Source organism: Macaca mulatta, chromosome 12 (genome assembly GCF_049350105.2).
Source record: "Macaca mulatta isolate MMU2019108-1 chromosome 12, T2T-MMU8v2.0, whole genome shotgun sequence".
NCBI lineage: Eukaryota > Metazoa > Chordata > Mammalia > Primates > Cercopithecidae > Macaca > Macaca mulatta.
In genome coordinates this window covers 87,849,279-87,993,457 of record NC_133417.1, presented here as the reverse complement: position 1 = coordinate 87,993,457, position 144,179 = coordinate 87,849,279, and the positions used below count along the sequence as shown (strand labels likewise).

General features: G+C 36.5%; 1 protein-coding gene, 1 non-coding gene and 1 pseudogene across 3 annotated transcripts; all 3 read left to right on the top strand.

Annotated features, from left to right (window-relative positions):
* LOC711208 (keratin, type II cytoskeletal 8 pseudogene) overlaps positions 1-1,126 on the top strand; it is a 1,447-nt pseudogene extending 321 nt beyond the window's left edge.
* Positions 1,127-7,837: 6,711 nt separating this feature from the next.
* Positions 7,838-7,949, top strand: LOC114671624 (small nucleolar RNA SNORA77). Its single transcript, XR_003721659.1, has one exon. It is a non-coding gene; the product is annotated as a small nucleolar RNA SNORA77 (small nucleolar RNA).
* A 20,774-nt stretch (positions 7,950-28,723) lies between these two features.
* On the top strand, positions 28,724-139,677 carry NCKAP1 (NCK associated protein 1). 2 transcript variants are annotated; one of them, XM_015110506.3, is made up of 31 exons: positions 28,724-29,224; positions 43,305-43,415; positions 64,066-64,152; positions 64,354-64,410; positions 65,119-65,261; positions 65,345-65,435; positions 71,988-72,125; positions 72,939-72,987; positions 78,971-79,127; positions 81,923-81,979; positions 84,725-84,821; positions 85,180-85,286; positions 86,738-86,870; positions 89,208-89,289; positions 91,183-91,241; positions 100,384-100,529; positions 102,955-103,087; positions 105,484-105,603; positions 108,035-108,174; positions 109,044-109,175; positions 111,388-111,606; positions 111,795-111,925; positions 112,207-112,304; positions 122,392-122,485; positions 129,314-129,396; positions 129,832-129,912; positions 133,851-133,944; positions 135,703-135,819; positions 136,376-136,485; positions 137,700-137,789; positions 138,747-139,677. In XM_015110506.3, exons 1-31 carry the CDS (start codon positions 29,117-29,119, stop codon positions 138,861-138,863), a joined length of 3,381 nt encoding a protein of 1,126 aa, XP_014965992.1. In that variant the 5' UTR covers positions 28,724-29,116; the 3' UTR covers positions 138,864-139,677.
* The last annotated feature ends 4,502 nt before the right edge of the window (positions 139,678-144,179 follow it).

Below are 144,179 nucleotides of genomic sequence, written 5' to 3'. Positions count from 1 at the left end.
CCTCAACAACAAGTTTGCCTCCTTCATAGATAAGATGTGGTTCCTGGAGTAGCAGAACAAGATGCTGGAGACCAAGTGGAGCCTCCTGCAGCAGCAGAAGACAGCTCAGAGCAACATGGACAACATGTTCCAGAGCTACATCAACAACTTTAGGCAGCAGCTGGAGACTGTGGACCAGGAGAAGCTGAAGCTGGAGGCGGAACTTGGCAACATTCAGGGGCTGGCGGAGGACTTCAAGAACAAGTATGAGGATGAGACCAATAAGTGTAGAGAGATGGAGAATGAATTTGTCCTCATCAAGAAGGATGTGGATGAAGCTTACATGAACAAGGTAGAGCTGGAGTCTCGCCTGGAAGGGCTGACTGACGAAATCAACTTCCTCAGGCAGCTGTATGAAGAGGATATCCCAGAGCTGCAGTCCCAGATCTCAGACACGTCTGTGGTGCTGTCCATGGACAACAGCAGCTCCCTGGACATGGACAGCATCATCGCTGAGGTCAAGACGCAGTACGAGATTACCAACCGCAGCCGGTACCAGATCGAGTATGAGGAGCTGCAGACACTGAATGACCTGAGGCATACAAAGGCTGAGATCTCCGAGATGAACCGGAACATCAGCCAGCTCCAGGCTGAGATTGAGAGTCTCAAAGGCCAGAGGGCTTCCCTGGAGGCCGCCATTGCAGATGCCGAGCAGCGCGGGGAGTTGGCCATTAAGGATGCCAACCCCAAGCTGTCCCAGCTGTAGGCCGCACTGCAGCGGGCCAAGCAGGACATGGTGCGGCAGCTGCGTGAGTACCAGGAGCTGATGAATGCCAAGCTGGCCCTGGACATCGAGATCGCCACCTACAGGAAGCTGCTGGAGGGCGAGGAGAGCCGGCTGGAGTCTGGGATACGGAACATGAGCATCCATACAAAGACCACCAGCAGCTATGCAGGTGGTCTGAGCTCGGCCTATGGGGGTCTAACAAGTCCCAGCCTTAGCTATGACCTGGGCTCCAGCTTTGGCTCTGGCACAGGCTCCAGCTCCTTCAGCTGCACCAGCTACACTAGGGCCGTGGTTGTGAAGAAGATCGAGACCTGTGATGGGAAGCTGGTGTCCAAGTCCTCTGAGGTCCTATCCAAGTGAATAGCCACGGCAGCCCCTCCCAGCCTGCCCCTCCTGTGGCTGCACCAGAGCCCGTGAGGGAGCCTGCTGTGAAGGGCAGCACAGGGAATGGGAGACCCACCTGAGCCTCAGTCTTAGCCCTCAGCCCATCCGCCGAGGGGGGAGTTTACTACCTGAGGACTCCCCTAGCCCGTGCCTCCAGCTACAATTCAATAGCTTTTTTTTTTTTCCAAAATAAAACCTCAGCTAGCTCTGCGAAATATATATAGTAATACAAACAGAGCTATAAAAACTTACTTTTTTTTTTTTTTTGAGATGGAGTCTTGCTCTGTTGCTCAGGCTGGAGTGCAATGGTGTGATCTCGGCTCACTGCAGCCTCTGCCTCCTGGGTTCAAGCGATTCTCCTGCCTCAGCCTCCTGAGTAGCTGGGACTACAGGCACGCACCACCACGCCTGGCTAATTTTTTGTAGTTTTAGTAGAGACGGGGTTTCACCATGCTGACCAGGCTGGTCTTGAACTCCTGACCTTGTGATCCACCTGCCTCAGCCTCCCAAAGTGCTGGGATTACAGGCATGAGCCACCATGTCCAGTTGAGATATAGAGACTTTCTGCATTTCCTTTCAAATATCAATTCCTTGTATGTTTGTGCTAATGTTTAAGAATCTCACATTTCCCAAAACCAGTGAGATATTTTTCAAGCTCAGTGAAATAGAGCATGGGATGCTCTCTATTTCTACTTTTTAAAAATTCCATATATCACAATGAATAGAATTCTAAATTTCCAGAAATTTAGAATTCTATTCATTGTGATATATGGTATGTTTAAAAAGCAGTCTCCACATACTGTCACAGGATCCTTAGGGTGTCGCTCTTCCAGCTGTAAACCTCTGTGGCTGGTGATGCCTTTGCCCAAGTTTTTCTCTGGCCTGCTGGACTCATTCTGCCCACTTGACCTGGCAGACTGCGCTCAGCTTGCACTACCAGACTGGATCCCATGCCTCGGAAGAGACTGGAGCCAGGCACACAGCAGTGAGGCATGCGTCCATGAGCAACCAGGGAGTCGGGCCACTGTGCACAGTTAGGCACATCGGTTGCTGCAGCAGGGTAGTCAGCTCCAGATGCCAGCACAGATTCTGGCTTCATGCAAGCCTGCAGCTGGATCAGATGCATCGCAAGCAGTTCCCACTGTGGGCACCTGAGTATGAAGGGAATGCGGTGGTGCCCAGAAGCTTGAAGATGCCAAAAACTGCAGAGCCCCAAAGAGGGTGTCACAGCCCTGGTTTGGGGAGCCCCTAGGTCTGAACACCCCAAAGGGTGGCAAATCTTCTCGCCTTCTTGTCACCCACAACTTGGTGAGCAGGCAGTGGCAGGGGCGTGTAGTGTTTCTTCCCTGTTTGTGTTACAGCTCTTTCAGTCCCACCATTTGGTAGGTCCTGAGTTCTTGTCCTGCGTCCAGGAAGAATGAGGTACATGGACAATTGAAAGGTGAGCAAGGCGAAGAGGTGCTTTATTGAGCAACATTAAGCTCTCAGGACACCTGAAGTGGGTAACTCCTTTCTGCAGCCTGGTTGTCCCATTGAATCTGCAGCCCTCTGCAGAGATGAGACCCAGAGTGGGTAGCTCCTTTGTGCAGACAGGTCATCCTGTCTCTGAGAGCCTGTCTCTGAGTCCTGGGGTTTTTATGAACTTCAGAAGGGAGGAAGTGCATCCTGATTGGTCCATGGGCAGCCATGGGTGGGACCAGAAACGGCATCATAAGTTGTCACTCCAGGGTGCAGACTCTACCTGAAACTGACAGCCCAGCCCTCATGCTTCAAGGGATCCCTGGCTTGAAGGTGGAGTTTCACCAGGGACCTGCCCTTTTCCACACAGGAACCTGTCTGTCTCCCGCCATCAACATGCTATCCACAGTGTACAGGCTGTTATTGCCCAATGGTGCCTGCAGGCCCACGCCAAGCTTCCCTCAGCACCCCCGACCGCCCTCCCATTATTGTCTGTGCCCAAAGTCCCAAGAGAGCTGAGGTGGTAGGGGGCCGGCATGTCAGCACTGACCTGAACACATGCACACCTGGCTGGGTTGTGACAGCACCCAGGCTTGCACTAGAGTGGGCACCAGGAGCAGGCAGAGGCCAGACAGTGGGAGGCCAGACAGCAGGCACTTCTGAGGTTGTAAGAACCCTTTCTGGGTTCAGAGCCACAGCTGTGCAGCTGCAACTGTGCCTGGGAGTGCAGGGCTCCTGCCCTGCCAACTCAATAGAGGGCAGGTCTCATACCTGTTCCTGGCTTATGCTGCTCCGCAGAACACACAACACCAGCCACCACCCCCTATCCCTCCTGCAGCCAGCATCTTCACAGCTGTTGCTCCAGATGGGCCACTGCTGCCATCAATAATTATCTAATTATTTTTCTACTTCACTTCAGAAAACAAACCATTTTAAAATTTAATTTTGAAATTAGGTATATGCTAGACATGCAGGTTATCTTTATGGCAGCCACTTATGCTTCAAAACCATACAATCAACCAACAAACTTTTTTGGAGTGTCTGCAAAGAGCTAAATACTCCATTAAAGACTATCAAGGTGCAAAAAAAAAAAAAAAGGCATTTCATTGAATTTAAAATGCCATTGATTATGGACACTATTATTTTATGTACCACGAAAAACATAAATAAATAAATATTACCAATTGAACTGTATTAAAATGTTTAAGACATTATTGATTAAAAGATACACCCTCATTTTCAGGAAGTTAATAATGCAAGAAATGTGCATTTTAGAATTGATACAATTCAACAATTAAAACTAGATTTTGGCATTCAGATGTTTACAATTCCATTTGGAAGAGGAAAAAAATCAACCCAGAAAAAAAGAGTCACAGGTATTAGCAAATAATAGAAGTTAAAAGTAATACGTGTTTGTGGGGAAACATCTGAGCTTTAAGAAGGGTGTATGTTGGGAATAAAATTTACACAGCATGGTGGATCTAGATTATGTAAGCTTCAAAAACCAGGTGGAGATTTTTGGGCTTATAGTGTTTTATAAACATTAAGAATAACATGATAAAAAACATTATACAAGCTGAAGAAAATAAGTCAGAGGACCAATCAGGAAACTAAGATAGTAATGAAGGTACAAGGGATTTGACAACTTGAATCATGTTGAAGCCCATAAGAATGATGACCTATAAAGTACTTTTAAATAATACAATTTTTAAAATTTTTTCACAAAGTCTCACAGTGTTTCCCCTTGCTAATCTCTAACTCCTAGCCTCAAGTGATCCTCCTGCCTCAGGCTTCCAAAATGCTGGGATTACAGGCATGAGTCACCATGTCCAACCAAAAGCCAATTTTTAATAAAAATAAATGAAAACTTATTTTTAAAAATTTATTTAGGGATTAAAGAAAGAGGGTCATCAAAAATGACTTGACAATTTCTAGCTAGGGAAATTTGGACACTAGTGTTAAAAGGACTATGAGCTGTGTTTTTCCAGGGTGCTGAGTAGCCCAACTTATCTATTTAGTGCTTGCCACATTGTAAGCATTCAATAAATATTTCATGGATGGATGAATGAGTGATGAAGCCAGGATATCTGAGTTGAGTTGAGGTCATTCACATAAAGGTGATGGCTGAATGAGAAGATATGAACTTCTCAAAGGAGCCAGTTTACAGAAAGCCCAGGAAGGGACGATGGTTTAGGGAACAAAATTTGGAGTTTTGAAAAGAAATGAAACATGAAAAAAATAAATAAATAAAGAGAAGTTATAGAAACCAGTGAAAGCCTAAACCATGTATTCAAAAGTAAATAGAATTTCAAAAAAAAAAAAAAAAAAGAAAGAAAGAAAAAGAAAAGTTGTTCAGTGGTGTAAAAAGTTACAGAGAAGTCAGAATACAGAGAATGAAGACAAGTTAAATTGACATGATACAATGAGATCAGCTGATGATTTTTCATAGAACGACTTAAATAGGGTGGTAGAAGAGCTGCCAAATTAAAGAGCTTGAAAAGATATGATGGCGTATAACTAGAGGCAGCTGGAGGTTGTGTCCGGAAAGTACTAGACTGTCCATGACGGAAAATTCACTTCCAGAGTGTCATTTTCAGATAATGTTGACCTCCCTACCTTCTTCTAGGAATCTATCCTCCTCCTTTAAAATGCTATTAATTATTAATAATACTTATTAATATAAAACATATGACTTAATTTAAAATAATAAAAAGCTGGGAAGAAATATGATCAAATTGTTTTAAAGAATCAGGAATAATATGGATAACGTGAACTAAATTAATAAAATCCTAGGATATTCAAAATAATAGGGAATGTATCTTGAAGTTTAAAAGAAGTACTTTTATGTCGACTAAAAGGATATGGTGTGTAATAAAGTTATTGAATGCACTGTCTTATGTACTGGTAGAGACAACAACAGAATAATATCCAAGAAGCTGAGAAAATGTTTGGATTAAACATCAACTGATCCAGTTGAGTAAGGAAAGCATCCCTATTTCTGGATTTTTAATTGATGAATTAGAAAGCTATAGCACTTACCCTCAAAATTTATTGTGGTGTCAGTATTCTTTAGGATAATCAACTGGTCCAATGCAATATGACATGTCTCTATTTTAATCTTCAATCCTTTCTTTTTCAATTGAGTCAGGAGTCCCCTGTAACTTTTTTACTGGAAATATTCCTAAAAAACTGTATATTTTCCTGAAAGTATTTATGTAGATATTTCATAATGATGAATAGTTAAATGCTAGAAGCACTAGAGCTATACATAAAGATGAAACGCCAGCTCTTTTCAAACAATGGTTATTTAAAGACATATTAATTAATCTAGATGAGGCTACGTAGAGTGAAAAGATATTTTTTCTGATTTCTGAGGGGTCTCTCATTCTACATTAAAAATCTTTTTTTTTTTTCTTTTTGAGACAGAGTCTTGCTCTGTCGCCCGGGCTGGAGTGCAGTGGCCGGATCTCAGCTCACTGCAAGCTCCGCCTCCCGGGTTCACGCCATTCTCCTGCCTCAGCCTCCCAAGTAGCTGGGACTACAGGCGCCGCCACCACGCCCGGCTAGTTTTTGGTATTTTTTTTTAGTAGAGATGGGGTTTCATCGTGTTTGCCAGGATGGTCTCGATCTCCTGACTTCGTGATCCGCCCGTCTCGGCCTCCCAAAGTGCTGGGATTACAGGCTTGAGCCACCACGCCCGGCCCATTAAAAATCTTTTACTTCCCAAGACAGATTTAAAAGATTAAGATTTTAAAACTTTATATTTATTTTTAAAGGCTTGGATCTACTTATTAATACATTGATAAATAATATTTCATTTGAAAATAAGCCATATTAGATGGACAAATTTAGGGGAAAAATTTCACAAGTTATTCAGTACTGAAATTCTAGAAGGCAGTGTGATAAGAGTACTAAAATGAAAACAAATAAAGGTTATATAATCAGCTTTTTTGCTGACCTAGGTTTTGTATTTTGTGATTTTCTCTCTAAAACTAATGATGCTTAAGTTTGAAAATGGCAGCATATGAGAAATCATACATGACTTTTTTTTTTTTTTTTTTTTGAGGCAGAGTCTCACTCTGTCACCCAGGCTGGAGGGCAGAGGTGCAGTCTTGGCTCACTGAAACTTCTACCTCCCAGGTTCAAGCGATTCTCCCGTCTCAGCTTCCTGAGCTCCTGAGTAGCTGGGATTACAGGCGTGTGCCACCACACGTGGCTAATTTTTGTATTTTTATTACTGACAGGGCAGGGTTTCATCATGTTGGCCAGGATGGTCTCGAACTCCTGGCCTCAAGTGATCTGCCCACCTCAGCCTCCCAAAGCTCTGGGATTACAGGTGTGAGCCAACACACGCAGCCCATACATGGCTATTTTTAATGAAAAGATGGTAAAAAATGACTAGTTGTTTTATAGTTGTACTTTTTGTGTACTCTTTAGCTATTATAAGGTGTTTGTTTACTAATCAGATGTATTAAAATCGCTGTCTTAAAAAAAGCAGAAAACATTTATTTTGTTTTCTTTATTTATTTTGTTTATTCTTGTGATTCTATAAAACAAGTCAAAGTACATGGCTTACTTTAAAGATATGCTTAAATACATTTGCAGTAATTAGTCTTGAAAAAATTAACTCTGGTGCATGAGAAAAGATTGCTTTTCACACAAGAAATAGATGAATGACGGCATGTAGCTTCAAAGCTAAATGTGGCTAAATCATTGGTGTATTTAATCACTTGCATGATGGAGAAAGCATTATTATTATTATTATTCTAGTTATTATTACTTACACTACTGAATTTAGTGCACCCGCATTGCACCCTATACACAATGAAGCCTTTGAAGTTTCCAGGGAAAATAGAAAAAAACTCCAAATTGTGGAGGAAAAAAGGTTTCTTATTGACGAGTTCAGTTATTCAAAAGAGTTGTTATTACAATGTTTTGCATTTGATTTAAAACGATGGGGGAAGGAGGGTTGTAAACCAAACAGAATTAGCCATATGTTGGTAAGTATTGAAGCTGGGTGATGGGTACATGGGAAGGGGCTTAATTTTACTATCCTTTCATTTTTCGTTTGAAAATTTGAAAACATCCATTATAAAATGTAAAGAAAAAGGTAAAAATATTAAAGCAAATTAACTTTATCAGAATATATGCCTTTGTGATCTCTGCAAGTTATCACTGAAAGTAGCTAGTCTCTTGGGAATTTACACATGTGAAAACATTTATTTTTTTGCAGACTCACTCAGCATCCAGCGGGTGCTTTTTCTGTCTGCCAGTGAGCATTCCAGGGTGCTGTGACCATTTTGGCCTCTCTAGGGTGATGTAGCTGCCTGGGGACACAGAGGGGCAAACATTCCTGAAGAAAAAGAAAAATCCAAGCAAAAAAGGGAAACAAGGCCAGGCGCGGTGTCTCACGCCTGTAATCCCAGCGCTTTGGGAGGCCAAGGTGGGTGGATCACGAGGTCAGGAGATCGAGACTATCCTGGCTAACACAGTGAAACCCTGTCTCTACTAAAAATACAAAAACAATCGGGCGTGGTGGCGGGCGCCTATAGTCCCAGCTACTTGGGAGGCTGAGGCAGAAGAATTGCTTGAACCCGGGAGGCAGAGGTTGCAGTGAGCGGAGATCGCACCACTGCACTCCAGCCTGGGTGACAGAGTGAGACCCCGTTTCAATAAAAAAACAAAAAAGGGGAACGAATGAACGAATGAAAGAGAAGGAAAAAGGAAAGAAGAAAGAAAAAGAAAGAAAGAAGGAAGGAAGAAAGAGAAAGAAAGAAAGAAAGAAAGAAAGAAAGAAAGAAAGAAAGAAAGAAAGAAAGAAAGAAAGAGAAAGTACCTAACTAGCTAGAGAGGGAGAGAGAAATTAGGTAAATACCTATGCCCAATATTGAGTGCTTTGGGAAAAATAACTCAAGAACTTCTTGTAATATATTCTGAGTTTGTTTTTTACCTTTTGATTTTTATATTTCTACTTTAAGAAGCAGTGATGTCTAAGAAACATGTTCTCATTATTTATTTTACTTGTTAAGTATGTTGTTACTCTTTAAACTTGATTCAGACTACTTTATGATGTTTTTAAAAAGTGGTTTTTATATCATCATACAATATTACATTTTAAAATGTCTACAATTTGCAGACCCTTCCACCACCAAAGGTCAGCACTACATGGAATTTTATTATTATTTTACAAAAAGAGGAACAACATAACTTTATTGTGCATGTGTGCATGAGCTCTTGTGCATCTGTGTGTGTATATAGCTATTTATGTCTTAGTAGCATAGATGACTCTAACTTGCAAGCTGTAGAGTCATACAACGTGTGCTCATCTCCATGGTAACCATTTCTAAGATAAATGCACTTCTGAACAATGGTCCCAAAATAGCCTATTACCCATTTTTGTAGATTTCCACTGTGGCAACAAAAAACAATTTTGGAAAACCTTGATCCATTCTTTAACCAACAAAAATAGAGACAACAAACACATATTCAGATCTGCAGAGAAAATACGGTTAAGTGTAATGACATTTTCTACAACAAACTCAGGATTTCATGGATCTGATTTTTATTTTATGAATTATCTATACTTAATGTTTCTCCTGCAACTTTTTGACTTCCTACATGTAGCTATTTATCCTTTCTGAGATTTCTTTTTTTTTTTCTGAGACAGGGTCTCACTGTCACCTAGGCTGCAGTGCAGTGGCAAGATCATAGGTTATTGCAACCTTGAACTCCCAGGCTCAAGGGATTCTCCTGACTCAGCCTCCTAAGTTAACTGGGACTATAGGTGCACATGACTGTGCCTGGCAAATTTCTTTCTTTTTTTTTTTTTTTTTTTAATTTTTAGAGATGGGGCATCTTACTGTGTTGCCCAGTCTGGTCTCCAACTCCTGGGCTTAAATGATTCTTTTATCTTGGCCTCCCAAAGCATTGAGATTATAGGTGTGAGCTACCATGTCAGGTCTGAGATTTCTTATCTATAAAATGAAGGGGAAGAAATTATCTCTGAGGCCTTTTTTAGGTCTAAACTTATGATTTTATGATTTCTCCACTCGAACTATTATGAGAAGGTAAGCAGGGGAAATAAAAACAACTGAAACTTAAGTTAGGCAATCTTAGCCCCTTGTTAGGTTAAATAAAAGAGACTTTTAAAACTATTTACTGGGCCGGGTAAATAGTAATCCCAGCACTTTGAGAGGCCGAGGTGGATGGATCGCCTGAGGCCAGGAGTTTGAGACCAGCCTGGCCAACATGGTGAAACCCCTCCCCCACGTCTCTACTAAAAATACAAAATTAGCTGGGCATGGTGGCACATGCCTGTAATCCCAGCTACTCAGGAGGCTGAGGCAGTGGAATCGCCTGAACCCGGGAGGTGGATGTTGCAGTGAGCCAATAGCGCTCCATTGCACTCCAGCCTGGGCGAAAAGAGTGGGACTTCATCTCAAAAAAAAAAAAAAAAAAAAAAAAGCTATTTACCATCATAACTGGATTGCATTCCCATAAATTCCAAATAATTTAGTCTTTTTTTCCTATTAAAGTTGGCAGCATTTTCTTAAAGTTTAGAATATCTTAATTTTCCCAAAGGAGGATAGATTGAAAAGTGTTCTCAAGATGGGGGAACCCCTTTCTGTAATTTTAAAGATGCTCATCCATCACATACCCCTCCACATTGCCTCTGCTGGGGTTTCGATGTCAGACTCTAAGAGAGCAGGAAAGCCTTTGTGATCCTGAAGTGAACAGGGGCAGAATAGATGTCAATGAAGAGAATGGTAAAAAGCAGGGCTGATTCTACCCAGCCCTCTTCAGCTCCTGGGAAATGGAAAGCTAACTCCTTGGGTTTGATAGCTCTACCACTCCCCCTAACACTGCAACTCCCAGTGCCATTAAATTATCTATGTTCCAAGATTTAGAGGGATAGGGAGAACATAAGCCATTATTATTATTATTATTGTTATTATTATTATTATTTTGAGACAGAGTCCTGCTCTGTCTCCAGGCTGGAGTGCAGTGGTGCAATCTCGGCTCACTGCAATCTCCGCCTCCTGGATTCAAGCAATTCCCCTGCCTCAGCTTCCTGAGTAGCTGGGACTACAGGCGTGCACCACCACACCCAGCTAATTTCTTGTATTTTTAGTAAAGACAGGGTTTCACCATGTTGGCCAGGATGGTCTTGATCTCCTAACCTCGTGATCCGCCCACCAAAGTGCTGCGATTACACGCGTGAGCCACCACACCTGGCCGCTTTATTTTTATAAGGGTAAACGATTTTTTCGGAGCAGCCTTTGGCAGAATTGTGACACCATCTTTTTCCTTTGAGAGCAATCCTTATTGACTGCCCAACTCTGAGTACATTTCTTTGAAATGGTTTCCTGCCTTTGGAGTGCCACATCTTCTCTCATAGCATTCCTGAATGCTGATAAGTTCTTTCCTTCTGCTCTTCTTCAGGGAAGGAGAATGTTACTAGCGTCCGTATAAGAGACCACCTGAGCAGGCTTAGTGTGAGCAACAGGGCTGTTTATTAACTTGGGTGCCGGGGGGCTGAGTCTGAGAAAGGAGTCAGCGAAGGGTGGTGGGATTATCACTGGTTCTTATAGGTTTGGGATAGGCGGTGGAGTCAGGAGCAATTATTTGAGGGCAGGGGATGGATGTTACAAAGTACATTCTCAAGGGCAGGGAGGGTGTATTGTCACAAGGGCGGGGAGGAATGTTACAAAGTACATTCACAAGGATGGGGAATATCACAAAGTACATTATCACAAGGCCAGGGGAATGTCACGATGGCTTGGCCATGGTGTGGCCAGCTCAGAGGACCTTACAGAGAACTTCCTCCTTCTCTTATCAGGGCATAGAGAACTTTTTACAGCACATTCTGGCCAGACCAAGACTACCACTGTTATTCTTTTCCCAACTCCAGACCCACCAGACCCACCCGCAAACAGACTAACTCCTCTTATACCTTCCTCCTCAATACAAGGCTGCCTACTGACCTAATCCATGATAACAAAGGGAAAGGGGGGTTTGGAGCATTTGCATCTACCTTTTGGACATAAGTACATTTAAACTGCCGCCCTCTGCAGTCAGTGCCACTACATTTTTTGGCTGAAGCAAAGAATGTTGGGGATTTCAAAGGAGTAGAGCAGCACCATAGAATGCCTGTGAATGGGATGGTTTAGGCAATGGGCTCTTCAGTGCATGGTTTTCATTAAAGTGCCACAGAAGATATAAAACAGTTCAAGTGCAACTTCATTTTGGTTCCCATAAATTAGTCTGGATTTTGTACCTCAAAAGTCCAACTCAATCAGTCATTGTCCACAGGCCAAGTGGAACTTGAGATCACTATGCCTGTCTTGTCCTGATCCCTTGTCAGATCAAAAATGGATATACCTCTCCGAAGGCCCATTTGTCTGAATAACATAATCTTTTTGGTTATGACCCTAGAACACTTTAAAGAGGTAGGTATACATTACTTTTACTAAGACCTGCCTATCTACATTTTCTTTCATGGGCATACAATTATTTTGAAATTTCTTGGTGTAGATGTACTGTAACTCCTGTAACTCTTTCCTACTATGAGAATTTAGATTGTGTCTAATCTATGTTATTATTCAGAGCATTTCTGTAATCCCTGGGTGAATATTATTGTTGACAAGACAGACAGCACAAGTCCTGGTAGCTTCATGCCTGCCAGTTCTTAAAGAAGAGTGAATTACTTGGAAGAAAAATAAAAGTGATTCATTCAGTAAGTGGTTGATGGTTCTCTCTTTCAACATGGTGACTCAGCAAAATGAAAGCACTGGGTACGTTCTTCACTTACTTCTCTGAGAAACCAGGATTTAGGAAGCACTCCTCATATAATTATGATATCACATGCTGTTAGCTTAGGTTCAGTTTGATAGACATGTTTTACTCCTTGGTTTGGCTATTGCCAAGAGTGTCACTTTGATATTTATTCTTACCATCTCCTCTTTTTAAAATGTTGATTAAAATTACCATTAAGAAATGTGAAAATGTCTAGCTTGCCACATCTGTAGTCCTAACTATTTGGGAGGCTGAGGAGGGAGGACTGCTTGTGGCTAGGAATTTGAGGCTGCAGTGAGCCTGTGAATAGCCAGTGTATTCCAGAGTGGGAAACATAGCAAGGCCTTGTCCTAAAAAAAAAAAAAAAAAAAAAAAAAAAAAAAAAAAAAAAGGCTGGGCACGGTGGCTCACACCTGTAATCCCAGCACTTTGGGAGACCGAGGTGGGCAGATCACAAGGTCAGGAGTTCGAGACCAGCATGACCAACATGGTGAAACCCCGTCTCTACTAAAAATACAAAAATTAGCTGGGCATGGTGGTGTGCACCTGTAATCCAGCTGCTCAGGAGGCTGAGGCAGGGGAATCACCGGGAGGCAGAGGCTGCAGTGAGCCAAGATCACACCACTGCACTCCAGCCACTGCACCCCAGCCAGGGCGACAGAGCAAGACTTCGTCTCAAAAACAAACAAGCAAGCAAGCAAGCAAACAAACAAACAAAAACTATTGCGCCAGGAGTGGTGGTGTGCGTTTGTAGTCCCAGCTACTCGGGAAGCGGAGGCACCAGAATCTCTTGAACCTGGCGGGTGGAGGTTGCAGTGAGCTGAGATCACACCACTGCACTCCAATTTGGGGGACAGAGCGAGATTCTGTCTCAAAAAAAAAAAGAAAGAAAAACGAAAACAAAAAGTTTCTAACTATTACTTATATTAGTTTTTATTCTAATGTATTATTTTAGCATAAATAAGAGTTCCGGTTTAGATTGTGGACAAACCTTTCACATTCCGATTTGGAAAAATGTCATTAAGTGTCAAAGCTGGGTGATCATTACATGGGAAGTTAATATACTCTTCTATTTACTCTTTTCGTGTTTGAAATTCTCAGTAATAAACAGTTTTTTTGTTTTGTTTTGTTTTGTTTTGTTTTTTGAGATGGAGTCTCGCTCTGTCTCCCAGGCTGGAGTGCTGTGGCACGATCTCAGCTCACTGCAAGCTCCGCCTCTCGGGTTCACGCCATTCTCCTGCCTAAGCCTCCCGATAGCTGGGACTACAGGCGCCAGCCACCACGCCCGGCTAATTTTTTGTATTTTTAGTAGAGACGGGGTTTCACATAAAAAGTTTTTAAAAAGTTTTTAAAAGGCAGTGGCTCATGTCTGTAATCCCAGCACTTTGGGAGGCCAAGGCGGGCGGATCATCTGAGGTCGGGAGTTTGAGACTAGCTTCCGCGTCTCAAACCCGCCCCTACTAAAAATACAAAAATTAGCCAGACGGGGTGGTGCAGGTGCCTGTAGTCCCAGCTACCTGGGAAGCTGTGCCAGGAGAATTGTTTGAACCCAGGAGGTGGAGGTTGCAGTGAGCGGAGATTGCGCCACTGCGCACTCCAGCCCGGGAGACAGAGGGAGACTCCGTCTCAAAACAAAACAAAACAAGGCCGGCGCGGTGGCTCACGCCTGTAATCCCAGCACTTTGGGAGGCCGAGGTGGGTGGATCACGATGTCAGGAGATCGAGACCATCCTGGCTAACACGGTGAAACCCCGTCTCTACTAAAAAAAAAAAAAAAAAAAAAAAAAAAAAAAAAAAAAGCCTGGCGAGGTGGCGGGCGCCGGTAGTCCCAGCTACTCGGGAGGCTGAGGCAGCAGAATGACGTGAACCCAAGAGGCGGAGCTTGCAGTGAGCCAAAATCGCGCCACTGCACTCCAGCCTGGGCGACAGAGCGAGACTCAGTCTCCAAAAAAGAAAAAATAATAAAAATAAATAAATAAATAAATAAACCCTTCACACTAAAGGTAGGAATACTTCTTGATGAAAAGGACATAAGAGAAAAAGAAACAATTTCACATGAATTAAGCTAATCTGTCTCCCAGGGAGAGAAGGAAAAAAAATTCCTTATTTCTAGTACAGTGTTTGATTATATTTTCACATGACCTCATTCCACAAAAAATCTGAGGCAGCTTGACTAACTCTGATAATTGTAGTCAAGTCCATTGCTTTGTGTCAAACTGATATTTAACATTAAATAATGACGGTGGTGGTGGTGGTGGTGATATTTACCTTACATTAACTTTTTCCTCACAAAAACAAAAGCAGGATGAAATAGACGCCAGTTGTACATCTGTGGAATGGGAGTTTGCCAGCTAGCACTGAAATCAAGAGAAGAGGTATTATGCTAACGAGAGAATATTGTCAACACTCAAAGACATGAATGCCTAGGTATTTGAACGCTGAACCAATACCAAATATTTTTAGAACCTGTTGCTGCTTCTTCCGTTTTTGTGACCCTTTCACATATCTTATGCTTCTTCTTCATGTTAAGTTTTACTTCTTAGGAACAGGGTATGGTATGAAAAGGGTGTACCAGCAACAGATTTCCAAATGTGCTATTTTACACAGAGCAGTGTTGAAAGCTGAAAAGCTGGCTGGGCCTACATTAGCAGCCAGTTTCTGAGACTAAATTTACAATATTTCTGCAATCATTCTGAGGCAGACTAACTATGGCTTATGTAATGTGCAGAAGCCACAGGATTTCTTTAAAACACTGTACATTTCATTAAGAAACATCCAACCCTTTATTACTTACAACAATAAGAAAAAGGGACACGTAGACAAATGATAACTTGCAGACCATTAAAAGACTTTTTCTAATCAGCAGTTTCCATATCTTCTTTTACATGAAACTGTTTAGTCAAGATGTTCAAATGAAAGCAAAACAAAACAATTTGAGCCTCATGTTTTCAGTTCTCCTTCCCACTTTCTGTTGGAGGTGCCAAAGGGCTTGGCAGCCAGAGGGAGGCAGATAAAGAGAGAACTTGAGTAATTGATCTACAGTGGGATATTTAGTTCTGATAAAATGTTGATAACGGAGGCTACCTTATTACTGTCAGGGAAGGATTGCCATAGGGTAATGCATTGAACTCATCAGGAAAGAGGCCCTTTTACAGATCCAGATGACATTCTAAGAAGCTTTTTGCCTTTAAAAATTTTTTTTTATTTTTATTTTTAGTAAAGACAGGGTTTCACCATGTTGGCCAGGCTGGTCTCAAAATCCTGACCTCAGGTGATCCACCCGCCTCAGCGTCCCAAAGTGCTGGGATTACAGGCATGAGCCACCACCTCCAGTATAAAAAGTTTTCTTTTTAACATTTATGTCAGGTTAAACCTGGATGCTTAGCACATGATTACCAGGGTATACAATTGCTCCTATTATGCCATTTTTGGTAGACCCATTACAATGCAGAATGTTTTCAAATCTAGGGTCTCTGGAGCTTTATATAGTCTTAATTAAACTATCAACTATTTAAAATTGTACTAAAATATTTGTATATATTTCATGGATACGATGCACAGCTTCAGTGGATTTATATAGGGCGATCCATTACTCAAAGCTAATTAGAGGCCGGGCGCAGTGGCTCACGCCTGTGATCCCGGCCCTTTGGGAGGCCGAGGCAGGTGGATCACGAGGTCAAGAGATTGAGACCATCCTGGCCAACATGGTGAAACGCTGTCTCTACTAAAAATACAAAAAATTAGCTGGGCGTGGTGGCACATGCCTATAGTCCCAGCTACTTGGGAGGCTGAGGCAGGCGAATCACTTGAATTCGGGAGGTGGAGATTGCAGTGAGCCGAGATAGCACCACTGCACTCCAGCCTGGTGACAGAGCAAGACTCTGTCAAAAAAAAAAAAAAAAAAGCTAATTAGAAAACTTGTAACCAAAAATTAAATGGCCAATACTAGCATAAAGAAAAAATGATTTCAGCTTTGTTTTTATTTCTGCTTTGACTTCATGGGGAAAATGAATAAAGATGTGTGGCTCACTTCATTCCTTTCTTCCGACTCAATTCACGGGCTTTAAGTCTTTCACTGTCTTTTAAAACAGGAGGGTGCGCTAAGCTAATTCTGTTATTTCCAGAATTGCACAGCCAAAGTTCTCTTCTGATGTTTGGTAGTCCCATAGTCTGTAATGTAGTAGCAGGTGCATTTTTAGCTAATATAGTTTATAACAGAACTACTAGCACTTTTGGCTAATATATTAGGTAACATATTTTTATTTAAATCAACTTACAAATGTTTACTACTTAAGTAATATAATTATATAATTAAAATGTGACATAAGAAAGTATTTATAGATACATATTTAATGCTAAACTTTGCTTTAATGTGTTCCTAATATTTTACATGTAGAATCAACTATATAAATAAATAAATTGGACACTAGTTAGGAAATGTGGGTTTCCTCTCTTCACAAACTAAAAGTAAATTGTTCATCCTTTCATTTCAAATATAGCACAAATGAAGACCATTGGGAAATAAGAAATGTAAAAAGTAGTTGTAGAAAATGTGAATAAATTCTGATTCTAAAGGTTTGTGCAAAGAGTAATGAGTTGAAGCAATTAAAAATAATCTATGAAATGGTAAAACTTTAATATGCAAACAGTCTAGGTGGGGCAGTGTATGTTCATAGTTTCAAAGCAGAAAAACATGATTTTATAGTAGCAGCTTAGTTTGTATGACTGTAGTTAAGCAACACTGGCTTTTTTTTTTTTTTTTTTTTGAGACAGGGTCTCACTTTGTCACCTAGGGTGAAGTGCAGTGGTGCGATTCAGCTCACTGCAGTCTCTACCTCCTGGGATCAAGCTACTTCCCCACCTCAGCCTCCCAGGTAGCTGGGACCACGGGCACGTGCCACCATACCCAGCTAATTTTTTCTTTTGTATTTATTATAGAGACAAGGTTTCTCCATGTTGCCCAGGATGGTCTCAAACTTCTGAGCTCAGGCAATCTGCCCAATTCGACCTCCCGAAGTGCTGGCATTACAGGTGTGAGCCACTGTACCTGGCCTGAATTTTAATGTTTACAATTATTATTATTATTCTTTTTTAGAGAGGGAATCTTGTTATGTTGCCCAAGCTGGTCTCGAACCCCTGACCTCATGTGATCCTTCTGCCTCTGCCTCACAAAGAGTTGGGATTGCAGGTGTGAGCCACTGCACTTGGCCTGGATTTTAATTTAAGTGGGACTGCAAAGTTCAATTGACACATCAGTGAACAACTGACTTATTGTAAACATTTAGATTTCAGCAGTGTCTTACTGGGGAAAATAATCTTACAATGAGTTTATAATACTTTAACATAATATATATTTTTATAATAAGAAAAAAATTAATGTCCTTAACATTTGCACACAATCAAGGCTTAGAAGTATAATGATTATGGTGTGTACTTAGTGTGAAAGTGAAAATGTCATTTCTGGAAGTTATTACGTTGAAATAGGAGTTTATCAAGCACAGCAATTTAATACATTTAGGTAGATTTTTAATTCTCTTTTTGTTGAATGCTAAAACACAATGTGTTGGCTATTTAAAGTAGGCTATTATTCTCTAGTCACTACTCTTATTTCTTTGTCACTCTCTCCCTCCATTACACTCATCTAAAAAAAGAAAAATCCATAACTTTCTATCTTCTTTGGGCCTGAAGCCATGTACCAACATAGAAAATCACAAAACTGGGCAGAATGGAGTGACAATAATAATAACAATAACTTTAAGAGTAGTAATAAAAAGCAACATTTATAGCTAGTATAACTGCACAAAAGAAAATGCTAAAAATGATCTCATATATTCCTCATGACAATCTAGTGAGGTAGGTACAATTATCCCCATTCATGATGAAAATCTGAGGATTAGAGAGCTTTATTCGTGTGTCCAAGGTCACACTACTGTAAGTAGCAAAGCCAGGTTTTCAACTCTGTTAATCTGACCCCAGACTCTAGGCTTTTTTCTGCTGACCACTTAAGTACATGACACCATGCACAAATGAACATTTAACATTTTCTGATGTATGACCTCCCTCTTAGGATTATGAAATATTTCTATTTCATTGGAGAAATAGAAGATATGAAAAATGGGAAATTCTCATCTTCTCAAAACCAGTTCTACCGACCTACATCAGTATACTCCAGTGGTTAAGAGTGTGAGCTCTTCCCCTTACCAGCTGTGACCTTAGACACTCATCTGTTTGACAGGAATGATTATGGGTACCTACTTTGTTGGGAACAGCTCTCTCAAAATCTAGCCATAAACTGGCCCCAAAACTGGCCATAAACAAAATCTCTGCAGCACTATGATATGTATATGATGGCCATGACGCCCACACTGCAAGGTTGTGGGTTTACCAGAATGAGAGCAAGGAACACCTGGCCCACCTAGGGTGGAAAACTGCTTAAAGGCGTTCTTTTTTTGTTTTTTTCTTTTTCCTTTTTGAGTCAGAGTCTTGCCCTGTCGCCCAGGCTGGAGTGCAGTGGTGCGATCTCGGCTCACTGCAAGCTCTGCCTTCTGTGTTCAAGCCATTCTCCTGCCTCAACCTCCTGAGTAGCTGGGACTACAGGCACCCGCCATCACACCCGGCTAATTTTTTTTTAAATGTATTTTTAGTAGAGACGTGGTTTCACTGTGTTAGCCAGGATGGTCTTGAACTCCTGACCTCGTAATCCACCTGCCTCGGCCTCCCAAAGTGCTGGGGTTACAGGTGTAAGCCACAGCGCCTGGCCTAAAGGTGTTCTTAAACCACAAACAATAGCATGAGCCATCTGTGCCTTAAGGACATGCTCTCGATGCAGATAACTAGCCAAATCCATTCTTTTATTTTGACCCATCCCTTTGTTTCCCATAAGGAATACTTTTAGTTAATCTGTAATCTATAAAAACAATGCTTATCACTGACTTGCTGTCAATAAATACGTGGGTAAATCTCTGTTCAAAGCTCTCAGCTCTGAAGGCTGTGAGACCCCTGATTTCCCACTCCACACCTCTGTATTTCTGTGTGTGTGTCTTTAATTCCTCTAGCACCACTGCATTAGGGTCTCCCTGACCGAGCTGGTCTCGGCAAGTGGCGCCCATACATGAGGGCTCGAATCCAGGTCGAAGGGTTGCCGGAGCGACAGTTGGAGAAAGTGGAACTAGCTGGAGGACACCCGAGTACCCTTAAAGCAATCCCCATGGTGAGTAAGAAGGGGAGCTCAGAAGCATCAGGGTAACAATGGGATAAGTGTGGACTCTGGTTCATTCCACCTTGGAACCTTTTCACATTGATGATGAGGAGGAAGAGTATAATGAAGTAACAGAAGAAGTTACAGAGCAGGTTCGTTTGCCAGCTAAAGCTAAAGTGGCAATGGAGGGAGAGGTTCATCCCTACCCTTCTGCACCCCATCCTTATTTTGAAGAAAAAGAGTGGCCTGACCCTCCAGATCTTTCTTTTCTGGAGGACACTGGGTGAAAAGTAGTTGCCGCAGCGACTGTTTGAGCAGCGCCTCCAGCGACCACTCTCAGTTCTATTCAGGCAGGAATTCAGCAAGCTAGACAAGAGGGTGATTTAGAGGCTTGGCAGTTCCCCTGTTAGAATACACTCCCAAGATCACCAGGGAAATATTAGAGATACATTTGAGCCTTTTCCTTTTAAATTCAGGAAACGCCGTGAGGGGCCCATCCTGGGCCCCATTCCAAACCAGGGCATTTCCAGCTCAGGCCATTCCCTCACCCCTGTACAATGTCTGTCCCCCACCACAGCTGGTAGTGCCACAGTAGATTTATGCTGCACAAAAGCTTGAGCCTTGGGCCTGGGGAACCCTTGCAAAAGGTCCCAACAGGAGTCTGTGGACCCTTGCCCGCGGGGACCATAAGATTACTTCTAGGAAGGTCTAGTTTAAATTTAAAAGGGGTACAAATACAAACAGGAGTCATTAATTCAGATTACAATGGGGAAATTTAAATTGTTATATCTACTTCTGTTCCCTGGAAAGCAGAGCCAGGAGAGCATATAGCACAGCTCCTGATTGTGCCCTATGTGGAAATGGGGAAAAGTGAAATTAAACGAACAGGAGTATTTGGAAGCACAAATAAACAATTAAGGCAAAGCAAGCAAATAAGGCAAAGCAGCTTATTGGGTAAATCAAATTACTGATAAACATTGTACCTGTGAAATAACTATTCAGGGAAAGAAATTCAAGGGTTTGGTAGATACAGGAGCAGACATTTCAATCGTTTCTCTACAGCACTGGTCGTCCACGTGGCCCATTCAACTTGCTCAATTTAACATAGTTGGAGTTGGCAAAGCCCCTGAAGTATATCAAAGTAGTTATATTTTGCAATGTGAAGGGCCCGATGGACAACCTGGGACTATTCAACCAATTATAACTTCTGTACCCATAAATTTATGGGGAAGAGATTTATTACAACAAGTTGGAGTTGGTAAAGCCCCTGAAGTATATCAAAGTAGTTATATTTTGCAATGTGAAGGGCCCGATGGACAACCTGGGACTATTCAACCAATTATAAATTCTGTACCCATAAATTTATGGGGAAGAGATTTATTACAACAATTGGGAGCACAAGTTCTAATTCCAGAGCAATTATCCCAGGAAGAGATTCCGGGAGAAATCCGAGGACCCCCCGGTTGCAGCCATGTCAAGGTTGACACTGAGGAGGACCCAACTGTCACGAGCAACACCCGTCAATCACAGCTACCTACCTGGGGAGAGATCAAGAAGCTGTCACAGAAGGCGGAAGAAAACCTGAGGAAAGCAAGACAACCAGTCACAATGACTAATTGAATGGTAGCTATGATAGCAGTGATCACCATTGCCGTGAGCATTCCTTCAACAAGGGCTGACACAGAGAACAATTATACTTATTGGGCATATTTATCAATCTTGGCTGGTAATAATGCCTGGATGTAATCACTCTATGATGCAGTTACACATGCTTTCTGATCTCAGTATTTACCATAATAAATCTGCTCCTATAATTGAGACATACTGCCCTCAAAAACCTATTTGTAAACTAGTCAGAAGAAATGAATGTACTTGTTTAGGAACATTGCATTGCAGAACAGGCAGAGGTGCCGCACAATGATTCTTACGGAATCATTATTGACTGGTCCCCTAAGGGGATGTTTAGCTTGAATTGCACCTCTCAGTCTGCGTGCCACGGTGACACCATGTTCAGCTGGTCTGAACAAAATGGTCAGATTGTAGAAATGATAAGAAGGATGGCAAGAGTTTGTATTATCTGAAATCATGGCGGTATAGTGGCATCTCAACCTCAAATGATATGGCCCGTTGTAGGAGCTAAACATAAAGATTTGTGGAAACTGTTAATAACTCTTAATAAGATCAAAAATTTGGGAAAGAACAAAAAGGGATCTAGAAGGACACTCTACAAACTTGTCTTTGCATATTGCAAAATTAAAAGAACAAATATTTAAAGCATCCCAGGCACACCTGGGATGCCAGGAACTGGAGTGCTTGAAGGAGCTGCAGACAGATTAGCAGCTAGTAATCCATTAACATGGATAAAAACTCTTAGAAGCTCTGTGATTTCAATGAATATTGTGCTTTTAATCTGTGTCATTTGTCTTTGTATAGTCTGCAGATGCAGATCCTGACTCCTGCAAGAAGTAGCTCACCGACAAAGCTGCCTTTGCTTTTATCACTTTGCAAATCAAAGAAGGGGAACAGGTTGGGAATAGGCCCCCCCAAAATCTGGTCATAAACTGGCCCCAAAACTGGCCGTAAACAAAATCTCTGCAGCACTGTGACATGTTCATGATGGCCATAACACCCATGCTGGAAGGTTGTGGGTTTACCCGAATGAGGGCAAGGAACACCTGGCCCACCCAGGGCAGAAAAACTACTTAAAGGCATTCTTAAAACACAAACAATAGCATGAGGGATCTGTGCCTTAAGGACATGCTCCTGCTGCAGATAACTAGCCAAACCTATTCTTTATTTTGGCCCATCCCTTTGTTTCCCATAAGAAATACTTTTAGTTAATCTACAATCTATAAAAACAATGCTTATCACTGACTTGCTGTCAATAAATGCGTGGGTAAATCTCTGTTCGAAGCTCTCAGCTCTGAAGGCTATGAGACCTCTGATTTCCCACTCCACACCTCTGTATTTCTGTGTGTGTGTCTTTAATTCCTCTAGCGCCGCTGGGTTAGGGTCGTCCCGACCAAGCTGGTCTCAGCACTACTTTAAGACTTTGATATGAAGATGAAACATATTAATACATGTAAGACACTTGGACAGGACATGACACATTGAAAGTGATCAATAAATGTTAGGTAATATCAAATCTTGTCTCCTCCCTGCACTTCTCCCTGCAACCAATCAAAAATCAGTCTAGACATATATTAGACATATATCATGTGCTTCCTATCCATCTCTCTTCTTTGTTCTGTCAAGGCCTCGGCTCCTTTGCTTATTCCTTCTTTTTCTATTGAAACATAAACCTCTCCCTCTCTACTGGATAATCTGGCAACTTTCATTGAAAATAAAAACCTTCCCTTAACCCTCTAGTTACTGCCCATTCTCTTGTTCCCTTCACAATCAAAAGTCTCAAAAAGTTTATCTACATATGCTATTTTCACATCCCTTTCTCCCATCCTATACTTAATTAACCTCTACCATTCTGCTGAAATTGTTCTTCTCAAAGTACCAAAAACTTACAGGTTGCCAAATTCAGTGAGTACTTTTCTGTTTAGTTTACTTCTTATTCCATTTCTCAGCACTAGTCAACTTGGTTGACCACATCATCTTGAAATACTTTCTTCCCCTGGCTCCTGACCTCCTGAGATGCCATTTGCTTATGATTTGCTTCTACCTCATGGGTTTCTTTCTTTTCTTTTCTTTCTTTCTTTCTTTCTTTCTTTCTTTCTTTCTTTCTTTCTTTCTTTCTTTCTTTCTTTCTTTCTCTTTCTTTCTTTCTTTTTCTTTCTTTCTTTCTTTTTCTTTCTCTCTTTCTTTTCTTTTTCTTTCTTTCTTTCTTTCTTTTTCTTTCTTTCTTTCTTTCTTCCTTCCTTCCTTCCTTCCTTTCTTCCTTTCTATTACACACTATTTTCCTTTTTAAACAAATACTCTCCAAAAAGTATCTCAATTTATTCCCATGGCTACAAATAATATCCAAATTCTGATAACTTCAAATTTGTATGCCAGGCCTCTCCTTGGAGGTCCAGTTCAATAGATTCAATATCTTTTCAAATTTTTGAAAGAATATTCAAAAGTTTGATCTGGAGTAGATCAAATGTAAAAATGTAAATAGATTATTTTTGTTTGGTTGAAAGTTGGTATCATCAAAATGCTTACCCTCTATTCCAACTGGTTTTGTTCTACCATTGATATTGCCTATTTTCCATGTAGCATTTTAATGTTAAAAAATTATAAACCTAAAATGATCAACCAATATTTGTATTCACTGATACATATTCCATCATATACTATTAATGCATAAGTCTAGCCAAATAACATTTCTAAAACAAAAAGAAAAGCAAAAACAACAAAAAAGGAAAGCTAAATCTATAATTTTGTAGAGCAGGTGCAAATAAACATGTGTGAGTTATATTACCAAAGATTAGGCAGACTATAAGATGAATCTAATTGGATGTGAGTGGTCAAGATCAAGGCTGTAATTAATTCTTTATTTTATTTTATTTTTTTAACTTTTCAGATCAGCTGTATTTCTGGCATCTCTTCTACTGACTACTGGAGATATCTCATGTTTCCTTAGGCTGGTCTCAGTTACCCTTCTGCTCTACTGAGTTGCAATCTCTGGCTAAGTCTTAACTCCTTCCTTCATTTACCACAGATACTGGCATACTGTTGCTCGTCTTTTCCTCATTCTCTTTCTTAATATTTTTTTGGGGAATAAATGTCATACCTTGTGGTCTTTGCCAGGCAGAAGAACAGGACTTGAATTACTGTTAAACTACAGGGAAATATATTGTCCTTTTCCACTGTTGTTCAACCAGAGTTGGTTCCTCTGTTTGCATTATGGTCTCACCAAATGCAAGTTTTTAGAATGGCAATTCCTTGAAAAGCTCTATTAATTTGTTATTCATTTATGTCTGACTCTTTCCATAGCTTGAGCCCTTTTTCTTTCTGCATTCAATTTTGTCAGAAGGTAGCGGCTTCCCAAAGGAAGGGTTGAAGGACAGACAAAATTACTATGTCTACTTTTCAATTCCCAGGCTGTTTCAAAGAGAAATTTGTTCAGACATTTCTAGTCATACTTAGGTAGTAATACCTGGTTAGAAGTTCAATGGGAGGAAAAACATTATATTTGTCTTTAAGATCAAGTGGAACACTACCTTTGACGGCAGACCTCCTAATCGAAGGGCTTTATCCTAAGAATCCATAGAGATGTCCTTAATCAGTTTTTCTCACTTCTTGCCTTATATAGAGAAGCAACAGTGGGTTGGGTAAACTAAGTGATTTTAAAAAAAGAATCCATAAACATTCTTTATGATTAGCAAAAGGCATTATAGAAATAATTCTCATGCTAGTTTCTGGAGAAAGCACAGCTAAAGAAAGCCACTTAAAGGAGCTGGTGTATTGGTCAGGAAAATATATGGCAGCCTCTTAACTGTGAATTGAAGAAAGTTAAGTGAAGGAACTGTTTATAGAGGTTTAATCAGGGTTATAGGACTCTAGAGAAAACTACAGAATCAAGTTCACTGGATGCATGAAAAATGGAGTGCCATCCAACTGTCCTGTCACAGTAGTTACGAGCATGCATGAACTCTGGAGTCAGACTGATAAGGGATTCAATACCAGCTTTACCAGTTTCTATGGGCGTGATCTTTGGCAATTAAAAAAAAAGATCTGCATTTCAGTTTTTTTCATCTGTAAAATTAAAGATGATAATATCTCTGAAGGTTTTTGAGAGAAGTAAATGAGAAAATGTAGCTCAAATGGTAACAACATCTGACACAGTGCAAAAACTGTAACTATTAAATCTAGTTATTATCCCCTATTTTATTCCTAGTAGAGATATTATAATGTTGGCCACAGAAACTTTTTATTGAGGATCACACTTGGCTGTAAGTAAAAAAAAAAAAAAAACAAATAAAAAAGCTAAAAGTTTATTTCTCTTTCATACAAAACCAGGTATAGACAGGCCGAGTTTGATATGGCTGTTGTGTTCTAAGAAGTCCACATACACCTTCCATTTTTATGTTTTGTCACCCTTACTGAGTGGCTGTTGTCTTCCTGGTCCAAGATAGTGGTCATTGCATCCTTGTTAGGTGTGGCAGAATGAAGGAAGTGAGGAAGAACTGGCAAATGGAGAGCAGCAACAGTCTCTTCAGGAAGGTTCTTGACAGCTTATCTCTTACTGGCCAGAACATAAGCTGCAAGGGAGGCTGGATGATGGATGATGTAGTCTTTATTCTATTTCTTTTTTCTTTATTCTATTTCTTTTTTCTTTTCTTTTCTTTTCTTTTTTTTTTTTTTTTTTTTTGAGACAGAGTCTCACTCTGTCACCCAGGCTGGAGTGCAGTGGTGCAATCACAGCTCACTGCAACCCCCTCCTCCCGGGTTCAAGTGATTCTCCTGCTTCAGCCTCCCAAGTAGCTGGGATTACAGGCATGCACCACCATGTCCGACTAATTTCTGTATTTTCAGTAGAGACGGGTTTCACCATGTTGGTCAGGCTGGTCTCAAACTCTTGACCTCACGTGATCCACCCGCCTTGGCTTCCCAAAGTGTTGGGATTACAGGCATGAGCCACCGCGCCTGGCCCCAATTCTTTTTTCTCTTCTCTTCTCTTCTTTCTCTTCTCTTCTCTTCTTTCTTTCTCTTTTTCTTTCTTTGTCTCATCGGTCTTTCTTTCCTTCCTTCCTTCCTCCCTCCCTCCCTTCCTTCTTTCTTTCCCTCCCTCCCTGTCTCTCTTCTTTCTTTCTTTCTTTCTTTCTTTCTTTCTTTCTTTCTTTCTTTCTTTCTTTCTTTCTTTCTTTCTTTCTCTCTCTCTTTTTCTTTCTCTCTCTCTTTCTTTCTTTCTTTCTTTCTTTCTTTCTTTCTTTCTTTCTTTCTTTCTTTCTTTCTTTCTTTCTTTCTTTCTTTCTTTTTGAGACAGGCTCTTGCTCTGTCACTCTGGAGTACAGAGGTGTGATCACAGCTCACTGCAGCCTCTACCTTCTGGGCTCAAGTGATCATCCCACCTCAGCCTCCAGAGTAGTTGGGACCACAGGCACACCACCATCCCTGGCTAATTTTTAAAGTGTTGTAGATATGAGGGTCTCCTTATGTTGCCAAGTCTTGTCTTGAACTTTGGGCTTCAAACAATCCTCTTGCCTTGGCCTCCCAAAGTGTGAGGGGTTACACGTGTGATGGAGTTTGAGCCTAGGAGTTGAAGACCAGCCTGGACAACATAGGGAGACCCTGTCTCCACAAAAAAGTTAAAAAGTTAAAAAAAAAAAATACACATACACTTACTATCTTAATAACAAAATTCTTTTTAATGCAAAATATAGAGAAAGACAAAAATTGTAATTAATCTACATCTAATCTCTTTTACTCAAATAGATATGTTTCATTACAGTCTAGGGCCAGTATGTCTGTAAATTAGTGACAATAAATATTGAATAATGAGACTGCTATCTACAGCGTTCTCCTATTGGGTACTCTCTGAGTTACAAGCAGCTACTAGTATTCAAGTTCATATGGCAACATGATAGTTTTTCTTGGGGAGTAAGAGTTGTGTTCAAATTTATAATACAGTGTCATTTTCTTGTTCTCCCTACACAGCAGTTTTTAAAAACTAGAAAATGAGACAATCTTTTATTGGTCGCACTCTGTAATTCTGTGTCTAGAATTAGCTATTTGTAGTCTCCCTAAAAGAGGGCATATTTCCCCCAATGTTCAGCATCTTTAAATTTTCTTATCTGGCTACCCCAAACCCCTCCTTGAAGCCTCCCCTTCTCAGGTCTGCCCTTACTATTCCAGGCCCCGCAACCTTGCCTCCTCTAAATTAAAACGTTAACTATCAGGCTGAGAAGTAACCAGATAAATTAAATTCCCTGATCAGTTAATGACTAGTAATAGCTTGACAGATGATATCTATAAATTGTTTGTATTTTTAAGACTCTTTAGGTACAAAGCATCCATTCAAGGTACTGCAGCTTTGTATATAGAATTTCAGGCACACTGGCAGGTATGATTATGACTTTTTTTGGTGGGAACAGGACTCTTTTAAATGCTCCTTAGATTAAATCCATTCAGTCCACTCCCTCTTTCTTGTTGGAATATTAAAATGAAGACTTCTTACGAATAGTAAATAGTAAATATTTTTTAAAGCTATTCATTACAATTTCCTTTTCAGAAAGTGTTTTGATCAATCCAATGATGGCTTATTACTCTTAGAATGTCTTATTGAATGTGGCCGGACATTTTGTCACTCACTTAAAATTAATGAATATAATATAAAAGATTAACATATCGAGAGAAGGCAAAGCCAAAAATATCAGAGGCCTGAGTCCTCTTGGCTGAAGTTTCTCACCCCAATTACGTAAGTCCTCAATTAGTTCACTTTTGGAATCACGTCTAATACATTTGACAAGGGAGTAGCCTTGGAGTGCAGCTAAGAAGAAATCGATGAGAAAAAAAAAATGAGATGGCAAAGAAGAGTGTTTCCAAGAAGTGGGGTTTAGGGTGGAGGCTGGAAAAAAATGGGAGCGATTCCTTTATGCATTACACAAACATTTATTTTTTGCCTTCCACATGCCAGGACCTATTGCCTCTCCTCCGGATGGGTGCTCCTCGCCGACAAAGTCTAGATTGTGGTTATCTCAAGAACTTGAGTTACGCTCACTTCCGACCTCCTCTCTCACAAACTGGCTCCAGGCGAGGAGACTGAGGATGGGCTGGGGAGGCTGGCAGAGGCGATCCCCGCCTCGCGGAGCACATCTGCTGTGTTCTGCGGGGAGCGCCTGTCAAGCAGTGGGAGGAAAAAGCGCTTGGAGCCACCGGCCCACTCTTAAGCGTAACTCGCCTGGAAAACACCCCACCTCCCAGCAGAGTTTCTGCTGGTTTCTTTAGGAGGGTGGTGCGGAAAAGCAACTTTTGGGAACTTGAAGGAGAGGGGTGTGGGGCGAAGTGAAAAGAGCGCAGAACGCGACCCCACTCCGTCCCCGCTTGGGACTCCCATTCCGGCATCAGGCGTAGTGGGCGGGGTCCGGGCCAGGGCCAGGGCCAGAGCGGCGGCGGCGAGGCCAGGCCGAGGGCCCGCAGGCCGCTGTTCCCCGTCCGGCCTCGCGGGGGCGCCGGCGCTGCCGATCAGGTGACCGAGCGCCCGTCCGGGGCTGCGGGAAGCGGCCTCGTTCTCAGCCGCCGGAGACGCCGCCGCCGCCGCCGCCGCCACACCTAGTGGAGGAGCCGGGCAAGGCGGCTCGTTGGGGGCTGGGGCGGAGAGCGCCGGGGGTGGGGGCGGAAGGGCGGCGGGCGGAAGGGAGAAGGCTGCCGGGGCGCGGGCTGCTGCGGGAGAAGCGGCTCCGAGGCGTCCGCCGCGGCTCTCTCTGGTGCCGGCGCGGTATTGGGGCGCGAGGGCCATGGGCGCGCTCTCCTAAGGCGGAGGTCGCGGGCGGGAGGGGAGGAGGCCCGAGGGAGGCTGCTGCGGAGGCCGCGGGCCAGTGACTGGGCGCGAGGCGGCCGGCGGCGGCGGCGGCACCACCATGTCGCGCTCAGTGCTGCAGCCCAGTCAGCAGAAGCTGGCGGAGAAGCTCACCATCCTCAACGACCGGGGCGTCGGCATGCTCACCCGCCTCTACAACATCAAGAAGGTGCGCACGGGCCGGGGAGGCCGCGGCGGGGGCGGGCGGGCCCGGGAGGGATGAAGGGCACGGGAGGCCATGGGGTGGGGGCGGGGGGCGGCGGGCGGCTCCGGGTGCAGAAATCTCGGCCTCGCCGCCCCAGGCCCGGCCCGGGGTCGCCTGGATGCGCCGCGGCCTAATGCGGAGTCCCGGGCGCCTCTCCCGGTGGTTTGCCGGCCGGCCGAAGGCAGAGAAGCCATTTCCCGGCTCCCAGCGGCGGGATCCGGCGCTGGGCCCGGCATGGGGTGGGAGAGCCGCTGGGAGCCGGGAACTGTCCCCTCCTCGGCACCCCCGCCCCCAGGACGGGGCCCATAGGAAAGGGAGGATGGTGGGTGGGCGAAATTGTAGGTGGATAGGAAAACTTGAGCGTTCCATATTCTGGCGGAGATGGCAGCAGTGAACAGGCATTACTCCCGACATCCCCATTTTTTGGTGTGGGAATGTGGGTAGGGAAGGGCTGATTGGATGAATCCGGTATCCCCTCCACTTTGCCACTTTATTTCAGATTGCTAAATAAAAAGCCATTGAGAGTGTGTTGACGATTTGGTATTATTTCATTTTGAAGGTGGAGAGGAGGGGGAAGTGAGGGTGGAACCAGTTTTCTGAAATGCTTCTAGGCTGTGAGTCACTAGAACTGGAATAACAACCTTCTACTCTTTCCCCTGTACTCCTCCTCATGTTAGATTTTCCAATACAATTTCTTAAAGTTCGGTGTCTGTACAAAATAAAAACCGTAGAAATGTTGCAATTACTGCTGGTTTATAGCATAGTCTGATAATTTGAGCAACTATAGCTAATAAGCCCATGTAAAGGCTTTTACATGTCCTCAGTACAGTAAGGAGTGGAAGACCACTGGAAGTTTAGAAAAGTCCATGTAAGGATAGAACAGATGTTACATTCATTATCCTGGGACAAAACAACAAAATCTCTTTCCTCTTAAAGCAAGGTTGGTAAGTTTTAAACAATTTGATAAAGAGAAAAAGAGATATTTGGAAAGTTTAGATCCATTGAGTTTCCAATGTGTCTTTGATGTCATATCTTCATAACTATATTTGTTGGCTTTTTAATATGTCGTGAATGTTACCTTTTAATCATAGCCATAGATTGTAGGTTGAGAGGGCTTCTGGAGAAAGGTTTTTTTTTTTTTTTTGGAAATTCATATCCAAGGATTTGAGTGTGAAATTGATTTATTTTTACAATTTGATGTAGACACTAATTCTAAAGAGTGTCCTGGTTTAATGATGATAAATTTTGGGTAAGGACAAAATCTGGTTGCTCACCTGATTGCAAGGATTGATTACTCTAAACCCAGTGCTATCTGGAGAGTAACTGCAACATGCTTATTCAGTTTGTTACTTTTTATGTGGCAGGAGCTCAGTGTCATGACAAAGAAGCCCCTCTGCATTTACAAAGGAGCCTAGGTTATACATTTATATAGGTTAGGAATAATTCAGTTTTAAATAGTATTACTTAGAGGTTGCATTGACCTGAACTGTTTGGGGAGATTATGCTGCTTAGAAAACTTGGAAATTGATTTCTATATGAATTTTGTCGAAAAAACGAGCAAGTCAAACATTATGAAAGTTACTAGACCTGTGGTATTGTGGTTTAGAGGAAATGGTTATGATGGTTTCTAAAAGAGGAAGTGAGAGTAACATCAAAAGTGATTTGGGTATTTGAGCAAAATACCTTTTCTAAGCATTCATTAAACATTTTTATAGGATAAATGCAATCAAGCTTTAATATCCCACCTTCATAAATAAGATTAAATGAAATTCTAGGCATTTGAACTCTTGTAATTCCAGTTCATTGCCTTTTCTCAAAAGCACTGTTTTTTCACTTCCTGTTTTGAGAAGCTTCAGGCTCTTGTATTATTGAACTTGTGAAAGTTAAAATGAGTTGAATGTGATCATTATTATATCCATGTCAAATATTTTGATTTATTGAAACGTTATATTTTAGCACTTACCTTATATTTTTGGTTTCTTAAGAAATACATTGCCTACCTTGCTTGAGAATTTTCTCTGGGCAGGGACAGCGTAATTTTTGAAATACTAGAGTATTTAGGGCCTTATCTGATACTGGAGGCCTTCAGTTAGGCCAGGTTGAAATGAATGAATTATTTCCCTCCTCTCTCTCGAAACCTGTGTGCTCTAGTTTTAATAATAATAGCTTTGGGTTTGCTCCCTTTGTGTAATTTTGCATGTAAATGAATCAGATAAGATTTTGGATCTTTCAGCCTATAGAATTGTCTGTGAGTCTGGCATATCTTCCCAGCTGGCTAGGGATTGAAACATTTGTTCAAATATCTTGCCAAAGAAGTGAGTAAGATCTGTTCACCATGTGTTTATTAGGTTCATGCTGTCTACATTCTTACTGCATTATAAACCACATAATCTTTTCACTCTCAACCTCCTTTAGTCCTAAAAAAAAAAAAAAAAAAAAAAACTTCCACCTCATAATACATGTTTGCCAATCAATTATCACATTTTCGTTAATGCATGTGATTGTCTACCAGATCTTTTTACTCTATTTCAATTGGAAGTATACCGTGGAAATGTTTTAATGAACGTATACAGTGAAAAAGAGTTAAGTAAAATAACTTACTATTTTCAATAATATGCTTTGATGCTTACTAGGGGAGTTGGAGCTTGATTACTGAAGAATGGTTTTTTAAAATTTCATCAGTCAAAAATTTTGAGAGCTTAATATTTACAATTTATGGGAATTTTAGGGAACTTGTAGTTTGATGGAGGATGTAAGAACACATAAAAGCGAATTTTAGGGAAAAGTCTTGAAGGTGATTGGTAGCTTTACATTTAAATTAACTTGTTGCTTAATTCCTTTTTTTTTTTTTTTTTTTAAATATATGGCTTCCCTTTTTCAGACCTAATAATGTCCCTCACTTATGTAGAGACTTGTAACATTTTTAAAGGTTCTAGCATGGCAGGTTGTGTAGTGGTGGGATTAAGAGCACTGGGCCAGAAGATGAGAGACTTGCATTCCAATCTTCTTTCTGTCACTGACAGTTCTCTAACTTTGGTTAGTAATTTGACTTTCTTGAGCTTCACTTTTCCTCATCTGTAACATGGGGAAAATTAATTGTAAAAGGAACACTAAAGTCTATTCCAGCTCTGTCTTTATGAGTTTATGGTGAAGTAGTAGAGTAGAAATTATGGTTCATTTTAAACAGTAACTGAACTCAGTTTAGTTTTCTGTAATATAGGGAGCATAATGTCTGCCCTACCTACTTCACAGAATTGCTTCTGAAGATAGAGGATGATAATATGTGAAAATGGTATTTAGGAATCTGAGCATCTTTTTTGGGCAACATTTGTTTTTCCGAAATTATATAGCTGTTTAACAAAACTGCCAAATACCAAATACCCAAAGAAAACATTTTGCTCGGTTAAATTTTTGTGTGTGTGGTTTACTCATTCTTTTTTTCCTTTTCCTTTCTTTTCCTCCACCATTACCAACATGAGATTGATCTCTGTATTAAGAACATCTCAGTTAATAACTTGTGTCTTTTCCTTCTGTTAAATTATTGCCTGGACTGTAAAGGACAGAAAAGGAGGAAGAAAAAAAAAAAAAAACATACAACTCTTACAAACTTTTTAAAATGGAATATTGTGGTGGTTTAAATGCAGTTTTACTTCTTTAAAAACATTGGAGGAATATTTTTCTTTTTTTCCCCTATCCTTTTCTGATTTTGGATAAATTTATTTTCTAAGGAAAAATTTAACAGGAGTGGCATTGTAAAATTGAAGGTCTTTAGCTGGTATCTGCTTATTTAGTGGGGGAAGAAAAAATGTGAAGGGAGCAGTGCAGGGTAAAGGGAGGGGAACTGGTTTTAGTCTTACCTTTCAGCATTGTATTTGTTTCCACTTATGGCATTATTTTCTCTTTTAGTCAATCAGATGCAGAAGCATGTTCCAAAGATGCTTAGGAAAAATAACTGTTTTTAATTTTTAAGTAGCAGTGATAAATAATCCATCTTTTGTTTCCTTTATGGAATTGTTAAGTAGCTTTAAAATTCTTTAATGATTACCAGAGGCATATATGTTTATTGTCAAAAACTCAAACATAACATAAATGAGTGACTTCAAAAATTCACTGTCTGCCCATCTTTATGACTTTATAAGCTATTGAATTGTTAGTTTGTAAGTAGGGTTGTATATATGCCGGTTTCAAATGATTCTCCTATTTTAAGTAGAAGAACCTATACTGGAAAATACTTCGTTGTTGCATAGTTGATTATTTTAGGTAGTAATAAAATTGCATCTGTAAAACTGTTTTGTAAGCCATCATATGAGCTATTCTTTCAGTTACTCTCAAATATTGAGGTTTTCCCTTTTATGAGGTTTTCCCTTTTATTTATTCATTTACACTTCATTTATTGAATGTGTTCCCTGGCATGGGGGAAATAGAGGTAAATTAAGATGAAGTCTCTACTGCCAAGAAATTAGTATCTTAGTGGGGAGAGAGATGTATAGATATTTAACTAAAATGCAGTGGGTAAGTAGGATTGTGGGAGTGTTGAGAAGGGAGTTAAAGATTACAATCTGAGAGAGATGGTAAAGAGGAGAGTGACATTTGTACTTGGTTTTGAAGTATGACTAGAAACTTCAGGCAGGCATTGACAGAGACTAACTAGTTACTATTTCCGATTGCAGAGTTTTTATTCAGTAGAATATACAGAGGGTCCCCAACTTGTGATGGTTTGACTTAACGATTTGTTGACTTCTTGTTGGCACAAAAGCTATGGCATGCAGTAGGAAGTGGTATGATACTTTCTTGTGATCTGATACTCTGCAGTGTACTGTATTACCAGATGATTTACTCAACTGTAGTCTAATGTAAGTGTTTAAAGTAGGCTAGGCTAAACTATGAGTAGGTAGGTTAGGTGTGTTAAATGCATTTTCTTCTCTTTTTTTGGAGACAAGGTCTAGTTCTGTCATACAAGCTGGAGTACAGTGGCAGGATCTCAGCTCACTGCAGCCTCTGCCTCCTGGATCAGGCAATCCTCCCACGTCAGCCTTCCAAATAGCTGGGACTATAGGCACATGCCACCATGCCTGGCTAATTTTTGTATTTTTTTTGGTAGAGTTGGGGTTTCACCGTGTTGCCGAGGCTAGTCTCTATCTCCTGGGGTCAAGTGATCCACTCGCTTCAGCCTCCCAAAGTACTCTTTGGGAGTACTTTCCTGGCTGATTTATGATATTTTCAATTAAAGATAGGTTTATTGGAATGTAACCCTATTGTTAAGTTGAGGAGCATCTGTGTAAAGATAACAAAATACAGTCATACTGCATAATGATATTTCACATAACACCTAAATGGTGGACTGCATATACACAGTAGTCCCATAATACTGTGTTCTTACTGTATTTTTCCTATGTTTAGATACATTTAGATACAGAAATACATACATTATGTTACAATTGCCTACAGTATTCTCATTGTACAGGTTTGTAGCATGAAAACAGTAGGCTATATCCCATGTACCCTGGGTGTATAGTAGGCTATATACCATCTAGGTTTATGTAAGTACACTCTGATGACAGAATCTTCTGATGACATTAAGCAATGCATGACTGTGTAAGAGTATAAAATAGTAATGCTCTTCTTGCCAGCATATAACCTCTAAACTTCACTTATTTTCTAAACATTTTCCTTACTTGCAGAATATTCTGTGAGTTGAGAGAGCTAGATTCTAGATAATGCTCTGATACTTTTTTTTAGTTTGAACAAATTATTTAACCTTTCTGGGCTGTAGTTTACTTACAGAGTGAGGAGATCAGTGGTTCTTAGCCAGGGATACATAATAGAATCATCTTGGAAGGTTTTTACAAATTCCATACATCTAGATCCTGACCCAGACTTACTTGAACAGAAAAAAATCCCGGAAATAGTTCCGGTGTTAACTACTGAAATAAGTGAAATGTAAGTTTTTAAATACCTGTAATTTCTTTTCCTGCTAATTATTAACTGTAGTGATTTAATTTAGTTGTCTGAGTTATAACTAAATTTCTGGAAGGCTGCACATTGGCTCTCTACTAGCAAAACCAGCTCCATGGTACTTATTTGCTCTCAGCTTCTGTTATGCTTCAAGCTGTATTTTTTGGCTTTCTAAGCCATGCTCGTCTTACTGATTCTAATTCTTGTAATCTTAAATAGCTGTTCCAGTTATCTGATGTTTTTGGAATGCACTTTTATTAACCTCATAGGTTAAGAGGAGAATGAAATGAGTTGATCCATAGGAAGTATTAGTACAGTGCCTTGTAACAAGGGTAAGAGCTCAATAAATGGTGGCTGTTGTTACTAGTTCTATTTCTGGGGCTTAGAACATAGTGTACACTTAATAAATGTTCATTCCCCCCCACCCCCAGATTGAATTAAGCTCAACACTACCTTTTAGGAAACATTCCTAACTATTCTATTTTACTGCCTGATATAGTTTGATCTCTACTTACTGCTAAGACAAAATAACTATTTGTATTTCAGAAGTATGTGTTCCACAGCAGTCCTTTAAATAACAATTTCTTTTTAACAGCAAAGGTGTGACAATATATATACTTTAAAAAACTGCAGAAATACCTTTGCTTCATAAACTGAGATGATCCTGTATATTGGAAGCTAAAAACTGTTTAAAGGCAACAGTGACATATATATCTTCTTGTAAATGGAATGGTAATTAATAACTCATTTGAATCACTAAATTTTTTTCTTTTTTTTGAGTCACTAAAATTTTTAAAAAAGAATTTTGAAGTGTATACTGGGTTGAAGTTTTCAAGTTCATGACTTTCTCAGAACTTGTGTCTAAAGGACAGTAACTGTGATTTCTGTATTTTTAGATCTTTATTATTGACTCCAATTAGGAGATAGTTATTGATAAATTACATTAATTTGAAAGCATTTCCAATAATTTCAGTATACTTTGTTATCAAGCCTCTTAATCCAAGTTATTAGCAGTAGATTGCTCTCTTTTCTTTTGACCTAGCTAAGATAGAGGGAAAGTGCTAACTTAAAGCAGATCGGTTGGCCAAAATATACATCATAACACAGGAGGAAAAAAATAATCAGAAAACTAACTACTGATGAATTTGAGTCTTATTTTGCTCTTGATAGGTTTTCCAGTACTTATGTACAATTTTCATACTGTAATATTTTCCTTATTAAAAAATTGGAACATAAAATAATGATAGGTATATATTACTTTTACATTCTGTAATTTCAGGTAATGTCTACTCTTCCTCTAGGTATTTTAATTTCAATTTGTTGAAAACTCAGGGAAGAATCTTTGTCCCTTTATTCCTTCAATTTTGCAAAATATGTGGTGTTTCTTAGTTATTAAGTCAAAGTTAAATTCCTCTTTCTAGTATAAATTGGCCACATTTTGTGTTTTCCTCATCATCCTTGACATTATTCAGATGGAGCTGGCTTCTGTGCCCTCACAAATAGCATTCTCACTCTGACCCCTGAGATATTGTTCATATTTTTTCAGTTAATTTGTTGTACTAGAAAATCATTTTTTTCTTCCATATTTTGGCATTTTTTCCAGAATTTTACTAGAAAATAATTGTTCTTCCATATTTTGGCAAAGAAATGTGTTTTATTCCTGAGTTAGAATAGGAATTAAAAAATAAAACTGAAGCTAGGCACAGTAATAGTGCATGCTTGTAATCCCAGGTACTTAGGAGGCTGAGGCAGAAGGATCTCTTGAGACCATGAGTTCAAGTCCAGCCTGGGCAATATAGCAAGATGCTGTCTCGGAAAAGTAAAACGGATTGAACTGATCAGATTTTTACTGTGATAGCAACTGCTTCCTGAGGTTAGCAGCTGAAGTTTTGAATAAGTGGAGCATGTTTTTAAACATTATTTTTGGGAGGGGACATATATTTTTAGATAAGCTTTTCTAGTGTTTTGGAATCAGGTACGAATTTCTCTGTAGGTCCTGTCAGTAGTTGTGAAATCTTGATCAAGTTACTTAATTTTTCAGAAGCTCCTTTCCTTTCTGTTGAGTAATAGTTTAGATAATTTCTAAAGTACAAGTGTTTTGCACAGTAAATGTTCTTTTTACTTCCAACACCTTTATCTTGATTATTTTGTTGTTGTTTTTCCTTCTCTTTCTCTCTCTCTCTCTCTCTCTCTCTTTTTTTTTTTTTCCTCGAGTCAGGGTCTCACTCTTGCCCAGGCTGGAGTTTGCAGTGGTTGTGAAGAGGGCTCACTATAGACTCAACCTCCCTGGCTCAAGCAGTCCTTCCATCTTAGTCTCCCCAGTCATTGGAACCACAGACATTTACCACCACGTTTGGCTAATTTTTAAATATTTTGTAGAGACAGGGTCTCAAACTTGTGGGCTCCAGCAATTCTCCCACCTTGGCCTCCCCAAGTGCTGGGATTGCAGGTGTGAGCTACTGAGCAGTCTGTTTTTTTGTGTCTTGATTGTTGCTTAATCTCTTATGAATAGATAGAGGAATTTTAAAAATCTCTCTCAATATTTTTTTGTCATCATGGTAAGTTCTTGGAAAAACAGTAACATTAACCACGTAAAGTTAAGCTGTGGTATGTAATCTTATGCTGTAACAGCTTGAGGAAAGGCCTCAGTACGGGGGTTTGTGGTAGAGTGGCAGAAAGATTTGTTTTAAAGTCATATTTTAAAATGGCATAGAGTCTAGGCTTGATGTTTCTAATCAAAGATGTTTGTTTTGTGGCCCAGATAATATATTGTATAGTTTTCTGAAACATCCTTGTCCTTTATTTTTACTAATAACATCAGATTTATGTTTTAAAAGGAACTTAGAGATACTGAATTGACTACTGACCTATAATTTTTTTTTTGTTTTTGAGATACAGTTTCACTCTTGTTGCCCAGGCTGGAGTGCAGTGGCGCGATCTTGGCTCACTGAAACCTCCGCCTTCTGGGTTCAAGCGATTCTGCCCTCAGCCTCCCGAGTAGCTGGGATTGCAGGTGCCAGACCATGCCTGGCTTTTTTTTTTTTTTGTATTTTTAATAGACGGGGTTTCACCATGTTGGCTAGGCTGGTCTCGAACTCCTGACCTCGTGATCTGCCCGCCTTGGCCTCCCAAAGTGCTGGGATTACAGGCATGAGCCACTGAGCCCAGCCTAGAGTTGTTTTTATGGAAAATCTTGTTTCCGTAATTGAGAACTCACTATGTATATACATGTATATAAAGAAGTTTTATTTAAAAAATTATTTAGAACTTATTTATTAACTACATGTGTGCCAGGTACCAAAATAAACAGTTTATGTGTATCTTATCTTTTAAATATCTTAACAGTGTACCTATGCAGTAGGTAGTAATAATATCCTCAATTTATAGGTTAGTTAACTGAGGCTGAGAGGTTAGGCAACTTGCCTAAGGTCATATAGGCTATTATTCACTGGACCCAAGAGACAAGACTTTTAATTATTATGTTTAAGTGTATCCTTTAACATTACTATAATTTTATCTGCCACATTAAATAGTCCTAACTTTTAAAAGATTATAATTAGAATATTCATGGAGAATAAAGTTCCAATTCTGAGAACTGGAAATTTAACTATATAAATACTTACATTTATTTTAGATCTTCTGAAATTTGAAATTATAGTATTTTATGTTTTATGAAAATATGCTGACTCAAGATAAAGTAAAACAGGGTACTTGGGGAAGTTTTCATTTTTCAATTCTGTACTTTATACATAGTTTTCTTTCTGTGTAGTGAAATACCTCTTTTAATCAATTCTCTGAAAAAGTTTTTTATGGTAGGGCTATAAAATTCAGGGATTCAGACATCATTTTACATTGTATTCACCTTTCCTTTTTTTCTATTTTTGGGAGTATGGGGGAATAGAAATGCTCAGATGTTTAATTGAATTGGTAATATGTTAAATCTTTTGATTAAGTCTTTGTGGTAAGCCTTTCTGAAATATATTAGTCTAAAATGTTTTGATAACTAAATATAATAGCGTATTTAGTTTTTAAAAATTTGGTAGTTCAAAAGGCGATGACTTTGAGTTAAGGATTAATTTTGTGTAATGTTGTAGATGTAATAGGAAGATACATGGTTTCAAGTATACCAATAGCAGGCTGTTTTCTGAAACTGCAAGTTGTGATTTTTTTGTCCTCAAAATGAAAGTTTTTTGAGTTTGGGTGGGGAATAAGATGAATTTTTATAAACTATAACTTCTGGTTAGTTGGAATTTTGCTATACTGTTTTAGTATAGTAGGAAACCTTAAAATTTTTTTAAAATATTTTTTTGTAGAGATAGGATCTTGCTGTGTTGCCCAGGCTTGTCTCTAGTTTCTGTCCTCAAGTGATCCTCCCACCTGAGCCTCCCAAAGTGCCAGGATTACAGTTGTGGGCCACCATGCCCAATCAGCCTTCTTACCTGAATTATTTGTTATGGTTCTTTGCCAGGATATATTTCTTCTAGCTGATAACTTTTAGTCATGTCAGTTTATTTTTTTCATATACTTCTTTTTTTGCCTAAGTATTCCCCATACAAGTGTCTCTCTTGTTATTAAGCAAATACATCAAGTAAGTGGATTTTAGAAAAAGATAAGATGGGGCCCAGTACTTCTGTATCTATTAACCTCTTATTTTTTATTGGCATATTTTGGGTGCTCTTGGTATGCCAAATACTCTTATAAAGTCTGCAGATACACTTTCATGTGAACATAAAAACTTCTTAGCATAGGTTGTAATTATTATGCGTTTAACAGATGAAGAAACTGAGGCACAGATAGGGAGTATCACTTGCTCATGGGTACAGAGCTGTTAAGTGATGGAGCCAAGATTTTGAACATGGACAGCCTGTCTTGAAACTCAGGTTCTTAACAATTAGGTTAAACTCTGTACAGTTACAACAAATGTAGACTTTAGACTGTGTTTAGGCTATATTTAGATGTTTAGGCTTGAATTGAATAAAGGAAATATTTGATTGAGAGAGAGAATTGTGTTTAATAGTTGCATGAGAAAGTTAACACTAACTTGCTAGTTCTATATATATTATGATATAAAAACTGTTACTACTATGATTACTATTCATATTAGACTTGGATAATTATTATCATCATTATAGCTATTATTAAAAAGCAGCTAGCATTTTTAGAGCACTTATGTGCTTATCATTTTGCTAAATGCTTTACATGGATTCTTTATCTCCTAGTCCTTGTAATAACCCTGTGAGGTAAGTACTAATTTCCCCATTTTACAGGCGAAGAAACATAGATTAGGAGATATTTTGTAATATATTCTAGGTCCCATGGCTAGTAAGCCATGAAAATTGAAACTCAGCCAGTTTTATTCCAGAATATTTGTTTTTAACCTTTGAGGCATACTGCCTCCCAATTAAGTATGTTAGATAATGTCTACTGAGCAGTGTGGAAAAGGTAAAAGGTAAATCAATTCCAGGGAAAGCAGATTATATGGTCCTTTATTTATTTATTTTTTATTATTTTTTTAGTTTTAAGAGACAGAGCTTCACTCTGTGGCCCAGGCTGCGGTACAGTGGTGTGATTATAGCTCTGTAGCCTTGAACTCCTGAGCTCAAGTGATCTTCCTCCCTCAGCTTCCCAAGTAGCTAGGAGTATAGTTGTGCACCACCATGCCCTTATAATTTTTTTTTTTCTCTTAAAGCCCTGAGCTTACTTCTCTACAACCTCATTTAAAACATTTTTTTTGTAGAGACAGGGTCATGCTATGTTGCCCAGACTAGTCTCCAACTTCTGGCTTAAGCCCCTTAGCCCCTAGTGCTGTAATTATAGGTGTGAGCCACTGGACTCGGACAAAATAAAATTCTGTTCTTTTTGTTTTCAGTGTAAGAAGGAAGAGCTGCTCATTTATATATGTATATGTGTGTATACACACACACGCACACACACGCTTGTTTGGTTATCAACCAAAGAAGTTGTTTATATGTTTACATTCTTAAACAGTAAAATTTGTGATTGTGGGAAATGGATATGGTGATCTGTCATTTTCATTGTATGTGGTAGTCCCTAATAGAGGAATGGATAGCTAAATTTTTCCATAGTTAGAATATGAAAGATAATACTTATGAAAAAACTGTACATAATTTGGAATCACTTTAGGATTTTGCACTACCTCAAGCATGTTTATGATACTTGATTTTTATTATGCGATTGATGTAAGGCAATGCTAATCTATAGCTATTTGTGTTTGGGCAAACTTTTAGTTATATGGTTATTATTCTTAGCTATTATATAATATTTGGGGGGAAGAATATAAATTGGAAGATTTTAAGAATATTTTAAAGAAATGATAGTCTACTCAGGGAAAGTTGGATATATTTTAATATTTATGATGTTGAAATGGAATATACATAGTAGTAATGTCAATCTGGTTAAAGATTATGAAGTTTACATTTCTTAAGATTTTGTTTTATTTCATTATATTTGAGAATTAAGAGCTTTCTTACTGCATTCCTATTTCCATTTGGAAAATGTAGGAATGTTCACATTGATTTTTATACTTTGGCGTGGTAGGAAGTTAGGTGATGTTTGAAAAATAGTTTCAATTTGAGCTGAAATACAAAAGTCATCCAATAACGATTTATTTTTATTCTTGGCTACCGTTTCTTTTTAAGGTATGTAAAATTTCACTGATGGTTTTGCTCCTGTTTTTATAGCTGCATGTAGTCTTTATTTTCCTTCTTTCTAGTATTATTTTAAGTTGGTTTAGAAAGAGCACCAAGAAACTGACCTGATTGTACACGTACACAGTAGTATTTATATGAATAGTATAAACTCTATAAATTTATTTTATACTAAAACTCGCTACTTAGAATACCTTTAAAATTGTAGCACCATATAATTCTAATCTTGTTCTGTTTTTCATAGTCTGCAGTGCATAAGTTTTCTTCTGAAACGTGTATCATAGTTTGACAATCATTGTTTACACGTAATTTTCTCTCTTTTTATTACAATGCTTCCCCAGCAAGGACAAGTTTGGAAGGTTTGCAAAGCTTTTCACCTTCCCTCTGCCCGCTTGCCCGCTTTCAGATCAGTTTCATGTTTCATAACTTCTCTTTCTGCAATCCACAACATAGCCATAGTAAACAATGGAAAAATATAAAATTGCAGTAGTATATTTCCTCACACATAGCAGACAGATACAACTTTTCAAAGGACACATCCTTTTTAAAATGCAATAAAAAGAAGTTAAATAGAAATGTTATAATTTTAGTAATTCCCTAAGGAATAACATCTCACTAGGAAGCAGTTAATTAAATGTCACCTAATGAAACAAGAACAGTATTCAAGATTATATTCTGTATTGTAGTAGTTCAGGTAGAAAGTTCTTTCTAATAATAATACCTTACATTTGTATAGTGCCTTACGGTTTACTGCAGAGAATGCTGTACTGCTGATATGGTCAAAATGTAAACATATCCATTTGTTCTGTGCTTATGATATATAGAACAGATGTAGATTCATTGTTTGAAGTGCTCCTGGTATGATGGAAAACAATGTTGTAACTCAGATACTCAGAGGATCAGGCAACACACCTTAGCACTATAAAGACAATTTTAGCAGCTTCCAGTTCTTTTGAACTAGGGCTCTTGTATTAAAATGTTTCAAGTGAATGAGGAAAACATTTTGGAAAAGACATTTAAACATAAGCTTTTATTTTATAACACTTAGAAAGAAACATGTCTAGTACTCTACTGAATATTTAATTTTGTAATATTTTATTAGCTTCAGATGAATACAATCCTACCTCAAACCAAGAATTTTTTTTTCTTTTTCTTTTTTTTAGGTTTGAGCTTTTTCCTTCACTGCTGTTCTGCGCTAACTGCTTTGAAACTTTCCATGCATTTTTTTTCAGTAGAAGAACATCTCTGTACTGTCTCCCATTGCATATTTCAGCTGTGACAATCCCTGCACTTTGCCTATTCATTTTATCACCTGCTCACCAAAAACAATAAATATCTCTTTAATTTCTAATTGCAGATTTGCTATTTTTGATTTTAGAAGAAGGGTGCATTTCACTTTTTTTATTACTGTTGTTTTATAGGCATGTGGGGACCCCAAGGCAAAACCATCCTACCTTATTGACAAAAACCTGGAATCTGCTGTGAAATTCATAGTCAGAAAATTCCCTGCTGTAGAAACCCGCAACAACAATGTAAGTTATCTAAATTTTTCTATTACTTGATTTTAACCATCTTTTAGATAAACAGTGGTCAACACAGTGCTTATAGCAGCTCTTCTTTACCTAATTGTTAACATTTTGATATACAGATTATATACCTTAAGAGTTTTTTTTGAGACAATATTCTTGTGTCTGAGACCAGAAAAAATAACTCTTATCGACATTGCCACTTTATTACAGAAAAGATAAGATCTTAGATTCCTATATATTTATTCCCTTTCAAATTGCAACAAGAGTAAGGTAATAGATATGTATATATTCCAAATTCTTGTGTGACTACTTGGGATGTTTTTGTTTCTTATAGTCATAAACTTCCTGTTGAAGTTAGTAAATGTCTTCATAGAGCTTCTGTTGTTTTAAGTAATTAGCTGTGTTTAGTTTTAAAATGTATTTGTTTTTCTGGTATTTTTGTAATTGACAATGATTTCTAAAGATTAAATAGTATAAGAAAATGATTGTGTTAGGGTCTTTATTATCCTCATATTACTTTTCATGTGGGAAAGTTTTTCTTAGTATACTGAAGAATGGTCATATTCAGAGTCTTTCTGATATGTTTACATATCTTTATAATAATTTCTATGAATAACTACTTTTGGGAAATTAGTTATTTTTCGCCTCAGTGTGGTATTTTCATATAAATTTTGACTCAGAATCTTTCTGCCTGTCTTCTCTTTTTATTTTTTTTCTCTGATATTTTCTTGTTACTATCTTTGCTGCCTCTTTTGCTTTACGTACAAATTTAGTTTAGAAATTTCCTCTCACATATGATCTTCGATTTTGAGAAGCTCTGTTGAAAAGATATATTGTCAGCTGGTCCAAAAATAGTGAGTTATCTCAATTGATTGTTCCCCATCAGTTACAGATCCAGCTCCTTGTTCTACTCTTTGGCCCCTTCTCACTACTGCACTTGACTAGTTTAAAAATAAAAAGATACATTGTCACCTTTTTGTTTTCTCAAATCATGTATGTTCATTGAAGATTTGTATTTAGCCTTTGACACTACTTTTACTTAAAAACTCTTTCATGTAGAAAGAAAATGCTAGTAAGAACCAATAAAAAGAAGTCAGATAAAGTGCTTTTTAAGGCATTTAAAAAAAAATCAAGTCTGTTTTTGGGGAGTACAGGTTAGTAGAGGTTTCATAAAAGATTGTTTTTGTAGAGATGAGATCTCACTATGTTGTCCAGGCTGGTCTTGAACTTCTGGGCTCAAGGGATCCTCCTGCTTCGACCTCTTAAAGTGCTGGAATACAGGCATGAGCTGCTGTGCCCAGCCAGAAAGATTGTTTTATAATTATATCAATATATTAAAACATTATAATTAGTTCCTGATTACAAAATAGGTGATTCAAAACTTGCATTTCTTAACACTATTATTTGTGTGGAGAACTTTTTTTTAGTTACTGACATTAATTGGCTAACTCATCTGAGAGATTATGTACTCTAAAAGAGATTTTATTATGAAAATCTGTCTTATATTTATTTTATATACACTTCTTTTTCTTACAGCTCGTAAAATTTCTGACATGAGCTCTTCAGAGAATCGTTGAAGCTTAGTTTACATATGTGTTTGTGTGTAAACTTATATGTGAGAATGTGCATTGTTTCTTAATAGTAGCTCTTTCCTTAGAAAATTAGAAATATCTGGTGAAACAACAGTAAAATTGTCTGGTAAAAGACCAGTTAAGAGTCTGCTGTTCTTGATATACTGGGCAAACTGTTTATTATCATGCCTTTTTTTTTTTTTCTTTAATAGCTTTTCTTCTCTTTCTAACTGTTGCACAAAATCGATATTTTTAATAATAGTTTTATTGAGATATAATTCATATACCGTATAATTCACCCATTCAAAGTGTACAATTCAGTGTTTTTTAGTACATTCACAGAGTTGTGCATCCAATACCACAGTTAATTTTAGAACATTTTCATCACCACCCAAAGAAACTTCGTGTCCATTAGCAGTCACTCCTGATTTCCTGCCAACACCCCTGCCCTAAGGCAACCACTGATATACTTTCTTTCTGTCTCTGTGCCTGTTCTGAAGATTTCATCAGGAATAATATAATATGTGGTCTTCTGTGACTGGTTTTTGTCATTTAACATAATATTTTCAAGGTTTATCCAAGTTGTAGCATGTATCAGTACTTTTTTTGTTTTAAGAGACAGGATTTCACTCTGTCATCCAGGGTAGAATGCAGTGGTGGCCATCATAGCTTAACACTGAACTCCTAGACCAAAATGATCTTCTCCCCTTAGCCTCCTGAGTAACTAGGGCCACAGGTGCACACCACCATGCTCAGCTGTTTTTTAAACATTTAAAAAATTTTTTATCCAGATGTGGTCTGGCTATGTTGCCTAGGTGGGTCTCAGACTCCTGGGCTCAAGAAGTCCTCCCACTTTGACCTCCCAAAGCACTGAGATTACAACTGTGAGCTGCTGTGCCCAATCTTCATTTCTTTTTAATGCCAAATAATATTCCATTGTGTGGATATACCACATTTTATTAATTCATTCATGAGTTGATGGATGTTTGGATTGGTTCTACTTTTTTGCCTATTATGAATAATGTTGCTATAAACATGTGAAAATTTTTGTATGGATATGTTTTCATTTCTCTTGGCTTTATAAACCTATGAAAGAATTGCTGGGTGGTGTGGTAATTCTGTGCTTAACCTATAAAGTTGATTGTACAATGTTGTTGAATGTTATGACTTACTTGTAGTATTTACTTTGTTTTGTTTGCAAAGCCTGGGTTTTTTCATATTGCCTTTACAATTACTCTTTGTAATGCTACTCTGTTGTTTTTTTATCTGCTGAAGTACTATGTATTGGGTATATATAAAGTCTTGTGATCTCAGTTTTGATCTGGGTCTGCTAAAATTTTGGTGAGAAGTTCCTAGCCAGCTCGAATCAAGACATGAGAAGTGAGATTTCAGTTTTATTATTATTTTTTAACTTATTGAATTAGTTGATGGAGCTTAAAGACTGGAAAAGATAGTAGTGTCTAGGATTGATAGGAGGTTGCGGATTTCTGGCTACTAAGTGCACCGTAGAAGTGGTATTGATACCGCAGTCTTTTCTTTCTTCTTCTTGTGCTTTGGATTATTACATAAATAGGTGAAACAGAACATGCTTACTTTTTCTCAGGGACCTAGGTTAGTACTATTTCTACTCTGATTCAAGTCTTACAAGTAACGCATGTCCCCAATTTCAGAAAAGGTACTCAAAAAAACAGATTTCTGGTGAAAATACATTTTTTTTTTTTTTTTTTGAGACACGGTCCTGCTTTGTCACCCAAGCTGAAGTGCAGTGGAGCGATCTCAGCTCACTACAACCTTCCACCTCCTGGTCTCAAGCAATCCTTCTGCCTCAGCCTCCCAGGTAGTTGGAACTACAGGGGCACAACCACCGCACCTGGCTAACTTTTTGTATATTTTGTAGACATGGGGTCTTGCTGTGTTGCCCAGGCTGGTCTCAAACTTCTGGGCTCAAGTGATCCTCCTGGATTGGCCTCCCAAAGTGCTGGGATTACAGGCTTGAGCCAGCGCGCCCAGCCTCAATATATATATATATATATATATATATTTTGAAGTTTCTAAAATGAATTCTTGCAAGATTCTGCTCTTATCTTGCAGCCAAAAAAATCGTTTATTTTTTATTTTTCATTTTTTATTTATTTTTTTTAGTAACTGCCCTAATCTTCATACTTTTTAATCCCTTTAGAGTCCTTGAGCACATAGTTATTTGATATGCAACAAAGGAAGGCACTGCTGACAGGTAGCAGGATTGGTACAGACATGGCTTCTACAGTGATGATGTTGGACTCTGTTGAGTCATTTTTACTTTCTTGGTAAGGGCCCTTTGTGACCAGTTGTAACAAGTTTTGTATTTCTAATTCTGTATTTAGGGAAAATCTGGGACCAAGGAATGAGGTTTTTTCCTTGGGTCATGATGTTGAACTAAATGCCCCATATGCTTCAAAGCAAGCTGATTAAATGAATTTCAAAATGAATAAAAACCATACCAGTTTTATAATTATAGCAACCACTTATTATCTGAATATGTGCCAGGTTATGTGTATTAATAGAGTTCCTCATTTTATTTCAGATTAAGCAAAGTATTTTTGAGCTGAAAGATTATCTAATTTATCTATAATATAAATGCTTTCATTATTTTGAAAGTGTAACTCTCAAATAGAATTTGTTTCTCGTAGGTTTCTTAAGAGTATGTGGAGGAGAATCTCTTATTTTTCTGGATGAACAAAATAGTAGAAAGTCCTTTCTTATTTTATTAACACATAAAAATTATTTTGCCCAGGAAACCTAAAAGGCAATGTAAGCAAATGTTCAGGTGTATGTTAAAACTTTTCTAATTTTTTTTCCAATATTTTTTAAACTTTTTTTTTTGCCTCTTTTCCTATATTGCATTATACCTAAAAGGGTAGTTTGTGTTTTTTAAAACAGTAAAAATATTATCTGGAACAATAGTGTTATCATGGAATTAGCGTATTACACATTTTAATGTGAAATTTTGGATTTGATTTCCAAATCAATGAGGAAATGATAAAAATTACTATCCTATATATGTTGAATTAGATCTTGAAGTCTTTAAGAATAGGGACATTACTGGCGAGTAGAGTGTCACAAGAGTGATATAGGGATTCTAGACTAGGACACAGGCTGTTGTTGAAATAATTTGAAAATTATGTTTTCCTAAGTTAGAGGAATCTTTTATGTTATAGATATTTATCCCCTCTCCCAAAAAACATAGAATTATAAGATGTTAAGTAAAACATATTTTTTATTTAAGTGGCTTATAAAGTCACTCTAGGAAAGACAAAGTAACTCTAAGTGTAATAATCAGCAGTAAAATTGGTTCAGAGGCGTAGCAATAGAGCCTTTTAAAACTCTGTTTTATCCCTAGCGCCTGATACTTAAGAGGCACTCAATAAATGTCCCATTAGTGAATGGAACTATTTAATACACTCTAACATAGCCAGCTTTCACTTGTATTCAAACATTGCCTTAGACTTATGTCAGGACCTGAACTTATCGACACTTTTTAAAAGTTATTGAGTTAATTTTAGCTAAAAAAAGGTTGTACTTTTTAGTAGAACTATTCAAATACATCTCATTAATGGTATTATTGAAAGTAACCCAGAAATAGAGCAAGAGTCTCAGCTCCTAAAAACATAAATGTGTTTTAGGGGTGGGGTGGTGGAATTGGTGTAGGGAGGCCCTTGACACATGCACGCACTGTGGTTTGGTAAGGACTTAGAAAGAAACGGTAGGCATATTTAACTCCTTCCTAACTTGTCTTTAAGAGGGCATTCCTTGTTTTGTCGCGATTCCTATTAAGATAGTAACATACTGGTTAAGAGGATGGACTCTGGATTCAGTAAAGCAGAATTTGAGTTCTGGTCTTTCCACTTACTAGCTGGCTGATTTTGGGCAAATTATTTAACATCTTAAGGTATTGTTCTTTTTGTTTGTTTTTTGTTTTTTTTGTTTTGCTTTGTTTTGTTTTGAGACGGAGTCTCGCTCTGTTGTCCAGGCTGGAGTGCAATGACATGATCTTGGCTCACTGCAACCTCTGCCTCCTGGATTTGAGCGATTCTCCTGCCTCAACTTCCCGAGTAGCTGGGATTACAGGTGCCTACCACCATGCCTGGCTGATTTTCTGTTTTAGTAGAGACAGGTTTCACCGTGCTGGCCAGGCTGGTCTCAAACTCCTGACCTCAGGCAGTCCGTCTGCCTCAGCCTCCCAAAGTGTTGGGATTATAGGTATGAGCATGAGCCACCGCACCCAGCCAGGTATCATTGTTCTTATTTTCAAAATGGTGATAATACCAATCTCAAGGAGTAGTTCGTTGCTTCCTAAAGCACGTAGTACAGTGTGTGACAAATTGCTTTTGAAGAATGGAAGCTGTTAACATTTACCTCTTTGACTTTTTGGTCTAGTTTGCTGGCTTTTCTTCTGGGTACCCTTTAAATGTGGGTATTTCTAAGTGACTTCTCCCACCTGTGGTGTATGTGTATGAAAGCACTTACCGCTGTGGCTTCAACTAAGTACATATACGATCTCCTATATTCTGTGCTCTAGATCAGGGTCCCCAACCCCCAGGCCACAGACAGGTACCAGTCTATGGCCTGTTAGGAACCCGGCTGCCCAGCAGGAGATGAGTGGTGGGTGAGTACACTAAGCTTCATCTGTATTTACAGCCACTCTCCATCACTCACATTACTGCCTGAGCTGTTTCTCCTGTCATATTAGCAGTGGCATTAGATTCTCATAGGAGAGTGAACACTGTTGTGAACTGTGAACGCGAGGGATCTAGGTTGCAAGCTCCTTAGGAGATAATCTAATGCCTGATGATCTGTCACTGTCTCCCATCACCCCCAGATGGGACCATCAAGTTGCAGGAAAGCAAGCTTAGGGCTTCCACAGATTCTACATTATGGTGAGTTGTGTAATTTCATTATATATTATAATGTAATAATAGAAATAAAGTGCCCAATAAATGTAATGTGCTTTAGTCACCCCAAACCACCCCGCCACCCCTCCACCCCAGTACATGGAAAAATTGTCTTCCATGAAACTGGTCCCTGGTGCTAAAAAGGTTAGGGACTGCTGCTCTGGAACTGAATTCTGGCTACCCCTTTGGACAGCTCCACAAGCTAAACAGAAAACTTTTTATCCAATATGGAACATGTGATTATCCTACCTTTTTTTTCTCTTTTGTGTTTCCCCCCTTGAGCTGTCACCCTCCACTTGGTTATCTAAACTAGAACCTTCAGAATCCCTTTTGACTTGTAAAAAATATCAAACTTGTCATATATGGCTCGTCCGGGTTCCCCACTATAATGTCACTTGAATTTATCCCCTTCAGGTCTACATTTCCTGCTGGGACAAATGCCATGTTAATCCAAACATTGATTTTTATGCCGTCCAATCTCTCTTACTTTCACCTTCCCTTCTTCTCTCCCTCCAACCTCCACCAGGAGAAGCAGAACAAAACAAAAAATCACTTTCTCTGTGGTACCTGATGTCTGCATCTTCCTGGACCACACACTCGTCTTTGAATCCCTGTTGACTGGCATGTAGTAGGCCAACAAATAAGAGTTTGGTTTAGAAGGAATCATCTTACTGTAAAATAATATAACTGGGAGTTGTAACAACATACTTCATCATGAATAAATATATATACCCTAGTGGAAAATCAAAGGAATATTTGGTCCTGAGCAATTAAACATTGCCAGAATTTAAGCAGTTTTGATACAATGAGAATTAACTGAAATGTCAATGTTCTTTTAAAAAGGTATCATCAGTATTGAGTTGTTAATGACTCTTTGACATACAGAAGTCTTTAATTCTATCTTGACAAAACCATAAATAAAAGAACTCCTCAGGAGATGCAAGTAAGCCTTGCTTTGATATATTTGGAAAGTAATTGAAATAGGTCAAATAGTGGCAGGGAATTGCATCAGCACTGGTGACCTACCTAAAGTGATTTAAATTTTTTGCTTTTTATTTTTGCCTAAAGAACGTGAATACATGATAATAAATAGTCCAGAAGAATTTAGGATGAAAAGTGAATATCTCCTACTTTACTTTTTCCTACCCTAGTCGTATTCCTCAGAGGGAACTTCTATTTTTAGTTATTTCTACAGGTTACTGCTAGAACTATAACAAATATGCTTATTCCCTTATAACTTCAGTTACCAACTTTAGACAGTCTCTCTTCTATGCAACAAAAGATGAGGATTTAGCTTGCTCAGTTTACTTCCCCTTACTTCCCCCCTCAAGCCTTTTTCCCAGTGATTTTTGTTAGTATTTTTGGATCATTGATTACTTCCATTTTTAACTTCAATATAGTTTTTTTTTTTTTTTTTAATTTCCTCACCCTTGGTTATTTATCCATTTATCCTTTTATTTTCATGTCAAAATTGTTTATGCTTTTTTTTTGGTTTTGTAATTATACAGTGTTCTGATGCTATATTTATTATATGTTGGTTGAAAAAAAATGTATTAGTAAAGGCCTAAGTGCTTGGTTTGTGTTTCTTCATTCCGTTGTCACACTTTGGGCTGTAAGATGAATAATATATTTAGCATTAAAGAGAAAAGGAATCTCTCTTCCTAAATTCTATCATTTACTTAAAATTATTTTACAGTTTCATAGTTATACCATGACTTTCTGAAATTATAGTTATAAGCCTTTTTACTATCTTTAAATTTATTTGGCCTGATAATCATGTCATCTTTTTATAATTTTTTTTCCCCCTGGAACCTACTCTCCTCTAACTTTCTGTCTTCTAACATCAATCTAGATAGTTTATAAAAGCCTGCTGTGTAGCTTTCATTATGGGTTATATTTTTGTCTTCAATGTAATGATTTTACCTGCGGTTTTCCACTGAATTTTCATGAGTTTGAGAATCCCCTAAAAATGCATTTAGAATTTGTGTGTGTGTGAATGAATTTTTAAGCTTTTTTTTCATATTCTCAGGGGTGGTTCTTATGATCCCAAAATACATCTATTTTAAAACATCTCCTTTCTTATCCTTTTTATATAACTACCTGTGGTTTCAGAATATTATTTTGTGCATCTTATGTACTCTGTATTTTTGTCATACTAAACTATATTCATAACCTCTTCAACTGAAATGAGACTTTCTGCTTTCCTGGAAATGAGACTGCCAATAAGCATTACACTGGGGTTCCATAGCATAGCCTTCAAGTATATACCTTTCTGGCATCTCTAATCATTTTTCCATACTTTCAAATTTCCTGAAGTTATGTCTTGCCTCTAAGTGATAGTTTTTCAGCTTTCAGTCATTAGTCTGTTTGGCTGCAGTGGTGATTTTGATACCCTTCATGGTAGCAGAGGACATTATCACTACCTAATCACCTGTTGACCTTTAACTTTGGTTTCCTTGGTCATTTCTTTGGGGCCTTTAGCCACTTTTAACCTTGTGCCTTTAAAGTACCTTTAGCATGTTATCTTCTCATTGTTTCTTCATGGCAGATTCAGTACTACCTTTTGTCAGATCTAAAGTTAATTGCCAAGATCGAAAATAACACAATAAAAACTACAATGGAATAAATCATACATGTTGCAGAGTACTTACTTTCTTTTATTCTTCCTAGCACTCATCTTGGCTAAGAATATTTTCAATAGGTACATTAATGGTCCCTGGCCAAGAGTATGCAGGCTAGTATACTATGTTAATTCCAATTGTCTAGTGTAGGATAGAATGTAGAACCTAAGGAAAATATATTTGCTTGCTTTATTTTTTAAAGGAGTGTTGTATTTGGGAAAAGTATGTTTATACTTTCACTGAACAAATGGCCACGTTTCTTTTGCCTCTGGACTTTTGTTTGTGCAGTTTTTACTATCTGGAATAGTCTCTCTTTCCCATGTTCTTTCACTAGGCTAGCTTGTCTTTCAGGTCTGTGCTTAGATGTCACCATTCAGAGAAGCTTTCCCTGACCTTTCCAAATTAGTTTAAGTTCTGCCTATGTATGTTTCTATCACATTCTCTAGTGATTATTCATTTATTTATTTAAGTCCTTTATTGAGTGCCTTCTATAAGCCAAGTTGTGTTCTGGAAGAGAAGGATCCAGCAGTGAACAAACAGAAGTCTATCCTTATAGAGCTTACTATGTTGAACAGAAATAAATAATGAACGAATAAGAATATAATACCAGGTAAAGAGTTCTAGGAAGAGCAAAGCAGGGTAAATGCATAACACTAATGCCTGGCAGATGCTAATTTACTTAGGGTGACCAGGAAAGGCCTTACTGAGAAGAAAGCATTAGGGCAGAGATTTGAAGATACAAGGGAATGAGTTTAGCTAGGGGAGGAGTGTTCTGTGCTGAAGGAACCTCAGCTCCAAAGGCTCAGGTGGATACTTGCCTGGCATGTTCAGGAACAAGGAGGGCATTATGAGCAGAGTAGATGATTGAGGGGCACCGTAGTAGGACATGAAGTGCTAGTGGTTGTAATGAATAGGCAGGTCATATAGGGCTTTCTGGACCATAGTAAGGACCTTAGCTAATTACCTTGAGTGTGTTGAGATGCCATAGGAGGGCAGTAGTAGAGGAATGAAGTGATATGACTGTGATCACTATGGCTACTTGGTAGAGAATAGTCTGCAGGAGAGCAAAGGTAAAAATAGGGAGAATAGTTAGGAAATTTGCCATCATTGAGATGAGAGCTGATGGTGGCTTGGAATAGGGTGGTTGAGGTGAGAAGTGTTCAGATTCTGGATGTATTTTTGAAGATAGAACCTATAGTATTTGCTGAGGAATTGGGTGTTGGTTGTATGGACAGTGAGAAATAAGACTTTAAGGTTTTTGGCTTGAACAAATGTCAAGCTATAATAGGGTGAGAGAACAGGAGAAATAGGTTTGGGGTAGTGCGGTGGGAGTAGTACAGTGAATGCAGTGGGGAAAGTACCCAGTAGCTCAATATTAGACATGTTAAGTTTGAGAGGCTTACTGGAAATCTGAGTGGAGATATCAAATAGCCAATTGTTTATGTGAATCTAGATCTCAGGTTAGGTTTAAGCTGACTGTCAAGTTGAGGAAGATTATTGAGGGATTTGAGAGAGAGAAAAAGGAGTGGAATAATCATCTAGGAGAATAGGAAAATGAATTGACAGAAAAAATTGAGTAGTATTGCCACTCAGTTATGGTCAATGATCATGAAATCAGGTTGAGATCAAAGTCAGCATAAGTATATGCTTTTCTACTACTGTAGGTTTTATCAGACAGTTATGAACGAGGGAGGGAAGGACAAGGTAGTAATTATAATGATGAGCCATTTAAAATTAAGATGGATAAGAAAGTAGGGGGCCTGGGCACAGTGGCTCATGCCTGTAATCCCAGCACTTTGGGAGACTGAGGTGAGCAGATCACTTGAGGTCAGGAGTTCAAGACCTGCCTGGCCAACATGGTGAAACCCCGTCTCTACTAAAAAAATACAAAAAACTACCCGGGCATGGTGGCGGGCGCCTGTAGTCCCAGCTACATGGAAGGCTGAGGCAGGAGAATGGCGTAAACCTGGGAGGCGGAGCTTGCAGTGAGCTGAGATCCGGCCACTGCACTCCAGCCTGGGCGACAGAGTGAGACTCCATCTCAAAAAAAAAAAAAAAAAAAAGTAGCCAGTTGAGGTGATGTGTGCATGTTGTCCCAGCTACTTGGGGAAGCTGAGGCACAAGAATCACTCGAACCTGGGGGGTGGAGGCTGCAGTAAGCCAAGATCATGCCACTACGCTCCGGGACAGAGTAAGATTCCATCTCAAAAAAAAAAAAAAAAAAAAAAGGCATAAGAGGATGAGTGACAGTAAAAAGATGGTAGAGTGAGTGGGTAGGAGGCCTCTCTGTGTTGAAAGAATTTGTGGAGGCAGAGTATTAGAGATTTTAAGTGGGAACTATTCTCCCAGTGATGCCACCTCACTTTGTCTCCAAATCTCCCAAGAACAACAGATGTCCAAAAAGGCCAGACAGAAGCCAGGATAATTTAAACATCAACTTTATTCTGGTTTACAGCTTGAGAAAACTTAACATCAGCTGTCATGCCCTCTGTCAGTATGTATTCATGTACCAAAAATCATTCCTGGGTACCTACTCAGTGCAGCCTCTCCTTTAACTTCCCTACATTTTCACCACTCTTAGAAGCTCTGACCTTTCTTATTGTGGTCTTTATCACACTAATGTATACATTTTGTTTTTGTTGTTACCCTTTTCATGTTATTGCCAGTTGGTGAGAACCTTTGTCTTTAAGGGAATATGGGAATAGTAGTTTTTCACCATCTTTCAACCTTGCACCAAGAAGTTAATCAGCTTCTAAAACTGGATAATCAGCTTCTAAAACTGGATATTTACCTTAAAAAGAACAAAAAAGCCAACAAAACCAAAAAACAAAAAACAATTGGGAGTTCCCTGTACACCTATATACCTATATACACATCCCTCACCAGACAATGAGCTGGTTTAGGGCAGGGTCAGTGCTTTATTCATATTTTTTCTCAGCTTCTGCCACAATGCCTGGTAATGTAATAGGTTAATATATTTGTTGTCTAAATGAATAAAATGTTATTACAGTAATTCTTCACTTATCTGTACTTTTCATGTCACTTGCCTCTCTGAATCACATCTCAGAGTTAGGAAGGAAGCAATTCCACTTCTGGGACTTATCCGAAGAGAAATGAAAATATGTCTACCCAAAGACATGTTCATAGCAGAATTTGTTATTCATGATAGCCCCGAACTGGAAACAGTTCAAATGCCTATTAACTGATGAATGAATAAACAAAATGTGGTGTGCACCTTTAACAGAATACTACTCACCAATTAAAAGGAACAAACTATGATAAACGCTGTAACAGAGTAAGTGAAGCCAGATGTGAAAAGCTGCATATTGTCTGATTCTCTTTTATAGGAAATGTCTAGAAAAGGAAAGTTTATTGAGACAGAGAGCAAATCAGTAGTTGCCTATGGTTTGGGGGTAACAGCAGGATTAACTGTTAATGGGCACAAGGGTTTGGGATGATGGAAATGTTCTAAAGCTGGATAGAGTGAATAGTTTCACAACTCTAATTTACTAAAATTATTTTTCACTTTTGATGGGTACATTTCATGGTAAGTAAACTGTACCCTAATAAAGCTGTAAAAAACCAAATGATTTTGAACAACTAGAAATGGTATTCTAGAATAAATGAAGTTTATTCAGAGAAAAGCATTTTGGTTCTCCTGTGACCAAGCTTGTTGAGTCAGTTAGGCAAAATTGTAACAAGTATATTTTCTGACACACTGTACATTAAAAGGAACTCTCATCAGGAGCAAATGATAATTGATAGAGAAATAAAAACTCTTTAAGTATAGCAGGCAAGGACCATTTAATGTCAGATTATCTTGTACGTGTCAATAGCATCTGAGGCCACCTTGACATAAATAAATCTGTGTAATTATCAATTACAATGATGACATCTAATCAGTAAGAAAAGCTTGATTTATGCCTGGTGTACTGGTTTTGAAAGTAAGTTAATCACAGAAGGGTTTTAAAAAATTATTAAGATTGAATGTAGAGGAACTAACCTATTTATATTTCTATTTGTAATGGAAAATAGTGCCATTAAATGAGGTAAATTGTATTATTAATGCAGTGTGATACCTTTTATACAAAAATGTTACGGTTGACCAACCCCACTATACCACGGTATATAATTAGTGATTTTTGTAGCACTGATGATAAAATTAATTTCAAGTTTGCTTTAATTTGACCATCTATAGCCAGAATCTTAAATTTTTAAAAGTTTTAGCTGAGGCACATTAATGTGCTCAGGTGGTGAAATAGAAATTATTTTAATCTATATTGCTGAACTTGATGTTAATTGTTTCAGTAACCTATTGCTGCATAACTGATCACCTCTAAATTTCGTGGCTTAAAACGACAGCAGCTTTTTTCTTATGATTCTGTGGGTTGACTGGGCAGTTCCTCTGCTGGTCTCACTGGTTTTAGGTTGCTGCAGTGCATTCCACTGGTGCATTCTGGGGGATGGGACCAGCTGGAACAGCAGGGATGCTGAAGTGCCCTTTCTCTATGTGATATGAGATCTCAGGCTTCTTCATGTACAGCACTTCAGGACAGTGTTCCAAAAGAGCAAAATCAGAAGTTGTAAGACCTTGCCCTAGACTTAGAAGTGACTCATTGTTGTTTCTGCTGCTTTCTATTGCTCAAAGCAAGTCACAAGGCCAGCCAAGATGGGAAGGGTGGGAAAATAGACAACAGTGCTTAATGGGAGAGGCAGTAGAGTTCTATTGCAAGGAGGCATGGACACAAATTTTAATTTTTTTTCTTTGCCTTTCAGTTCTTTAATAGAAAACTCTTTGTGCATTCCAGAATTAATTTAATCAGAAGACTAGCAATATGAATTTAGAGAAATATAACATTAATTATAAAGTGAAAGGGTTGAATCAGATTTTTTAGAAGTTTAAGTCTGTGTAATTGATTATACTATAATTAAATACAAATGTTTTCTTTAGCTTGTCCCTACACTATTTTTATGTCATTGTAAAGCAACTTGAATGTTGAAGTGTATTGAAGAAGTGTTTCAAGTTTTGAAATCTCGTAGACCCGGATTGGCATCTTACCCTTTTCTGGTCTGTTTCTGTATCTGCAAAATGAGGATTAAAATGTGTTTTGATTGAGAAGATGAAAACCATCTGGAGATGGATGGTGCTGATGGTCGCACAGCAGTGCAGATGTGCTTAAAGCCACTGAACGGCACCCTTTGAAAAGGTTAAAATGGTAAATTTTATGTTATGTGTATTTTACCACAATAAAAAAAAGTAATGTACCTTGAAAAAGTATTAAGAGGATTCAGTTTGGTAATATATCTTAAACACTCAGTAATTCAGTAATGCACATTTTACTAGGCTAGTGTTAGGATAACCAACCTTCCTTCCTCCCACCCCTTCCGTCTTCCCTCCCCTTCCCTCTTCCCTCCCCCTTCCCCTTCCCCCTCCCCTTTCCCCTCCCCTCCCCTCTCCTCCCCTCAATCCCCTCCACTCCCCTCCCATCCCCCACTCCCCTCCCCTTTTTGCCCAGGCTGGAGTACAATGGCACAATCTTGGCTCACTGCAACCTCCACCTCCCAGGTTCAAGTGATTCTCTTACCTCAGCCTCCGGAGTAGCTGGGAACACAGGTGGCTAACCTGCCATGCCCGGTTAATTTTTGTATTTTTAGTAGAGATGGGTTTCACCATGTTGTCCAGGCTGGTCTTGAACTCCTGACCTCAGGTGATCTGCCCACCTTGGCCTCCCAAAGTGCTGGGATTACAGGCATGAGCCTCCGCACCTGGCCTGGATATATTTTCCTAACATGTATTTACTACCGTTTCCTCAGAAAAATGCATTTCTGAAATATTTACTGCCAGTAAAATCACTTTGTATATGAAAAAAGAAATGTACTACAAATAATTTTAAATAGGATCCTAAGGTTCTTTTAAAACATGACTATTCTTTGTGTTAATTAGAATTTTTTGGTAATCTTAAGAGATTTGCTTGTGTTTGATATGCATATGTCTTGTTAGTTGCCACTCATTTCTTTTATGCTTTCCTACTCTGAAAGGACATAATGTGAAGTATTTTACCCAACTTTGGGAATTTTATTCAAGGGATTAAATCAATTTAGAAACTCATTTGAGACATGAATTTATACCTACTATCAAGTTCATTTATGACTAGCAATGAAATTTTAAAATTGGTAGTATCTTCTCTCCCTCACTGAAGAGAAGAGAAGTGAGGTGAGGGAGTAAGCTACGCTAAGAAATGTTGAAGAGCACCCCAGACGTGAGAAAGAACAAGTGCAAAGGCTCTGCGGTGGGAACACACTTGGTGAATGCAAACACAGCTGAAAGACCAATATGGCAACTATACTGAGTGACGGTGGAGGAGCATGAAAGAAGATGAGGTCTTAGAGATAGGCAAGGGCTTTGATTTAGACTTTATTCTGAGGCACTGGTAAATATTTTGTATTTTATTCTAATTGTGAGATGAAACTGTTGGAATTAAAAAATGAATTTTATATTGAAGTATTGTTAGACTTACAGAAAATTTGCAAAAACAGTATATAGAATTCCCCTATATTCTTCACGTGCTGTTAACATCTTGCATAACATCAGTGGAATCAGTTTTTTTAGGGTAGTGTGGTGCTTTAAAATGTTCACTGTGGCTGGGCATGGTGGCTCACGCCTGTAATCCCAGCACTTTGGGAGGCCTAGGAGGGCGGATCACCTGAGGTTGGGAGTTCGAGACCAGCCTGACCAACATGGAGAAACTCCGTCTCTACTAAAAATACAAAATTAGCTGGGCATGCTGGCACATGCCTGTAATCCCAGCTACTCGGCCCGAGGCTGAGGCAGGAGAATTGCTTGAACCTGGTAAACGGAGGTTGCGGTGAGCCAAGATTGTGCCATTGAACTCCAGCCTGGGCAACAAGAGCCAAACTCCGTCTCAAAAAAAAAAAAAAAGAAAGAAAAAAACCAAATACGTTCACTGGGCTGCTGCTATGTGGAGAAGATTGAAGAGGCAGGAGCAGAAGTACAGAGACTAGTTAGGATGCTACTGTAGGGGTCCACATGAGAGTTGATGACTAGGGTGGTAGCTGGGACAGTTTAGGCAGAGATTTACCCAAATAGCATCTCAGTACACTCTTACTTTAAACAGCCTGGCCTTAGAATATCATACTAAGAGTTTGAGCAAGGCATTCCTTGAAACCAAACTTCTGAATTTGGTTGTTTTTTAAGAGGAACAAAATACTAGCAAAACTTAGATTAAGAAAAATAATTTATGAATAAGCAATTTCAATAACAGTAGAAGGTAATAATTGAAATGAGCGAATAAAAACTATACCCACATTCCTTTGTATTCAGTGGTTTAGCTCTGTGGGCACTAATTCCTTATAGTAATTTGCCATTGCTTTTTCTCTGGAAGAATGAAATACTTGAGGATTTAGAATAAATAATAAATTTCCATCAATTTTCTAGATACTTATATTTGTGTGGAAAATGCTTCTTAATTGAACAAAGATCAATTACCAGGACTTTTCAATTTAGAGATAGGTTCCTTGCCGTAAGCATGCCTGATGTTTATCCAGTTTATTTTCAGTTTTTACATATTTTTCTTGAATATTTAGAATAATGACCCATAGCTAAAAAGTTTAAGGAAAACATTATACAAATACTTTGCTAAAATATTTGCATGTATCACATGAATATGCTTTTATAAGTATTAGTGTATTGAGGCCGGGTACAGTGGCTCATGCTTGTAATTCCAGCACTTTGGGAGGCCAAGACGGGAGGATCACCTAAAATTAGGAGTTTGAGACCAGCCTGGCCAACATAGTGAAACCCCGTCTCTACTAAAATTACAAAGAAATTAGCTGGATATATGGTGTCTGCCTGTAGTCCCTGCTACTCGGGAGGGTGAGGCAGGAGAATTGCTTGAACTCAGGAGGCAGAGATTGCAGTGAGCCGACATAACACCACTACACTCCAGCCTGGGCAATAGAGCAAGACTCCATCCTCAAAATAAAGTATTAGTGTAGTGAATAGAATCAATTTTTTCTCACAATAGTACTTTTCTGATGTTCTGTTGTATTACTTTGAACAATGTGTTACCTATGTTCTGAGGCTATTTTCTGCTTTTTATTTTCTATAAAACAATGAGATATTGAATTAAGAAAAGTTTGTTGCAGATACTAGTAATTTTTGGTAGTATCTACTCTCCCTCACTTTAGGAACTAAAATGTAGCGTTTTTTGTAGTTGAAGCAAGAGAGTTGTAGACACTTTTGTTCTTCATTGTTGTAGTTGACCTCTTTCACCCAGGCTTTATGGAATTTATTTTCATTGAAATGGGGAACGTGATTGCATAGAGATATTGAGAGGATTGTGTGAGAGACCTGTAAAATGTTTGGAACAATCGATGCCTGACACATAATGTATGCTCAGTAAATATCAGCTCTTGTTAGAAATACTATGGCTAATATTGAGGAATATTAAAGTTTTATTGTACTTATTTTGAAGAAGTGATCTGCAAACTTCCTTTGTTATTCACTTAATATTTAATGTACAGCTTCTGGCTGCGAGGCATTGCTACATATTCTTATGTACATTATCTTGGTTAATTGTCCACATCAGCTTCCATTTTGATGAGGAGGGTATTAGGCTGGAGATGTTGTCACTTAGCCATGGTTGCATAAGGTATGCTTTCTAGCATCACCTCCCAAAACATATCATCTGACACTGATAGTCTTTGAAGTTTGTCATTATAATCCCTTATCTGATAGATGTTTGCATTGGATACTTCCTGTGTCCGGAACTGTATGATATGGACTAGGGAAATTAAAACTTGAGTTTGGTACACTGTCTAATTGTGCTGGAGATAGCTATTATAGAAGATAGAAAGTGATAGCTACTGTTAGACATTATACATGTTTAGAGGAGGGAGATGTTAGCATTTCAGGGAGGGAGTTCAATCAGGTATGGTTTTCTGGAAATGGGATTAGCATTTAAACTAAGTGCTTTAGGAATAGTGGGGTTTGGACATGTTTAAATGGTGGGATTCTGACATTCCAGTAGAGGAAACAGTAAGAAAGCAGGAGATGTGTATAGAAGGTAGTGAATAGATTGTTTTGGCTACCATATGTAGTGTGTGAATACATGTAGGGGAAATGTAGATTGGAAAAGTAAGTTAGGGCCAGATTGTGGAGGGCCTTGAAAGCTTGACTGTTTTGAATTTAGGCATCTAGTAGTTGTTTGATAAATGTTTGTAGCTAAGTAGAGTCTGGTCATATATGACTTTGGGGGAAATAAAGTTGAATGAGAAATTTAGCCTGTGAGATTTTATTAAAAAGGGAAACGATGGGCATGTAGAATGGTAGAAAGAACACTTTCAGAAGTAAAGAGATGAGATTTCCAATCTTGGCTCTGTCATTAAGTAGTTGTAACTTTAAGAAGGTTGTTTTAAGGTCTGTAGTTCTTAGGTTCTTAATATGGAAAATGAGATTTGTATTTAAGACCATTTAAGGCTCATAGTAAGATGGTAACCGTATTATTTATTGTTCAGACTAGGACACAGAAGTTGGAAGGGAAGGGGACACAATTAATAAAATTACACTAGGGCAACTAAAATAAATTGGGATTATTAAGCCCAATGTAAACCAAATTATACCGTTCATATCTTATTATTATGAATGTACTTTCACCTATTGTATTTTGAAACTCAAGTTTAAAGTACTGAAAAGCAGGAAAAAGGACTAAGACGTCAATTCTAAATGTTTAATGTTGTCGAATAAGGTAGTAAGTAATTCACTTGATGTTTTTGGAGTAGTAAGGATTAAAATGTGCATATATAAACATGAAATTGTTCTGAAACAGATTATGTTGTGCAAAATAGAGTCAGCTACTCTCACAGATGAAGCTAAAAATAGTCACTACAAGTATATGTCTTAATTTGTCTGGTATTTAGGGGTAGTAATGAAATATTTCGTTTGTGAGTATTTTCTTTTTATTTTGAGATGGAGTCTCATCTCTGTCACGCAGGCTGGAGTGCAGTGGCTCAGTCTAGGCTTACTGCAACCTCCTCCTCCCAGGTTCAAGCGATTCTGTCTCAGCCTCCTGAGTAGGTTGTATTACAGGCATGCGTCATCACGCCTAGCTAATTTTTGTATTTTTAGTAGAGACAGGGTTTCACCATGTTGGTCAGGCTGGTCTTGAACTGCTGACCTCAGGTGATCCACCCATCTTGGCCTTCCAAAGTGCTGGGATTACAGGCTTGAGTGTGAATATTTTCTAGATAGAATTACTTCTTTAAATGTCTTCAGGGAGTGCAATATTTAGGGTGGTTTACCCTTATAATAGTAGGGTCTAGCAGACTGCTGTGCTTACTGTTTTAAATTGGCTTTTTGTAGTTTAAAAAAAAATTCCTCTGATGTTAGTTAGGCTCACTGCTGTAAAATTTCTGACATATCACAGTGGTTCAGTACAATTATGTGTGGAGGCATCTTCACCCTAATGTTCCTAAGTGTAATTCAGAACCATATGAAGGCCTCAGCCTTGTATAGGCTTTGATAGCAAATCTGATATTTTGAGCCACTTATATTTTCCAGTTTTCTCATGTTCTGAATAAACTTCTTACACATTTAATGTATGTTTACAACACCTGGGTATCTTGTTAAAAGGCAGATTCAGATTCAGTAGATCTGAGGTAAGCCTGAGATTCTGCTTTTCTAACATGCTCCTAAATGGTGTGGGAGTGGCTATTCAGCAAACTGCACTCAAGAGTATCAAGGTTCTAGATCATTTATTGGAATGCTGAGAATCTTATAGGGCATTAAAAATAGCTAGATTCTTTTAGAAATTATATCATTGATTGATATAAGTTGATTTTAAAAGAAAATTGGGACTTTTGTAAATTTAGTTATACGGTTGATTAAAATACTATTTGTCTTTCACATTTCCCTCTTTCATGTCTTAACTCTAGTTTTGCTTCTTTCTCATTTCTTTTTTGTTGTTGTGGTTTTTGCTTTTGTTTAATATATTATTGTGTTTTGTGGATCTGGTCAGGGAACCGTTACCGTATTTTATGTTTGTATCTACATTTTATTTTGCATGCGTAACGTGGCTTTACCTGGATGTTCTTTTTGGTAAGTTCCAAATTTATATAGCATATTGTTTTTTTGTAGTGTAAGTTGTAATGTTTTTCACCTTCTTTTCTCCCATTTCTAGTAATGTGATCATGCTCATGACTTGTTTTTAATTTTTTAAGAGTTCATTTGATACTTTTTTCCTAACACTTTCAGATTTTCCTCAATAGTAGTGCACTTTGGTACTAATATGCTTTGATTTGTTTTATAGCCTCACACTGTCAGTTGCTGATCACTATTAGCAGTTGCTGTCTCGAGTACTTTGGTTTTTTAAAAAGCCTTAATCATCTAGAAGTATTATTCTAAAAGCTTGTGCTTCCATATAGCAGTCATAAAAGAAGATAGTTTGTAGTAAAATTAAATATTTTTGTTCTCTATGAGCAATGCATTCTAATTTTGTTTTAACAGCAACAGCTTGCACAACTACAGAAAGAAAAATCAGAGATTCTGAAAAATCTGGCATTATATTACTTCACATTTGTAGATGTTATGGAATTTAAGGTATGTATTTTAATATATAATATTTAACATTTCAGAAGTAGATTTAAATGTTTATTAATTGTGTAAATTGCTGTGTCACTTGTAAATAATAAAATAGAAATCTTCCAGAACTGAAATTTAAAACATACCTTGTTTGTTTGTGTTTTCTGAATTTAAACGGATTTATACAGATAAAAGATTACAATAAGTATTTCTTTTCAGGACCATGTTTGTGAATTGCTGAATACTATTGACGTTTGCCAAGTCTTCTTTGATATTGTAAGTATCATTTTCAGAAAAATGTCCAATTATTCTGTTTCCAGAAGAGCTCAGGGGACCAATTGCTTTTCTTTAGCTGGATTATGTAACTAGCATATAAAGTTTTAGCATTATTAATTTGGCTTGTTTTATAGCTTTTTAAAAAAGTAAAGTGTATATTCTCTTTATTTGTTTTGATTGTCACTGAGTTTAAGTCTTGTACGTATTGGGAAATACACATTAACTTTAGTATTTTATTTAATAGGCCCAATTTTCAAAAGTTAAGTGGATAATATTTTCTCTCTAAAAGGCATACTTGGACTCTTTCTTAGTATGATAATTTTTAGATACAAGAAGTCAAAGTGAAAATTGTCTCCATTTACTTAATGGTGAACTTTAAAAAGAATAATTTTTTTTCCTCTTTAGTGAGATTGGCACCAGTGCTCCTTATTATTCTGGCTTTTATCCTTTTGAACTGTTACCAGTTTGAATATAGTGATCACAAGCTCTTTTTCTTTCATCCATGAAATTGTGTCAAACACAAAACTGTTATCTGTAACTGCCAAGTTTTAGACATGCTTTTAGTGAAAGGAATTAGATAGCATTTTAGAATGGGGATAAAATAAATACAGAAAATTATTAGCTCTCAATAGCTTCTGTGAAGATTTTGTGTGTGTTTTAAATTTTAAGAAATAGGAAGTAGTTGAACTTGATTTTTTTTTCTCCTAGACTGTAAACTTTGATTTAACAAAGAACTACTTAGATTTAATTATAACCTATACAACACTAATGATACTGCTGTCTCGAATTGAAGAAAGGAAGGCAATCATTGGATTATACAACTATGCCCATGAAATGACCCATGGAGCAAGGTAGATTTGCATTATAAAAGTCTTTCTAAAATGCTCAATGTGATAGATTACAACTCATTGAAATTTGATATGTCTGTTTTAAGTGACAGAGAATACCCACGCCTTGGCCAGATGATTGTGGATTATGAAAACCCTTTAAAGAAGATGATGGAAGAATTTGTACCCCATAGCAAGGTAAGAGACAGTTGTTAGGCATATGAGAGAATAGGCATATAACATAGCGTGAGGATAGATAGTTGGATAAAGGGATAATCTTCTTTTTGAAAAATACTATAATGGGATATAAGTAATAGTTATGTGTGCTTTTATCTAATTATGGACAGGGAACTAATTAATGAGATTCAGAATAGTGTATAGAGACTCAAGAATATTTGATTGATTTCATTATAGTTTTTTAGATTTTAATACAGCACTAAACAATAGAATTTACCATGTGGTATTTGAGAGGGTCTGTTCTCACACTAATAGGTTTTAGTAGCAATTCTGCAAATTATAGTATAATATTTGTCAAGTTACTTAACCTCACAATACCTCAGTTTTCTTATCAGTAAAAATGGAATAATAATAGCACTTAATTTCATATGGTTCTTAGAAGAATTAAATGAATTGCTTCATTAAAAAGTACAGAGTATTTGATAAATTTTAACTTTATTATTATAGTCTCTTAATGAAAAAAATGACAGGGGTTTTATGAAAATAATTTGAAATGACTATCTTTTAAGAGATATTAAAAATAATGAAATAATTTTGGTTGTAAGTAGTCTTGTCATTATGGATTCTCTGCAGAAAGGCTGATTCACAGAATGGTAGTTTCTAAACACTTCAAGGAAATTTATAGGTATCTCATCCAATCTCATTATTTATAGCTAAGGATTAAGGGCTGGAGCAGTATCATGACAAGGTAAGTCATCTGGTAATAATGGTGGCAAAACCAGAACTGAAGCCCAGGATACTGTAATCTTGGTCTACATTGTTCTCTTTGAATCATGAAAGTTAATACCTTGTGTAAGTCTGTGCTTTTTTCTTTATTTGAGACAGCGTCTCGCTCTGTCGCCCCAGCCAGAATGCAGTGGTGCAATCTCAGCTCACTGCAGCTTCCGCCTCCTGGGCTCAAGTGATTCTCCTGCCTCTGCCTCGGGAGTAGCTGGGATTACAGGCCTGCACTACCACGCCTGGCTAATTTTTTGTAATTTTAGTAGTGACAGGGTTTAACCATATTTCCCAGGCTGGTCTCGAACTCCTGAGCTCAGGCAGTCCACCCACCTCAGCCTTCCGAAGTGCTAGGATTATAGGCATGAGCTACTGCACCTGGCCACTGTGCTTTTTTCTTGACATACAGTTAACACCAATAATTTTCTTTGAATTTTTTTACTCCCATGAAAATTCTGAAGAATTTTTTCCAGATTTGCGTAGCTACATTATACACAAATTTATATAGGTTTTCTGTCTGGGAATTGGTTGAATTATTAGTTTGCAAGAAGCTAGTAGATGGCATCAGTTTTGAAATTTAAAAAAATCAACATTTTAGATGGAAGTATCAGAATTCCTCAAAATGCTGCACATATCATGGTCATCTCCTGTCTCTAATATCAGTAGTGGTTTTTCCCCACCCGGAACTGTCTTTTCTATTCCTCTCCTCTTTTCTCTCTGGATCCATTTAGGATTTTTCCCTAATCATGTATGGTCTTGTTTTTATTTAACTATTTTAGATTTGGTTCTTTTTCCACTTAGGTGTTGAAAATTTCCTTGACAGCCTGTTGAAAATTCCAAGCTAGGCTCTTGGCTGTCTTTTTAAGTTCTTTTTTTTTTTTTTTTTTGAGACGGAGTCTCGCGCTGTAGCCCAGGCTGGAGTGCAGTGGCCGGATCTCAGCTCACTGCAAGCTCCGCCTCCCGGGTTTACGCCATTCTCCAGCCTCAGCCTCCCCAGTAGCTGGGACTACAGGCACCCGCCACCTCGCCCGGCTAGTTTTTTTTGCATTTCTTAGTAGAGACGGGGTTTCACCGTGTTAGCCAGGATGGTCTCGATCTCCTGACCTCGTGATCCGCCCGTCTTGGCCTCCCAAAGTGCTGGGATTACAGGCTTGAGCCACCGCGCCCGGCCTTAAGTTCTATATAGTATCGTTAGCACATTAACATATTCAGTAGATAGTAGGTTATTGATAATTACATAGGATAATTCATTTGAATTAGGCCAGTTATTTTCCAATCTTGATTTTTTTCTAATATTCCATGATACCTTAGAATTTTGATAAAACACTATTGTTTATTTGCCAGCGTTTGTTTTTCTGTTTCTTGTTTAGATTCATGGGGTACATGTGCAGGTTTGTTAAATGAGTATATTGTGTGATGCTGGGTTTGGACTTCTAATGATCCCATTGCCAAAGTAGTGAACATGGTACCCAGTAGGTAGCTTTTCAGTTCTTGTCCCCCTCCTTCCCACTTTTGGAGTCCCCAGTGTCTATTGTTGCTTTGTGTCCATGTGTACCCAATGTTTAGCTTCCCCTTATAAGTGAGTACAGTAAGTATTTGGTTTTCTGTTTCTGCATTAGGTGTCTTACGATAATGGCCTCCAGTTCCATCCATGTTGCTGGAGAAAGACATGATTTTGTTCCTTTTCATGGCTGCATAGTGTTCCATGGTGCATATGTACCACACTCTTTTTATCCCATCCACTGTTGATGGGCACCTGGGTTGATTCCATGTCTTTGCTGTTGGGAATAGAGCTGCAGTGAACATACGAGTACAAGTGTGTTTTTGGTAGAACAGTTTATTTTCCTTTGAGCATCTACCCAGTAATGAAAATTGCTGGGTTGCATGGTAATTCTATTTTTGGTTCTTTCAGAAGTCAACAAACTGCTTTCCATAGGGTTTGAGTTAATTTGCATTCCCACCAACAGTGTATAAGCATTTCCTTTTCTCCAGTAGCCTTGCCAACATCTGTTATTTTTTTGACTTTTTAATAATTGCCATTCTGACTGGTGTAAGATGGTACCCATTTTACCAGTGGTTTTGATTTGCATCTCTCTGATGATTAGTGATGCCGAGCATTTTTTCATATGGTTGTTGGCTGGTTATATGTGTTCTTTTGAGAGGTGTTTATTCACGTTCTTTGCCCACATATTAATGGGGTGGTTTGATTTTTTTCTTGTTGGTTTAAGTTCCTTATAGATTCTGGATATTAGTCCTATGTTGGGTACATAGTTGCAATTATTTTCTCCCATTCTGTAAGTTGTCTCTTTACTTTGCCTTTGCTATTCAGGCTGGGTTTTGGTTCCATATATGTTTTAGAATAGATTTTTCTAATTCTGTGAAAAATGACAGTACTTTGATTGGAATAGTGTTGAATCTTTAAATTGCTTTGGGCATTATGGTACTTTTAATGATATTGATTCCTCCAGCCTATGAGCATAGAATGCTTTTCCATTTCTTTGTGTTATCTGTGATTTCTTTCAGCACCGTTTTCTAGTTCTTCTCTTAGAGAGGTTTCACCTCCTTGGTTAGGTGTATTCCTAGTTATTTTATCTTTTTGTGGCTATTGTAAGTGGGATTGCTTGCTTGTTTGCTTGCTTGCCTGCCTGCCTGCCTTCCTTCCTTCCTTTCTTTTCTTTTCTTTCTTTCTCTCTTTCTCTTTCTTTTCTTTCTTTTTTTCCTTTCTTTCCTTCTTTCCTTCCTTTCTTTCCTTTCCTTTCTTCCTCTCCTCTCCCCTCCCCTCCCCTCCCTTCCCCTCCCCTCTCCTCTCTCTCTCCCTCCCTTCCTTCCTTCCTTCTTTCCTTCCTTCTTTGTTGATGGAGTCTCACTCTGTCACCCAGGCTGGAGTACAGTGGTGCCATCTTGGCTCACTGCAATCCCCACCTCCCGGGTTCAAGCAATTCTCCTGCCTTTGCCTCCTCAGTAGCTGGGATTACAGATGCCTGCCACCACGCCCAGCTAATTTTTGTGTTTTTAGTAGAGATGGGGTTTCACTATGTTGGCCAGGCTTGTGTCAAACTCCAGACCTCAGGTGATCTGCCTGACTTGGCCTCTCAAAGTGCTGGGATTATAGGCATGAGCCACCGTGCCCAGCCAGGGTTTTGTTCTTGAGTCCTCAGCTTGAATGTTATTGGTGTGTAGAAATGCTGCTAATTTTTGTATGTTGATTTTTGTATCCTGAGACTTTGCTGAAGTCATTTAGTTTTCTAGGTATAGAATTATATTGTCAATGAACAGAGATAATTTGACTTCCTTTTTTTCTATTTGGATGCCTTTTATTTCTTTCTCTTGCTTGACTGCTCTGGTTAGGACTTTTCAGTACTGTGTTGAATAGAAGTGGTAGGAGTACAGACACCCTTGTCTTGTTCCAGTTCTTAGGGGAATGCTTCTAGCTTTTACCCATTCAGTATATTGGCTATGGGTTTGTCATAGATGGCACTGATTATTTTGAGGTATGTTCCTTCGATGCCTAGTTAGTTGAAAGTTTTGTCATGAAGGGATATTGGATTTTATCGAATGCTTTTTCTGCATGTATTGAGATGATCATATGGTGTTTTATAAAATTTTGTTTATGTAGTTAATCACATTTATTGATTTATTTGTTGAACCAACCTTGCATCCCAGGAATAAAGCCCACTTGATCATGGTGAATTAACTTTTTGATGTCCTGCTGGATTTGGTTTGCAAGTATTTTGTTGACGATTTTTGTGTCTATGTTCATCAGGAATATTGGTCTGTAGTTTTCTTTCTTTGTTGTTGTATTTTTACTAGATTTTAGTACCAGGATGATACTGCACTCATAGAATGATAAGGAGGAGCCCCTCCCCCTCAACTTTTTGAAATAATTTCAGTAGGATTGTATGTCTGGTAGAGTTCAGCTGTGAATCTGTGTGGCCCATGGCTTTTTCTGGTTGGTGGGTATTTTATTACTGATTCAATTTAATTACTCATTATTGGTCTGTTCAGGATTTCTGTTTATTCCTGGTTTCATAAAGCAAATCTCAATAAATTAAAATCATGCCAAGCATCTTCTCAGACCATACTGGAGTAAAAATAGAGGTCAGTACCAAGAGGAATTCTCAAATGCACACAAATACCTGGAAACTAAACAATTTGATCCTGAATGACTTGGGTAAATAATGAAATTAAGTCAGAAATAAAAAAATTCTTTGAAACAAATGAAAATAGTGACACAACATACTGAAACCTCTGGGATGTGGCAAAAGCAGTGTTAAGAGGAAAGTATATGGTACTAAAAAGATGATAAAAATAGCTCAAATTAATAACCTAACCTTGCACTTTAAAGGAACTAGAAAAAGAAGAATGAACTAAACCTAAAGCCTGCAGTGAAAATAAATAACCAAAATAACAGCAAAGCTAAATGAAATTGAGACCCCAAAGACCATACAAAGGATCAATGAAAACAAAAAGTTAGTTCTTTGAAAGGATTGTCAACAAGGTTGACAGACTCCTAGCTAGATTAACAAGGAAAAAAGAGAAGATGCAAATAAGCAGAATCAAATGAGAAAGGTAATATCACAACCAATCCCACAGAAATACTAAAGATTATCAGAGACTACTAGAAACATCTCTGTACACACAAACTAGAAAATCTAGAGGAAGCGGTAAATTCCCATAACATACAACCTCCCAAATTTCCCAGGATTTAAAAAAATTAACATAATTTTTAAAACATTCTTAGTTGGCTACGTCAGAATCACTTTGTGTAGCTTAATAAAATGATAGATTCTGGGGTTCTGTTTCCAGAGGTTCAGGTTCACTAAATTTCAGTTGGAGCCCTGTATTCTGTTTTCAGAACAAACTTCTGGCACTCTGTGTGCAGTCAGATTAAAGAATCATTCTTAAGGCCAGGCGCGGTGGCTCACACCTGTAATCCCAACACTTTGGGAGGCCGAGGCGGGCAGATCACGAGGTCAGGTGATTGAGACCATCCTGGGTAACACTGTGAAACCCCATCTCTATTAAAAATACAAAAATTAGCCGGGCGTGGTGGCGGGCGCCTGTAGTTCCAGCTACTCCGGAGGCTGAGGCATGAACCTGGGAGGCGGAGCTTGCAGTGAGCAGAGATCACGCCACTGCACTGCAGCTTGGGCGAAAGAGCGAGACTCCCTCTCAAAAAAAAAAAAAAAAGAATCACTCTTTACAGAATTTTTAGGAAGCAGGGATTAATAGCAAAAGACATTTATGAAAGCAAGAAAGAAACATTTGAGATGAAACATTAAATATCTTGATAATAAAGCTGTAATCAACAAACCAGTTGATAAAGAGAAGTAATTTATTAAGATACAGTGTATTATTTTTATAAGACATTCTTTAGAGAAATATAAAGCATGTTGAGTTTTATTAACACTTAGTCATATAACCCCAAAGTCTTTTTCTTTTAAAGCTATCAGAATGGAAACTTGTATTGACAGAAAGATGACAGTAGGCTCTCTGTTCCTTTTGGAATAAAGTTCCCAAGATTGCCACATATTTTAACCTTTAAGAAAATAACATGAGTTTCTGACCTAAGCTTTTGCTCAAAAATGCAGAATCTGTGTAGTTTTTATAACATTAGCAAAAAAAATTCTAGAGGAGAGGAGCCGCAACCCAACTCAGATATTATAAGGAGCATGGCTGTAATTAGGCTGTGTTGTTTTATAATGGTATAGTTAGAAACCCACAGCAATTATAGCTGGAATGTAAACAGAAAAGGAAAACAAAATTCTTCAGCTTTCTTTTTCGTATTTTAATTAGTCTCTTTCAGATGCACTGATTTCTCTTCAAATGGTATATCCTCGAAGGAATCTTTCAGCTGACCAGTGGAGAAATGCCCAGTTATTAAGCCTCATCAGTGCACCTAGTACAATGCTTAATCCAGCGCAGTCCGACACTGTATGGTTCTATTTTTCTCTTTTGAATGAAAATAAAGTGACTTTTAAAAAATAATAGTTCAGCAATGCTGTTGCAGTTTGTTTCTAATTAGCATTAGCTTATTAGTTGAAGTTCATTATAAAATGTTCATTACTTAAGTCATATTGTTCAGATTTTTTAGCTTTAGAGTCTTAATGAAAACTGGTGATAAATTAATATGGTAAATAGTATGAGTACTTTTTTCTTTAAAGTTAAAAAGTTTGTTTTGCTTTATCATGATAGAAAAATTTGAAGTATAAAGAAAAAACAAAAATCACCCCACATCTCACCAAGTAGAACCAAGTAGACAAAATCATTGTTATATTCCTTTGTATTCTTTTCCGTCTATTCTCTGTATTTATGAACATAGGTTTTCCACATATGGAGAATACACACGCATAGCTACTGATTTTGGTGAGACAGTGAGCATTCAGACACATAAATGTCTTTTATCTTGACTAAAATTTTATCTTTTGGAATATTGTAAACTTTGAAATAGGCTTGAGAAATTGATAAGTTGTCATTTACCAGATTAAAGATAATTAGCAACAATATTTTTTAAAGAGAAGTTTAAGGGTGTGCAGATGTGAAAGGGGCACACCTCTCATTGTTATTTATTGACTGCAAGTTTCAGTATAGGTAATAAAATTTTATCCAGCTCTTCTAATTTGTTGTGGTAGTGTTTGGGCGAAGAGTTGGGTAGTAAGTTGACAGGAGAAGGGGAGGAGAGTGACTCAATATGGAATATTTTTTAGAATTTCTTTTAACTGCAAATGTATATGTTCTCTTTTTAAGATGCCTTGTGAATACCTCTCTTTGGATGCAATGGAAAAGTGGATTATCTGTAAGTAAAATGGGTTAGTGTTATGATTATTCCCCAGGTTTTACGTTTCAGAGAAAAATAGCAGGTGACATGATTACTGCCTCTGTGCTTAGCATTGTGCTAACCCATCTATGTCCACTACCTCTTTCAGTCCTCATATTAATCCTATCAGAGTAGATAGTCTGTGTGTGTGTTTTTTTTTTTTTTTTTGAGATGAAGTCTTGCTTTGTCACCCAGGCTGGAGTGCAGTGGCACAATTTCAGCTCACTGCAACCTCCGCCTCCCGGGTTCAAGCAGTTGTTGTGTCTCAACCTCCTGAGTAGCTGGGACAACAGGCACACGCCACCACGCCCGGCTAATTTTTGTATTTTTAGTAGAGGTGCGGGGTTTCACCATATTGGTCAGGCTGGCCTCGAACTCCTGACCCCAGGTGATCTGCCCGCCTTGGCCTCCCACAGTGTTGGTATTATAGGTGTGAACCACTGCACCTGGCCAGGTAATCTGTTTTAAAGTTGAGGAATCTAAAGCTTAGACCACACAGCTAATGAGTGACAAAGACAAGATTAAGAACCCAGCCTAACTCCAAGGCTCATGGGCTACGTTATATTGCCTTTCAACATAACCTTCAAAACTAAATTTTGGTTTTGCTTTTAATTATTATTTAAATGTCACATCTGTTCACTTAAAGTTTTTGGTTTTAATTTACTGCAGTTTATTTAATAAATTACTCATATGTTTGGCAGTTTTTTAGATGCATAGGAGATAAAAGTACTAGCTTCTGCTTCTGAGAAGCTTACAAACTATGAGAGAAATAGACACAAGTTTTTTTGTTTGCTTTTTTGTTTTCCGTCATTTTATTGTGAGCATCAAGAAAGTTGAAATAATTATAGAGTGAACACCCATAAATCTACCACCAAGTTTCTATGACTTCTAATAGCTTGTTGTATTTCCTTTTAAGCTGTTTGTTTGTTTGTTTATCAGCTTCACAAGATATTTTATTTAAACTTTTAGGGTCATGGGTACATGTGCAGGTTTGTTATATAGGTAAATTGCATGTCATGGGGGTTTGGTGTACAGATTATTTTGTCACCTGGGTAATAAGCATATTGCCTGATAGGTAATTTTTTTTTATCCCAACCTTCAAGTAGGCCCTGGTGTCTTACATTGTTCCTTTCTTTGTGCCCATGTATACTCAGTGTTTAGCTCCCACTTATAAGTAAGAACATGTAGTATTTGGTTTTCTATTCCTGCCTTAGTTTCCTAAGGATAATAACCGCCATCCATGTTACTGAAAAGGATACGATTTCATTGTTTTTTATGGCTGTGTACTATTCCATGGAGACACATAGGTTTAATACGGAATGAGAGTTTCTGTAATATAGATAAATTCCTCCTACTCACCCCTAGGCTCACTGCCACAGGGGAATAATTTTGAAGTGTTTGTGTTTTTTCGTTTTTATTTTTGATTTATTAACCTTTAGAGAGTAGAGTTGGCCCTTTATATTCTGGAGTTTTGCATCCAGAGATTCAGTCAACAACTGATTAAAATACAGGAAAAAAATTCACAAAGGTCCAAAAAGCAAAACTTACTGCATAATGAGTACTACATTGAGTTCACGCAAATGAAGTGATATGAAGCTATTGTATTAGGTATTACAAGTAATGTGGAGGTGATTTAAAGTATGCTGGAGAAAGGGTGTAGGTTATATGTAAATACTACACCATTTTATATAAGAAACTTTAACATCCACAGATTTTGGTATCTGTCGATGGTCCTGGAACCAATCCCCTACACTGAGAGATGACTGTATTTGTTGACTTTTTATTACAGTGTTTCTCATACTATGGTGAAGGACCAGTTTTCCTCCTTTAATGTTTTTTGGATTGATCCTTTAATAAAATAAAGAAAATGAATTGCTAGAATTCCCCAGAAAAATGAAGTAATAAGGACATAAAATACAAGCCCATAGTTTTTATTACTAGATTCAGTCTAACAGATTATTAGGTTTTTACTCCAAAGTCACTGTGAAATTTTTATGAAAATTTCTAAATACCCTGTTCCAATACTTAGTGTCATTATGGACTGATACTTTGAGTTGTTTTTAGTATGAAAGAGGAAGAATTTAACAATAGTATCTGGCCTTAGCTATTTTTATTAATTGTGTTATTTTTTACATTGACCAGGTTTGTGATATTTATATTTTCTTCTATAAAGATAAATGAGATTTTCATGCTTTGTCTCATAGTTTATTTAGAAAAACAGCTTTCAGAGTTTTGATCTTGCTCAGTTGTGTGGTAATTGTTAGTTGTTTCATGCTTATGGATGTGCAGCTGAATAATTGAGTTAATTAGTAGAGTTAGATGTCATAAGTGACCTCTGGAGTCACATAGGATCGCTCCCCCTAATCTTTATTTTAAATGGGAATGCTGATAGCGTGAGTTTGTGTAATGAGCCGGTAAGTTGATCAGGAAGCAGGCTACCCTAATGGAGTATATATGGGCATAGAGAAGTCAGATTTGAGATAACCACAGTTGCCAAAATAAGGAGTGAGTTTTGCTTCTTTCGTGTTTTTGAACCCTGAGTAGAGCTAATATAGAGGTTAGGAGTTGTCTCAAATTCTGCACTTCTCTTTTTGGAACTACTACCCAGACTAGGATTTTTCTTCAATAGGTAGTCTACTCTCTTTGGAGCTTTGTTCTGGATTAGTTCAAAATGTGGTTCCTGGACCAGCAACATCACCAACACCTGGGGACTTCTTAGATATGCAGAATCTTGGTCCCTACCCAAGACCTACTAGACAGAAACTCTGTGGATGGGTCTTAACAATCTGTTTAATGTACTGTCTCAGTGATTCTGGTGCAAGCTAAAGTTTAAGAATCACTGCTCTAGATTATAGCCTGATGCTAAGAGTTGTTCAGGACCCAGAATATTGAGGACCCAGCACTTGGAGTACAGTTGTAAAATTAATTATCCTGATACATGTTTTAGGGTTCATTTTTGGGTCTATTGATTAGACTTGGGAGACTCCTTAGGAAACTTTTTTTTTCTTTAACTCCAGAGTTTTGGATTACTAATTTCTGCCTTGTTTTTTATATTGATAGTCCAATTTTATCTGTTTTCTGCCTTCAAAGGTTTTCTTCAACTTCCTTGTCAAGACTTGGTCATCTGTTTTAAGAGCTACTTAGCTACTTTTAAATTTTTTAGTTTTATTTTTGTCCTTTCATCCTAACTTTGCTAAAGGAGATTGATGTGTAGTTTAATTAATAAGTCATCCCCCTAATCTTGGGCAATCTATTTTATTTTTTTGAGACTTCAGTCTTTTCTGTCGCCTAGACTGGAGTGCAGTGGCGTGATCTCGGCTCACTGCACCCTCCACCTCCCGAGTTCAAGCATTTCTCCTGCCTCACCCTCCCAAATAGCTGGTATTACAGGTGCCCACCACCATGCTCAGCTAATTTTTGTATCTTTAATAGAGATGGGGTTTTCACCATGTTGGCCAGACTGGTCTCAAACTTCTGACCTCAAGTGATCTGTCCATCTTGGCCTCCCATAGTGTTGGGATTACAGGTGTGAGCCACCACGTCCAGCCTGGGCAATCTGTTTTAAACTCATTTGCCTTTTTTGTTCCAATTTAAACAAATAAATATACTTTAACTCATAACACGTATGTTAAAAACAAACACTTTTAACTTGTAAGTGATAAAAATTTTCAGAGAAACCTTATATTAGTAGTAGCAAGTATTTTGTAAATGTTAATGTACAAAGAGGTGTAAGACACTAAGTGAAATCTGATTTCACTTGATATTAGGGTGGAAAGTCGAGTACGTAAGAGGATAATGTTTTATAAAGAAAATTTCTCTTGAGGGCTCTTTAATCTTTCATACATGTATTCTGTTTCTTTGATTGTGTGCTGGATTGAATAATTGACTTGTTTTAGGGGCCCTGTTATATGAGAAATATTTTTGTATAGTTCCAAGTCAAAGAAGTTAAATATGTGTGTATGACTCTACAATATATGCCTGCTTACAGAGTTAGCTTGCTTCTATAGTGGCCCAAGAAGGAAGCCTGAGCTAAGAATCAAAAGATAAATGGCAAGTTTTATGTTAAAGTGTCAAGATAGCTGTACAGCTATAATAGGAGTTTAAACATGGGAGTGATTATTGAGAATCATAGGGAAATCTCAAACAAAATGGGATTGGTTTCTAACTGGCCCACTACAGAACCTTATATATAGTAGACACTGAGTAAATGTTCAGTGAATGAAAGATGAGGTCTTACGTCCTAGTATAGAAGACTAGAGAGGATATCAGTCAGCATGTATAAGATTATATTTTTTGTAGGATTTCCAGATTAGATAACAAAAGGTAAAGATATTTAGAATTCATGTAATTGAGAGCAACTTAATATATTGAAAGTATTGGACTTTAAGGATGAATAATTGGGGCTAAGTCCTAGCTTTATTACTTTAATAGTATTTTAGTAAAGTCAATGACCCTTCACTTCTTCAACTGTAAGAATCATATGGACCAGGTGCAGTCGCTCACACCTGTAATCCCAGTTCTTGGGGAGATTGAGGTAGAAGGATGGCCTGAGACCAGGAGATTGAGACTAGCCTGGTCAATGTGACAAGACCCCGTCTCTACCAAAAAGAGAAAAAAAAAGAAAGAATACCACCTGTCTTGTCTACTATACAGGATAATCATTTGAAATAATATATATGAGAAGGCTTAATGAACTATAAATTGCTATTAAAAATGTGAGATGCTATTAAAATGTGAGATGCTATGATTTATTCTCATGATTAGGAAATATTCTGATGATTTATTCTCTGTATGTATGTATAATAATATTTATATGTATAAATTTATACATATAAATTATATATTATATATAAATTATATATAATATATGAACTATAGATTATATAAACTATAAATTATACACAATATAAATTATATATTATAAATATATACAATATATAAATTATATGTCTATAAATTATATACGTATAAATTATATATAGTATGTAAATTGTATTCATATAAATTATATATTATATATAAATTATATTCATATAAACTATATAACAAATTATATACATATAAATTATATATTATATGTAAATCATATACATATAAATTATATAATATGTAAATTATATACATATAAATTATATATATATGTATTTTGAGACAGAGTCTTGCTCTGTCGCCCAGGCTGGAGTGCAATGGCATGATCTCGGCCCACTGCAACTTATGCCTCCCAGGTTCAAGCGATTTTCCTGCCTCAGCCTCCTGAATAGCTGGGTGCACCACCACTCCTGGCTAATTTTTGTATTTGTAGTAGAGACGGGATTTCACCATGTTGGTCAGGCTGGTCTCGAACTCCTGACCTCATGATCCGCCTGCCTTGGCCTCCCAAAATGCTGGGATTACAGGCATGAGCCATTGCACTCGGCCATTTAAAAAAATTTTTTTTGAGACAGGGTCTGTCACCCAGGCTGGAGTGCAGTGGCGCAACCTCGGCTCACTGCAACCTCTGCCTCCTGAGCTCAAGCAATCCTCCCACGTCAGCCTCCTGCAGTGCTGGGATTAAAGGCATGAGCCACAGCACCGGGCCCTGAGATAAGCTTTATTTTTAAGTTATTATAACAATTGTAATGATTACTGCATTATATGTTAATTTGAAAGTTCTGATCTTTGGTTGAAAATATTTTATAAATGTTACTTTTATTAAAATGAGTTGGTTCATAACCCAGAAGTGACATTTTTCCTGTTTTGTCAGTGCAGGTTCAAATAACTGGTTTTGCAGAATACAGAAAATTATAATTGGGAAAGAAACATGTTGTTACCATGGCTTATACATAGGTATTGTTACTGTTACTCAGAAGCCTCAATCTAGTGATTGTGGTTACATTTCTGTATTTTCCAAAAGCTACACTGTTACCAAACTTTGGAATACTTTTACATTTACATTTATATTTGCTTTTCTTTTTATTTAAAGTTGGCTTTATTTTGTGCCATGGGATCCTAAATACTGATGCTACAGCACTGAACCTTTGGAAGCTAGCTCTTCAAAGTAGTTCTTGCCTCTCTCTCTTTCGGGATGAAGTTTTCCACATACACAAAGCTGCAGAAGACTTATTTGTAAACATACGAGGGTATGGCATTTTCATTTATTTTATCTTTTTTGGAGAAGGGTGGTGAGTGAGTTATCTTTACTGAAGTTTTGGGGATAAAGGAGTAGTCACACTCTGCAGGAAGATACAGCCTGTACCATCTGACTTGGATCCCAGGAAGTTGTTTTTAACAGTCAACCTGATAGGTAATAATCATATTTTTTACAGGTAACTTCACATATTAAAAAAAACTGAGGTTACTTGACGTTTCAAAATATGTAATATAGGAGAAGGAAGATGTGTCTTCTTTTGCAAGTCATATATGATTTTCGATGCGAAAGTACCATATACATTTTAGAGGTTTAAAATTTTTGTAAGTGTTATTTTAGAATAGGGTGTACTTGTAAAAGTATATGAAGCAATAAAAAATAGTTAATTGGATTAATTATAACAATTACAGAAGTGATACCACTGCATGTAGGAAATCATGTTGTTTTTATTTAAATAATACAAAATATTCCACATGATTTATTTTCATTTATTTCCAGTTCAGCAAATAATTATCTGAAATGTGTTTCTTAGAAATTTTTAATAACTTTATTTCTCTCCACTTGAGATTCTGCAGCCAATATATAAAAGCTAAGTTGAACTCAGACTTGGTGGCAGTTATGAAATATTTAAAAATACCTAGGATCCGCTGTACTTATGTTGGGCTTCCTAGCTTCAGATAACAATGAAATTTGCCTACATTTATTTCACATCCAGTTGAATAATGACCTAATGAAATTAAAATGAAATAAAACTTCTAGATATTTCAATGTATGTGTATATGTCTGACACTAAATTTAAGCCAATATATCTCACATTTTAGTGTACGTAAGAATTACCCTGAAATGCAAATTGAAATCCAGGTTCCTGAGCATTACCTTTAACCTCCTGTGTCTGTATCTTGGAGAGGTTAAAGGAATCTGCCCTTTTCTTCCCAAGTACTTTATTGAGATAAAATATACAAACAGAAAAATACGTACATCTTAGTTGTATAACTGATTGACTTTGCATATGAATACTCCTGCGTCATCACCACTTAAATCAAGATGTAAGAACATTTCCATCATCTCTGGAAAATTCTTTTGTGCTTCTTTCTGGTCAGTACTGCCATGCCTAGTCCCCTACTCCCCCTACTCCTTTCTCTAGTGAGTACTGCTCTGATTTCTGTCACCATACTGATATTCTTATGCCAGTGATCTGTCAGTCATATGATAAATAGTGCCTTATGTACTTTTCAGCTCTTAGTTTAGATGGTGGAATACCCTGAAATATTATATGCAAGATGGGCTTTGTCATTTTCTAGTTGATTTAGATTGAAAATCATGAAACTTATATTAATATCATATACTAGCATACTGACAAACTCGTTGTGGAATCATATTTTAAAAATGTAAACATTTAAAACCAATTAGCCTCTGTGTATTGAGTGAACTTATGTATGGTGCAAGTAAATTTAATGGCACCGTGAAACCAGTTGTCTTCGTTATGCTTTATTAATGATAAATTTATCATTTGAGAATCTCTGTATTTAAAGTTGTGAGAAGTTTCCATTTTTAATTTAATTGTGAATGATCATCCAGTTTAAAATATGAATTATCATAGTCAAACCATAAGTATAAAATCTTATTAATTATAGACGGTGATGGTTACAGAATTATTATATTTTGGAAATTTGCCCAAAGAATACATAAATCTTAGAGCACTTAAATATAGAAGTTGGAGTTCATTTTAGTGTAAGAGATTTTTATTTATTTACTTTTTTAAAATTTATTTTTGAGATGGAGTTTCGCTCTGTCACCCAGGCTGAGTGCAGTGGTGCAATCTTGGCTCACTGCAGCCTCCTCCTCATGGGATCAAGCAGTTCTCCTGCCTCAGCCTCCTGAGTAATTAGGATTCCAGGTGCCCGCCACCACGCCCAACTAATTTTTGTATTTTTAGTAGAGACGGGGTTTCACCATATTGGCCAGGCTGGTCTTGAACTCCTGCCCGCAAGTGATCCACCCACCTTGGCCTCCCAAAGTGCTGGGATTACAGGTGTGAGCCACCGTACCCGGCCATGGTGTAAGAGATTTTTAGAGAGGTTGTCAGGAAGATATTTTTTCTTTAACATTTTAGGAATTTTGAGTTTTTATATCTGTTATTCATGAAATTGTTTATTATTAGCATTTGTTTTTATGGTAGCATCTTTAAGCTGATGTTAAATAAATGTTTTTTTATTTGAAAAGTAAGTTTTTTTAAAAAAAATACATAGCTTAAAATATATAGTTCTCTTAAAATAATTTAAAGTCGGCAAATGCTTTTCTGCCTCAGTTTTCTCCATCACAAAACCTTTTTATCCAAACAGTCACTACTTTTGATCACTAATATATATCCTTTCAGAATTTTTTCATGCTTAAAGATAGACTTGATTAAAAAGTCAGAAATGATAGCTTTGTCAGTACTTTAGATTTTTGGAAGTAACTTCTGATGTTAATTACATCAGAAGTATAATTTCAGTGTCTCCTTTGAGGCTTAAGGAAGCAATAACATTTAATTTAAAAAATCTACATTGTGAAGTTTAATTTTATTGTTGGATTTAATATAATGTGACTTTTTTTCTTTTAGGAAGGCTTGAATGGACATCTAAATGCTAGAAAAAAGTGTGGGTAGATTCTTCCATGCACTTCCAGTTTGAGGGCCAGGTTTTAAATTGAAAATGTCATTTTTAATTGACTTCTAGTATTAGACTTACTCATTTTGACAGTTATTGATCAAATTAAACTAACGTGCTAATTTGTTTTTGCACCTAGCTATAATAAACGTATCAATGACATAAGAGAATGCAAGGAGGCAGCCGTGTCACATGCGTAAGTAGTTTTATTTTATCTGTGGTAGTTTTAATCAAGAAAAAAATTCTTAAAAGCATCATTTTGTTGAAGTGAGTACAGATTAATAGTATGCAAGATATGGTAGTAGAGGGGGACTTTCAGTCAATGAAAAATATTAAGTATATAGCCTCAATATGTAAAACCTTGGAATTAGTGAAGTCAGATTTTAAATGTTTTTGAAGTGTTGATAAAATGCTATAAGGAAGTATCACACAAAGGACTCTTACTTTGGGTATAATCTCACTGCCACTATGCTCTGCATACCAATATGATTTTTGTACTACTGCATGAAAATTAATATATCCTTATAACTCTTCCAGATAATATTTCCTTTTTTTTTTTTTTTTTTGGAGACAGTCTCTGATGCCATCTTGGCTCACTGCAGTCTCCACCTCCCGGCTCAAGCAATTCTCCTGCCTCAGCCTCCTGCATTGTTGGGATTACAGGCACCCACTGTACAATCTCAGCTAATTTTTGTATTTTAGTGGAGACAGATTTTCACCATGTTGGCTAGGCTGGTCTTGAACTGCTGACCGCAGTGATCAGCCCGCCTCAGCCTCCCAAAGTGCTGGCATTACAGGCATGAGCCACCGTGCTCGGCAAGTATTTACTTTTAAAAGTACACCTCTTTCCCAATTTTAGTTTCTTATATTAGTAAATATATAGTTATCCTAAGTGAAAAATTAGTGTATTTTAAATCTTTGAACAGCTTTCCAGTTTTCTCAAATAATTCTAAATAATTTAATATTTTACTTTGTTACATATATGATATACTTAATGTAGAATATTTTCTGCAGTGAACTTAGGTACTATATACAGATAGTAGTATTTGATCTATCAGTATTTCTATATAAGGCAGAGAGAAGGCAAGCATCACTCCATAGAGAAAACTATGAAACCACGGGAAGTTTTAGAATTTCAGTTTAGGCTATAAGATAGATATTGGGAATTTAAACCATCTTTACTCATTGTATCTGTGCTATATCATTCCTCATGCATATTTTATTTACTTGAATGAAGTACATTTGCTTAATTTTTCAAAAATGATTCCTAGTGCAAATAACATACTTTGGAGTTCATTAGAATTCCTCTCTAGACTTGCAGAAATGCACATAATTATTATTTCTTCACGGGATAGACCCTACTATAGGCAGAAATATAGGCATAGCTATCTTTTATAAAGATCGTTTACAAGCAAGGTCTTTTTATTTTCCTTCTTCTGTTTATTAAATAAAATAATTATAAGTAGTAAGCAGTGCCAGGCCCAAGTACTTTATAGACATTTTCTCCCAATAAACATCACAGACTTCTCACAGTAATCCTGTGAAGTAAAATAATCAAAATAACATTTGTTCATTTTCTTCTGGGAAATGATACGATGACTTTATTATTGTCAGTAAAAAGAGCTTGTCATTGAAATTAAAGTAACATAGAAGCACTGTATATGAGGCATCATGAAAGATAGTGCATCTTTTGAGACAGGTGCCATCATACTTATTCTATAGACAAAAAACTGAAACTTAGAAAGTTGGAACCTAAGGTCATGCAGGGAGAGGATGGATTTTAATTTGAGTCCTCTGAAACTGACCTGCTGTGTCACAGCAAAATTACTAGTGTTGGGTTTTTGGCATAGACATCATTCATACACACACACACACACACACACACACACACACATTTATGCACCTATCTAAATTCTAAAACTTTCTTGGAGCAGTGTGTATTTTGTGTAGTATGAGGAGTTTGAATACTTAGAACATTTTATGATTTTTTTCCTTCTGTTAATATGTGAGAATGTTTTCTAATCTTAATTTTAAAATACCTAGTATATGAATATTTATGATTATCCCTTCCTTTCCCATCTTTCTATTTTTGAACAAGAGTGCCAAGTAGATCTCATCTCAATACCTTTATTGACTATAGCTCTTGTGTATTCAGTTTTGTATATTTAATAGGAATATAACTTAATAAGAATATAGATAACCAGATATTTATTAAGTTATATTTGTTAATTTCTATATGGAAGTGACAAAAAAGTATACAGTTAGTCAGTTTTTGGCTTCAAGGATTTCTTTCTTTTTTTTTTTTGTTGAGGTGGAGTCTTGCTCTGTCATCCAGGCTGGAGTGCAGTGGCATGATCTTGGCTCACTGCAACCTCTGCCTCCTGGGCTCAAGTGATTCTCCTGCCTCAGCCTCCCAAGTAGCTGGGATTACAGGCGCCCACCATACCTGGCTAATTTTCTGTATTTTTAGTAGAGACGGAGTTTTGCCATGTTGCCCAGTTGGTCTCGAACTCCTGAGCTCAGGCAATCCACCCAACTTGACCTCCCAAAGTGCTGGGATTATAAGCATGGGCCTGGTCACCGTCAAGAATTTCAGTCTGTAAAGTGCTTAAAGCTGTGTGGTACTAAAATTGGAGAAATTATTCGTCAATAAATACCTGGATGTTGGGAAATGCTTCTTGAAGGACTGGTCTTGAAGGTTGGGTAGGATTTTGATAGATGGAGAATAACAGAAGAAACACAGTTTAAAAAGCAACACAAGAAAGGCAGGATAAATGTAAGATTAGAAACTCAATGACAAACACATAGAAGATTATTTTTATAGGAACTTTGGCTTCCTAAAAAAAGACTTTAGAAGTTGAACCTGTAATGCTAGTTACTTTAATTGCCAATAAAAATTTTAGTAGAAGCAGATAAACTATTATGGTGTCTTTCCCTGTAGCGGTTCAATGCACAGAGAAAGACGCAAGTTTTTAAGATCTGCACTGAAGGAATTGGCTACTGTCCTCTCTGATCAGCCTGGATTGCTAGGTCCCAAGGTAACTGATTTAATTATTATTTCAATAATTGTGCCATATTAAAATTTTAAAAAACATTTCTACATGAAATTTTACTGAAATTTGAGTCAGGGACTACATAAAAGGATTTTTATATTTAGTGGAGCATGAATTTTCTGACTTGACATTCATACATCGTACCTCCCTGCATTCTTCTCCCTTGTATGCATGCTCTCTCTCTCCTACATACTTGTAAGTTCTCTTGTGCTCTCTCCTGTTAGTCTCCTCACTCTTTTGAATTGATATTATCACTTCTTGCCAATGACTTTTCACGTAGAAAGAGATTACGAGTTTGTTTTTTGTCATTGAATAAGAATAAACACTTATTTTTTTTAAACAGGCACTTTTTGTTTTTATGGCGTTATCCTTTGCCCGTGATGAAATCATCTGGCTACTTCGTCATGCAGATAACATGCCAAAGAAGAGTGCAGACGACTTTATAGATAAGTACGTTAGCAACATTTAAAAAATTATTTTCTGTATATAGATGCTGCTTGATTTACAATGGGGTTATGTCCTGATAGACCCCATTGTAAGTTGAAAATATTGTTAAGTTGAAATGCATTTAGTACATCTCATCTACTGAACATTAGAGCTTAGCCTAGCCTACCTTAAATGTGCTCAGAACACTTTTATTAGCCTACGGTTGGGCAAAATTATCTGGCAACATAGTACACTGAAGAGTGTAAGTTGTTTATCTTTCTGATTACATAGTTGACTGGGAACTGCGGCAGCATCATGAGAGAGTATCATACTGCCTATTGCTAGCCTGGGAAAAAAAGTCAAAATTCAGAGTACAATTTGTACTAAATGTGTATTGCTTCTGCACCATTGTAAATTAGAAAGATAGTACATCCAAATCACTGTAAGGTGTGCACCATCTGTATTCTGATTTATGGGCTGGGGAATCTGGAGACTTATATTTGAAGCAAAATTATTTTGAAGAGCTTGGAATATTTGTGATATATCATTAGATGATATTAATTAGACTGCAAAGTCAACTTTAGTTTTAAATTAGGGCTTTTGTTTTCTCATAGTATGCTTTGTGGTGATAAAGTTTTTGTTTTCTTGCTATGCTCAGTAATATTTCTTACAGAATTCATTTTTTAAAACTAGTTACTACACAAAACATTTAAATAAAAATCCTGTTTGTAGAGTTGCAACCCAGTGTGTCATTAAAATGTTTTTGTGTTGTTTTAGTTCAGTCTCTCAATAAGAGTTAGAAAAATGGAGCAGAGAAATAAGAGCATACAGGAAAATTTTATTTCTTGCTAATCCTCTTTTATTTGAGATTTTTTGATGATGTATTTATAACATGTCCTGTTTTTTTATTTTTTTTAATTTAATTTTGTTTTGTTTTGTTTTGTTTTTTGAGACAGAGTTTTACTCTGTCACCCAGGCTAGAGTGCAGTGATGCCATCTTGGCTCATTGCAACCTCAACCTCCTGGGTTCAAGCGATTCTCCTGTCTCAGCCTCCCAAGTAGCTGGGTTTACAGGCACCCACCACCATGCCCAGCTAATTTTTGTATTTTTAGCAGAGATGGGATTTTACCTTGTTGGCCAGGCTGGTCTTGAACCCCTGACCTCAGGTGATCAGCCTACCTTGGCCTCCCGAAGTGCTGTAATTACAGTTGTGAGCCACTGTACCCGTGAACACTATTTTCAGTTTGGATTTTCTGCTATCAATTTTTAGCCTTAGCTTTTTTTCTTTTTTTCTTTGCTTTCCATGATTTCTTTATTTATGAAACAATTTAAAAAGGAAGTAATTGACATCAGGTATTAAACAGTGCCCTTTATAAGAAAAATACTTTTAGGAATGAGATCTAGGGCCTCTAATATATTCTTTAATAATGGTGAATTTATTATTTGAAATATTTTTCTTGAAATTTTAAAAAAGGCACATTGCTGAATTAATATTTTACATGGAAGAGCTTAGAGCACATGTGAGGAAATATGGACCTGTAATGCAGAGGTATTACGTGCAGTACCTTTCTGGCTTTGATGCCGTTGTCCTCAATGAACTCGTGCAGGTAAAAACTATCTTATACTATTTCCCTTTTGTTCCTTCCTTCCCACCTTTGATAGTATTTGATTTGTTTGTTCAACAAGCATTTATGAAATATCATGTGCCAAGCGATAAATCATGTTTATATTTTGTCGAGATCATTACCTAGAAGGGAAGAAACAGTTGTAGTCCAATGTGATAGGTATTGTGCGTAAAGTGTATATAAAGCTCAGAGTGAACACAAGGAAAGACACGATTATTTATCCTGAAGATGAAGGTGTATACTCACCAAATTACAGAGGGCCTTGGGAAAGAGGAGGTTAGTCATAAATCAGATGTACTACTTAGAAAGATCACCCTGGTTCAGTGTGGATGATAGATTGCTGGGAACCAAGTAAGGAGGCAGAGAGACCAGAAGAAAAATGACAGCAGTAGGCTAAATGAGAGGTGATGAGAGCCTGAGCTTGGGCAGAAGCTATGGAGATTCAGAAGAGATGATAGAGACAATATAATTGATAATTAACTATTAGAAGGAAAGAATAAAAATCTTTTTGAAGAAGATTGTTAAAGGATGACCCGTAAATAAAGATTTCATATAGATATTCCCATTTAAATGTCCAATTTTTTTTCCTTAATTGGTTTTTAGCCTTTTTTTTTTTTGCTTTCCATAATTTACTTATTCAGTGTTTTTCATCTTTATTTAAATTAAAAAAAATTTTATTCCAAATAAACTGACCCTAAGAAAATAATATTTTATTTTCCTTCACTTTGTAGAATTACATGTTTCAAATGACTGTAAGCTAATGTATAAAGAAAGAACAGTTAAGAATCCTCTTTATATAAAGACTACTCTAAAGCTGCTAGTTTTCCAGAGAAATAACCGTACTTTGAAGTTCTCATTTTTTTCAAATCAACCTGAAAATATAATAAGGAAAAAAATTGTTCATGTAATTTTTTTTTACCTTGAATTATATACTGTTACAAGCTAGTATTCTAAACTCTATAGTTTATTTCTTCTTTTATCCACTAGATGGAGCTCAGATACTTCCTTTCTATGGTCATTTAAAAAGGGAACAGAAAACCTCGGGTATTATTGCCTTACTATAATTTTATTTGAATAGTTATTACTTACCAGATAAGCCAGAAGCTTTTGTTCTTATTTATTATTTATTCATACTAGCATACAGTTTAAAAAGTAAACCAGAATTCCTGAGTCACTTCATCTGTTTTTATATAAAGTGGAGTTTACTAATACTGAGAAAATTAATTCTTAGCATTTCTTCTGGATTATATGATAGTATAGTATCAGCAGCAATCATACTGATATTAGTAATTGCCAGATTTATTGACAGTGTCTCTTACCAAATCTGTAGAATACCTCTGTGAGAGTGGATATAGTTATCATTATTTGTTGAAGAAGAAATGCCTTATGTGATTTGCTCATTATCACACAGCTCATAAGTAATAGAGCCGGTAGTCAAACTCAAGTTTTAACTCCAAAGTCTGAGCATTTTACCACCCTCTTCTGTTGCAAAGTATATTCACAATGTTTTTCACCATTTGCTAGCATATAAATTTAGAACTAAGGTTGTAAACCTGTTAGCATAGTTGATTGCAATAGGCGTTAATATTTTATTGTGGTAAAATATATGTAACAAAATTTACCATTTTCACGATTTTTAAGTGTACGGTTCACTCACATCATAAAGTTTTGAAATTGTGTTTTATTTATGCTGTTTGTAAGCTAAGCATCCACTTTTTAAAAGGAATTTTTTTTTTAGCATCCACTTTATATACAGTTTATCAAATATTCATTTTTTAAGCTAGGTTGAAAAGGGTTTTTAGGTCTTAGTTTTATTGAGGCCTAACGTACGATAAAAATCACTCATTTTTAGTGCATGTTGTAAATTTCGGTAGCTGTGTACATTTGTGCAACTATTACCATCACCACATTCAAGACAGAACTTTTCCAACACCTTTAACAGTTTACTTATATACCCTTATGGTATACCTTCATCATTCTTCCATGAGCCCCTGACAGCAACTGGTGTTTGTCCATACAAAGCATACAAAGTATCGTATGAAAGTAAGTCATACTATACTTTCACCTTAAAAATACTTTTTCATATAAATTTTCCTACAAAGTGTATGAAAAAAGTACTTTTTTACACATAATCATTTATTTTTTATTTCTTTCACTTAACATAATGGTTTTGAGATTCGTATTACAGTGTGTGTTAAAATTTCATTTCTTTTTTATTACTGAAAAATATTCCATAGTATGGGTATACCAGTTTGTTTATCCATCCACTAATTGATAGACCTGAGTTGTTTCCCAACTAGATGTCTTTTTGTTTTTCAGAATCTTTCTGTTTGCCCTGAAGATGAATCAATCATCATGTCCTCTTTTGTGAACACTATGACTTCCCTAAGTGTAAAACAAGGTAAGAAGCCTTTTAAATAAAAGCATATTTTCTTCTAATTAGATTTTCAAATTTGATTATTTTTAAGGAGATAATTTACCAGTTAATTTGGCTAATGATCTATTATTTTTTGTCCTAATATTGTTCTCTGAAGCAAAGATTTCTAAAATGGGTTTGTGATGCTGTTTACAAAAATAATAATTACAGTTTTATATTTCTAATTATTAAGCAGGAAGAAAAGCATTTTGTAACAAAAACAATAAAACATTTGTATTTTGTAGCAAATCATGTATTTGATCCAAGCATACCAATAACAATATTTAATGCCATTTATAAAATGTTTAGTCTGTGCCAGGCACTTTACATATATATTATCCCATTTACTCCACATTCTTTTTTCAACACTGTTATTACTTTTGACAGATTTGGAAACTCTGGGTTTTAGGGTTAACCTCTCAGTTTTTGAGCATAATTTGCCACGCTCTAATAGCTATTAAGCAGGAGTAGGAATTTGAGCTCAAATCTGTCAGTCTCAAAAATTGATGTCATATAATCACCTTGCCATTATTCGAACACTCCATTCTGGTGGAATGATTAGTGTGTTTTAGTTTTATAGTCTTTTAGTCTTTTAATAAAGGATATCAGAAACCTTGAAAACTTGTGAGTAATAAATATATAAACATTTTTCTTAGTTCAGCCTGTATTGCTACCACATCTAAGTAATGAAACTAAAATAATTTTTTCCGGTGATATTTGGTTTCTATAGAGTTATTTTGTGGAACTTCAGCATGCTGTTCAAAGTTTCTATTGGTAGGATCTCTCAAATTCTATTCAAACTCCTGTAAATTGACATGTAAGCACACTGAGAATCAGAGAGCTTAGGAGAGAAGCCTTTACTTCACTTAGCACAACTGTCTCCTTTATCATCATCTTTACAGGATTTGAGAATTGTTTCACTGTCTTCATTCTTAAATTTTAAAATGTTTTTATTTTTTAATTGTAAAATATACATAAAATTGACCATCTTAACCATTTTTGAGTGTATAGTTCAATAGTGTTAAGTATATTCATATTGTTGTGCAACCAATCTCCAAAACATTTTCATCTTGCAAAACAAGTTCTTTTAATGGTTATTGAACAACAATGCCCCATTTCCCTTTCCTGCTAGCCCCTGGCAACCTCTGTTCAACTTTCTGTTTCTGTGAGCATGACTACTATAGATACCTTGTATAAGTGGAATCACAGAGTATTTGTCTTTCTGTGACTGGCTAATTTCACTAGGCTTAATGTCCTCGAGTTCAGCCATAGTAGCATGTGTCAGAATTTCCTTTCTTTTTTAGGCAGAATAATAGTCCATGATATTTATTTATTTCATTTTTGAGACCCAGTCTCACTCTGTTGCCCAGGCTGGAGTGCTGTGGTACAATCTCAGCTCACTGCAACCTCTGCCTCCCAGGTTCAAGCAGTTGTCCCACCTTAGTCTCCCGAGTAGCTGAGACTACAGGCACACACTACCACACCCAGATAATTTTTGTATTTTTAGTAGAGATGGGGTTCCCACGTTAGTCAGGCTAGTCTCAAACTCCTGACCCTTAGGTGACCTACCCGCCTCGGTCTCCCAAAGTGCTGAGATTACAGGCATGACACACTGTGCTCAGCCTCCATTGTATTTAGATACTAGATTTTGTTTATTCATTCATTTATCAATGGAAATTTAAGTTGATTCTACCTTTGACTATTTTGAATAATTCTTCTGTGAACATGGGTGTACATATATCTTTTTAAGACCCTGGCTTTAATTCTTTTAGCTATACTCAGAAGTAGAATTGTCTTAGCTGTTAAAATTTAAAATGTGCTTATAGATTTCTGAAAACATTAATTTGCTTTGTAATCTTTTTTTTTCTGTTACTACAGTTGAAGATGGGGAAGTATTTGATTTCAGAGGAATGAGATTAGATTGGTTTAGGTTACAGGTAAGAATAACCTTTTATTGTCATTCTGTTTTGTTATTTTATTTAACATGAAAAATTTTATAACAGAACTATAAAATATTCATTGTTATATACCTATTGAAAATATTTCTTTTGTATAATTAACCATAAAAGAAACATTTTGTACTCATTATTAAACTTGGATAAATATATTTTTAACTTAAGCCAATATGTAAGAGTTTTTGAATAGATTATTGTAATTTTAAAATATCTAAAAATTTAAATCCCAATCTCTCTCTCTTGATTATCCTGATTCAAATATTTAATTCTAAAGTAAAAGCACAAAATCTTTTTTGAGAAAATATTTAAAATCTACTGTGGGCATCAGCAAACTTTTTTTAATAAAGAGACAGCTGATAATAATTTTCGGCTTGCAGCCATGTAGTCTCTGTCATCATGATTGCATTCTGCCATTGCAGTGTGAGAGCAGCTGTAGACAATACATAACTTAATGGGCATGGCTGTATTCCAGTAAAACTATTAATAAAAACCAGCAGGTAGCCCACAGGCTGTAGTTTACAACTACGATATGTACCAAAAACTTCCGTTTGCTGAAAAACAGAAATAAATATTATTAGAGTGTTCATTTAATATATGTCTCATATAAATAGTTCATAAAGGCATTAAAAATGCAAGCCTAACCCTTTGGTGTATACTGTAACCTTAATGATAAAAATTAGTTGCCCTGTAAATATTTTAAGTGATTATGGGAAAATGGCCCAGTGTTCTCAATAATCTGCATCTTTTAAAAATCCATATATTTGTAAATGATAATAGTCATTATATCATAATATAGTCATTTGACTCATTGTGAAGTCAAAGCATTCAGTTTGCCCCATTCCCAGTTTCATTCTCCAGAAATACTCACTTTTAATAACTGGCCTATATTTTTTTAGATGTTCAAACGAGTAAATTAGATAGTACTATGTACTGTTTTGCTATTTATTTATTTTTTTAAATATTTACTTATTTATATTTTAGAGACAGAGTCTTGCCCTGTCACCCAGGCTAGAGTACAGTGGTATGATTATAACTCACTGTAACTTCCGGCTCCTAGGCTCAGGCAGTCCTCCCACGTCAGCCTCCTGAATAGCTGGGACTGTAGGTGCAAGCCACCACACCCAGCTAATTAAAAAAAAATTTGTAGAGACTGAATCTTGCTGTATTGTCCAGGCTGATCTCAGACTCCTGGCCTCAGCGATCTTCTCACCTCAGCCTCCCAAAGTGCTGGGATTACAGGCATGAGCCACAGTGCCTGGCCTGTTTTGCTATTACAAATAAATAAATAAAATTTCTATTTGTTTAATTAAAAAGAGAAAATATAAGTAGTATTTGTTTGTGGAAGCTATTTTTAGATGGAAACAGTCTCAAGAATGACTCTCAGGATGACTATGCTTTTCTGGCAGTCTGCTTAGTACTCTGAGGTGCTTTTACTTTTCTTAGGTTCTTTTCCTTTCAACCTCAAAATGCATGAGCACTTTTCTCCTTTTTGTTCTGTATTCTATAGGGAGCTTATTTTTAGAACTGAAGACTTTTATAAATAAAAGTATTAAATAACTTACCAGTTTGTGGAAGATCAGGGAAGTACACTTGAAATACCAACATCCTAAACTGTTAAATGTATATATATTATAGGTTATTTTCTTATTACAAATGAAGTTTTAAAATTGACACCTCTTTGTTTTTAAAAAGGCAATGAAACAATACAGAAGTAGAACTTGTAATGTAAAAAAAGAAGTGGAATTTGCTTTGCCAAAGGATATACACGTTTCAGACTTAGAAAGTCATTGTCACAAAGCTTGAACTGCTTCAATTTTCTGTTCTCGGTTTATGGGAGTGCCTAAACCAATACTTGGACTCAGAGAATTTTAGAGATTTAGATGCATTTCAAATGCACCTTTACATTTGTGCATTTATGGGAGTGCCTAAACCAGTACTTGGACTCAGAGAATTTTAGAGATTTAGATGCATTTCAAATGCACCTTTACATTTGAAGTATTCATGTGAGAATTTTAGCCTTTTTCAATTACAGCAAAATAAAAAGCATTGAGTGAACATGAAGAATGTAGATTTGGTTATTCCTTTGTGTAGATTTTTTAAGTTTTTGTAAGATTTTTATAAGAGCATTACTAGCTAGCTATCTGATTTTTTTTTTCCATGTAATCTGTACCTGCTTATATTAGTTTCCTAGGGCTGCCATAACAAAATACCAACTAAATGGCTTAAACAATAGAAATGTATTATTTCATAGTTCTGAAGGCTGGCAGTCTGAAAGCAAGGTGTTGGCAGGGTTGGTTTATTTCAAGGACTGCAAGGGAGAACCTGTTCCATCTCTCTCTCCTAACTTCTGGTGATTTGCTGGTAATCTTTGTTGTTCCTTGCTTGTAGTTGCATCTAAAGGCATTCTCCGTGTGTTTCTTCACATCATTTTTCTTTGCATATTTCATGTTCAAGTTTTCCGTTTTTATAGGGCTACCAGTTATATTTGATTAGGTCCCATTCAAATGACTTCATTTTTACATGCTTAGCTCTGTAAAGACCCTAATTCCAAATAAGGTCACATTCTGAGGTACTGGGGGTTAGGATTTAAGCACATCTTTTTTTCGGGGATGCAATTCAATGCATAACATCGCTGTTAACCATGTTTAGAACATGCAGTCACTCAGACCATTTCTACTGCATACAGATCCTCCTTTTTTTTTTTTTTTTTAAATTGACAACAGGACAATGTACACAAAGGAAGGAAGGAATGGGATGTACCACTAAGGCAGAGAAGTGTTCGCTAGAAGTAGAGAACAAAAGTGCAAAGTAGCAGGCAGGGTCCAGAATCTAAAAGGTTTACATGGGTGTTGAAGAGCAGCTCAGCAGCTTGAAAGTTCCAAGCCTACAAATTAGACTGTAGGATACAGAAGATAAAATACTGAGCAGTATTATGTAATCTATAGAAAAATAGCACATTCACCTTTTGAGGATTTTATAATCTAGCTATGGAGACAAAGCATAAAAAATGTAAAAAATAGCAGCTGAAAATCTGAAAGATTAAGAGATGTCATAGACAGGATATGTGTATCAGTTAATTTCAGTCTTAGAAGGGATAAAGCATTTTTCAAGTTGAAATTGCTTTGAATAGGAAAAAGAAAAGGACAAACAATGAGTAAAGAGCAAGTAAAGAGACTTTATATAAAGTATTACTGTAAGAAGGGGAAAATATTCACAAAAATTATGAATGATCTGACTTTGATCACTGACCTTTGGTTTCAGGTAGATGTACAAGAATTGTTAGGTGAAAGCATATGGCCAGAGAGTGGTGAAGAGTTCTATAGATAATCAGTAGTGGTTGAGTAGAGCAGACCAGAAGAATAAGCCTGTGGGAGAATTTTAGTAGTGTACTTTGTGCCTTCACTGATGTCCTATTTAGTTTGGTTCTAAGGTTATTGCTTTTTTTATAGGTCACTTTCATCTTTCTCTATCCTTTTCCTACTCTTGAGAATTCTCTCTGTATTTTTGTCATTCTTTTCTACTTCCTAAGTGATTTCATTCTGTTGTGTATTTCATCAGTCCCTTAAGCATTTTTAGTTGCTCTTTCAAATATCTTTTCTCCTCTGTCTTCTGATTTATTCAAGTTGTTCATATTCTTTTACTTAAACCTATTCTTTTTTAGTAGTAGCATGTTTCTCCCCGCATTATTGTCAAGCAGTTAAATCATTATCTTGTTTTGTTGCCAATCATTTCTTCTGAATCTGTTTTCAAAATGTTATTTAAATTCTGATGTAATTTTTTTAATTTAAAAATTTTATGAATACATAATAGTTGTACATATTTATGGGGTACATGTGATATTTTGATACAAGCATGCAGTGTATAATGAACAAATCTGGTTAGTGGGAATATTTCATCACCTCGCACTTATCATCATATTGGAAACATTCCAGATCTGCTCTTGTTATTTTGAAAGATGCAGTAAATTATTAACTATAGTTGCCCCATTGTGCTATACTAGTTCTTATTCCTCCTAACTGTACTTTTGTACCTATTAACCAATCCTTTATTCCCACTTCCCCCCTTCCCTACTCAGCCTCTTATGACCATCATGCTCCTCTCTGCTTCCACGAGATCAATTTTTTTAGCGTCCACTTAGGAGTAAGAACATGTGACATTTGTTTTTCTGTGCCTGGCTTATTTCACTTAACATAATTTCCTCCAGTTCCATCTATGTTGTTGCAACAGACAGGATTTCATTCTTTTTTTTTATGGCATAATAATATTCCATTGTGTATATATTTACCATTTATCTATTGATAGACACTTGGGTTGGGTTTCATATCTTGACGATTGTGAATTTTGCTGCAATAAACATGGGAGTGCAAATACTTCTTCAGTATGTTGACTTCCTCTCTTTTGGATATATACCCAGCAGTGTGATTGATTGCTAGATCATATGGTAATTCTGTTTTTAAGTTTTTGAGGAACCTCAGACAGTACTGTTTTCAACAGGGGCTCTGCTAATTCACATTCCAGCCTGCAGTATATGAGAGTTCCCCTGTCTCCACATCCTCGTTAGCATTTATTTTCTGTTTTTTGATAATAGCCATTTTAACTGGGGTGAGACGATGTCTCATTGTGGTTTTAATTTGCATTTCTCTGATGGTGAGCACTTTAAAAATATATCTGTTGGCCACCTGTATGTCTTCTTTTGAGAAATGTCTGTTTAGAACTTTTGCCCATTTTTTCAATAAGATTTTTTTTTTTTTTTTTTTTGCTATTGAGCTGTTTGAGTTCCTTATATATTCTGATTGTTAATGCCTTGTCTGTTGAATAGTTTGCAGATATTTTCTCTCATTCTATAGGTTGTCTCTTCACTGTGCTGATTGTTTCCTTCTTTGTTGTGCAGGAGTTTTTTTTAGCTTAATGTGATCCTATTTATCCATTTTTTGCTTTTGTTCCCTGTGGCTTTTGAGGTCCAACTCAAGAAATCTTTGACCAGACCAATATTCTGACATTTTTCACCAGTGTTTTCTTCTAGTAGTGTCATAGTTTCAGGTTTTAAATTTAAGTCTTTAATTCATTTTGGTTTGATTTTTTTATATGATGAGAGATAGAGGTCTAGTTTCATTCTTTTACATGTGGATATCCAGTTTTCTCAGCACAATTTATTGAAGAGACTGTTCTTTCCCCAATGTATATTCTTGGCACTTTTGTTGGAAATGAGCTAATAGTAAATGCGTGGATTTATTTCTGGGTTCTGGGTTCCGTTTCATTGATATTTGTATCTGTTTTTATGCCAACACCATACTGTTTTGTTTACTATAGCTTTGTAGTAGATTTTGTGATGAGGTAATGTGATTCCTCCTGCTTTGTACTTTTTGGATTGTACTTTTTTTTTGGATTGACTCTTTTAGGTTTTTTTTGTTGTTTGTTCCATATGAATTTTAGGATTTATTTTTTCTGTTTCTGTAAAGAATGTCATTGGTATTTAGATAGGGATTTCATTGAATCTGTAGATCACTTTGGGTGGTATGTTTAGCAATATCAATTCTTCCAATTCATGAACATGAGGTGTCTTTTATCTTGTTGTGTCTTCTTCAGTTTCCTTTTTCAATGTTTTATAGCTTTCATTGTAGAGATCTTTCACTTTTTGGTGAAGTTTATTGGTAGGCTTTTTTTTTTTTTTTTTTTTTTTGGTAGCTACTGTAAATGAGATTTCTTGATTTCTTTTTCAGCATGTTTGCTATTGACACATGGAAATGCCTCTGATTTTTGTATGTTGAGTTTATGTCATGAAACTGAATTGGTTGATCGGTTTTAGTAGTGTTTTGGTAGAGTCTTTAGGTTTTTATAAATATAATATCATATTTTCTTCAGATAAGGACAATTTGATGACTTGTCTTCCAGTTCGGATGCTTTTAATTTATGTCTTTTGTCTGATTGCTTTGGCTAGGACTTCCAGTCCTGTGTTGAATAAAAGTGTTGAAAGCAGGCATCCTTGTATTGTTCCAAATCTCAGAGGAAATGCTTTCAGTTTTCCCCGATTCAGTGTGTTGCTAGCTGCGGGTTCATCATATATGGCCTTTATTGTTTTCTTCCATACCTAGTTTGTTAAGAGGTATTATGTTTTCTTCCATACCTTGTTTGTTAAGAGCTATGTTTTCTTCCATACCCAGTTTAAGAGTTTTTATTATGAAGAGATGTTGAATTTTATTGAATGCATTTTCAGCATATATTAAAATTATACAGTTTCGTCCTTATTCATGTGCATATGTTGAACCATCTTGTATTTATCTTACCGGATCATGATCTTTTTAGTGTGTTGTTGAATTCTGTGTGCTAGTATTTTGTTCAGCATTTTTGCATCTATGTTCGTAAGTGTTGATGGCCTGTAGTTTCTTTTCCTGTAGTTTTGTGTCTTTGGTTTTGGTATCAGGATAATGCTGGCCTTGTAGAATGAGTATTTGAAAGTATTCTTTCCTTCCCAATTATTTGGAATAGTTTGAGTAGAATTGGTATTAGTTCTTTAAATATTTGCTGGAATTCAGCAGTGAAGCCATCAGGTCCTGGGCTTTTCTCTCACGGGAGACTTTTTATTACTGCTTCTATCTCATTACTTATTATTGGTCTTTTCAGGTTTTCTGTTTCTTCTTGGTAGGATGTATGTGTCTAGGAATTTATCCATTTCATATCGGTTCTCCAGTTCTTTGGCATATAGTTGCTCATAATCTCTAATCCTTGGAAGTTTTTGGTATCAGTTGTAATGTCTCCTTTTCCATTTCTGGTTTTTTTCTGGGGGGGGGGTCTTTCTTTTTTTCTTACTTAATTTAGCTAAAGGTTTGTCAATTTTGTTTAGTTTTCCAAAGAACTAACTTTTTATTTTGTTGATCTTTTGTATTATTTTTAGTCTCGATTTTCTTTATTTCTTCTCCGATCTTTATTACGTATTTCCTTCTGCTAACTTTGGGTTTGGTTTGTTCTTACTTTTCTAGTTCTTTAAGTTACATTATTAGGTTATTTGGTCTTTCTACTTTATTAATATAAGTGTTTGTTGCTATAAATTTTCCTCTTACTACTGCTTTTGCTGTATCCCATAGGTTTTGGTATATCGTGTTTCTGTTTTTATTTCTTTCAATAAATGTTTTATTTCCTTAATTTCTACATTGTTCAGGAGCATATTGTTTAATTTCCATATGTTAGTTTCCAAAGTTCCTCTTGTTGATTTCTAGTTTTATTACACTATGGTCAGAGAAGATACTTGATATGATTTCAGTTTTTTGAATTTGTTGAACTTTGTTTTGTGGCCTAACATATGGTCTCTCCTGGAGAATATCCCATGTTCTGATGAGAAGAATAAATTCTGCTTTTTGAAAATGTGGGGCAGTTAATGGAACTCTTTATTGAATTCATGGCCACAGCTATAGCTAATTCCTGTTTATACTCTAAAGCTGATAAATGGTAAGTAAAACTCCTTAGGCTTAGTTTGTGATAAATGTCAAGTATATTTTGTCATCAGAATATTGACATCATTCTTCCTCATTCCTCCTTCTTTTCTGGTAGACAAAAACCGCAAAATACAAAAGTCTCCTTTGTGATGTCACTGTCTCATTGAATAGTAACATCATCCACCTATTGGCCCCTTACCATGGTAGGGTTTGAGATTCAATTTTTATCCTACTTACAAGGTGACAGTTTACTCTCTTACTATTTCATGGACGCTGGCAAGAAGATATGGAGCTCCTGGGTCAGCGACAAAAGACAAAAGACTTAATTCACTGCACAGAAAGCAGTATAGGCATCAGCATATATGCATTATTTCTGCTATTTCCCTAAGCTCTGCAGGTGTGGTACAGAGGAGCCAAAATGAATTCTGTGCATGCAGTCTGTTTGTGTTGCAGATAAGGAACACTTAAGTTTGAGGAACCTTCTATTTTATCGTCAGCCGTAAGCATACTTACTCTTTGTTCCAAGGGAGACATTACCTCATCCCTCAAATTTGATAGCTGCAAGTATAACCCTAAGAAATGGCCTAGATAATGAGTGGCTCAGGCCTTGCCTTCTTGACACACCCAGCAAGCTGTGTGGGAGCATGAGACCCATGCAGGAGTATCTCCCAATAGCCAAAATCCTGACCCTTATTTATAATTCTTCTATTTTCCACTACATCTAATTATTTCCCAGAGTAGACTCTTTTAAACTACCATTACTCAAAACCAGACCTGTCTTATTGCCACTACTGCCTTCTAATAGATTTCTGCTTCCTTTCCCTTCCCAGTCATGCTTCCCTGTTTTCTCCACTATACAGAGTATTCTTTCTAAAACAAAAACTGGCCACCACGTAGAACCCGTAGTGCTTCACTAAAAAGTTTAAATTCTTTAATATGGCATACAGGCTGTTCCCAATCTGGTTGAATCTCATGTTTTAGTATTTCTCTTTTCTTCTTTGCACTCAAACTCTAGTCATAACAGTATTTATGCTGTAGGCACCCCTTCTATTCTTATTCACTGCCCTTCTGAAATGTCCCCTATCCATGGACATGATCTGCTTTTTGTGATTTGGTATCCCAATTATAGAATTTTTTCCCCCACAACCTATCTTAATGATTTTTGTTTAGTTCTTTTGCTTTTTTGGCCAAACTACACCAATTTTTACTATCTTCAGTACTCTTCTAGAATGTGTCAAATTAATACAGTGTATTATATAATCCAGTTTTTAGTGAATCAGTATACTCTAAAACCTCATTGAGTCAACATGTACAGTACTTAGTTTTATCTGATTGCTTCCTGTGTGTGTTTTGTCTCTTAAATTAGATTGAAGATTTCTTTTGGTATGGTTAACATGACAGTTAATTGTTTTACACTTTTGATACTGTAATTTCAGTTCCTTTGAGGTTCAATATGAATGACTCATATATTAGACACTGTTTTATGGACATGAGTATTTCAGTTAACTAAATAAATTCTTGATAGGAATTTCAAGGTAGGCTCACTACAGACAACTAACACAATAGATGTTACTATCAGTGTCACAGTAAATAGTTTAAGTATCTTTCAATGATGCTTTTCCCCCCTTTAAAATGACAAGTCCAAAGTCATTGATCTCTACCTAAACTACTTTTGTTTTTTCTGTATTTTATAGGCATATACTAGTGTCTCTAAGGCTTCACTTGGCCTTGCAGATCACAGAGAACTTGGAAAGATGATGAATACAATAATTTTTCATACAAAAATGGTAGATTCCTTGGTGGAAATGTTGGTGGAAACATCAGATCTCTCAATATTTTGGTATGTTTTAATTTTCTCTAAATCTGGATTTGAAAGTTTTAGTATGTGAGTATATGTTTCTTGATTGTTTTTGTGTTAGCATAGTCCTTAAGACAGTTCAGTAATAGACCCTTAAGAATAAAGGGAATAGTGAACTTTTATTAAAATGTGCCAACAAAAAGAAGTTTAACCAAGTTGGGATTTTATGTCTTATTTTTAATTCTCTAAAAGAGCAACTTACTGATGTGACTTTTATTTCTTACATTTTTTTTTGAGGAGTTGAAAACAGTCACTTCAAATTACCTTAAGGCCCTTCTTTGCATGATTAGACTAAAGGGAAAGAAATGTTGTGGATTAGGGTCAAATAGAGCAAGTGTTAGAAATTAAATGCCTGGTAGTTTCACTTCTATGATATTAAATTAAAAATTAATATTAAGATGATGTGGTGACCACTTCCTGCATTGTGCTTCATTCTCCTCTTTGTCTATTATAGTCTTTTTGTTATACTTAGTTTATTTTTCTTCCCTCTCTTTTTCCCAGAAAATGTGGTCCTTAATGGCTATAATTTGTTTTGTTAGTGTCTATCATAGTAGTTATTTAATAAATCTTTGAATGAATAAGTCAACTTGGTTGTGATCAGATTAATAAACAGTGGAGGGGCCAGGCATGCGGTGGCTCACGCCTATAATCCCAACACTTGGGAGGCCAAGGTGGGTGGATCATCTGAGGTCAGGAGTTTGAGACCAGCCTGGCCAACATAGTGAAACCCCATCTCTACTGAAAATACAAAAATTAGTCAGACGTGGTGGTGGGCGCCTGTAGTCCCAGCTACTTGGGTGGCTTGAAGCAGGAGAATCGCCTGAACCTGGGAGGCGGAGGTTGCAGTGAGCCGAGATCGCGCCACTGCACTCTAGCCTCGGTGACAGAGCGAGACTGTCTCAGAAATAAATAAATAAATAAACAAATAAATAAATAACAGTGGGGCTAGGATTCAAACTCAAGTATTCTCGCTTCAGAGCTGTATAATATCAACTCTATTTTCTGCGTCTTGGACCTTTTTTTTCCTTTAGGGAAGAGGACTGGAATAACCTAGTATGTCTCTTGATTTCTAAAATGCTGTAATGATCTCAGTGGATAGTAATAGTCATTTCTATGTATTGTGTAGAGATCCTCATGAAAAGCTTCTCATTGCATTGATTTTGGAAAATAATGTAATCTATGTTGATTTTGGCAGTTTGTTAGGAAGGCTTGAATTAGCAGTATTGCAGAAGAAATTCAAATTGCCGGGTAGAGAAAGCATGCCTCTTAAAGGAAATAATGAAGCACATTAGGAAATATACTTTTTAGATTTAGACACATCACAGGTCAAATTTGCAAGAATATTTAGGATTATTTGGAGCCTGGGACTACTGTCTATCTGACACAAAGTCTAACTTAGGTAGAACATGGAACATTATATGTTTAGATATTTTTAGCTATGCAAAGGATCCTATTACAAAAGAAAAATACAACAATTAGAAAATCCTATCCCCTTTCTTGGAACTAAAAGCACTTTGAATCATGTTTGAAATTTGTAATTTTCAGTCATACCTAGATTTTATTTATATTTTTTCAGTTACATTCTATTTTTGCCTGTCACATCTAAAATAAAGAAATGTTTACTACTTCTGTTTGTCTTATTACTCTAAGATATACAGTGTTTTATTGACTCACATTCTTTTACATGTAGATTTAACATCTTAAATGTGGATGCAAATTAAAACTGATGTCAGACTGGGTGCCATGGCTCACGCCCGTAATTTCAGCACCATGAGAGGCCGAAATGGAGGACTGCTTGACCCTGAGAGGTTAAGGATGCAGTGAACTATGATTGTGCCACTGCACTCCAGCCTGGGCAACAAAGTGTCCCCCATTTAAAAAAAAAAAAAAAAAAAAAATTGATGGCATGCGATTATTTAATTGGCAATGTTTTTTTCTTAGTGGTTCATAAAATAATATTTCTTTTTTTAAATTTATTTTTTAAAAATAGAGACAGGGTTTTGCCACATTGCCCAGGCTGGTCTCAAACTCCTGGGCTCCAGTGATCCACCTGCCTCGGCCTGCCAAAGAGCTAGGCATTATAGGCGTGAGCCACCACACTTGGCCATAATAATGGTATTTTTTTCCTATTTATAGTGACTTAGCTTTGATGAAATTTGATTACGTAAGGGGCCATAGATTGTGGTTTATTGTTTTTTAAAATGTTGTTAATGTTATATAAATAATATTTTTATTACTCTGGGATAATTATTGGTGTGTAAAAGATACTTTGGGGGAAAAATATTCTCTTCTTAAATCAGTGCTACCAGTTATCATTCATTCACTTGAATCAAATTAACTATAAGGTAATATATCAGAAAACTTACTTTAACTGTAAAAATTGTGATTCTGATTTTTGTTTATATAGTTTTTATAGTCGTGCTTTTGAGAAGATGTTTCAACAGTGTTTGGAGTTACCCTCTCAATCAAGATACTCAATTGCATTTCCACTACTTTGCACTCATTTTATGAGTTGCACGCATGAACTATGTCCAGAAGAGGTAATTACAGTATACTACTGTGAGTTATATGGTATGCAAAGTAAACTAGTTCAAACCTGTAGCCAACCAACTATTTATAGTCGTAGTTACCTAACTTAGCTTCCCATCGAATACATCTCTATACAGAATCAGAAAAGTGCTTGAATAGATACATAGGTTTAATATGTATATGGATAAGTAAACATAAGTATAATATATCATAAAGTCACTTGGAATTACCTTTTTTAAAGATAAATGGTGGGTCAGGTATTAATATCTGTGGAAAAGATTTATATAGTAATTGATTTTGTATACTTAATTTTCCTCTTTAACTGTCATGGAAAGGACTCAAAAATTAAATTTATGGATTACTGAATAAACAAACAAGTCAGAGAGATTCACTAACTTGTTATTACTAAATTGTTAATAAATGTATTAAGCAAAATCCAGATTTGCTGTTATTTGTGGGATACATACATGCATGTGCACACACACACACAGTTGCAGGGTAATTGAACTGCTTGGTAGTTTTGCTGATGCCAAGTATCTGTGAAAAATGTACTCAGTGTTTCTTCTAATCTTTAAAGAAGAAATACTTTCTAAGTGTGATAAGAATATAAAGATTAAATAATGTATTTTTTTATTATAATTTAACTTAGTGTTTAGTCCCTTTACGTAAAATTGCAGAACTTGTAGAAAAGAAACTTAGAGATAGCAGGAACATGGTCGATTTCTTTAAGTATTAGACAACATCTGTTGCAGATTGTATGCCAGTACTCCAGGGAAAGCCAACTTTGAGACAGAAGTTAGCTTACAGGAAGTTTATTAGGGAATACTTTTAGAATTTATACCAATGAGGATATTAATACCACCAATTTTAATAGATTTATAAATTTTTTAGATTTAATAGATTTTTTCTCCCAAACTTGACACCTGAGATGTATTATTAACTGTTTCCTCACCATCAAATTTCATTAAATTACCCATAAAAAGTCCTTCTAATTTTATTTATATGACATGTCTTGAATCCATCCTCTACTTTCCATTGCTGTTGTAATTATTACAGTTCAGATTTACGATACTCTTCATATGTACTCTAAATGGAGTTCATCTTTTGCCTGGATTATCTAAGTGGTCTCTTTGCTTCTGCTATTGTTCCCCTAAACTTTATTCTCAGCACTGTAGCCAAAGGCAAAGGTCAGATCATGAAGAGACTTGTAAGACATGTTAAACCTTAGTTTTTCTCCATCTCAGCATTTCTGAGCTATTGAAAGGGAGTAGTGAAGTCAGATTTGTATTTTAAATAAGTTAGTGTCTGTAAAGAACAAATTTGAGCAGTCTTAATTCAGTATTCTCTTTTCAGGGAAAATTAATAGCAGAAGATTTATGTCTTATCTTTCAGGAGTCAGAATTTGATTGAAAAAGCACTAAGTGTTTATTAATTGAAATCTTTCCTAAGGTGAACCAATATTTAATTGTATCAGGTTGTAAATTTTTTTTTTGGTTTTACTTTCTATTAAAGTTTTACAGGGCATTTTAAATAAAATACATTAGGTATCATAATAGATCTAGGAAAAATTATTTTGTATGCTCAAGTATTTTTATATTATGTATTTTACATTTCATCATAGAAATACTCTATGTAAGCTCTACATATATGATTATGGAAGGTCAGGGCAGGAAAACTGTAAAAAATTTTTTTCTTTGTAAAGTATCACAAATGTATAGTGCAAAAATTTACAGTGTTTTATACTCAACATTCCAGTTACCATAGATAAGAAAAAAACCATCAAACAATTGCAACCCACTAAAACTAAAAAGAGAATCCTGTAGAGATGGATGCACGATCAGCTTTTTTGTTTTTTCTTCCTGGGAGCAATGGGGTTTGAGTTTAGAGATTTGAATGCTTTGGACTTTCTATTACCAAATTGATTTCTCACCATTTTATTTAAATATTTGAGCTCTTCTTTCCTGTTTACACAATTACAAAGTTGTGTCACAATTTATACATTTATGGAGACACAGATTTTAAATGAAAGAAGATTGGAAACAGTACTCTAAATCTGTTTCCTTTCACATTATAAGTTTACTATTTTAACATTTAAGAAGTGGATATAGGACTTTGTGGAATTTGAAAATTAAATATATAGTTTTTCATGTTAAGCAAAATACTGATTTTTTAAGACTCCTCCCAATTATACATTGCTTTCATAATCACCAAATACTTTGTCATTTATGTTCAAATACAGTATGGTGAGTTAGTTGTTACAAGAGCCCAAAGCAATTTTTGACATCTCCCACCCCTATTTCTTATTGCAGAATGTACCTTTAGCCTAATTTTCCATGTCTATTTAGAAGTCTTTTTAATTCAAAGTACTTTCTTTATAACTTGTATTATTATTATTCTGCCTTAACAGCGACATCATATTGGAGATCGCAGTCTTTCCTTGTGTAATATGTTCCTAGATGAAATGGCCAAACAAGCTCGAAATCTGATCACTGATATTTGCACAGAACAGTGTACTCTTAGTGACCAGGTAATAATTTAAATGTTTCCAACAGATAGGAAATTTTGTGTGTGAAGGCAAGAAAATGTGCTTTTAGCCAGTTGTTTTATTTTCCATTCTTTAGTTCCCACAACTGTTAGTAAACCTCATACCTCTGCTGTGAAACTCCATTAACAGGTATAATTTCTTAAATGTAAACTTTTTGGCAAGACTCTATGTACTGTTTGTGTTCTTTAATCAGGAGACATGTATATTTTTTGTGTGTGTGTAGTGTTAGCACCTGATTCTGCTATTTCATTGAAAGTTGCAAAAGAACTGGAATTAAGCATATTTGGTGATTTTCAATCCACTGTACTTATAATTCAGATTGAAGCTCAGATTGCCTTATCATTGGCTAGTAGGAGTCCTTATAGTCATTTGAGAGCTTTCTTGTTATCTGGTGTGACAAGATGTACCAGCCTTTCTAGTAGCTCTGTCTCTTATGAAGAGTGTTGTAAATATTCAACACTCTGGTCTCTTTAATATTCTTGAAGTTGCAAATGTCCTTAGAAATTTTCATTTTAGGAAGGAACTCCTTTGTCGCAATACAAATGCAATGTAATTTCTTATGCATTTTTTCCCCAAATACCAATCCCATGGCTTTAGTTACTATCTAGGTATAATGACTAAATAACTTTCCTTGGCCCAGCACTGTCCAATGGAAATATTATGCAAACCACGTATGTAATTTAAAATTTTGTAGTAGCCATACACAAAACTTAAAGAAACAGGTAAAACTAATTTTAAAAACATTGATTCAACCTGATATACCCCAAAATGTTATTTCAGCATGTAATCATATGAATGAAATATTATATAGTTTTTATACTAAATCTTTGAAATCTGGTGTTTATTTTACAACACAACTGAATTTGGACTGGGCACATTTCACATGTGGTTACTGTAATGTACAGTGAAGCTTTCCTTCTACCTAAAATGTTCTCATTTCTCATTTGCCTGCTTTGTTACCTGTCAAGTGAAATCAGTTATTTCTCACTTGTACCTGTGTGGTTTTTTTTTTTTTTTTTTTAGTTATTGGTCTTAATGATGTGTTAGGTAGAAAGCTCTGTGTCATGCTTGACTCCTGCTTTTCTCACATATCTAAGTTAGAGTACTTTCAATTTTATCTGAGAAGTCTGTCTCAGATCTGCCCATTAACTTTTTTTTATTACACTTGCCTATTTCTTACCCCTTTTTCATGCCTTGTCTGAACTATTTCTAGCAGCTCTGGTACAGTTTTCCTTTTTCAGTGTTTTCTTCTGCCAGTATCAGAATTAGCCTTAGAAAACTCCTCATGGCCAGGCATGGTGGCTCACACTTGTAATCCCAGCGCTTTGGGAGGCCAAGGCGGGCGGATCGCCTGAGGTCAGGAGTTTGAGACCAGCCTGGCCAACATGGCGAAACCCCATCTCTACTAAAACTACAAAAATAAAATTAGCTGGGTGTGGTGGTGGGCGCCTGTAATTCCAGCTACTCAGGAGGCTGAGGCAGGACAACCCAGGAGGCAGAGGTTGCAGTGAGCCGAGATTGTGCCATTGCACTCCAGCCTGGGCAACAAGAGTGAAACTCCATCTCAAAAAAAAAATAATAATAACATAAAATATCTCCTATGCTGTGGCTGTTTTAAAAAATTGTTGGCCAGGCGCAGTGGCTCACTCCTGTAATCCCAGCACTTTGGGAGGCCGAGGCGGACAGATCACAAGGTCAGGAGATTGAGACCATCCTGACGAACACCGTGAAACCCCGTCTCTACTAAAAATACAAAAAAATTAGCCAGCTCCTAGCCTCTCGGGAGGCTGAGGCAGGAGAATGGGGTGAACCCGGGAGGCGACGGAGCTTACAGTGAGCGGTGATTGCGCCACTGCACTCCAGCCTGGGAGACAGAGTGAGACTCCGTCTCAAAAAAAAAAAAAAAAAAATTGTTGCTGTCTTTTGGCCTGCAGTTTACAATCCAACTTCTAGCTTGGCATTCAAGGCCCTTCCTAATAGTTGAAATCTCTGTACTTTACCTTATACGCCATGCTCCCCCACATAGTAGTTCTCACTACAGCTCTGAACCATCCTATCTTTACATAGTTTTTTTCCAAAGGCCATTTCATCCTTCCAATGAAATGTTCTTTTTCATTCCTTGCTTGCCTGGTATGCTTTTACTTGTCTTTTTAATAGTAATTTAAATAAGCCTCTCTGAATTTCCTCTATGATATGTTTCTTCACACAAGATTTACCCGTTTCTGTTTTCCACCAAGCTGTGTGCATTACCCAAGCTAGCTAAGCAAGCTCTATATCTCACTTATATTTCTGTCTTTTAATATTGTTGTGATATTTGCAACATAGCCTGGATTCAGCTAATGTTTGCTTGAATAGTTAGTATGCTTTCATAGTAATTGGTATAATGTAAGATTTCATTCTTCTCTAAATTTAGTTGCTGCCCAAGCATTGTGCCAAAACTATCAGTCAAGCAGTGAATAAGAAATCAAAAAAACAGACTGGTAAGAAAGGGGAACCTGAAAGGGAGAAACCAGGTGTTGAGAGCATGAGGAAAAACAGGCTGGTTGTGACCAAGTAAGTGTCCACTTACATTATACGTTTTTGTTCCAGGTAAAATATTTATGTCATTTTTTTAATGACATTAGTCCTGAGGAAATGCTAATAATTGTATAGTCTTCATTTTCCAGCCATTTAAAAAAATCTTTCTGAGCTTGATTAACCTGTTAGTTGCTTATTTCATCTCAAAATACAGATTTTGGCCTTTAGAAGAAAATTTATGTAATAGGTGATATTTGTCTTTTTATACTATGTACTGAAGGCCAATTATATGTTTAAAAAAATTTGTGTGGTACATTATAAGCAATCTGTAATTTTTAATTTATTTAAAATCAGATAGCTGAGACTTTATTTTGGCATGTTTGTGATATATTAGAACATACCCAGTGTCATTATTAGAAAACAGAATTAACAGACCAGGTAGCATTCAGGGATCTTTGCTTGCTTGCTTAATTATTTGGAGGGGAGGTGTAGGTGGGTAATAACTGGGTAAATATTTTTTGTTTAAAGTATAGTTCCTACTTTCTTGCTAAATTGAACAAGCCGTTGCCCTTTTATAGACAACTTTCCTTCTCTCATAACAAAAAGTACTGCAGGAATTGGAAGGGATTATGTTTGTGAGTGCAGAATAAGCTCTAACTATTGTACATTAAGTCAGTATAGTCATTACTACCTAAAGGTAGAAACAAATGATGCCATCTTTAGAATATTGCTCTTATATGTTATAACCTTAAAAATTTTGAACTTTCTCAGTTTAGTAGATCAAAAAATCAAATTCTGTAAGCATTATCTCCAAATAAGATTGATATATTTATAAAATTAATATTTTATTGCCTATGACGACATGTTGAACATTTTACTTAACTGTTTATTCATGTTTTTTTCAGCCTTGATAAATTGCACACTGCACTTTCTGAGTTATGCTTCTCTATAAATTATGTACCAAACATGGTGGTTTGGGAACATACCTTTACCCCACGAGAATATTTGACTTCTCATCTGGAAATACGCTTTACGAAGTAAGAAAGAATATTAACTGTTTTTGTTTGTTGACTCAGTAATGAGTTTGTTATTTAATTATTAATGACCATGCAGTGTTTTATAAGGAAAAGCATTAGTAGAACTGGATTAGTGTTAAGAATAATGAACCAGGCTGGGCACGGTGGCTCATGCCTGTAATCCCAGACTTTGGGAGGCTGAGGTGGGCAGATCACGAGGTCAGGAGATCGAAACCATCCTGGCTAATACGGTGAAACCACATCTCTACTAAAAATACAAAAAATTAGCTGAGCGTGGTGGCGGGTGCCTGTAGTCCCAGCTACTCAGGAGGCTGAGGTAGGAGAATGGCATGAACCCGGGAGGCAGAGCTTGCAGTGAGATCGCACCACTGCACTCCAGCCTGTGCGACAAAGCCAGACTCCATCTCAAAAAAAAAAAGAATAATGAACTGGGAAGTGCAAAGAATAGTGAACTGAAAATTACTTATGATACCCAGATTCTTTTCTCTTACCTATTAGTATTAACTAGGAACACCAGGCAAGCCAGTTAATATCTCTGAGTCATAGCTTCCTTATATACAAAGTGACAAGATTGTAGCAAATCAATGTATTTCAGCTTGCAGGTGGCAACCCAATAGGGTCATGAAATCAGTTTATTAGGTTGTAGTCAAAGTTTAGAGAAAGAAGCGGGAGGGAAAGAAAGGACAAGAGGAAGAAAATAATAGGAAAAAAAAAACAGTACACTGTATGTATTAAATATGTATATTGCTTCGGGAAATGTTTCAGTTACATATGTGCATGTTCATACATATATGCATGAAATGTTCAGTTACATATATGCAGTGTTAAGATGCATGTCTTGCAGTAGGTCACAGTAGGATGTTTGAAAACCTAACTTCTAGATGAACCCTTACATGTTTTCTGAATTCACATGTTGCTGTTAAATAAGCCAGTAGAATTCCAGATTCTTGAATTCTCAATTCTGATTAGAATTTCCTAAGTTATATATGAATATATATGTATGTATGTATATGAAATAGTGCATTGATAAGTCAGAAACCTTTCAACTTTATAGATATTGTTTTAACCTTTTTCTAAAGTTACCTACTTATTTATTAATATTTATTCATGAAAATTTTTATTTATTTGAGAATTTTTTTCTTTGAAGCCTTGAAGCAATTTATAAAACAAAATTTTGTCAAAAGGTTTTCAAAGTTTCTGTAGTCATTAACAGGTGGTAGTTGTATTTGCACTATATACTTAACAATTGTGTTAAATACTCTAGGTAATAATGGGATAAAGATAGAACTGTAGCTGGTGAGATATGACTAAAAGAATTAGAGATAGAATATGACAGTATATACATTGGCAGTAAGTTGAGTGTTAAATTATCAGTTGACTTGAGAAGAGTCTGGCGATGAACTGTCTTTTGTTCTCCTTAGTAAGTCAGGCAGCCTGACAGTAAAACCCGGAATGCCCTAGAACTTAGACCAAAGGGACATTGTGCCTTGTGGTGTTTATTATTCTCAAGTGGGTTAGAGGTGGGAGATCGGTGGGTGGAAGGTAGGGTTCAGTTTACAGCTTCCTTGTTTTCCTTGTAAACAGTCTGCTTTGTTAATCCACAGAGAAGCAATTTCTTTTTTTTTTTTTAACCAAACATCTACTTAGTGATTAGGATCAAGGCAAAGGGAGCAGCTTGTTTACCGAGGAAAGATCTATTTATTTTATTTCATTTCATTTCATTTTATTTTATTTTTATTTTATTTATTTTGAGACGGAGTTTTGTTCTTTCGTCCAGGCTGGAGTGCAGTGGCACAATCTCAGCTCACTGCAACCTCTGCCTGCTGGGTTCGAGCAATTCTCCTGCCTCAGCCTCCCAAGTAGCCGGGATTACAGGTGTGCACCAGGCCCAGCTAGTTTTTGTATTTTTAGTGGAGACAAGGTTTCGCCATGTTGGCCAGGGTAGTCTCAAACTCCTGACTTCAAGTGATCTGCCCACCTCAGCCTCCCAAAATGCTGGGATTACAAGTGTGAGCCACCACGCCTGGCCTTCATTCTTTTTTCACACTGTTTCCTGGGAAGATAATGACAGTAATTTTATACTTTGTAATAAATTGTTTTTAAAGTTAATTTTATTGCTGCTTTAATATTAGATAACAGTAGGTTGAGTGGTTTATTTTACATGAATGGAAAAGTCAGAGGCTTTTCTTATTCTTCTACCTCTTCTCCCCAGGTCAATTGTTGGGATGACTATGTATAATCAAGCCACACAGGAAATTGCAAAACCTTCAGAACTTCTAACAAGTGTAAGAGCATACATGACTGTACTCCAGTCAATAGAAAACTATGTGCAGATTGATATTACAAGAGTATTTAATAATGTGCTGCTTCAACAAACACAACATTTAGACAGTCATGGAGAGCCAACCATTACAAGTCTATACACAAATTGGTAAGGAATGCATTTAGAAATTTGTAGTAATGGAAAGTTTGTAATGAACTACTTAGGAAAATTTATTTTTTGTGAATAAGTACTCATTCATATTATCAGTCAACTTAAAATTATATGCAGGAATGTATATCATAATACATTCTGAATTAAGCAGTTTCTTCCAGTTATAAGTTTACATTTCTCCTTAGGTATTTGGAAACTTTGTTACGACAAGTCAGCAATGGCCATATAGCATATTTTCCTGCAATGAAAGCATTTGTGAACTTACCTACAGAAAATGAATTAACATTCAATGCAGAGGAATATTCTGACATATCAGGTGAATAATACTATACCACAGTTTAGAGAATGAAGAAAACTTAATTCTTTTGCTAGTGTCTTGATTCTTTTGACTTTTGATTCTGTTGTGACTATTTCATTCAATTATATGCATAACTGCATATTGTATCTTAGAATTACCTTTGTATTTTTTATTCTTTCATTCTAGAGGCTTTTATCAGGATTTTATATTAGTTTTTATAATGAGATGTTGTATTGTGTTAATGTTCATTTTCTTAAAGTATTTGTCAGAAGTATAAAATTAAGTACATTTTCTTTCAGAAATGAGGTCATTATCAGAACTACTAGGCCCATACGGTATGAAGTTTCTAAGTGAAAGCCTTATGTGGCATATTTCATCACAAGTTGCTGAACTTAAGGTAATATAGTCTTTATTAATTTTAGCTTTTAAATATTAATTCCTGAAAAACATTTCAGGGATATGAGCAGCAAGCCTACAATGTTAATTATTTTATTCCAACATGAAAGTAATAATATGAAAATGAAATTAAATAGCTAGCAGGGCCTTTTTATGGCATCTTACTTTAGTTTTCTCTATTTTGCAGGTAAGAAAATGGAAAGCCAAAAGAGGTGAATTGACTTGGTAAAGGGGACAGAACCTCAGGGTCTTTGGCTTGTGGTCAAGCCTTCATAGTATTGTATCATGATGTTTTCTTTGAAATACCAGGTTCAAAATTCCAGCCAGAGTTAAAAATGTGTTCACATTTGGAGTTTGAATGTATTTGCTTTCCATAGATTATAATACAAACATTATTAGGCTTATTGTTTTTTCTTAAGTAATTATCTTATGCCCTCTAAGTTGGATGAAAAAATGCCTTTAGAATACTTAATGTTTCAGTAAATATGTAAAGGAACTGAAGCAACAGCATTTTAAATACCTTTTTTTAGCCTTTTAGAAGTATCCTAGAGCTAAGGTGATTTATATTGAATGAATCTTATTATATATAACTATGTAGTTTTTGAAAGAATTTGAACTTAGGCCACCAAAACTTTTGAACTTATGAGCAGAATAGAGAAGTCATGTTTTAAAATAAACATTTTTTTTATAAAAGCTTTTTGGTGGTTACTTGCATCTCGATTTTTTAGTTCTTTTTTTTTTTTTTTTTTTTTTTGAAATGGAATCTCACTCTGTTGCCCAGGCTGGAGTACAGTGGCATGATCTCATCTCACTGCAACTTCTACCTCCAAAGTAGCTGGGACTACAGGCACGCGCCACCAAGCCTGGCTTATTTTTGTATTTTTAGTAGAGACAGTGTTTCACCGTGTTGGTCAGGCTGGTCTTGAACTCCTGACCTCAAGTGATCTACCCACCTCAGCCTCCCAAAGTGTTTGGATTACAGGCACGAGCCACCATGCTTGGCCAGTTTTTAGTTTCTTAAAAAATGATGGACGGTACTGGTAAGTAGCCTACGGTTCAGATGTAGCACATAGAGTTCTAAATGTGATAATCTGATTTACTGAAAATGGAGCAAATATATAGAACAATTTCCACAAACAATAGTATTTTGCTGAGTGAGTAAATAGCAAGAGTCAATGTGACTAAAAGCTTAGTATAGTCAAAGATTTAAAAAGGAGAGGCAATATTACCCATTGGTTAAGAATTCAAGCTTTCGGCCAGGCACGGTGGCTCATGCCTGTAGTCCAGCACTTTGGGAGACCGAGGTGGGCAGATTGCCTGAGGTTAGGAGTTCAAGACCAGCCTGCCCAACGTGGTGAAATCCCATCTCTACTGAAAATACAAAAATTAGCTGGATATGGTGGCAGGCACTTGTAATCCCAGCTACTAGGGAGGCTGAAGCAGGAGAATCACTTGAACCCAGGAGGCGGAGGTTGCAGTAAGCTGAGATCACACCACTGCTCTCAAGCCTGCATGACAGAGACTCTGAAAAAAAAAAAAAAGAACTCAAGCTTTAAAGTTAGGCTTTCCTGAATTTCAGACCTATCAATCACTTACAAGCTTTGATTTCAGTCAAATGTTTAAGCTTTTACTTTAAGAGAATTTTATGAGATCATCATGCATGTCAAGCTTTTAGGTACTCAGCATAATGTCTCTTATTTTAGTATTGATCGTATCATTATCCTCTCATTATTTTTGAAGTTTTCTGCAATTGTTGTATAAAAGTCAACTTTTAGATGCCTTAAAATATGAAGTTTATAAACTTTATGTGGTTGAAAATATACAAACATTGAAATGCTAGTCTTGGTTCTTTACAAGCAGTATCATTCTTATTAGACTGATTCTCCTGTAAATACATAATTTTTTTTCTATCCTACTGTTCTCAAATAACCAATTCCTCATCTCCGATTTTTTTTCTTGTGTTCCTTCAGTATGAGATAATAGAAGAATTATGGCTCCAAAATTTTACTTTAGCCATTTTTTATTTCAGACCGAATAAACTAGGCACTTCTAGAATTTTCTGTATTATTTTTTGCTTTTTTGTTATTTAATTTGATGGATACAGTATCATGGTACAGTAATAAAAATTAGCCTATTTTGAATCTCTCTGAATTCATTTATATGAACAGTTCCTTAACAGTACTGCAAGGATCTGGCCTTCTGCTTTTCTTTCCTCCTTAACTCCCCCGGCCTGACTGGCCTGCTTGCTGTTGTGTCATTTCAGACTACCCTTCACTAAGACATGGTCATAACTTGCCTGTTCATGACGTTCATGTATTTTTCAAATGTCACTGTATCAGAATGTCCTACCTGACCAGACTTTCTAAAATAGCAAACAGTACTTTTTATTCTCTTCATTCAGCTGTATGTGTATCTTAATTGTGACCTCTCATGCCATGTATTTGTTTATGTCACTCTCATTAGCGTATAAACGCAGTTCTAAACTCTGTTAAAACCTTGTTGCAGACCTCACACATAGTAGGCACTTAGTAAATATTTGTTGAATGCAAAAATAAAAATAGCTAGCTTTGTTTATTTGTTTGAGACAGAGTCTTGCTGTGTCACCCAGGCTGGAGTGCAATGGTGTGATCATGACTCACTGCCAGCTCGGCTCCCCGGGCTCAAACGATTCTGTCACCTCAGCCTCCTGAGTAGCTGGGACTATAGGCATGTGCCACCAAGTCTGGCTGATTTTTTGTAGAGACAGGGTTTCGCCTTATTCCCAAGCTGGTCTCTAACTCCTGGGCTCAAATGGTTCACCCACCTCAGCCTCAAAGTGCTGAGATTGCAGGCACAAGCCACTGTGCCTGGCCCCAGCTTTCTTAACTATTTTATTCCAGGACTTAGTTCTAAGATCTTCACCTATCTTATTAACTCCTTTACATTTTTAAAAGAGGTGTTTTCCTTATTTTACAAATTAGGAAAGTGAGGCCAAGAAGGATTAAATAACTTGTGCAAGCTCACATTGTAGTAAGTGACGAAACCGAAATTTGAACTCAGTCTGTCCAGCACCAGAGATTATGCTAGTACCATGCTACACTGCCTGTAGAACTGAGAGGGATCTCAGCAGTCATCTAACCTACTCTTATCTGATGAAGGAGCACATGTTGCATTTTTCTAGATGTATTATCTGGTCTTTTTGAAAATGAGGCCATCTTATCAGTTACTGTACATCTCTAGTTTATGTTGATTTAGTATCTAAGTAGTAATTTTTTATCGGTCCTCATTCTTACATCAAGAGGCAGAGATTGCCTTTGACAAGATCACCCTTCGCATATTTAAAAACTGCTTCCCTTCATGTGTCATCTTTCTCTTCCCTGTGTGGAATAGATTCATATTCAGTCTCTTTGCCATCTTTGTCACTCCTTCCTCTGTACACACTCTGGTTTTTTTGTGTCACTCTTAGAGAATAGTGCCCTGAACCAATAATGAGTTTCAGATAAGGTCTGGTAAGTGAGGGTACATTGATCTATTCTGGATACTGTACTTCCTCATACAATTTAAGATAGCATGAACACATTTGGTAGGCATACTGTTTTCACAATCAACTTGCAATCAGATGAATTTTCTCTTTTTTTCTCTTATGCTAACCTTAAACCATGGCGTTCCACATCTTATATTTTGTGAAATTTTTAGACCTGAGTGTATGCTTTGTAGTTTTTCTTACTAAAGTTTATCTTGTTAGGTATTGTCCATTATTCTAGGGTCTTTTTTTGAGTACAGATTTTATCCTAGTCTTTTAACAATTATTTTATAAATTTAACTGTTTTAGCCTTGTCTCTAAGTATGAATGTTATCAAATATACTCTCGTTCTTGAGAAGAAATGGAAGGTGCTTATGTTTTAACATTTCTCTCTCATATGTTGGAGTGGCTGTATTCTCTCTTTCTCAGATATTATTAAAATTTAAAGTTAGGGGAATGTGGAACTACTGTAAACAATGTTGACTTTCTAAATATCCTTAACCAAGATGGTTAAGGATGTTAAAACATTTTTTCTTGAAAACTTTTGATGTTAGCTTTCTGGTAATCTCCTGTGTGATTTTTTTCTTACTTGACTTTTCATTTTACCTTCATAATAACTTCCATATTTTATTAGATTTAATATTGTAGTAATTATGATTAGTTTTGGTATTTGTTTTTACTTTTTTGCTTCTCAAATACTAAATCCTGACTTATTTAAGGATTGTGTTTTTCAAAAGGCTTCCTATGAAATATTTGTATTTTTAATATTGTGCCTTCATCATTCAGTTCTTCAAAACAAGGTTAGTTGTAAGGATTCCATTTTCTGGAATTGTATAATGTTTTATAGTGATTTTGTTTGAGATCTCTCCTAATAACCTCAAGGTGTAATCCGGATTGTTTAGTATTCAACTGCTTGTGTATTATTAAGAACTTGAGAAGGTGTTTATTTGTGACTTTGTTTTCTCAGCCTCTGTGTACAGAGGCATACTTCATATGTATTCTTGTATTTTATTACATAAGAAATCCTACAGATCATAATGATGTTTCATATAGAGAAATTCAGTATGTTGTATTGAAATCTCTAAAAGTTATTCTGTCAGTGATTATTTCAATTTCTTTAGTGTCCTATAAAATTTCCTTAGAATAACCTAATTTTTGAAATTATAGAAGCAAAAGAACTTACAGATTTTTGCTTCCAGTATTGGTAGTCTAGGTAATTCAGACCACCTTATTTTCAAAGAACAACTTAAAAAGCTGGAGATACATAGATATATCTATAAAAGAATCTTCTTTAAAGAAGAACTAAAAAGATAGTGAAGTATTTCTAGGCTAATGCCAGGGAGAACCTGGGAAATCAGAGACATAAGCCCAGCTTTAGAAGCCACTTTTCACCCAGGTACGTGTACTGAAGCAGAAGTAACATTTGGAAAACTAAGCTGAATTCTGGTGGCCTTTTGGGACAAGGGTGTCAGTAGTCAAAAACCTAGAGCAACTTTCTCAAAGGGTGTGAGAAGTCTGCATAATTTCTCCCCAACCCTCTTTATATAGACACTCCAAAGGGTTAGACCTTCAGGGTAAGGGTGAACTGGAAATGAGTCACCCCTCCCGGGAATTTGCAGCCTGTTTATGTTGTATGCTTTGTCTAAGGCATCTCAAGCCTTGGACCTGGATTAATGTGGTCCTAGGTTAGTAGTGCCCCAATGTACTTAGCAGAAGCTAATACAAATCTTCTCTGGAGAAAGGTATAGTCATCCTAGGCTTCAGAGGATTCCTGCAAATAATTCATCAAGCACAGGACCTTCAGCTGGAGAGTAGAAGTCTTTTGGAGATTAGTGCAGGGTGGAGATAGGAGGTTTTATATATCTGGCAGGCTGCCATGATTAAGTCATTGTCTTGTTTTCAGCCTCAAGCCTTCCTTTCTGTGCCATTGCCTTCAATTTCTGATTCCTTCCTCCCTCTTGAGGTGTGATTTAACTTGCTTCTACATTGTGTCTCTGTTATAAGAACTTGCTAATCATATTTCTCACCTCTCCTTATTCTTTGCTCTAGTTTCCATCTTCCAGAAATGTGTTGACTTTTCTCGTTTGATCTTGTTTTTTCTGCTGTTTCCTTTTTTTTTTTTTTTTTTTTGATAGGTTTATGCCTTATTTTTTTACCTCTGACTTGAGTGGATTTCTGAAAGGAGCAGTTTTAGACATTTAAAATTCTCTACGTTTAATCAACACTTCTACACAGTTTACATACTTGTTTGAGCGTTTTTTTTTTTTCTTTCCAGCTTCTATTTTACATTCAGCGGGCGCATGTGCAGGTTTGTTACATGGGCGAATGACATGTCACAGGTTTGGCATACAGATTATTTTGTCACCTTTTTTTTTTTTTTTTTTGAGACAGAGTCTTATTCTATCGCCCAGGCTGGAGTGCAGTGGCACGATCTCGGCTCGCTGCAAGCTCTGCCTCCTGGGTTCATGCCATTCTCCTGCCTCAGCCTCCTGAGTAGCTGAGACTACAGGTACCCACCACCATGCCTGGCTAATATCTTGTATTTCTTAGTAGAGATGGGGTTTCACTGTGTTAGCCAGGATGGTCTCAATCTCCTGACCTTGTGATCCACCCACCTCAGCCTCCCAAAGTGCTGGGATTACAGGCGTGAGCCACTGTGCCGTCCATGTGTACTTGATATTTAGCTCCCACTTTTAAGTGAAAATGTGAGGTGTTTGGTTTTCTCTTCCTGTGTTAATTCCCTTAGGATAATGACCTTCAGCTCTATCCATGTTGCTGCAAAGGACATGATCTTGTTCTTTTTTATGACTGTGTAGTAGTTCATGATATATATATACACACACACACACACACACACACACCCACCCACCCCCCCACCCACCCACCCCACATTTTCTTTATTGAGCCTCTTGTCGATGGGCATTTAGGTTGATTCCTTGTCTTTTTTGTTGTTGTTGTGAATAGTGCTGCAGTGAACATACACATGCATGGGTCTTTATGTTAAAACGATTTATATTCCTTTGGGTATATACCCAGTAATGGGATTGCTGGGTTGAGTAGTAATTCTGTTTTAAGTTCTTTGAGAAATCTGCAAACTGCTTTTCACAGTGGCTAGACTAATTTACATTCCCATCAGCAGTGCATAAGCATTCTTTTTCTCTGCAACCTCAGCAGCATGTTTGAGCATTTGATAGGAAACGTTTCTAAAAGTGGATCAAAGAGTATGAACATTAATTTTTTTTGATATTACCAGATATCCCTGTGACTCTCCTCAGCAGAACTTTGTGATATCTCTAATAGCAGAGTTAGTATATACATTGTTTTGGGGGAAACTGTAATATTTTAAACGTTCTTAATTTCTTGGCTGGTTTTTTTTTTCTTTCTTTTTTAAGAGACAGGTTCTCCCTGTCCCCTGGGCTGAAGTGCAGTTGCACCTTCATAGCTCACTGCAGCCTCGAACTTCTGGGCATACCTTCCTGAGTAGCTGAGAAATATAGGCATGTAACACTGTGCCTAATTTTTTTTAAGCTTTTTTTTTTTTTTTTTTTTGAGACAGAGTCTTGCTCTTGTCGCCCAGGCTGGAGTGCAATGGCACAGTCTCAGCTCACTGCAACCTCTGCCTCCCAGGTTCAGGCGATTCTCCTGCCTCAGCCTCCCGAGTAGCTGGAATTACAGGCACCTGCCACCATGCCCTGGTACTTTTTGTATTTTTGGTAGAGATGGTGTTTCACCATGTTGGACAGGCTAATGTCGAACTCCTGACCTCAGGTGATCGGCCCACCTCGGCCTCCCAAAGCATGGGGATTACGGGTATGAGCCACTGTGCCCAGCCTTTTAAAGTTTTTTGTAGAGACGAAATATTGCTATGTTGCCCGGGCTGGTCTCAAAGTCTTGGCTTCAGGTGATCCTCCCACCGTGGCCTCCCAGAGTGCTGGGATTACAGGTGTGAGTCACCATGCCTGGCCACTTCTTTGCTTTTATTTCCATTTTTAAAAGATTTAATCTAAACTGATAGAAACTAAATATCATTTGATTGTATCTTTTTCTTTTTATCTTAAAGGTGACCTTAATTATTTTAGTTCCTGTTTTAGCTGAGGACCTTTTTGTTTTATAGAGTAAATTTGTGTGCTAATTAAGTAGAGCTTTTTTATATTTGATGGTTGTGAATAAATTGTGTGTCAGACATAACACTATGTATGTGTACTCATGGTGAAACATGTTTTTTCCTTTCAGGAGAAGAAAGCAGCCATCTTTTTTTCTACTAAAACTCTTGGGTGTTTTATTTGGGGTTGTGCCCATTGAGTCCATTTCTCCTTCCAGTCGGCCAAAAGAATTGTTTTCATTTTACAGATCAGTTCTTCTAGTTCTTCATGGGATTCTAAAAGACATTTTTTCAAATGAAGGAGGAAATTTAAATATGAATTTTACCAAGAATTTTAACACTTTCTTTTTAACACAATATCAAGTAAATTAAATCAAACATTTTTTTAAATCTTGATTTATTTCACTCACTCTGTCTAAACTTATTCTAAACCATTGCATTGGTAATTCCTATCGTTACTGCCAGCTTTCAGTTTATTCATCAGTGAGATTAATTAATAACTTTATAGAGAGCAAAGAATAGAAAGCCAGCAAATAATTTAGGGTAATGGTTCACAAATTTTACTTCTCAGACCAGCAGAAGCAGCATTACTTTGGAGCTGGTTAAAAATGCAGGTTTTTGTTCTCTGTCTCAGACCTGCTAAGTCAGAAATTTTTGGGCTGGGACCCAGCAATGTGTGTTTTTAAGGAGTCCTCTAGAGAATTTTGATGCACACAAAAGATGGGGAACCATTTCTTTAGGGATTAAGAACATGGATTTTAAAATGAGACATACCTGAATTCAAATTCCAAATTAACTATTGAATATCATTGTAACTTTGGACAAGTTATCCAACTTCTCTGACCTTAGTTTCCTCAGCTGTAAACTTGGAATATTACCTCCCTTAATTGGATTATAGTAAATATGGTTATAAATTACCTTGTATAAGAGCTAATGGTTATAGTTGCTCTTATTATTAAACATATTAATATTTCTGAAATTGTATGTATCTTATAGTGTAGTAGTTTTTTTTTTTTTCCTTTTAGTGATACATAGAATAAGGTGCATTTTAAATTCGATGATGTTGATTCAGTAATACGTGATACTACGTTTAAAGTGCATGGTCACTGTCAGGCTTGGGCATAGAGTTTGAGTGTTTATTGAATCGAGTTTTAGGTTGGGAGAGTTTTGTTTTGGCCCAGAGTGAGCAGGCAGTCTAATCAGAGACCATAGAAGTTAAACTCGGCAAATAAATGTGACTAGAGCTTAACTTCTTTTTAGCAGCATAATAAATAATCTGAAGTAGTAACATCAAGCAACCTAAACAAAACTTATACTAGTGTTTTTGAAAAAAATATTTTTATGGATTTTCTGCATAGTTTTTTCCCCTTAAATCAGATGTTACCAACCTTTCATTTGTAAAAAACCACCGTGGCATTTTATATGCTTGCTGCACCTTCCCAACCAGGTCTGCTGCATTGAAATAACCAGGAATGAAGCCTGGATATGTGTATTTGGAAAGAGCACCACAGGTGATTTTGATGTATACAAGGGCTGAGAACCATTATAGAGAGCAAAAGTAAAGAAAATTCTGATTTATAAGAACTTTGCAGAGATATAGAGATCAGAAATTAAATTATAAACTTCACTTACATTGTGAAAGAACTGGGAAGTGTGATAGTGGTGAACTTAGTGGTGAAAGCAGACCGCTTAGGTAACAGTGCAACAAAGAGCAGAATGTCTCTCTCACTTCTCCCTTCATTGTTTTAGAAACTCTGTTTATCGTTGTCAAGGCTTACCTCTGACAGAATGAAATTAATTCTCCATTTGTGTTATAATTTTTAAACTAAATTACTTTTTTAATGTTTCTTTTAAGGAGAGCATTCTTCAATGAGTTACACTTTTCTTGAATAGTTATCCTTCACACCCTTCCCTTCTTTATCTGTTCCTTCTTTTCTCTTCCCTTTTCTCAGGGGTCTGTGAAAGAGAAGTAGATAGTTTATACTTCCATTTTATAATTTTTGTTGGGAAACATTGCTATTTTATAATCCCCATCAAGTGGTACCAGACCCTAACAAGTTATTCTCCCTCTGATTGTATGTATCCAGTAATAAACTCATTGTCTACAGGCATACTTTGGCCAGGTTTAACTTTAGCAAGTTCTTTTGTTTCAATTGGAATTTGTTGCTATGTCCATTTTAGTGTCTACTTTTTATTATTGATGCTGTTCAGTGTCTAAGTATAAGGTGATTCTTTATCCTACCACTTATCTTTGTTGCTTTTCCTGAACTCCTTCCTTCTTAATTTGTAAACTGCAGGGAAACACTAAGCTATGTAAATAATTTTCAGATTCTTTTATTGAAACAGCAACAAAAATATATAGCATAGGGCATCTGGATTTCATGAATCGTGTTTCCTACTTGCCAGATTGTAATTTCCAAGCATGCTCTTATCTCATTAACACGAAGAGGTCTGTGCCTGACCTAGGATCTTTCTTTTTTTTAGAAACTTGTGGTGGAGAATGTTGATGTGTTAACACAAATGAGGACCAGCTTTGACAAACCAGACCAGATGGCTGCACTCTTTAAAAGATTATCATGTGGGTAACTCATGATACTTTTTATAAACATAAGAAGATGTTGATACTCAGTATTTAGCTTTGGCTCAACATTTGTAACATAAATACAAGTAATAAATTATGAAAAGTACTCTTTAGCTTATGAAGAGAACTAGAACATTTTTGCAAAGGATCATATAAGCGTGTGTGTGACTTATCTGTTTCATAATTTTTCTTAACCATACTCTTAGTATACTATGTGTTGCTATTTCTTGAATATTACCGGTATCAATTTAGTTTTGAGCCCATTAAATTTAATACAATAAATCTACATTAATTTAGACTAAAAGGATTAGCTTCTGAGCCTGTTTTCTAAAAATCAACTATACGTATAAGTTACATACAATAAAATGTACCATTTAAGCCAACGATCTTAAGGATTTTGACAAATGGATACATTCATATAACCATTGCCGCAGTCTAGGTATGGAACAGTTCCATCACTTTGAAAAATTGTTTGCTATCGCTTTGTAGTTGGTCTCCTACCCCAGTCTCTGGCCCCAGGCCAGACAACCACTGATCTTATTTCTGTCACTATAGATTAAATTTGTGTCTGGCTTCTTTCACTTAGCATAATGTTTTTGAGATTCATTCATCCATGTTGTTAAGTGATCAGTAATTTGTTTCTTTTTGTTCTTAGCTAATATTCCATTGATGAAAACCTGAACCTATAACTTAAAAAAAAAAAAAGTGTGATGTCTTCTTGACATTGATTCTTTGTGGGAGGTATATTGTGAAATAACAGTGAATCTTAAGTATTAAAGTGTGTTCAGCCAGATAACTGTTTTAGATATATTTGATTTAATGTTATTTTCTTTTGCTTTTTTTACTTGAACTGTTAAAGTTATAATGAAAAATTATTTTAAAATTATACTTCTTGATTAATTTAAAAGCCTTCTCAACACTAAAAAAAAAAATGAAATCCCAGATAAAATATTCTTTGTATTTGAGAAAGCCAGAGAACAAGTTTATGTTCCTAAATAAAAAATAATCCAAAAGAAAAGTAAAGCCATGCAGTATTTAACATACTTCACATTTGACATTTTTCTCTTAAATGCTTTAGAGAATCACTTTATTAGGCTGTTTTATCCTGTAAAACTTATTTAATTCTTATTGAATAAGAATTAAAGATTACCTTATAGGACAGATCCGTGGTTGCCAGGACTATAAAGGGAAAGCAGTGAGGGAGATTTTTAGGGTGATGAAACTGCTGCTCACCATAGTGGTGATACAAATCTATCATGTGTATCATACAATACATATCACTGTGTTACATAGTAGTAACACAAATCTATACATGTTAACATCTGGGGCTGGGTGCGGTGGCCCAGGCCTGTAATCCCAGCATATTGGGAGCCATGGCAGGCAGATCACTTGAGATCAGGAGTTCCAGACCAGCCTGGCCAACGTGTTGAAACCCTGTCTCTACTAAAAATACAAAAATTAGCCAGGCGTGGTGGCACATGCTTGTAATCCCAGCTACTTGAGAGGCTGAGGTAGGATAATCACTTGAACCGGGGAGACAGTGGTTGCAGTTAGCTGAGATAGCACCATTGCACTACAGCCTGGGCGACAAGAACAAAACTGTATTTCAAAGGGAAAAAAAATTGGAGTGTACACCAAAAGGAAAAGAAAAGGTCATTTTTATTATATGATACTTTAAAAACAAAAAAATAGACTTGGTAGCATTATAGGGAGAAGGAGTATGAGTAAGTAGGAAATTACTTTTTAAACCTCTCCTGATCTTTCTTTTGTTATTGCACATTGGTTTACTAGCTACTTATATTTTCCACTCCTTTATTCTTATTATTTTTGTTTTCTTCATGTTTTCTCCCATTTTTAAATACTCATTTGACCACCCCATTGACCTTAACCCTATTTACTTTCCTACTAACAATCTTTTGACTGTACCATCTAGTGAGAAGCAAATAATTCACTGCAGTGTTCAATACTTTATTTAACTCTCATTTGTGGAATTGAAACAATGGAATTTGTTAAAATTCCAAACAGAATTTGCAAGTTTTCAAAACAAAATTCATAGTCTTTTGTCAAGATTCTGCTTACTTGAATTTTGCGTATAATAGTTAATGGTGACTGATGACCACTAACTCATTGACCATTTTGGAATTGGCCAAAGCCAAAATCTAAATTGTTGAATATTAATGAACCATATATAACAAATTTGTCTTTAAGTATAATTTATTAAATCTTTTCTGTAATTTGGGAAAAGAAAAGATTTACTTGAGAGCGACTCATTTAGGAGAGTAGAGAGAACTATTTTTTCAGCAATTGAACTGTTTTCTAACACATTCTCTTTTTGTTTATTCCTTTGTGCTTCCTTCTCCCCATGTCCATATCCAGAGGTCAATGTGTTTTTGAAGGAGTTTTTCACAGTCAACAAGCACGTTATTTTAAAAAGATAAAGCATTATGATTTATTAAAAGCTGGTCTGAATTGGGAGGCAATCTAGAATTTATTTTATTTTCATTCTATTTTATCTAGTTTTATTTTTTAATTTTTTGAGACAGAGCCTTCCTCTGGCGCCCAGGCTGGAGTGTAATGACACAATCTCAGCTCACTGCAACCTCCACCTCCCAGTTCAACCAATTCTCCTGCATCAGCCTCCCAAGTAGCTAGGACTACAGGCATGCACCACCACACCTGGTTAATTTTTGTATTTTTAGTAAGATGGGGTTTCATCATGTTGTCCAGGCTGGTCTCGAACTGCTGACCTCAAGTGATCCACCCACCTTGACCTCCTAGAGTGCTGGGATTACAGGTGTGAGCCACCGTGCCTGGCCTTAGTATCAGTTTTAAGACTTCCTGTGTGATTTGAGCAAATCTATGTCTCTGTTTCATATTTTTTAATTCTCTGACATTCTGTTTCTTGGGACTAGGTTCATCACTTTACTGACTCCCTGATTCCAGACTAAAAATATTTCTAGTTTTCCTACAGCAATTTTTTCTTTGAAAACTCATTCGATTCACTTATGCCTTTCTGCCATCATCTACAAACCCCAAAAGTTGCCTCTGTAGATCTTTACTTTAGCAGTACTTTGGATGTTATTATTTCCTGAAATTGTTCCACTAGTAAAAATCTTGAACTTTGAAATTCAACTCTCAGATCATAGCCATGCTTTCTAGCTCTCCTATTTCTTTGCACCTATTGAACTCCTTGTTCTACCTCATTGAAACTTTTATGCCTGTCTGCTTTCCTGATCACCTATTCCTAGCTTTATGTATTTTGTCCATTCTGGACTATGAAATTTGGTTAATGCATTCTCCCTTATGCTACATTCTCCCTTGCTACATTCCCCCTTATGCTACATTCTCCCTTGCTACATTCATTCCCACAAAGCAATTTTCCTGATCCCTAGACAGTCTTCTGCACCCTGAAAGCCAAGTACTGCTTGTGAAATAACACTTTTTAAGTCTGTTGTTAAACTGGCCTCTTTTTCATCTTACCGCCTGTCTTACTTAGAAACTTTTTGACTAGTTTGTATGCACTGTTTGATCATCCCACCTGTCCACTCTTGGTATGTTGCAATATGTCCACTTTCCTGAAACCTTTCTGAAAGTTTGTTACTGACTACTCATTTGCAAGATTTGGTGCTTTTTCCTCAACTCTCATTCTGTTTATTTCTTTGTAGTGTTTATCTGTTTTATTCTCCTTTTTATTAAAGGTTTATTTTCTTTATTTGCCAATACTTTTACCTCTACTCTTCGTCATTTTTGCAGGTTCATCTTTTATGTAGTGTCAGTTTGTGATATCTTACTCTTCCATTTTTACTCAGCAATCCTATCGGAAAAATGTTATCCAAAATTTTCTCTTCCCTTATCCAATATTTATCTTCAGCTTTAACTATCTTCTGTTGATCTCCAGATGTTTAATAAACCAAGTACTAGTTTGACCAGGGCTTCTCAAAGTATAACCCAGGGACAAGCAACGGCACTACCTGGGAATGTGTTAACTATGTAAATTACTGGGCCCCACTTCAGACATGCTGACTCAGAACTCTGGGCTTGAGGCCCAGCAGTCTGTGTTTTAACAAGTCCTCTGGGTCATTTGGAATCATACAAAAGTTTAGAAACATTGTGTTAAATATTTTCAGCTATATGACCCACAGGTTTTCCACAACATCCCTGGAATGGGAAGTATCTCTTCCATAGCAGGCATAAGTAGGTGAGGAGAAAAAACCTGTTGTTTTCTTTATTAACTATTTTGTTACCTCTCTCACCATCCATCCAGTGAGTCATACTGGAAAAACTGGATATCCTCTCTGATTCTTTCACTCCTCATATTCCATGTGCTATAGCTGTGTCTTATAGATGAGAGTTTACAAATTGGTGTGTCACATTTGGTCCAAAGGTATACATTGTTTGGCCCTATGCTACATTAGATTTTTTTTAAAAAATTGTGTTATTATTTTTAAAATGGGAAGAGTCATTTCTAAACAGAATTCTTTTCATATAACTCTTTATATTTTGAAAACCCTGAACAACACACTCATTGCTTGAAGGATACAGTATAAACTCCTCAGCATGACGTTCGAAAGCTGCTATTTGGATTAATGAAATAATTGACCAGCATTGCCTCTCTTCCTGTCCCCCACTACTTATTTGTTTGCCTGGTCCAAGACCCACGTAGCCTCTGTTCTAGAGTTAGTTCCTTGGGAAGTTAGTGGACGTTATGTGGGGTGAAGGGAAGTGCCAGTGGCCAAATGGTTTGGCAAATAATCCATTAAACAATACGTTAAGCAGTGTTTCTTACTGTGAAGTATCTTAGAACTTTTAATGTGTCATTATTGTACACATTCAAGATGAGGTTGTAGGGTATAGTCTTTGAGAACTTGATTAAATTCTGGGTAACGTACTTTGGAAAATATATGGCTATATCACACTGAATCTTCTCTGATTCATTTTATTCTCTATCATTCCTTTTTCTGAATTTGTTACTGCTTTATTTTCTGAATTGGAAGGCTTTTTTCTTCTTAATCCCCCTTTATGCCCAACTTGGATAACATTTCTCAGAGAAATCTTTTCTTTCACTATCATTTCTTTCTCTGGGTAGTAGCAATTTCCTAGTCTCTCTTTTTTTTTTTCTTTATTTTTGAGGTGGCATCTCACTCTGTCGCCCAGGCTGGAGTGCAGTGGGACAGTCTTGGCTCACTGCAACCTCCGCCTCCCGGGTTCAGGCGATTCTCCTGCCTCAGTCTCCCGAGTAGCCAGGACCACAAGCATGTATCACCATGCTTTTCTAATTTTTGTATGTTTAGTAGAGTCGGGGTTTCACATGTTGGCCAGGCTGGTCTTGAACTCCTGACCTCAAGTGATCCGCCCGCCTCAGCCACCCAACTGAGTCTCATCTTGATTATTACCATCTAATTGAATATCTACTAGTCATCTGGGTATCAGATACTATGCTGAGTGCTACAGGTAGATGAAAAGATGAAGAGTAGTTCCTGCTCACATCGAATTTTTAATTAATTTGTGCCTTATATAATTTTGTTAACATGACTATTTTAATTCACATTTCGCTTATATTAGGCCTATTTGTATGGTTTAATAAAAGATGCTATGGTCAAAGTTTAAATAAGCTAAACAGAAGGTAGAAAGTTGAAAATAAAATACTTCTCTCTATTCCTACTCCTCAACTAGTTAACTTTAAATAGTTACTGTAGTATGCATCTCTTTCCAGAAATTTGTTATGTAAGTACAAATATAGGTCTGTATATATATCTTTTTTAGTTTACATAAATGGAATTATATTTCTTAGTTTTCATGACAGCCCATTTAGATTGTCTGCTGTTTGAGGTCTAGATCATTATTCTGTTTATATTTCTTCTTTTACTACATAGTATAAGGCTTTGTATATGGTGTGCAATAAATGTTTGTTTTGGCTTTATAAAATGTGAAGGTATTGAACCATCATATTGACTCTTCCAATCCTATTTTGTTAACAGAGTTTTGTTTTTTTTAGAGATGGGGTCTTGCTCCTTTACCCAGGCCGATGTGCAGTGGTGTGATCATAGTTCACTGCAACCTCTAATTCCTGAACTCAAAGGATCCTCCTATCTTAGCCTCCCGAATACTAGGACCACAGGCTCATGCCACCACACCCGACTGATTTTTTTTATTTTTTGTAGAGACAGGGTCTTGCTATGTTGCCCAGGCTGTTCGTGAACTCCTGGGCTCAAGCAATCTTCCCGGCTCAGCCTCCTAAAATGCTAGGATTACAGATGTGAACTACCGTGCTCAGCCTTGAAAATCTATTAATAATTTTTAGAATAAAGCTCTCTAACCAATATGTAAGTGATCAAATCTGTTCATAGGCTTCAGCAAACTGGTCCTGCCAAAACTGCTTGTGTTCTCAACAGGCATTTTTTGTTTCTTAACTCAAGACCTTAACAATTTAAGAATTTAGCACTGCTGAGTTTCTGGGCTGCTTGAGGATTTAACTCCTGTTCACTCTGATCAGCTTCTTTCTCATCTAGTCTGTCTTCCCTTCTTCCTGCCCCTACCTTTTGTGAAATAGGGTTATATAGTTAGCTACTTGTGAACCGTCTAACCCTTTTAAAAGAATACAATATACTCCATTTGATGTGAACTATAGTTACTTAAAAGTTTAACCAGATTAAATATCAGCTATCAATATATTTCTCTCTTTAATCATTATTGTAATCAAATTACTGTTAATTGTGCCTGCTATCATGGGAATTTTATTACTTTAATAAATTTAGATTTTTTTCCAAGGTTAAGAAAGAATCCAGTTCGCACTTTTTTATTCTCCTTCTGTTTCTTTGAATTTAGCTGTTGACAGTGTCTTGAAGAGGATGACAATAATTGGTGTAATTTTATCCTTCCGATCATTGGCACAAGAAGCACTTAGAGATGTAAGAAACCATTACAAGTATATACTGTGTATCCAAACAATCCCTTTTAATTTCTCAGAAGTTTAAACTTACTTTTCAGATTCATACTTGGCAATGATATAATTAAAATTCCAGTTTTAGTAGTTACAGAAAATAACATACATAACATTAGTTATTTAAGCTCATTTTTTGTTGTGGTACTGCTGCTTGGAGAATATAACTTGCATGGTTATTGCTCTTCATTATCAGTAGAGTATTTTCAATTTTGACTATACTTGCTTTAATATTGAATAATTTTGAATGCATTTCATTTTCATATGTCTTCGAATTTTTGAAAACTCACAAAGTAGATAAAGTAAAATAATTTTTATGAAACTAAAATTAATCAATTGGTAATATTTTGTAAGTTTAGGGTTTGCCATTGAAAAATAATTCTGTATTCGTTTTCCTGCCTAGGTCTTGTCCTACCACATTCCTTTTCTTGTAAGTTCAATTGAAGATTTTAAGGATCACATTCCAAGGGAAACTGATATGAAGGTAATAATATAATTTATGGTTGGGGTTTACAGTCTCTAAAGCAAAATATTTAAATTACATATGCGATAAAATGTAATAAATCCTAAACTACTATAAAGTTTCTATTTTAGAGTGGTTAGTTAACATGCTTGCCTTTGTAATGTAGTTAACATGCTTGCCTTTGTAATTGAATCTTTGAGAGCTCAGCACCAAAATACTACCTAGGCATTTTGAAATTCAATCTTCTTTGATCACCTATAGCAATGCAAAATTGACTAAAAATAGATTTTTTTTTCTAAAATGGATAGCTGTTTATACATGGGGATAAAGAAATTAAGAAAGATGAGGCGGCCGGGCACGGTGGTTCACACCTGTAATCCCAGCACTTTGGGAGGCCGAGGTGGGCAGATCATGAGGTCAGGAGTTCGAGACCATCCTGGCTAGCATGGTGAAACCCCGTCTTTACTAAAAATACACACACAAAAAACTAACCGGGCATGGTGGCGGGCGCCTGTAGTCCCAGCTACTCGGGAGGCTGAGGCAGGAGAATGGCGTTAACCTGGGAGGCAGAGCTTGCAGTGAGCCAAGATCATGCTACTGCACTCCAGCCTGGGCAGCAGAGTGAGACTCCATCTCAAAAAAAAAAAAAAAAAAAGATGAGGCAATGAAATAATAGTTGTTTTAAATACAATGAAATTCATTAAGTTTAAAATTGATGTTAAGTCATTTCCTATAAAAGGATGTAATTGTAGGCTGTAATTTAAAAAATATTTTTAGTATTCGATTATATGTAATATATATAAAACAGCAGGTTGGCAGCCTTCTGTGAGCTTACCGTTTTTGTTTTGGAAATCTATTGAGCCATGAAATCCAACTATTGATCTAAACCTAGCAATGATTGTCCAGTGGTTATACATCTAGTAAGTGATATATCAGGACTCACGTTTGTGTTTTCTAAACTGACACATTTCTTAGATTGTTTCTGTTTCACATATCTTGAAAAGCACTGACTGAAAAAAAATAATGTCTAAACTCCTTTGTATGACACCAAGAATCTTCTAAAATTGGTGTCACTCAGGCCAGGCACAGTGGCTCAAGCCTGTAATCCCAGCACCCTGGGAGGTCGAGGTGGATTCTGTCACCTGAGGTCAGGAGTAAGAGACCAGCCCGACTAACATGGAGAAACTCCATCTCTACTAAAAATACAAAATTAGCTGAGTGTGGCGGTGCATGCCTGTAATCCCCGCTACTCGGGAGGTTGAGGCAGGAGAATCTCTTGAACCAGGGAGGCGGAGGTTGTGGTGAGCTGAGTTTTGCCATTGCACTCCAGCCTGGGCAACAGGAGCAAAACTCCGTCTCAAAAAAAAAAAAAAAATTGGTGCCACTCAAACTTTTTGAGGCTTATCTTCTACCACTTCTTTCTTCCTTCTCCCACTCTCTTCTCTTTCTTACTCTGCCCCTCTTTTTATATGGTATTCTGTGAGCTAACTAGATCTTTCTGTTGCATTTATTATCAACTAATTATTATCAAGTAATTTATTCTACTTGAAAATACCACCCTTTTCTCTTTCTGCCTTTTGAAATCCTACCTGTATTTTGAGGCCTCATTCAATTGCCATTTTCTAAGAAACATTCCTAGATTCTCCACTGATAAAGAACTTCATTTTTCTTAGTGTTATCAGAGAACTTGTTTATCTCCTGTGGAGTTGAACATAATCTGCCTTGTATTATAATTATATTTTTCTACTTATATTTATACAAAATCATATATATCTTGAAGATCCAGACTTTTTGTTGTTGTTGTTGTTGTTGTTGTTGCTGTTGTTTCTCTTACAGTCTGTTGTACAGAATAAACATTTGAGATCAGTGATTGTCTAGTGATTCTATGATTGAAAACTATGTGCAAATAGCTCAAAATGATTTCCTAAGTGGAAACACTACAGAAAAAATAAGGAGACAAAAACTAATCAGTTCTTGAGAAGACACTAATGTGCAGAATTATGAGAATTCTATATATATTCTGAGCAGCCATTCAGTTTTCACCTGACATAATCATGTTTAGTTTCCAGCAAACTTTCAGTAGAACTTAACTGTTTAAAACAAACAAACAAACAAACATGTTTTTTAACAGCTTTATTGAGTTATAAGTCACCTCAGAAAATTTACTCATTGAAAATGCACAATTCAGTGGTTTTAGTGTAGTGCCAGAATTGTTCAACCATCACTACAGTCAACTTTAGAACATTTTCATCATCCCCAAAAAGAAGCCTTGTACCCATTAGCAGTCACTCCCCATTCCACTTCTTGTCGCCCATCCCTAGCCCTAGGCAATGACTAATCTACTTTCTGTTTAAATTAGAATACTTTAGACACTTATATAAATCGTCATGTGTAGTCTTCTGATACTGGCTTCTTTCACTTAGCATATTTTCAGGATTCATACATATTACAGCATATAATGGCACTTTTTTTAATGATTGTTGAATAATGTTTCTTTGTATGGATATACAACATTTTGTTTATTCACATCAATTGATGGACATCTGGGTTGTTTTCACTTCTTAGCTATTAGAAACACTGCTACTGTGAACATCGGTGTACAAGTTTTTATGTGAATGTGTATTACTTCTCTTGAGTATATACCAGGAGAGAATTGCTGGGTCATATGAAAACTGTAGCCTTTTGAGGAACTGCTAAACTGTTTTCAAATTGGGTGTGCCATTTTACATTCCTACCAGCATTGTATGAGGGTTTCACTTTTTCTGCATCTTCACGAATACTTGTAATTGTCTGTGTTCTTAATCATAGCCATCTAGTGAGTGTGAAGTGGCATCTCATTGTTTTGATTTGCATTTTCCTGATGGCAAATTATGTTGAACGTGTTTTCATATGTTTACTGGATATTTCTATATCTTCTTTGGAGAAATAACTAACTTTGACATTTTAAATTGGGTTGTCTTTCTCTATTTGTGAGTTCTTCATATACTTTGGATACAAGTCCATTAACAGATTCATGATTTGCAAATCTTTTCTCTAATTCTATAGGTTGATGATGTCTTTTAGTTTCAGTGAAGTTCGTTTTATCGATTTTTGGGGGGGTTTTTGTTTGTGCTTTTGGTGTCAATCTAAGAAACCATTGCCTAATGCAATGTCATGATGATTTGTGCCTATGTATTCTTCTAAGCATTTTACAGTTTTAGCTCTTACATTTAGGTTTATGATTCATTTTGAGTTAATTTGTGTGTGTGAAGTGAGTAATAGATTACAAACATTTTAATCTAGAACTTAATCCCTGCCATGTTCCCAGTTTTTCTAAGCTATACTGTTTTACTTCATATTTTATACTAAGGTTTTTTTGTCACAATATCAGAGGTAACACCAGTTAGATAGATAGTTTTCTTCTGAGGTTATTAAGCAGTCAGAATATCTTGAATATTTGAAATCTATATGTGATACAGAAAAATTGCTTTCGTTATTAGAAACTCCCTAATCAGATTTTTAAATGAATACTCCTTTAAAAACCTATTGTAAGTAATTTGCCATATTTATAGATATGATATGATTGGACATTGAACCACTATAATTTTTCATTAAACTACTATGTAAACATAGGTCTAGTAATATTGATTCACTTTGTTCATTTATTGATCTTTTCTGACTTGATATTTTATATTCATGCTTCCAAAAGAAATGATAACTTTAGAATGATCCTGTTGGAATGTGCCACAGAAAGTATACAAGTTTTGTTTGGCCTAGCAGTAGGAAATTAGAACCAGCACCACCTCACACTATTCAGCCTGCATTGAATCAGTTGTTCAATATACTTAGTTATGCTATAGTTTCTGCTTCAGCCAAGTTTCTGAAATTTTCTGGTGTTCTTCTAGGCAGACTCAAACAGTGAGCTTTTTCAGAAATTTGTTAGACTGTTTATTGCTCTGTAACTCTTATGTTTTTATCAGGTTGCAATGAATGTGTATGAATTATCGTCAGCTGCTGGATTACCTTGTGAGATTGATCCTGCGTTGGTCGTAGCTCTTTCTTCACAAAAATCGGGTAAAATGCATTAGTAAATATTAAATACTCTTAGTTAAAGCTACCAGGGCAGCATAGGTATAGGTATGATATTTAACCACATATTCAAATGCCTGCTTTGTGTTCATCTTTTTAAATTTGTTATTGTTATTGCTGGTAGTTGGACTATATCAGTGCATAAAACACAAACATCCCCACCTTCTGGAATTTAAGATTGGATGAGATTACTGGGCCATTTAGTGTATATAGATGCAGCAGTGAAGAGGATCCAGGTCTGAGCCTTGAGCCATTCTAAGATTTAAGAGTTCAGGGAGAAAAGGAAAAACCACCGAAAAAGAAATTTAGAGAAATTGAGAAGATAGGACCAATGAAGTAGAAGAAAAACCAGAAAAGAGTAGCTTCCAGGAAGATAGAAAGGAAATGATCAGCTATGTAGAGTTAATTGGTGGTACTGACAAGATCAGTGTCAGTGAGGTTTTATGGGCAAAAGGCTGATTAGTGAGTAAGGGAGATTAAGGGAGAATAGGAAGAAAAGGATTTGAAGATAACCATAAGACAACTCTCTCAAAGGGTTCTATTGTAAAGGGGAGCAAAGAAATAAAATCTCAGCAGCTGGAGGCAAGAGCAAAGTCAAGAGAAGGATTTTTTAAGATAGAGGAGAAGTATGCTGATGGGAGATGGTCCAGTAGATAGCATAAAATTGAGATCTAGAAATTTTTATTGGACTAGAGTTATTCACCATCAAGAGTTTGTACAGTGTTATATAAAACATTCAGAAATTTTTAAGACCAGCCCTTAGAAATAAAGTGCTTAGAATCCTGTAGATATTTCTTGATTTGTCTACAAAGTAAATACAGCATTTCATCTATTTCTACTACAAAAATGCCCTTTCTGCCCCCTTGAGGCAGCAGCCTGGTGTTTGAGGTAATCAGTTTTTTTTTTTTTTTTTTTTTTTTTTGCGTTTAACAATGCTTTTTGTTTCCTTATTCATACAGTATGTTACATTTAGTCACATGGATAATTATAATTTTTACTTGATTTTCTACAGCTGTATTTTTTGTAGTCACCAAATCTTTAAAACATTTCGGCTTTTTTCTTATATTCAATTCTTAATTATATCTAATGGTGATTAGAGCCTAAATAACCCACAGTTTGAGTGCATATCACAATAATGTTTTAGAAAGGGTTGTGTCTTGAAAACTTCAGGGCAAGGCTAGGTATTTTTATTCATGACTAGTTTCTTCTGTCTTCTAAAATAGAGAGGTTGAAAACCCAGTCCACTTCCCACATTTATGTCTTTTAAATAGTAAATTTCAAATTATATTCATATCTATTTCAAAAAGTAATTAAGAATTTTTTGGTGATTTTGCAGAATAATTTATGAGATAAGTTTTCTAAATTGTAAATATAACTTTCTCATAAAGTAATAATTCCCCTTTAGTTTTCAATTAGGAAATTGTAGGATTGCAGTTATCCTAACTGTATTTTTTGTTCTATAATCTTACAATTAAGAGAAATAAAATGTTACCTTATTGTTTTATCACACGTCCTTGAAATATGCCTAAGTAGTTGATAATAGTCAATTGTAACATAAATTGTTTCTACTTTATTTTTTATAACAAAATTGTGACCAATTCTATAGAATGCTAGTAAAATACTTTACTATTTCTAAAAAAAAGTAAGCCATTTTAAAAATAAAAATCTGTTTAGTTTAGATTATCAAATCTTAACTAATCTTGAAGAAATACCTTGATTTTATTCTTAATTTTTGTCCCTTAGAAAACATTAGTCCAGAAGAGGAGTATAAAATTGCCTGCCTTCTCATGGTGTTTGTGGCAGTTTCTTTGCCAACACTGGCCAGTAATGTGATGTCCCAGTATAGCCCCGCTATAGAAGGTAATAGTGGTTTCAAATTGTTTTGGCAATGGAAAAATCATGGGTTTTGGTATTTTATAATAAAATATGAGTTAAGTTCTGCCACTAACTGGTAGTGGAACATGGGATAGTCTGTTTCTCTTTTCCTGAACTGCAATTTCCTGATATATGAAATGTGTGTAAGTAAGCTCATGTGTGCCTGAATGTGCGTAGAGGTCGGTGAGGGCGTATCCAACTCATAGGATTATTTTAGGGATTGAATGATAAGATGTTGTAAAGCAGCTAAGCACTTCTTTTTTGTTTCCGAGGTACTATAAAACTGATATGTGATTTCTTTTAGATGTTTTCAGAAGTGTTTGCCTGTTTAACGTATACACTATCGTTTGTTACTCTCTTGCTACACTAGTTTTGAAAACATCAGTGTTCATGAAAGTCAAAGGAGAGCAAGTCCGGTCATATCCCAACTCTCCTCTTAATTATGCCACTATTTTTGTAGATTGTGAAGTCATTAAAGATTTGCCTGCTATGTATTATTTGCTATTTTGGGGTCTACACAACCCTATTTGCATTTTCTCAGGGCATTGCAACAACATACATTGCTTGGCCAAAGCCATCAACCAGATTGCTGCAGCTTTGTTTACAATTCACAAAGGAAGCATTGAAGACCGTCTTAAAGAATTTCTGGCGGTATGTATAATCAAATAACAAAACTCATCACATTTTATAAAGAAAACTAAAAATCACAACTATGAGATATAAGAATAAATTCTCTTTAATTTTACATTTTATTTTGTGCCCTCTAATGGCATATTGTTTTCAAATTATTTTCTCAGGTATATGAATTTCAGTCTCCTTTTATTTTTATTTATTTATTTATTTTCTTTTTTTGGAGGGAGAAACAGGTAAAGGTGGGGCATTAAAATCATGGAGCAGTCCATTATTTCCCTTAGACTCGGAAGTTTCTTTCCCAACTCTAGAGCTCTGCGGTATGACCTTTTCTCCCTAAGCTGATGTTTGGACTGCCTTAGAAATTTTCCTAGGGTTGAAAGAGAAAAAAGCAAAGGAAAATTGAGGCCAAGAGAGAGGCTGTTCCCTCTAAAAAGACGTATTTTGCTTATTTCCATTTCTTTGGAGAAAGACCATTAATGGTGATAAATTCATCATTAAAAATACTACACACTACCAAAAGAGAGGAGTGCTAAATGTAGCCTCATGAAACATGGTTTTTAATTTCTGTATCAATGTAGTTCTTTATTTTCTTTATTAATATAACCTTTTCCATATTTTATTTAAAGGAAAGATGTACCATGGCATACTGAACTCTAGAACATTTACTTCTTTTTCGGTTGTAAATCCTGTCGGCTTTTTACAAAAATAATTTTTTAATTAAAAATGCAAATACAGTACTAACTTGAGGAGAAAATAACTTCTATTTCAAGGAAAACACTATTAAAATCGTTAAGTGTTTCTTTCCATTTGCAGATAATTCCTTCACTCAGGGTTTAATGTCTTAGTCTTACAGTGTTTCTGTGAAGTCAGATCCAGTGTGAAACTGTCTTCTTCCTTGGGAACTAAGAAATATAGTCAGTATAGATGATGGGATAAGAGAAAATAATTTGAATCATTTTTAAAAGCAGACTTGTTCTGAAAAAAATCAGTTTTAAAGACCAACAAGAATATTTGATTACATTTATTATGTTAGTGTCTCTTTGTGCCTTAATTACTTTCTAAATTACTGCTTGAATGTAGGGTATCTAAGCTCATTTTATTTGTTATTTAATTGCTCATTATTTTATATTTAGCACTGAATGATTGAAATGTGTTGGAAGCTGAAGCATACCTAAAATAAGTAACTGATGAACCTTTTATTAACTCACTTTATGTGTATGTATACTTTTAAGCTTGCATCCTCCAGTCTACTGAAAATTGGCCAGGAAACAGATAAAACTACAACAAGAAATAGAGAATCAGTTTATTTACTGCTAGATATGGTAAGTCTCATTTTAATTTTTACTAAAAATAAAAGAGTTCCAGTCATTCCTGAGAGTCTTTTCTTGGCATTTTAGTCATTTAATACTTTTTTTGATCCCTTTTGTTTACTTCACATAAGCCACACCTTTCTAAAATTTGCAGAGAAGACTGACATCACTCATATTTTATCATTTCAGTAATATCAGAAAATAACAAAATCTAAGGTTAGTATTAACTATGGGTATTCTTTTATGAACAATTTTTCAACCTGTTGGAAAACACTTAGGCCTTGTATTTTTCTAGTGTATTGGCGTCAGCTCTCTTCCAGTTTTCTGAGTTTTCTACATTCTGACTCTATTCTGCCCATTTCTTGTAATTTTCTGTGCCTAGTCACTTCCCTCTCTGCAGTGTCTATGAACCGGCTCTTGCTTGTTTCTACCACGTGGCTCTTTCCCCACTTAGAATCATTTTCCTTACCTGCAGAAATCGGATTTATCCTAATGATTCCTCAAATCTTTTTCCAGATAGTCTTTCCTGATTACTTTGGCCTGCGTTAATTTTTCTTCTGTTTTGAATTCCTATAGAATTTACAGCTTTCCATTTCATTATAGTTGGTTTTATGTTTGGTTTTGCTTCCTAGCTTAGTCTTGGACTGCCAGGTAGAGTTGGTGGTATGGACCATATTTTAAATATTTTTGTATTGTCTTTTATTTCTAGTATATCAGTGAGGAAAATGAAAGTGCTCAGTATATTCCTGTTGATTAAATATTATAATTGAAAAGTAGCCCTTTTTAAACTTTTTTTAAACTTTTTGATATATATTCACTGTGGCACATTTACATTTTAGATTAAGTAAAAGGAAAATAACATGTGTCTATTTCTAATAAGAACAATACAGAAATTCTGCCTTACTGGTTGTCAATAAATGTTCCCATTATAAATAACTTGAGTTTTGATGCATTTTTTGAATTTTTCAGATTGTACAAGAATCCCCATTCCTTACAATGGATCTTTTGGAATCTTGTTTTCCTTATGTCTTGCTGAGAAATGCATACCATGCTGTCTACAAACAAAGTGTTACATCTTCTGCATAAAATACCTACTTATTCAAGACAAGCACGCATTTTTGTTGCCTTGGTTTTACCTGTAGACTGTGGAACTATTTTACCTTAAGGCCTGAAAAAGTTTTGTGGATTATAAATTTCTTTCATACGGTTGTATTTTCTGATCATTGGTTTCTTAATATGGTTGTACTACAGTATACTTGGTTGATTTAGGTTGCACATTCACTGAATTCACTGAGATTATTCCTATAATTTTAGAGTATCATTTATTTGAACAACATACATTATCAACATGTTTTTGATATTTGATAATGAAAAAAATCTTTGCTTGTTTATTTCTGAAAAATAATTGTATTTAGTGATTATTTTAGATAGTGATATTATAGCATTCATCTGTGTGTAAATTATTTCATATAGGGAAGAGTTCTGATCTGTACCTATGGTTCTTATTGAAAACAAAATTGGATGTGCATTTCTGTGATGTTATGAATACATTTCTACTTTATTTTGAAACATTTGCCAAACTAAATACTATAACACTGTATAACATTTTAAAATGTTAAAGAACTGCTTAGTGTTAGAAGCAGATCATTTCCCAAAATTCTAAAAACAGCAGCATATGTTGTTGCTTGTATAAAGCCTAGGGATAATTTTTAGACTAACTTCCATGGTGCCCTGTTGGCATTAGCACTACCATTGTACCCTGCTGTATAATAAACAATCTTAGACATTTATCAACTGTTGATACAAATGTTAGTCCCTAACCACTTTTTATATATGTTTTAAATTTTTGAAATTCAAGTGTACCTGCCATAACATAAAATAAACACTAGACTGTATCACACTTTGAATGATTTCTTTAAGATCCTTGGATATTCATTCTGTAATAACAAAGTTTTTGTTTAAACGTAGTTTAAAATATAAAAACTAATAGTTTAGGAATGTCTTAAGTACAGCATTCGATACCAGGTCAGCTATTACATGATTTGTTTAAATGTTTTGAAAAACATTTTATTGAAAAAAATACCAAAATTAGAAAATAAAATTACACAGTACTTCTTAAAAATTAAGAACTTAAAGAAAACTTGTGTGCTGTCAACTTGCTCATTTAATCTGTAACCAAATAGAGTTATTTAAAAGAAAAGGGAAAAAAAATTGAGTGATCCTGGGACTAGTGAGAATGTTGAGAACTGCTATGTTCGTCTGTAATGAATGGGAAAGACATCAGAGGCCTATTGCTTAATAGTTGGCATGGAGGGCAAAGCAGCTCACTTAGTTTGAAAACTAACCAGATGTTTTGCTCTTTGACTGGCATTGTTGAGACTTTCTCAACAGCTTTGTATCTGAATATCATAAACAGCTTCTGTTGTTCACAGCTTCTTATGTATACACTGGTAACTTGTGTTAAGATAAAACAAAGCTGCTGTGAACTCAGTTATAATGTTTTTCTTTCTTCAAACATAGAGAGTAGAATGAAATTGAAGTACTACAAGATTATACTGTTGTTTTGTGTATGAGTTGTCCAGCCTGTATTTAAAGTAGGGAGTAGTTATCACTGTCTGTTGAAAAATTGTAGTTGTTCCATAAAGATTTTTTTAAAAGGGAAATTTTAAAAAGGCATAGTTCAGACCTGAAATAGTCTGATTTACACAGTGAACAGTCAAAACTAAGATTTAATGCTGTTTGTTTTGAAATATTAGGATCTTAGAGGGGTAATAACTTTGTTGGCAATGATATCTTGAGAGGTAAAGTAGGCATTTGGATATGTACACTTTGGAATCATATGTGAAAGAGCATAAGGATGAAAATAAGGCATTCTTTACCACAGCTAGGCTGAGAAAAAATATCACTCCTTTGTAGTCACCTGAAGTTGTTCTTGTCCAAATTTTCTCTCATACAGCAAAGGTGGGGGAGGAGGCATGGCAGAGGTAACTTGGAGGAAAAAGTTAAAAGTAAATTGACAGCTACTATTTTTAATATCTTGTTTGTTTTATTTTCTTCTAAACTTATACAACAACATACTATTTTTGTTGTTTTCTCTACATTAATGTGATCATACCGTACATACTGGCCTGTAATCTGCTTATTTCACTCAATAATAGAAAAAATGTCTTTGATATTCTTTTTGATACCTCTATAGATACCATAACTAATTTAACAATATCATGGCCAGGCGTAATGGCACACTCCTATAATTTCAGCACTTTGGGAGGCCAAGGCGGATGGATCACTTGAGGCCAGGAGTTCGACACCAGCCTGGCCAACGTGGCAAAACCCCGACACTACTAAAAATACAAAAATTACCCAGGTATGATGGTGCACACCTATCATCCCAGCTACATGGGAGGCTGAGGTGGGAGAATTGTTTGAACCCAGAAGGAGGAGGTTGCAGTGAGCTGAGATCATACCACTGTACTCCAGTCTGGGTGACAGAATGAGACTGTCTCAAAAAAAAAAAAAAAAAAAAAAGAAAGAAAATACTCATTTGGAGAGATTGGTTAGATAGACAATTTCTTTTCATTATTATAAATGTATATCTATATCTTGGTAAACTTGACGTGTATTTTTTTAGAATAGTTTTTCAGAAGTAAAATTGCTTGCTTTCTACTGCTTTTTCATTCATTTTTTTAAGCAAGTATTTTTAGATTCCTGGATGTAATGGTGAGCGAAAAGGTGACCCTTTTATAGTTGAGCTTGGATTTTCATGATGGTATACAATAAATGAACCAGCTGCTTCCTTTTTTTTGAGACAGAGTTTCGCTCTTGTTGCCCAGGAAATGGGCAATGGCGTGATCTTGGCTCACTGCAACCTCCGCTTCCTGGGCTCAAGCAATTCTCCCATCTCAGCCTCCTGAGTAGCTGAGATTACAGGTGCCTGCCACTACGCCCGGCTAATTTTTGGTATTTTTAGTAGAGATGGGGTTATGTTGGCCAGGCTGGTCTCAAACTCCTGACCTCAGGTGATCCACCCACCTCGGCCTCCCAAAGTGATGGGATTACAGGCATGAGCCACCACCCCCAGCCATGAGCAAACTTCTGATAGTGACAGGAACATATACAGGATGATGTGGGGAGACAGTGGAGAAACTACTTTAGAAAAGTGTCATCTGTGTAAGAGAACACATTTGAGCTGGTACATGAAGGATTAGAAGGAACCACAAGTGGGCTGAGGGGAGGAATAGTAAAGGCAAAGACCCAGAAGGCAAGCACAAACTTGGCATGTTTGAGAAGTTAGAAGTGTGTCATCTGTGTCTCTGTCACGAGGAGTGCTCAAGGTCCCTCTAGGAGCTAGCTTCTGATCACTTGCTTGCTTGCTTTCTTCTTTGCTTATATAGCCAGAGTTCACAAATCAAATCTAATATAGGCTGGTTAATAAAGGAAATGAACATGAATTCACTGATAGGCTCTTGCATTAATGTGAAAATGTAAAGTCTATTGTATACCATCAGGCCTTCTAAATGAAGCCCAGATTCTATAAGGTAGTGAACTGTAACCTACTGATTAATTTAGTACATGATCCATGCCCATTCTTTTATAATGACTTGCCTTCCTGAGACTTCAGCTGTGTTATTCCTAAGACTTTTGTGACTAATCCTTAAAGTAGTGACTCCTTACACCTTTCTTTGATTTCTTCTTTGTAGTCACTTGAAATGACAGCATGAACCATCATTTCTTTTGAAGGCTTGAGCCTGAATTTTCAAATAGACAATGTGCTCTTTCTCTGAAGATTTGCCATGACCTCTGCCTTTGGGAAAAAGCATTTGAGATTTTAAATTTTTTATTCTTTAGTACAAAAATTATGTTTTCAGTTAATTGGTCCTGTGGAATTGGAAGGAAATTTAATATTTATTGACTCTACTTTGATATTATTTTCAGAGTAGAAAGTAACTTTAAGTGTATTAAAATTTCATTCATTTTTGCATGAACCAAACAACATACACATTGCTGTCCTTGACTGTCCAAAGTAAACCTTTCTAACTCTGGAATGTTTCATTTCCAATAAAAGTGTTCAGCCTGTCATTTTGGCCTAAGTAAAATGGGATAAATTAGCAATCTGAAGTCAGGATCCTAGCCACAGAGGTCCATGTCTCATTTCTGGTTTAAGTGCATTCCTCATCCCCAGCCCTTACCTTCTTTCTCTTAAGGATTGAGACAATCCTCTTGGTGCTCTTGGTGCAGGTGCATCTTGGTCACCTCTTACATGAGGGCCACAAACTTGGTAAATGGGTGGCCTGGAGATGGAGCTGTATTAGGTATGTGACCTTGGTGATTGCCTTGTCTCAGTTGTAGTATGTGACTGAGTCACATTCATAGTACACTTAAATACACATACTGACCAAATGCCTACGGCTAAGGCTTGAAATTATTTGGCTAAGACCTGAACTGAAGATTACCATCATAAAATAAGCTTCTAAAATCCATGAATAAGTAGGAAATCATATTTAAAAATTACTGTAATTTTATTAAAGCTCATTTTTTAAATTTAATGCAGTGCAGAATCAATTTCTCAGCATTATCAGGTGCTAAATTGCTCTCACTCATTAAACTACTAATTTAAGATAGTAGTTATTTTAAATTATAGAACAGGAAGCAACTTATGAGTTTGCAACCAAATTATACTTGTTTTTTCTCAATTAGTAACAAAGTATTTCTTCACCTCTCAGATTTGAAGATTTTGTGGTCAGTGGCGATATAATTTCACTGAAGCATACAGACTAAAACTCTGTGCACTATATTTTTGATATTTTTTTGCATGTGTTTACTGCATCACACAATTACTTAAGAAATTGTCCCTAACTTTTGTGCTGTGGTCTGAATGTTTGTGTCACCCTGGCCACAAAATTCATATATTGAAATCTGATCATCAGTGTGACAGGATGTGGGGCCTTTGGGAGGTGATTAGGTCATGAGAGTGGAGCCTTCATGAATGGGATTAATGCCCTCATAAAAGGGACCCCAGACAGCCGACCTGCCCCAACCACCATGTGAGGACAAAGCAAGAAGCCACTATTTAAGAACCAGAAAGCAGACCCTCTGCAAACACCAAATATGCCAGCACACTGATTGGCTTCCCAGCCTCCGGAACTATAAGAAAGAAGTTTTTTTATAATAACAAATTTATTATTCACAGTTCTTGCTTATAAACTTTATAAACCACCCAGACTACGGCATTTTGTTATAGCAGCTGACACGGGCTCATTTTGGTTCTAGAAATGTGACCCTGGAATGATGTAACTGGCTCTCAAGATGACAGTATTGCTTCTGAATGTCTATGTTCATATCGTCTTTAATTGCATGAACACGAGTTTTAGCATCTTGAGTAGAAAGAGATTCGCTACAGCAAGT

Bases quoted from the DNA above. Each gene is read 5' to 3' on its own strand.
- NCKAP1 (XM_015110506.3), top strand. From the start codon at position 29,117: ATGTCGCGCTCAGTGCTGCAGCCCAGTCAGCAGAAGCTGGCGGAGAAG. The intron at 91,242-100,383 runs GTAAGAATAACC...TGTATTTTATAG, and splicing joins TAGATTGGTTTAGGTTACAG to GCATATACTAGTGTCTCTAA. The intron at 129,397-129,831 runs GTAAGAAACCAT...TTTCCTGCCTAG, and splicing joins CACAAGAAGCACTTAGAGAT to GTCTTGTCCTACCACATTCC.